This window comes from Astyanax mexicanus, chromosome 12 (genome assembly GCF_023375975.1).
Source record: "Astyanax mexicanus isolate ESR-SI-001 chromosome 12, AstMex3_surface, whole genome shotgun sequence".
Taxonomy (NCBI): domain Eukaryota; kingdom Metazoa; phylum Chordata; class Actinopteri; order Characiformes; family Acestrorhamphidae; genus Astyanax; species Astyanax mexicanus.
Genome location: NC_064419.1, coordinates 15,695,706 through 15,800,493, shown reverse-complemented (window position 1 = coordinate 15,800,493; position 104,788 = coordinate 15,695,706). Strand labels below are relative to the sequence as shown.

At 38.0% G+C, this 104,788-nt stretch overlaps 2 protein-coding genes, 1 long non-coding RNA gene and 1 pseudogene across 4 annotated transcripts; 2 read left to right on the top strand and 2 right to left on the bottom strand.

Annotated features, from left to right (window-relative positions):
- Positions 1-12,490: 12,490 nt before the first annotated feature.
- On the bottom strand, positions 12,491-20,704 carry LOC103031020 (testis-specific serine/threonine-protein kinase 6-like; annotated as a pseudogene).
- A 17,869-nt stretch (positions 20,705-38,573) lies between these two features.
- LOC125806213 (uncharacterized) lies at positions 38,574-42,348 on the top strand. Its single transcript, XR_007441501.1, has 3 exons — positions 38,574-38,892; positions 39,848-39,941; positions 42,041-42,348. It is a non-coding gene; the product is annotated as an uncharacterized LOC125806213 (long non-coding RNA).
- A 345-nt stretch (positions 42,349-42,693) lies between these two features.
- Positions 42,694-48,416, bottom strand: LOC125806212 (uncharacterized). Its single transcript, XM_049486194.1, has 2 exons — positions 47,348-48,416; positions 42,694-44,827 (listed from the first exon to the last, which is right to left on the bottom strand). Exons 1-2 carry the CDS (start codon positions 48,179-48,181, stop codon positions 44,498-44,500), a joined length of 1,164 nt encoding a protein of 387 aa, XP_049342151.1. The 5' UTR covers positions 48,182-48,416; the 3' UTR covers positions 42,694-44,497.
- An 8,467-nt stretch (positions 48,417-56,883) lies between these two features.
- dgcr6 (DiGeorge syndrome critical region gene 6) lies at positions 56,884-71,499 on the top strand. 2 transcript variants are annotated; one of them, XM_007235872.3, is made up of 5 exons: positions 56,884-57,129; positions 58,774-58,934; positions 59,891-59,991; positions 62,380-62,520; positions 70,979-71,499. In XM_007235872.3, the coding sequence occupies exons 1-5, from the start codon at positions 57,020-57,022 to the stop codon at positions 71,057-71,059; spliced, it is 594 nt and encodes a 197-aa protein (XP_007235934.1). In that variant the 5' UTR covers positions 56,884-57,019; the 3' UTR covers positions 71,060-71,499. The 2 variants fall into 2 exon arrangements, with proteins under 2 accessions (XP_007235934.1, XP_049341965.1); XM_049486008.1 differs by lacking the exon at positions 56,884-57,129 and adding an exon at positions 58,169-58,306.
- The last annotated feature ends 33,289 nt before the right edge of the window (positions 71,500-104,788 follow it).

Below are 104,788 nucleotides of genomic sequence, written 5' to 3'. Positions count from 1 at the left end.
CATACTTTATTTTAATTTATTCTCTTTTTTCCAACTTCATTTCAAATGCCCTTTTGTTTGTTTATGTTCAGTTCCACCCTTTCACATTTAAAACATTTAAGTATTTGCACAGTTAATTAACCTGGACTTAATTAATTTGGTATTTTGTGGTCTGAAACAAAACTAGAATCAAAATCTCTGGCTCATTTCTCAGCTCTGACTTTAGTTGTGGCGGGTAGAATCTCAAACTTGAAACAGGAAATACTCCGTAGGGTAGACTGTCCCATTTCAGTAGAGCCGCTGCAGCCTACCCATCCTTCAAAGGACACACCTTCGTAGACCGCATCCTTCGAAGGATGCAGCCCCTGAATTGAGACACAGCCTTAGTCACTGCTCGGATTACATTATAAACAGGTCAGTTAGCGCGCGGATAACCTCATGATGTTTATAACTACGGAGATTAGTGGACACACCACGGCTGCAAGGTTAGACTGTTGAAGGCTACTGAAGACTATTAAAGGATATTGGAGGTTATTGAAAGGGTTAATGGGGGCAGAAATCAGTACAGGCTGGTTAGATAAGTGATTCACGTCCTCGTCCCTCGCTGCAGTGAAACTGCGACTAGCGCTGTGACAGTGGTGTTTATTAACGTCATTAAAACAGATTTTAGCTGCGGTCCAATCTGAAGGGAGCTGCCTAGGTAGTCATTGCCTTCAAAGGCAGCTCCCTCATTCGGCAGCATTTTCACCAATAAGTTCGGGACACCCTTCAGAGTCAGCATACGTCATCACGTCCAGTGTGCTTCGCTCGTGGGCTCCGTTTACTCAGAGCGCTCACTCAAGTTAGCCACTTAGCTTACCTCAGTTTGTACCAGTGATTTACCTCAGAGCAGAATGGAGCCTCCAGAGGCGGCAGGTATTAATTTTGCTTTAGCACTTCTGTGGGAATTGTTGTGTGAAGAGGAGCGATGCGCTCTACGGAGTAGGCGTATCCGGCGCTATGTACTCGCCCATATATTACAGGTAATATTAAAATATAAATATTCATGATTATTTTAATGTATACAATTTCCTCTCTAACATTACTTTACACTCAACAGTAGGACCAGTTTATTATATGCTTTGTAGAAATGTATGAGAAATGCAACCACGATACAAAATAACAATTAGTTTAATAATAATATAATAATTAGTCTATGAATAAACCATCAGCCATTAAATTAACCTTTTTTTATTTGGTTAATTTAACACTTTAGTTGCATAAGACACACACACAAACAAGCTTCAGAAATTTTATTTAAATAATGTGAAATTTACTTGCCCATACCTACTAGCTCTAATGTGATAGTGACAAAAAAAGACTAGCAAATATTATTTTTTTATTTTAAAACTATTAAAACAAAAACAGAACTAAATAGCAAAACTAATTTAGCTTTCACTGAAACAATACTTACCTGAAAATTACAAATTATATGCAAATTAGCATGTGCCATACATTTATACCATACCCAGTCATGTTATAAACATAATTTTAACTTTACTTCTCCACCCCAGAATGAATACCAAGGAACTCGCTACTGCTCTGTGAATGAGTCGATTCCTCTGCTCAACCTCTATTTTCACACTGAGGAAGACACTCAACCAGATTTTCGGTTGAAACGGGAGTCACTGGCCATTTTGCTCAAAATGCTCTCTCAGGAACGCCATCATGGGTGGGGACCTGTAATTGAAGTGCAGTGTTGGGATTAAAGGCGTTAAAACTAACGCCGTTACTTTTTTTCAGTAAGGAGTAATCTAACAAATTACTCTGACTGTAACTATAACGCCGTTACCATTTCCAACACCCCGTTACTGCAGGTTACTTTAGCCGCTTTTTTTTTTTTAATTTCGCTTTGCCCTGGTTAACCCCTCCTCTTTCCAGTGAACTAAAGCTTCTGGCCGCTGTGCCTGTGGTTTATGTGGTTTGGCGTGGTCAATATGAGCGCATGGCAGATGAAAGAGAAACAGGAGATACAGTGTGTGAGAACCTTTACCTGTGAGCTCATACTAGAAATCACTCATGGTGATGGTTCGGGCAGAACGTGCACGGGCTCCGTCTGGGTCGGGTCGGATTTTTTGGGCCCGATCTAAGCTCTATTCTCTTTTGGTGAAGCTGTTATATTAATACCATTTTAACGGTCATTAGATTGTTGTTTTTGTCCATTATTTTGTTTTGTTTATATATACATATTTCCTTTGAGTGTGGCTTGGTTTGTTTAATTTCATCCTCAGACGCGTTTTTCCGTTTTTTTTCAGTATTACAAGTTTTAGTAATTTTCTTTGGTTGTGTGGAGAATTTCGTTTTTTTTTTTTTTGATATTCGTTAATTATATTTTTGTCAACATTTTATTTTCGTTTGTTATTTTTCTAATAATAATAATAGTAAATACATAATTGATTTCCTTTTTTTTTTTGACGGGCGAACAATAAAAGTAACACGATAGTTACTCTTACTGGTAACTAGTTACTTTTATAGTGGAGTAACTCCGTTAGTAACTCAGTTACTTTTTTGGAGAAGTAACGAGTAACTATAACTAATTACTTTTTCAAAGTAACGTGCCCAACACTGTTGAAGTGCAGGTATTTCTGTTGTGTGTCCAGGGCGTTCAGCATCCCCAAGACCACTGTCTGCAGAATTGTCCACAGAGTCTCAGAGGAGCTGATGGGCATCTTGAGCAGGGTCATCACTGTGCCAGCAACTGCAGAAGAGCAGCAAGAAATTGGACAGGGCTTTGAAAGGCTCTCTCAAAATCCTGCCTTGAGAAAAGCAAGGGGAGCTATAGATGGGTGCCACATACGCATTAAAGCCCCGGAGGAGCCAGACACCGGATGCTACCGAAATCGGAAACTTTTTACATCCATCCATCCATCCATCTCCAGGCTGTGTGTGACCACCGGGCCAGATTGCTTGATGTGTACATTGGATTTCCTGGTTCTGTAAACGACTCTAGGGTCTTGAAACACAGCCCCCTTTATCGCACTGCGGTCTACCCTCTGACTAGCATTTTCCTGCTGGGAAATGGGGGGTATCCATGTTTTCAGAGGCCCCTGGCTCTCATCACACCATATAAGCGGCCACTGAGGGATGAAAGACAGAGGGTGTTTAACAGGTACCACTCAAAAGCACGTTCTGTGATAGAAAGAGCCTTTGGAATCATGAAGTGCACCCCTCTTTTGTGCCAACAGTGGTTGCCTCCTGCGCCATTCTCCACAACATATGCCTGGGTGCTGGAGATGAACTGCCACCTGAAGAAGATTGTTGTGAAGAAGACACAGAGAGTGAAGAGGGTGTCCAAGACACATCAAATGGAAATGCTCTTCGAGAGGAGCTCTGTGCTGAGGTGTTAGCTGGTGTGCCTAGGTCTATTTTATTAGGTTATATTTTGTAAAAATAAGCTCTTCATAGTTGTCTGAGTATTTATACATGATTGTTTATACCTTATGTATTCAAATGTTTTATACAAATGTACCCAGTGTTTACTGATCTATTTACACATTTCGTTCCTGTTCTCCACATCCTTCTGAATTACTTGTTTACACATAATCTAGCGTTCTTCGACTGTTTACTGTTACGCCCTCGCCATGTTTTCCTGTGTTTTCCCCTTTTCCTAGTGTGTTTCTCTAGTACTTTTCCATCACGTGTGTGTAATTTGTAGCTCTGCCCCTTCCCCAGGTGTTCAGTGTTTCTTGTTCCTATTTATAGCACAGTTTAGTCCATGTTTAGCCGTCGGCCTTTGCCCCTTTCCCCCGTTGTCTGTCACGTCACGTTATTGCTTTCTCCACGTTTCTTATTTACTCGCTCTTGTTTATTGTCATTCACGTTATTTCTAGTCACGTTTATTTCCTGTTTGTTTCTTTGTTTATTTTGTATATATTTACGTATTTATCCTTTGTATATATATATCCCTAGCCCTGTTTGTTATTATCTGTTTTACGTTTCTCCCTGTTGTTTGTTTATGTACATAGATATATTCGTTATTCCCCTGTTTGTTTATTTGTTTATTTGTTATTTATTAAAGTATTGGTCTTACCCGCATATAAATCAGCCTCCCGTCTGTTCCCAGCTTTACATTTACTGATCAACTGAGAAGCAAGTGTTGTTTCTATGTAATATTGCATAAGTTCAAGCAATCTCTATATCTGAATCTCTATATACCAAGTGGAATGTTTTTCCACAAAGGTGTAGTTTTTTCTGTCAATTCATTAGTTACAGTCAAGAAAATAAAACACGAATATAGTTTTTGCTTACTTTGTATTTTTATTTAAGGTTATCACACTTTTTTCTGGCCTGCTGAGGGGCCACTTTGCCCTCCAGGCCGATTTTTGGCAGCACAGTCCTGAGAGAGAGAGAGAGAGAGAGAGAGACTTAATTAAATTTAAAGAAAAAAAAACTAACTTATAGCACCAGCAAACATACAAGTAAAATCAAATATTCACGAAATAAGGTCAGGTAACATCACTGTTAAATATATGTTTAATACTTTACTTTACATAAAGCTACAGTAGTATAGTGAAAACCAGGAACTACCTCCATCCACTCAGGGCAGAGTTTTTCTCTCCAGTGAAGAGAGCCTCTTACTCTGCCCGAGCCTTTATAAAGGCTTCTGTACTCACTTTTGTCCCTGGGTCAAAATAACATGAATTAGTAACAGCAGTTCATGGACACTACTATCATAATTCTACATTCACTGAGTTACAGGTTAATCTACAGTTATTCAATGTAATAGTTAAACTATTTAAAGCACTCAGTTACAGGTTAATCTACAGTTATTCAATGTAATAGTTAAACTATTTACACATTAAATCACGGTGACTTAAAACAGTTACAGGTTTTATACTGGACGGCCGGGTTATCTTAGTTTCCTAGCGGGGTTTCCTCAGTGCTCCAGCCGCGTTTGGTACGCTGTAAGTCGGCTAGATACGCGTTAGCTTACCCGGTAAATTAGCGCGATAAGCTAACGGTAGCTTCAACCGGTCAGTTTTGCATTAAATAAAGAACAGGCGAAAACAACACTGGAAATCAACTTAAAACTGTCTAAAATATACTAGTTTGATAAACACACGCATAGGGTTGCAGCGGTAACCGGTTTCACGGTATACCATGGTATTAAAATGCACGGTTATCATACCGTGTGTGTTTGCTTATTACCGGTAAAACGCAAGCCAGCGGAGAAACTCACCCGCGCATGCGCAACTCTGCTCCGCTTCAGCTGCTCAGCACACAGCGGTGAGAACAGCAGAAAGTGCATCAGAATAAACAAATCTCCGTCCGCCTAAAAAAAGGCTAAACTAAAATCAGCAGTGTGGGACTATTTCAGAGACCCGCCGAACGCACCCGAGGATGGTTATCCGATTTATAATCAATGTGGCCGTAAAGTCACAGCTAAAGGTGGACATACGTCAAACCTGTTCTCCCATCTCCAAGAACACCACCCCGCCGTGCAGCGCAAAGTATGTGTTTAGTTTATAATTTTAATCTGAACATAAATAAAATCTCTTTGTAGTCGTGCACAACCCATGCGGTAAGCGCCCGCAAAAGCGCTGAGTTATCCGAAATTTGGGCACGCAGGTACAGGCGTGAAGTGCGTGCTACGACGGATTCACGTGTCCGTGTAAAGGTGCTCGCCGGACTGGATGTGAAAGACGCCATTCATTTACATGCGTTAATTTTCAAATTCTGACGTGCCTGTTTTTCATGTGTTAAAACCAGACTCTGGTTATATACCAACTTGGCAGTAAAACGGACGTTTACAACAGTTGTTGATCAGACACTGACCCAGGCTCAGTTTATCAGATATTAAATAATTTAAACTTAAATAATTGTACTAAATAGTTTAAACACAGGATCTTTACTTCTTAGAGGACATGTGTGACATGTGTGTGTGTGTGTGTGTGTGTGTGTATATATATATATATATATATATTTATATATATATATATATATATATATATATATATAATTATATACACCCTTAATGACCTTAAGAGTAGTGGAAAAACCTGGTTTCCTTCACCTAATGGTGTACAGTTTATTTTTTTTAAGGAGACATTATCTATATAGTTGTTCCAGGTTTCTACAATAAATAGTTAATTGAACAAAAAACCTTTGTTGTAATTTCTTTAAGGGTCAGTTTAATAATATATGTAACAAACTGTGATACCGTGATAACCGTGATACCGCGGTATTTTCTGAGACGGTTATCATACCGTGAAAATCTCATACCGTTGCAACCCTACACACGCAGCAGTGAGTGGAAATACAGGAGAAAATTACTTACATTTGTAGAGAAACTCTGCCCCAGTCCCGTCTCCGTCCGCCATTTTTTCGAACTGAGCGCTGGAACTCTGAGCTGGTGAAATGCATCATGGGATTGCCTTCGCCGTGAAGGATAAATCTCACGCTGCCTTCAGAATAGGGGTAAAATAAGGCAGCTGCCCAGGTAGGCAGCACATGCTACCTTCCGAATGGGACAGTCCTTTTCTCGGGAGCGCGCCTATGCTGCCTGTAAATGCTGCCTAGTTAGGCAGCTCCCTTCAGAATGGACCGCAGCTTTTGTCAGGTATTGTCTTATAAATATTTACTTATAACTTATATCTCTCCTAAAAAGCGTTTATTTTGGTCAGTAACACTCGTGTTTATTTACTAGCAGCGTAAATTACCATGAGGGGAGAATCTGTACCAGGTTTGACTGGCACCTGTGTGGCATTAATGTGGCATTTGGCCCCGCCCAATATCGGTATCGGCGAATCGAAATGACAGACGATCGGCGATCGGAATCGGCCCCAAAAAAACACTGATCGGTCCATCTCTAAATGTAATTATATTCACATTGCTACTGTCTACCCCTTTAAAAAGAATGCGATTATTGACAACAATGACAACAATATTGTGTGATTAATTTCGATAATACACCTTTTTTATAAGGCTTTTATTAGTGCATATTTAAATTCAGATAAAATAATAAATGCAATTTTGCAAATGTAATTATATTCACATTAATATTGTCAACCCCTTAAAAATATATATATTAATCACTACGATCTCCTGTGATTAAACACAGTTAATTACACCGTTTCTTCTTCTGAAGACTTTTATTAGGTAGGATTTGCAAATGTAATTATATTCACATTACTACTGTCTACCCCTTTAAAAAGAATTCCATTAATCATTAATCAATCTTTTTTTTTTTTTTTAGCATTTCTGTTTATTGACTGGACCTGAGCAGCTAAAATGGCAAAAATATAAGGGAAATAAATGGGGGTGTCCGGTAGTGTGTATATTTAATTTTGTGTTAGTTACTCTTAATTTCTGGTGGCTATATTATAATGGGAGGTTTTAGTGGTCTGCACACTGGTTGTGTCCGTGGTTCAAGCAGGACTGTGGCATAAACGACCCACTCCAAAAGATGCTGAAAATAAATAGAGGCTGTGGCTGATCTTAAACAGGATGTTTATGCTGGAAAACCCTCAAATGTGTCTGAATTAAAACAATTCTGTAAAGAAGAGTGGAACAAAACTCCTCTACAGAGATGTGAAAGACTTATAGTCAGTTGTCAGCAAAGCTTGATTGCAGTTGTACAAACCAAGTTATTAGGTGTAGGGGGCAAATAATTTTTGTTTTTTCTCAAAAATTAAAATATCCTTGAAAAGTTACCTTATTTCTGTAATTCAGTTCAAAATGTGAAATTTATATATTATATAGATGTGTTACACACAGAATTATCTATTTTATTTGTTTATTTATTTTATTGTATATGATTATCTTATAGCACTTCATGCCTTCCTCTGCTGACCACTTTTATGGAGATGCAGATTTCATTTTCCAGCAGGACTTGGCGCAATGCCCACACTTCCAAAAGTACCAATTAGTTTTATATAATATTAATCTATATTGGAAAAGCCAGTTAAGAGTTTAGGTAGGTGGTATACTGCAGCACTGAATGATAAAGAGCAGGTGGAAGGGTTGAGGACAGAAATGGTGGAGGCCATTAATAGAATTGATAAGTCTTTTCTGCCAGGTAAATTAAAATTGTGGTGTCTGCAGTTTGGTTTGTTGCCTCATCTAAGGTGGCCACTTACAGTTTATGATATTCCGATTTCTGAGGTTGAGAGGTTAGAAAGGGTTATGAGCAAGGCTATAAGGACATGGTTGGGGGTGCCGCGTTGCCTTAGTAGTGTGGCGTGGTGTGGGAGAGGGATGCTGAAACTGCCGTTGACGAGCTTGGTTGAGGAGTTCAAATGTGCTAAGGTAGGACGTGAAATGCAGTTGTTAGGGTCAAAAGACGGGCTGGTTAAAGCAACAGCACCAGTGACTAGGTCTGGGAGAAAGTGGAATGCTCGAGAAGCTACTCAAGCCGCAAGGAGGGCACTGGAGCACAGGGATGTTGTGGGGCAGGTGCAAAATGGGAGGGCAGGATTAGGTTTAGGTGATTCTTGGAAAGCATTCGGCAAGGCCACATCACCTGAGAAAAGGCGTATGGTTACAGGGTTTATTCGTGAGCAGGAGGAGGAAGCAAGGAGGGCAAAAGCAGCAGGGCAGAGTAAACAGGGGCAGTGGATGAGATGGGAAAGTGTAGAGAAGCGGAGAATCACCTGGCGAGAGTTATGGGGATTGGATACAGGCCGTATAAAGTTTCTTTTGGGAGCTACATATGATGTTCTGCCAACGCCACAAAACCTTGCTCAGTGGGTGGGTGAGGATCCAAGTTGTAAGCTATGTGCAGGAAGTGGCACGCTGAAGCACATTTTGTCGGCATGTAAGGTGAGTCTATCCCAGGGGCGCTACACATGGAGGCATAATCAGGTACTTAGATCTCTTGCAGGTGCACTTGATAAGAAACGGTTAGAAGTTAATAACATGCCCGTGGTAGGTTGCAGTAGGGTAATCACGTTTGTGCGTGAGGGGCAGCATAGTGGAGAAACAGCACAGTGCTTGAAAACTGCTGGTAAGTGGGCCAATGCACGAGATTGGAAGTTATTAGTGGATGTAGGTAATAAACTGCAGATCCCAGAGTGCATTCTGGTTACAACCTTGAGGCCGGATGTAGTGTTGTACTCTGAAAGTAAGCGGATAGTGTATTTTATAGAGCTGACTGTTCCGTTTGAAGACGAGGTAGATGGAGCTTATGAAAGGAAAAGGCTGAAGTATACAGACTTGGTGGCTGAGGTGAGAGAGCGTGGGTGGCAAGCGTATATTAGACCGGTAGAGGTAGGTACTAGAGGCTTTGTTGCGAAGTCTGCCACAAGACTGCTGTCTGAATTCGGAATTAGAGGTCGTGTGCTAAGGACTGTAGTGAAGGAGTTGTCAGATGTAGCTGAAAGATCTAGTCAGTGGTTGTGGTTCAGAAGGGCTGAGGCTGTGTGGGGAAGGGAGTGAGTTTGTGCTTCTACAGCAAGCTTGGAGGGGGGTGGGTCTGGGACGCCAGACTTCACTGTTGAGCCTTCTGGAGGTGTCGTGGGCCTAATTCAGCGAAACACTGACGAAGGAAGGTGCCTGCCTGATGACCCCTGAGAAGAGCTTGCACTGAAGTTTGTGTTAGAGTTTGGATGAAGGGGATTGGTGTGGTCCTGCTCTTGTAATAATTTGTCTCATGAGTTTTTGTAGACGTCTGAGTACTTGGCAGTTGAGGCACGGACCATGAACATAGTTCGCTATGCTTCTGGATTCTTGTCGAGCCAGTATCGGATGGTAGTGGTTGCTGTGTTCTGCTCACGCAACTTATAATGTGATTTATTGTGTGTGATTGTGCTTAGGTAAGTGTGTTGTTGCCATAGTTAAAGGAAGTGAGCTTAGATTAAGGAGGGATTCTGTGTGTTCATAGGTTATTTTTTGGTAGGTCTGTTACTTGGCAGTTGAGGCAATGGACCATGAACATAGTGTTAGGCTGTGCTTCTGGATTCTTGTCGAGCCAGTATCAGATTGTGGTGGTTTTGCTATTATTGTTAGTTGAGTGAGTAGTAGATCCTGGCTGAGCCCTATGCATAACCCCAGCTGTTAGGTGCAGGATTTGTCAATTTCCTGTATTATATTACTTACATTTTTCGAGACACTGATTTTTAGGTTTTCATTAACACTTAAAATAGATCACTTTGTATGTAATACATCTATATAATATATGAGTTTCACGTTTTGAACTGAATTACTGAAATAAAGTAACTTTTCATTAATATATAAATCTTTTGAGCTGCGTATATATATAGCAGCTAGAAAACTTGATACAAAAAAGAAAAATCATATCAAGACAAAGAAATTGAAACATTTTTGGTTTTATTTTGGTTAGAATACAGAACCACCCAGAATATCTATGTACCAGTTACAGTACCATAAGTTTGGAGTAACTGAAATTATGCACACAGCTAATTTTACACTAATTACACTATTTATTTATTTGTGTTTGGCCCACCACCACCCCCTCCTTATGGGAGGGCTACAGTACCAGTTACAGTACTGTAAATCTGGAGTAACTGAAATTATGCACACGGCTAATTTTACACTAATTTTATTTATTTTTTTTTTTGGGCCCACCACCACCCCCTCCTTATGGGAGGGCTACAGTACCAGTTACAGTACCGTAAATCTGGAGTAACCGAAAATCTGCACGTGTCACGGATGACCCAGGCAGGGAGACGAGGAGGCGGACACAGGTGCAGGTAAGGCGAGAAATTTATTAAATAAGTAAATAAACAAATAAACAAAGAAGAGCTGGTGCTGGCGGTGCGGCGACTCTGGCAGCGGGAGCTGGTGTTGGCGGCGCGGCGACTCTGGCAGCGGGAGCTGGTGCTGGCGGCGCGGCGACTCTGGCAGCGGGAGCTGGTGCTGGCGGCGCGGCGACTCTGGCAGCGGGAGCTGGTACTGGCGGCGCGGCGACTCTGGCAGCGGGAGCTGGTGCTGGCGGCGCGGCGACTCTGGCAGCGGGAGCTGGTGCTGGCGCTTGAACAGCTGGAGCAGACACAGAGGCTTGAACAGCTGGAGCAGACACGGAGGCTTGAACAGCTGGAGCAGACACGGAGGCTTGAACAGCTGGAGCAGACACGGAGGCTTGAACAGCTGGAGCAGACACGGAGGCTTGAACAGCTTCAGCAGAGACGGAGGCTTCAGCAGCTTCAGCAGACACGGAGGCTTGAGCAGCTTCAGCAGAGACGGAGGCTGGAGCAGCTTCAGCAGAGACGGAGGCTGGAGCAGCTTCAGCAGACACGGAGGCTTGAGCAGCTTCTGCAGACACGGAGGCTTGAGCAGCTTCTGCAGACACGGAGGCTGGAGCAGCTTCTGCAGACACGGCAGGAGTCCGGGGGCGTGGCTCAGCAGCCGAAGACACCTCGGAGATGGGCGTGGCCGCCGAGAGAATTTCGGAGCTGGGTGTGTGCAGATCCAGCGGAGCAGCAGCAGGGCTTGAGACTGCGGGTGGAACAAACACCCGGACCGGAGCTGCAGCTTCGCCGGCAGAGACTGTAGAGGCAGAAAGCGCGGGGCCGCCGGTAAAGTCCGGCGCGGAGAGAGTTCCAGAGCGCGGCTGAGTGCCCGCGGAGATAGTCCCAAAGAGAGGCTGGATTGCAGCGGCAGAATTCAGATCTGCAGCCGCCATGAAAGCCAGCTCCTCAACCTGAGGAGCTAGCGCTGCAGCTGCAGGGCTTGAGAGTGCGGTTGCCGCAAAATCCCGGACCGGATTTCCACTCTCCCCGGCTGAGTCAAGCGCGGGGAAAGTCTCTGCTCGCGGCTGGCTCGCCGGGTTGGAGGTCCTGTAGCGCGGCTTGGCAGCAACCGCGGGGAACACGGAGCGCGGTTCGACTGCCATCGCGGAAGTCTCGGAGCGCGGTTCGGCTGCCACCGCGATAGTCACGGAGCGCAGTTTCACAGCCGCTGCGGAAGTCCCAGAGTGCGCCTTTGCCGCTGGAGAGGAGAGTGTCTTGGCCGCGGGAGGAGCTAGCTTTGGAGGCGCTGGGGAAGCTAACGCCTTAGCCACCGGGGAAGCTAGCACTGGAACCGCCGGTGAGAAGAGAGCCTTGGCCGCAGGGGAACGGACGGGAGTCGGGACGGCCTCTGGAGCTGTGCGGCCGAGAGCCGGGTAGAGCACCGCCCCTGGGGGGAACGGCAACGGAGTGCGGGCTGGTGCAGGGTAGAGCTCCTCTTTGTCCTCGGAGCTACTGGGAGCGCACCCGAGAAAGTCCCACGGATCCCGCTCCTTGAGCCTCGGGTACACGGAGGCACCGAGGCTCATAGCACCAACCCGTATCGCCCCCCCAAGAAAATCCTCCCCGGAAAAGGGGTCTTCTTCCGGCTGGCGGGGCCCCTTAGAACGCCTACCCCGAGGCCTGCGGCGTCCTTGAGGCCTCGAGGTGTCCTGCGCCGGGGTCCCGCAAGGAGCACGACGAATCGCCATTCTGGTGCCAGTCCAGGCAGAACCTGCTGTGTCCATGTTCGGTCGGTCTTTCTGTCACGGATGACCCAGGCAGGGAGACGAGGAGGCGGACACAGGTGCAGGTAAGGCGAGAAATTTATTAAATAAGTAAATAAACAAATAAACAAAGAACAGCGAAACAAACCAAAACAAACTAGGGAGACTAGAGAACAAGAAACTAAACAGAGCTGAGAACTTAGACAGTGAATAACTACTAAACTAGGAACAAAATAACAAGGGAAGAGAGCTAACGGCTACGAGGAACAAGGAAACACTAAGAATCTAAGAAACGCAGAGAAAGAGACAAACAACAGGAGACAGTGCAAAGACCGACAGAGGACAAGTGACAGAGGAAGTCTATTTAACTAAACAGGAAACACACTGGGAGTGGAAACACCTGGGGAAGGGGTGGAGCTACAAATGAGACATGAGGTAATGGAAAATCACAGGCAGAACACAGGGGCACGGGTCACGTGGGACAACACAGGCACGAGGACAGACAGGAAACAGGGTCAGGCGTGACAGCACGCGGATAATTTTACACTAATTTTATTTATTTATTTTTTTTGGCCCACCACCACCCCCTCCTTATGGGAGGGCTACAGTACCAGTTACAGTACTGTAAATCTGAAGTAACTGAAATTATGCACACAGCTAATTTTACACTAATTCTATTTATTTATTTTTGGCCCACCACCCCCTCCTTATGGGAGGGCTACAGTACCAGTTACAGTACTGTAAATCTGGAGTAACTGAAATTCTGCACACAGGTAATTTTCCACTAATTTTATTTATTTATTTTTTTGGCCCACCACCACCCCCTCCTTATGGGAGGGCTACAGTACCAGTTACAGTACTGTAAATCTGGAGTAATTATTAATCCATTAATCCTGGTGCTACCTTTGATCTCTCTGCTGCAGATCACATTTCTGCTCACTATTTCAGGAGCACTTTTTGATCTCTGTGCTGCTGCTATTTTATATATGGGGTGAAATATACACACTGTAAATAAACAGTAGCATTTTTAAACAGGACTGTGGATAATAATTAATCTAGCAGAAATTAAAGTATTGCAGCTCTAAGATTTAAGAAGTACTATAAAAATTTGGTTTGGAACTTTCTCCCTGACTGCATTTTAAATTTAGGGTCACATGCAAAATCGATATCAGGCAAAATTCATTAATTGAAACATTTGCCTGCTGGTCTCCGCTTCACTGTGGGCTGTGGGAGCACTGGTTCTGCTTGCGTCACCAGCCCACGGAGCTGGAATTTCCGATTAGAATCAAACCCAGTCTGGGCTCTGGATGGTCCTAATGTATCAGAGGCTTTCCTCCGAGTGCTTTGAGCTGCATTAAGTGATTTGTGTTAGGGAAATCAGGGAGAAAATAGGCTAAAATGGGGTTAAAAAAAAGAAACGGTTGTTGGAGCCAGATTAGCTCTTGCTGGTCTTCTTCTTCAGGATCTGTTAAATGATAGAATTACAAAGATTAACAAACTGAAACATTTTTTTATTATTACATCACAAACTAGCAAATTAAAAGCCAAATCGGAAATCATGATTTTCTGAGACTACCAGCCTCATCCCACATTGCTACCGGCAGCATCCAATGGGCTTACCCATTACCACAAATAGTCCCTGAGTATTTTAGCCCTACCACTGAACGGTTGGTTCTGTGGCCCCAGGAACCCTCCCCTCATTTATAAGTGTTCTGTACTGGAGTTCTGTGTCTGTGAGGTTACCCATAGTTCTCAGAACTGTTTGGCCCTGCAGTGGAAAAGCAGCTAGATAGAACGTACCTTAAATTTGAGTAAGTCCTAGATTCCCTCCTGAACATCTTCTTGATTTTCCTTTGAAAAGCACTGAAGCCTCGGATAAATGCACCACAGCCATGAGCTGCAGCCTGTTCACCAGCTTGACTGCCAATAACTCCTCCTTCTTCCTTCTGTTCATCCTCCTCCCCTTTACTGACAGCTGACTCAGGAAACTCATTGGAAACCCTGGTAGAGACACAACAGAAGCAAAAATGTGGAAATGTATCATTATTATATATCATTACTAATACACTCTTACAGATTACTACATGATAACTACTGTATGTTATTTTGTACCCCTACTCTAAAACATTTAAAACTCTAAATCAAACCTTAACCTAAACTTTAAACCTACTAACCTTTAACTTACCCTAACAATGAGTTTGGGATTGAGTTGGGTGTAGGGTAATATACACTACCGTTCAAAAGTTTGGGGTCACTCAAACAATTTTGTGTTTTCCATGAAAAGTCACACTTATTCACCACAATACGTTGTGAAATAAATAGAAAATAGAGTCAAGACATTGACAAGGTTAGAAATAATGACTTGTATTTGAAATAACATTGTTTTTACATCAAACTTTGCTTTCATCAAAGAATCCTACATTTGCAGCAATTACAGCATTGCACACCTTTGGCATTCTAGCTGTTAATTTGTTGAGGTAAGCTGGAGAAATTGCTGCTCCCACAACAGCTCAATGGGGTTCAGATCTGGTGACTGCGCTGGCCACTCCATTACCAATAGAATACCAGCTGCCTGCTTCTGCTGTAAATAGTTCTTGCACAATTTGGAGGTGTGTTTAGGGTCATTGTCCTGTTGTAGGACGAAATTGGCTCCGATCAGGCGCTGTCCACTGGGTATGGCATGGCGTTGCAAAATGGAGTGATAGCCTTCCTTATTCAGAATCCCTTTTACCCTGTACAAATCTCCCACCTTACCAGCACCAAAGCAACCCCAGACCATCACATTACCTCTACCATGCTTAACAGATGGCGTCAGGCATTCTTGCAGCATCTTTTCATTTGTTCTGCGTCTCACAAACGTTCTTCTTTGTGATTCAAACACCTCAAACTTGGATTCATCCGTCCACAACACTTTTTTCCAGTCTTCCTCTGTCCAATGTCTGTGTTCTTTTGCCCATCTTAATCTTTTTCTTTTATTAGCCAGTCTCAGATATGGCTTTTTCTTTGCCACTCTGCCCTGAAGCCCAAAATCCCGCAGCCGCCTCTTCACTGTAGATGTTGACACTGGTGTTTTGCGGGTACTATTTAATGAAGATGCCAGTTGGGGACCTGTGAGGCGTCTGTTTCTCAAACTAGAGACTCTAATGTACTTATCTTCTTGCTTAGTTGTGCAACGCGGCCTCCCACTTCTTTTTCTACTCTGGTTAGAGCCTGTTTGTGCTGTCCTCTGAAGGGAGTAGTACACACCGTTGTAGGAAATCTTCAATTTCTTAGCAATTTCTCGCATGGAATAGCCTTCATTTCTAAGAACAAGAATAGACTGTCGAGTTTCAGATGAAAGTTCTCTTTTTCTGGCCATTTTGAGCGTTTAATTGACCCCACAAATGTGATGCTCCAGAAACTCAATCTGCTCAAAGGAAGGTCAGTTTTGTAGCTTCTGTAATGAGCTAGACTGTTTTCAGGTGTGTGAACATGATTGCACAAGGGTTTTCTAATCATCGATTAGCCTTCTGAGCCAATGAGCAAACACATTGTACCATTAGAACACTGGAGTGATAGTTGCTGGAAATGGGCCTCTATACACCTATGTAGATATTGCACCAAAACCAGACATTTGCAGCTAGAACAGTCATTTACCACATTAGCAATGTACAGAGTGTATTTGTTTAAAGTTAGGACTAGTTTAAAGTTATCTTCATTGAAAAGTACAGTGCTTTTCCTTCAAAAATAAGGACGTTTCAATGTGACCCCAAACTTTTGAACGGTAGTGTATATATATATATATATATATATATATATATATATATATATATATATATATATATATATATATATAGTCTAAATTACTAGATTTACTAGATCTTCTGTATTTATTAGATATTTAGTTAAATGTTAGTTGGGCGTCTATTAGGTATCTTCAATAGATCATTCAAGTAAAGTGTTACAAAACAAACCAAGCAAACACATACCGGCTGGTTTTCTCCAAACTCTGCATTTTGTTGTCTTGCTCCAAATCATCTACTACAGGAGACTGAAGATCCCTGGATGTGGACAGAACCTTATGTACCAAACCATCCTCCGGCACATCTCCCTCTGGAGACGTTTCGGCTACAACTGTAGGTGTTTCTGCAGCTGCAGTCTCCTCATCTGTTTCCCTGTAGATGAAAATACGATCATCATTAGCACTTATATTTAGTGATATAAACATATAAACACTCAACTTCTGAGATCTGTGGGCATAATTCTTAAGTTCTGTACTATGGTTCCAGTTACTTACTGCTGCTCTTTCTTTGGTTGTAGCCAGGGGTGCTTTTCCACAGTCGTCATCTCAGGCCGTTGGTAGGGATTGTAGCACAGCATGGAGGTGATCAGATCGCGACACGGCTCCTCCACTGTGATTTTCCGTGGGAACTTGAGAGGTTTGAGCTGAAGACGGCGGAGAGTTTTGGTCTTTGTTGAATTAAAAGCGCAGGGAGCCGGTGACCATGATGTAAAGAATGACGCCCAGGCTCCACACATCGCTCTTTTTGGCGTCGTACCACTTTTCCATCAGCAACTCTGGAGCGCTGTACGGAGGAGTACTGCACAGCGTCTCACGGACGTCTGGAAAGCCTGCTGTGTAGCACCCAAAACCGAAGTCGATCAGTCGGACCTGGTCGTCAGCGGTCAGTAGGACGTTGCCACATTTCAGGTCTCGGTGAACGATGTTCTTAATGTGAAGATACACCATGGCGCTGACAAGCTGCGAGAACCACAGTCTGGCCTGGTCAGGGGGGATCCGGCCGAGCTTTCTGATCTTTTTAGTAAGATCCATCGCTGCAGCCTCCATTACTATAAAAATCTGACCACTTGGCCTGATGTAAATTTCGTGCACATGTACGATGTGCGGGTGCCTGGTGTTTCTCAGGATAGACAGTTCATAGAGCCTGCATTGTTGATAATCATGTGATGACATGCGCTTGCAGTCCATTATTTTAATCGCAACCTTGTCAGGGTATTTTTCAGATTTGGCCAGTTTAACTGTACCAAATGCCCCTTTGCCAATTGTGTGCAAAACTTTGTAGCCCAAGCTACTCAGGTCTTTCTTAGTTGCCATGTTTTTCCTGTAAAGAGAAGGTAGAGGAGAACATGATCAGGTTAACAGGTTAATTTTGTCTTGATTAAGTTTTAATGTTATTCCTAACAGCACTTCTGATATCAGTATTAAAATCTTTCTGGCTGTGTCCCACCCAACTTTGTATAAATTAGTAAAAACACTAGCTTGTGTTTGAGTATGTATTTTGAGAAGCAGCCTGACCAGAGATAGGAAACTTAGAGTTTTTTCAACATATGCTTTGATCAGATGATTTATTTACTGTATATTGTATATTTTGTGTAAATTGGCCTTCTGAAGGTCATAGACATTATTAAGCCAAAGACATATGTTTAAATGGTTCTAGCATGTGCTAGTTGTGATCCATATAGTTGTGATCAGTAATCAATAAACATATCCTGCCATATGCTTATACCACTACTATATATATATATATATATATATATATATATAGTTGTGATCAGTAATCAATAAACAGTTCTTACTGTGTCAATGTCAGGTCAATCAGTGTCAGTCGAGATCAGTAATATTGCTTTCTCTCCAGCTGCTCCGACCAAACTGGTTCAGGTCTGTCACTCACTGTATGGAGCTGTATGTATACAGAGTTCTGTGCCTCAGTAATTCACCACTCACTCACTTAAAAGTTGAAACACTTTAAAATAAGTCAGCATGCTATATTTGTTCTATATAAACAACAAATGAATTGTAAACTTTTTGCCTTTTTTTTTTGCTTCCTTTTTTATAACTGAAATTTATAACAATGGATTTTAAATGTAATATAGAAAAATAAGTGTATGATAAGCACAATGGAATTTTATTTATATTTAAATATTTGATTTATTGTATACTTTTAAATTTGGACACAGATTGTCCTTGAATTAGTTATGTTTACGTTCCAGATAAATTGGTGGATTAAACAGGTGTGTTGACCCTGTACACTGAAAAAAATACTCTTTGAATTTACTTTCTTTTTTTTTTTTGTCAAAGGGTTGCATGAAATTAAATTATCTAGATCTAGACTTACAATTTGAGTAATATTTTCTAATCGATCCTATGCTAAACCAGCTTAATAAAATTATGTAGCATTTACATTCCTAAAGTAATTGTTACTATTTTTTTAAGTTACTTTTACAAATTTGAAGCATGAAAATTGCACTTAACCAGACATTTCTTTAAGATACATCAACTATTTTCTTTTTACGTTACATGTACTTTTTGCTTTTAAGCTCTGTTTGCTTAATTGATTTTTATTAAGTTTACTTTGACTGTAATGTTAACTAAATTGAATTATGTTCCTTCTATTTACAGTTTTTGTGGATTGTTTACACACATTTTCTGAAAACATATAACCTCATATTCTCAGAACAAATACACACAAAATAGGCAAAACCCTTCAATTCTCCTGCAAAATGAAACTTTACATTCAAAACAGTGTTTTCTCTTCACAAAAGGCTATTTTGTGTTCAGATGACACACAACCCATCATATGAACAGACAATCAAAAGAAGCTGTTGAACACAGATGTGCTCGGTGTAAAACACCATTCTCCATTCATCATCGCATCCAAATTCAATTTAAAAGCCGTTTGACCAGTGGTAGGAAGGTCCCCCCTTAAATGTGAGTCTTGGTCCTTCCAAGGTTTCTTCCTCCTCCTGCAGATCTGAGGGAGTTTTTCCTTGCCTCCGCACTCACTGGGGGTTCTGTATTATATATTTTCTATATTTAATCTGTATTATGTATTTTCTATGTTTAATCTTTTGCCTGACTCTTTGTCCTGTATTCATGTTTCTGTAAAGCTGCTTTGTGCCAACACCTGTTGTAAAAAGCGCTATACAAATAAAATTGATTTGATTTGATCATAATGACTTGTGATGTGATTTGTTTATTGTTACACTTGTCAGGACCTTGCTTACCAACCTTGCTCTTACTTTACTTACCGGCTATGCAAATAAATTTATGCTGGAAACAGTGTATACTGAGCAGAAAATGTTCAAAAGGAAACAGTTTAGTCAAAAAAAGAGTCTTTTTTTTTGCATGCTCTTGTCCTTGAGTGACAGTTTCTCAAGATAATGTATAGGTGTCCACAAACAGCACAAATGAGAAACAAGTTGATTTTTTGCTGAAAACAGATCTGGTGGTATGGTTAGATCAACAAACTCAAAAAAAAAAAAAAAAATCTTGTTTTATAGGTCTTCAGTGTTGTTCAGACGTTCAGTGTTTTTGTATAATTCGATTACCCACTGATCTTGTTCTTCAGACCACGGACTTTTGGGGAGAGCTTTGGGCCATTCATCTGCATGACAACCTTTTGTACAAATTCATAGTAGTATTTCAGCTCTTTGGGGTAAGCCAAATTCAGCACATAGATTACGCCAAGCATTAATGCACATGATTGAGCAACAGATTTCATGTTGTCCAGTGTCACGCCTTGCCCTGTTCCTGTCTGTTCTCAGGTCTCTGTGTGTTATCCCCACGTGACCCATGCTCCTCTGTGTTTCTTCCCCAGTAAATTTCCACCACGTGTGTCTAATTTGTAGCTCCGCCCCCTAGCCCCAGGTGTTTCCAATTCCCGTGTTGTATATATAGTCCTCCTGTGTCACTTTGTCCTCGTCGGTCTTTGCACTAACCCCTGTTGTTTTGTGTCTTAGCGTGTCTTTGTATTTCACAGCTCTAGTTCTTACTAGTGTTTATCTCCTTTTTATTTCTTGTTATCACGTTTATTGCCTTAGTTTATTTCTCCTAGTTTTTCTCTGTTTAATTCTTGTTTGACCTTTGTTATTTTTAGTTCCTGGTTTATTTTCCTTGTTCTGTTTTGTTTACTTTATCTAGCCTTTTGTTATTAGTTTGTATCTTGTTTATTTCCTTTGTTTTCCTTGCTCAGTTTAGTTTATTTCAGTCTGTTTCAGTTACTCGTTTGTTTCTTTTTTTTAGCCTCTCTGTTGTATGTTATCGTTACCCCCTTCGTTTGTTTTGGTTTGTTTTTTAGTTATTTATTTAATAAATATATATATATATATTTCTTATTACCTGCGATTATGTCCGCCTCCTCGTTTTCCTGCCTGGCTTTCCTGACCTCCAGAATAATGTCTCCATCAACAACTATGCCGATGTCATCATGTTCTCCAAGCTCTCCACCATCTTTTGTGATGACGTAAATGCCCATTTTGGTGGTGTGCTGGTCTTTTACAAGGTCTTCACATGGAATGTTCCTTAAAAAACAAAGAAAAAGAAAACTCAATTCTTCAGAAATGTGTTCCTTTAATCATAATTACTTTAGTGTGAATAAAAAATATAAATATATATATATATATATATATATATATATATATATATATATATATATATATATATTTACTTACTATATACTTCTTAATCAGAAATCCATCCTCCTCACCACGGTACAGACAAAGTGTTTTAATAATGGCTTCTCTCCTGAAAAAAAAAAAAATACACAGAACCAAATCATATCTTTATCCTGATTAATATGGTCTTGACTAGTCCAGTCACAATAGCTTTTTTTAAATGGACATTATATTGTCTATAATGTTATTGCAAAAATATTTTTACACTGGTTATGAAAATTCAAACATACAAAATGTGTGAATATTCTACATTAATTAATGAATTAATGTAATAAAAATGCTGGCAACATATAAGCTCAAATCATTTTATTGGGATATCTTCAGAAACTTAATGTTTTTTGCAGTCACAAATTGGATTAATTTTACAATTTAAACGGGCCTGCTGGTACACAGTGTTGAACTGTGTGTGGTTAGTGAGGAGTTTCACTCTTGTTATCTTTTATCCTGAACAGGCTAAACTTGTCCACCTTGTCTGGGTTAATGTCCAAACCTTGGATCTTTTTGCCACCAGAAAGGTGAGGTAAATCAGGATTACAGCAAAGTACAGGGCATTTACCCCGTATTGGTGCTTTGAACAAAATCACGTGACAGATACAGGAAGTGTATCGTTTGGATGTGCCGCGCCAAATTGTGTTTTTAAGGAAAGAAACTGTATCGACATGTCGCGGATTTGTTGGATGGAGTTTTGCTATTGCTTTCGGATTTTGTATTTTTGCTTGTGCTCATGGATCATGGATTGAACCAGGAAGTTTTCCACTGTCTGCAATCATTTTGATCTTTTGACACCAAATAAGGTATTTTTCTCCTTTGGACATTTTTTACTGTTATTTTTTTATTATTATTAAATATGTTTGTACTCTTACCTGGTAAGGGTTTTTAATTGTATTCAGATAAATTAACTTTTTATTTAATTGTAGGTCAAGTGCCGACAAGAGGATTTCATCAATGCTGAGGCATTATAGAGCTTGGAATGGCCATGAAGAAGTACCCAGAAATTAATGCATTTTGTAATTTTGTCTTTTATTTTATATTATTTAACACTTTCATTAATGAAAATCCATCCATAAGTTGGACATTTTAGCTGAATTTTACTAGACAAATTTGCAATATTTGCAAAAAGAGTTAGTTTAGGATTTACACAAGGTTTTAAGCTAATTTTAGACTCTTAAGAACAACTGAACTCAAACAAATTGAGCAAATTAAATGATAAATTGATGAGATCATGTTTTCAGTAAACAAATGTCGATTAAATATTTCACTAGTTGATGTGTTTTCAGGATGCTTTTCCAACTTATTTTCATTTTGTTTACCTGCAATGATGTTATAACTACTGCAGGGGTCACTATTGAGTAACTAACACAGTGTCAACACAGTTTGTGTAGTGTGTCGATACATACACTCCAGAGACTGTAAAAAAAGATGGACGCCGTGTCGCCGTTCCCATTCATTCAATGAAAATGAAGCCAAAATCTTCAACCATGTTGGCGATCCTGAAACAAGACTCTGCGCACGAGAGACCAGAGGAGGGAGAAGGACTGTGGAGAGACAGCCTACTCATTTAAATAACATAAGGAATCAACATATTCCTTAAGTCGTACATTGGTTCATGCATCAACCAACTATACCATATCATACTTTAACCATCCTATATCATCTCTGCAGAGCGGAGCACCCATAACCAGCCCTTTCACAATAACCACACCTGTTATGAATAGAGCTGAATAACGTTTTAAAAAACGAATTCTGTGAATTACAGTATATTAGAAAAAAACGTGATTGAAAGTTGTCTGTTTTGTCATTGAAACCTATGGGGATGGGTGGGGTTACACAGCTTTCTGAAACCGAACAGCAGGGGGCGCCCGACCTGTGGTGGCTTCATTTTGAGAGACGATGCTCTGTCCAGCTATACACAGTCTATGATACACTCCTTGAGGTATCATCTTCTCATCACTTGTTGTGCCTCAAAAGGTTGTGGGTTGTAGGAAAAAAAATTATGGCAACTGCAGTAGCACATCCAGTGCAAGTGATTTTCTTGATTAAGGTGCACAAAAATGGCAAAATACCAAAAAACAAAAAATAAACAAACAAAAAATCTATTTACAAACATTTACATAAGGAATCAACATATTCCTTAAGTCGTACATTGGTTCATGCTTCAACCAACTATACCATATCATACTTTAACCATCCTATATCATCTCTCTACAAACATAAAATGAGGCTTTAAATAGGCCACCACTGGTCTACCCAACCCAGCCAAAACCAACATATTTTCCACTGCAGGGGGATACAATTATAAACAAAACAAACAATAAACCAAATAAACATACAATGGAAAAATTTTATTCTCAAAATAATCATTATGCGTACCATAGGCCACAATCCAATCAAATAAACATGAAAATAAGAAAAGGAAAGAATAATTAAAATATTTTTAACCCCAAAGAACCCCTTTAAAATGGTATGGCCCAAAATGGGCCCAATGAGCATGCCCCAATTTTGCTCAGGCCCTATATAAGGGCAGCTAATGATTGGGCCCTTTGCCAGACCAGGAAGCAGTGTTGCCTTTTGACTTTGTCGCTATATTTAGCGACTTTTCAGACCCTCTAGCGACTACAAAAAAAAAAAAAAAACGACTAGCGACAAATCTAGCGAGTTTTTGTGGTGTTATTGGAGACTTTTGGCGACTCTGAGATGAACACACATGCTCTTCAGTTACTGTCCGCAGCGAGCAGCGGGTGCTGGCAAAGGGCAAAAAAATGATTAATGTAATTTACGTAAAAATAAAGTTATTTTGAGAAGTGAGTGCCTATTTAAAAAGCAACAGAAGTTGTTCATTTGTTAGAGAAGTGATTTGTAACATTTCTACTATATTTAGGGTGATATTTACTCTTTTTTTTTCTCTCACAACGTTATTCCTTTACAGCTTCAAAAACACGTATTACGCAAATTAGGCGATGACCTCATTTAGCGACTTCTAGCGACTTTTAGGACAGCCAATAGCTACTTTCCTTACTAAGGAGTTGGCAACACTACCAGAAAGAGAGTACAGGTGAGTGTATGAATATGAATGACTGTACTGGCAGCTATTTAAACAGAAATGTGTATCCCAGTGGCATACTTTTAACTGTAAAATATGTGACATTTCACAAGCTAGCAAAATGTTTATCTTTTTAAAGGGGAATTAGTATTAAATGAAAACAAATACCTGAGTAATGTGTATGCACTGAGTAGGGACAGCACAGGACTGAAAACTAATTTGTTGTTTGTCACACAGGTTAAAGTGAATGGAAACTTGTCTGAACCTTTTCAAAGTATGAGGGTAATTAAGCAGGGCTGCCAGTTAGGCATGGCTTTATATATATTTAGCAATTAGCCCCTTAATTAATAAAATAAAAAAATAAGAGTTAAATTAGGAGATAAAACTGCAGTGATTTCCTTGTATGCTGACGATATCACATTATTTATTAGACATTAGAACATGTTAGAACATTTTAAATGGATTCTTGATCAAGAAAAAATAAATTCTAATATATATTCCAGAAACATTACAATTAAAAATATTAGGTATATACATAGATAATAATGGTTGCGTAGATTTAAACTGGCAAAATAAAGAAAGTAGTATTAAAGAAGAAATAACCAAGAGGTTAAATCAAGCATTAATATAATTAAAGTGTTTGTTTTGTCTAAAATAATGTTTCTGTCTAATATTTTACCACCAACAGAATTCTGGTCAAAAAGATTAATAAAATATGCTGTATTTTTTCTGGAACACAACAAGAGAAATAGCAAAAAGAGAATTTTTATTAAAGAGAGGGGAATTGGGAGGCCGTTGATTGTTCGATCAAATGTAAAATAGCAGCATGTAAGACTGTGGCACAAGGCATTAATAGACAAGCAAAGTGGATTGGCAACATAACTAATTAGAAGGGAAAAAAGGTCATGCTTGAGCTTCTGTCCCAAATTATAAGTTAATATATAGTGATTTTGTAAAAAAAAAAAAATGTAAAAATATAGATTGGCTTAATGATACAAATAAAGATATATATTATAAAATAAAACAAATTCACAAAAATAACATTTTTCTGGTTCATCATATGCACTGTAAAATCCAAACTTTGGAAAACAAGAAGCAGAAGGACTGTGGACCATCTTTTTGTAACAGGTGAGAGTGTTTTTAAAAGTATTACTGTTGAACCAAAAATAAAAAGGACTCTAAACCAGAAATTCAAAGACTATGGACCTTGTTGAACTTATAACACATCCTTTTTACAATTTGTAAATATAGATTCATGAAAACGAGCGCTGTTAATTTGAAATCAGTAACGCGTTACTATTTTTTTAAATATATATACACATACATACATACATACATACATACATACACACAGGGTCAACACACCTGTTTAATTCACCAGTTTATCTCATTAGGGGGAATCTTTCTTTCTTTCTTTCTTTCTCATAAACATAATTAATTCAAGGACAATCTGTGTCCAAATTTAAAAATATACAATAAATCAAATATTTAAATATAAATAAAATCCCATTGTGCTTATCTTACACTGATTCTTCTATTTTATTTTTAAAATCATTGTTATACATTTCAGTTATAAAAAAGGAGGCAAAAAAGCAAAAAGTGTACAATTCATTTGTTGTTTATATAGAACATATATAGCAGGCTGATTTATTTAAAAGTCTCAACTTTTAGGTGAGTGAGTGGTGAATTACTGAGGCACAGAACTCTGTATACATACAGCTCCATACAGTGAGTGACAGACCTGAGATCAGAGTTCCGTTGACATCACATTGACACTGTGATGTCATCAATGAAAAAAAAAATAATAGTGTAAAATTATCCGTGTGCAGAATTTCAGTTACTCCAGATTTACAGTACTGTAACTGGTACTGTAGCCCTCCCATAAGGAGGGGGTGGTGGTGGGCCAAAAAATAGTAAATTGTAATAATGTAACTAATTCTGTGTAAATTAACAGTAGATCAAAATATGGTTGGGGTGATTGATGTTTTTAACCCTCTGTAAACAATTAGGAACAATCTTCAACATAAACAGACAGTATTATAAACACTCTAAATAAAAAGGTTTTGGTCATGGCGGGCCAAAATAAACAAAAAAATACATTAATTAATAAAAATGCTTTAACTTGCTATTAGCTACTGTTCAACATTACTGATATATTCTGGGTGGTTCTGTATTCTAACCAAAATAAAACCAAAAATATTTTACTTCTTTCTTTGTCTCGATATGATTTTTCTTTTTTGTATCAAGTTTTCTAGCTGCTATATATACTACTTCATCTCAAAAGATTTGAATATAAATAAAAAAAAAATACTTTATTTCAGTAATTTAGTTAAAGATGTGAAACTCATATTATATAGATGTATTACATGCAAACTGATCTATTTTAAGTGGTAATTTCCTTTTATGGTTGATTATTATGGATTACAGCCAATAAAAAAACTAAAAATCAGTCTACAAAAAATTAATATTATATAAAACTAATTGGTACTTTTAGAAGTGTTGGCAGTGTGCAAAGTCCTGCTGGAAAATGAAATCTGCATCTCCATAAAAGTGATCAGCAGAGGAAGGCATGAAGTGCTGTAAGATAATCATAAACAATAAAATAAATAAACAAATAGATCATTCTGTGTGTAACACATCTATATAATATATATAAATTTCACATTTTAAACTGAATTACAGAAATAAGGTAACTTTCAATGATATTCTAATTTTTTGAAAAAAAAAAAAAAAAAAAAGATTTGCACCCTAAACCTAATAACTTGGTTGTACAACTGCAATCAAGCTTGATAACTAACTATGAGTCTTTCACATCTCTGTGGGGGAGTTTTGTTCCACTCTTCTTTACAGAATTGTTTTAATTCACACATTTGAGGGTTTTCCAGCATAAACATTCTGTTTAAGATCAGCCACAGCATCTCAATTGGCCACTAGGCCTATTTTTAGCATCTTTTGGAGTGGGGTCGTTTAAGCCAGGGTTTCTCAACCGGGTGGCCGCGAATCACCCTCTAGGGGTCCGCATGCTCATCCTCAGAGGAACACAGTAGTCTGTAGTGAGCTCTTTAAATCAGGGGTCTCGAACTCGCGGACCGTGGGTCATTTGCGGCCCTCAGAAGAATATTTTCTGGCCCGCGACTTTGAAATTTAGTGTTAGTGCGGCCCCCGCAAGACAGACGCATCCTCTCCCCATCCACCAGCACAGTGCATCCTATTCATTTAAATAGAGAGAGCCGCTGCATGAGCATAGCCCCGCCCTTCGGCAAAAAGTTCAGAGCTACTACTTCACACATACACACAAGCCTCTCACACAGAACAGCTGCCTTTCAACCACGGAGGAGAAGCTGAAAACAGATTTTTGAAACAATAGATCACAGTGAGGTTGATTAAAAATCTTGTTGCTTTATTTTAATAAAAAAAAACGTCAAGGATACGCCCGCACGGCGAGCAGAGTCATCAAGTGTTCTGTCGAGTTGTGCTACCCTGTCAAACCGTGCTACTTTATGTGTATATTTAAAAGGTAAAAATACAAAATAAGCACAATAATAGATATACTCTATGTACTAAATTTGGAAAGCCTAAATCACCGTTTCAGGGTAACGTTATGGTAGCAAAAGTTTATTATATTCATTTTTTTTTTTATATTTTATTATTATTATTATTATTATTATTATTGTGAACAGCTGGGCCGTAAGGTAGAAAAGGTTCAGAACCCCTGTATATACAAACTGTGCATTTTACACTTTGTCAATTTAGTATTAACGGGTGTAGAAGACATTTTAGAAATTTAATTAGTTTACCATTATAGCAAACCTGTTTAGGTTATACCCATCTGATGGGGGGTTGTCTTTGACCAGTTGTAGTATTTCTCAAGCTAACAAAGAATGTATGTATAAAAAACAATTTTATTCTTAAAATACACAGCAGATTATTATAAATAACAGCTGCCTGGACCTGGATTTGCATGCGTTTTGCAAAACTAACACCAGTTAATCCCTCACTGAAATTCTGCATGGTACATTTTATCAGCAAGCTCATAAATTTGCCAAAACTCTGCGATTCATGTTTAGAAATGGGAACCAAATACCATGTCTCTAAATGTGGTCCTGTATCAATATGCTACTAACCATTAAAAATGAGGTACAACACATTCATCAAAATATCAGTTTATTTTACTGTCGGAGAAAGCATGAGAGCAAACCCCCATCCCTCTCAACACACACCCCCACCCTCCTCCACCAACACACACACACACACACTTTCCTTGCCCATTCCTTTGTTGCAAGATGGCGTGAATGCTGAATTGAATGAAAATGTACTGTTCACAGCTCTGTAAAACTTAAAATCCTTCATTTTGACACCACGGTTTACAAACTGTTTGCGACAGTGTGGGCGGAAGTACACCTTGGCATTGCCTACCCGATCTGTGCCCCTGCTCATTTTGCAGTGCGCATGCATGTGCATGCGCGGCACATTCAGGCAGGGGGCACAGACCGGGTAGTGACAAGCTCCGTGATCTGGAGTTGGTTCAGTTTTGCGGTGTTGGACGTGGACCAAACAGGTCCTCACTGTAAGGTGTGTTTAAACCGATTGCTTCTAAACGAAGCAGCATGGCAAATTTTTATCTATTCAGCTTAAACAGAAGCGGAGTGGGAGAAGTGCTGCTCCCAAAGGAATGAACGCAGCAGCAGCACTATCTCCACATCTAAAGTAAAACAAGCAACTGTCCTTGGCACATCTTCCAACTGTGTACCAGGTTCTGTATGCACTACAGTTTATGATTTTTTTTGCATAATCATGAGAAAAGATCATCTCATTTTATAGAACACTGCCACTTATTTAAAGCTTTGTTTTGTAATTCAAGCCCAATGGGGAAAAGTCTTTACTTAATAGCATATTAAATTGTACTTGTTTTCTATTTTGTAAGTTTTATCAAAAAGGGCACCATTTTATTTCTTTCTATTTGTTTTTGAGGGTGGGCTTATTAATTTATTTTTTAAGTTTGAGGGTGCATTGGGTCAGTACCTAAACTTGTACCTTTGCTTGTTTCTGGTTGCACTTTAACCACAAAGGTGACATTAAAGTGAAAACTAAATAAATAAAAACTAGTTTTTAACCATTTTTTTATATCATCTTTATTTTGATTTTTAGTAGGGAAAAAAAAAATCTACCTCTGTAGCTTTATTTGAATTCAAAAACGTCATGGACATGCCCACACAGCAGGCTGAGATATCTGGAGCAGCAACATGCATTGAAGAAAAGTTCTAGTGGACACGTGCTATTAGGGTTGTGGGTGCTATTAAATTTTTTTTCTTAACGTCATAACGTGTAAAAACATTACTGTTATGCTATTTACTTATATGCTATTACAGGCAGTAGTAATTTGCATAAGCTGATAGCTGATATCTTTTTTTTAATGCATTTTCTCATTTGGATTCCCCTTTCACTACTAACAATCCAACATAAGGAGAGTGAGGACCTGCGCATGCCTCCTCAGACACATGTGAAATCAGCCATTACCTCTTTTCCAGTGGTGGAAAGTAACGAATTACATTTACTCATGTCACTGTAATTGAGTAGATTTTATGAGTAATTTGTAATTTTTAAAGTAGTTTTTAAAATAGGTAATTTACTTTTATTCAAGTACATTTTGACGCAAGTAATTTACTTCTCTACATTGAAAAACTCCCCTTTACTGAGTGAAAAATAAAATGCTGGGATTGAATTAAAAAAATTGGGCGGATGCGCCGGCACACGTATGCTCTCGCGTGGAATAACAAGGCAATGTAAAATGTGCCTGTCCCTCCGGACAGAGCTCTCAGCTTTCAAAACTTCCACATTAAACCTGTGAAAGCATGTGGTAGTAAGTTATATGTATATTCTAAATTCACTGGTTAGCTGTGGATTTACTTTATATAGACCAGTTAGTCTCCATTCATATGCAGCTACACAGATTATACAATCTTCTGTATTTAGTAAAATACCCAGCACAATAATCCCTTTATTAAAAATTGCCTGCGTCCACAAATTGGACCTTTACCTTTCTGAAAGTCTTGGTGATGAGAGAAATGCATCATAATGTTCGCTGTGTTTATGTCCGCTGATTTTGTCACACATAGTTTGCGCTGAGTTTTGTTCTCCATCACTGTGTAGCTTCGGGTCTGTGTGCGCGGCATGGGGGAACCGGTGTTCTGTCAAATTATGCTACCCATCGATATGTGCTTCTTTACGGCACTGCGCATGCGCTAATCAAAATTCTTTTTTGTATAATTTCATGTTTGTAATGATACGTTTTTATTGGGAACATTAAACAATCTGCTTGAATGTTAAAAAAACATGTAAATAGCAGTTAAAGCATAGCAATGGGGTGATTCTCACGAAATCAGACTAATGAGGTGGCATTAAGGAGTGTGATGAACAGGTAAATGCTATCAATTTGGGAAACACTGGTTTATAAACATCTCATCAAAGGCTATATTGGAAGTGATTAAAAGTAGACATTGTGATATTTTAAATTATGTATTTTTTATAATTTAGTGTGAAATTCTCAGTACCGCAACGCGTCCATTGCTGAATCTCGGCTCTTCAATTACACAATTTTAATATTTAAAATAAATAAATAATAAAAAACTTAAATGTATCTCATAATGTAAATTGTTACAGTCAATAAAAATGTATTACTTGGAATTCATTGGTAAAAGAAAAGAAAATATTTAGAAAAATAACTTTGGTCAGAACCAATGTTCTCAGCCTCCGCAACAATTTTCAAGCACCATTTAAGACCACAAGGAACAGAAAAAAAACAGCCATTTTGAGAGGGGGGACACCTTTTAGTATGACACCCAAGATGGCTACCAGGTAAGCACCTAATTTTATACCTCTCCAGATAAATGTTAAAAACTTGGTTGTCAGCGAGCATACACAACTTTTTGTTTCTCATTACCGAAACAGCTAGTTTTTAATGTTTAAAAAAATGAAAATGTTATTGTGTTTTGGGAATTTTTAAGGTTTTTAAAGTCTAAATACAAAAAGCTAGCAAAAGTTTAGCCAGGCATCATGGTGGCCCCACAGAGATCAAAGAAGGTTAAGGTCCCTCATACTCCGCAACAGCCTTCTCATACACCGCAACAATTTAAGGCCTGTTGCGGTAGAGAGATTCACTGTTGCGGTAAAGAGAAATTAATGTTTTAAGTGACATGAACTTATATATATATATATATATATATTGTTTCATAAAAAAGCCTTTATTTACTTATAATAAACAATATATAAAACAATACATGATGCAATTTCAGATAAAAAACAGATTTATGTAGCAGGGCAGTGACACCCATATAACTTCCGCATAAGATATAAAAATAATATATAAAAATAATATATATATATATATATATATAATATATAATTTTCATATATATAATATATACATTTCATGAAACAACTTTTATTGTTATAAACTGTTAATAAAGGTTGTTTCATGAAATTTATTTTTATAAACTTTTATTGTTATAAACTGTTTATATGTATATATATATATATATATATATATATATATATATATATATATACACATTTTATGAAACAACCTTTATTAACAGTTTATAACAATAAAAGTTGTTTCATGAAATGTATATATTATATATATGAAATTTATATATATACACACATATATACATTTCATTAAACAACTTTCTTTAATTTTATCTTTAATTTTAATTTAGTTGCACATTGATGTTTACATTTTTCATGAGATTAATGCTTAATACAAAGATGTTTAATGAGATGTTGAATTGCTTGTTTCATACTTAAATATTTAATTTCAATTTAGTTGTACATTGATGTTTATAGCTGTCATGAAATTAATACTTAATAAAAAAGTTGTTTTATGAGATGTTGAATTACTTATTTTGTATTTAAACATTCCATTTCAATTTAGTTATACAGTGATGTTTAAAGTTTTAAGGAATTTATGTCTAATGAGGTATGTTGAAATTTGTTTTATTAAAATACACAGTTCAAAATAGGATATTTTCACAGCTTGAGTCTTACTGAGAATAATTTTCAACAGCAAATACCACATTTTGTTCAATATTACTACTCCATACAAAACTCAAGAAGTACATCATTAGAATTTGTTATTTATTCACAGCATTCACACTCTGTGTTTGTTGTGTAAAGTGTTATTGTTAATTAAGTAGGAATCCTTGTAATGACTCTCTTTACCGAAACATTGACTCTCTTTACCGAAACACCATTCTCTTTACCGCAACACATATTTATTTACTAATTATTTTACTGTTATAAAACAAATTCTAGTTTATAATGGTATTTGGATAAATTGTATTTCTTCATAGGTCATCTGTACTAAATAAGAAATTATACATGTAATTTTTCAGTTAAATATCCTGAAAAGACAGGACATGAATCATGAAATCTGTTGCGGTAATGAGACAAATCATAAAAAAAAAAAAAATGGGAAACTTATAAATATAATATTTTCTGGGTTATATACACATATGAGCACAACTGTTAATAATATCTATTTAAAAAGTAACAAATGTGTAACTTTTAAACCATATCTGTTCTGTGTTATCATGTTGCGGTACTGAGAATGTGTGTGCTCTGACTGACTAAAATGGTGCAAAATATACAGAAAAAAATTATAAAATTAAAAAAAAAAAGTATTTCTAAAAAGTTCAGACCCTAGTCTTGCATAACAAAAAGAAATTTTATATTTAAATGCCTTTTGAAATTTTTCAAGTGTGAACCCTTTTAAATCTGTTTTTCGTGAGAATCACCCAATGGCAAGTTAAAATAAAAATAATAATGAACATTAAAACTTTAAAAATACGGTTTATAGTCACCTTTAGGACCATAACTTTTTAACAGTAAAGAAAAAAAAAATTGATTATAGAAACCTATGCCACTTGTTCTTGAAAAGGTTTTATGGGGTGGTCTGAACAAATACTAGGTCCAAATTATTATGTGGAATAATAGTTTTTAAATCATTTTAACTTAAACTTTTTTACATCACATAATTAAAAGTAACTATATAACTTGTACTCAAAGTACATTTTAAATTGAGTACTTTTTTACTTTTACTTGAGTAGATTTTTAGAAGGGTACTTTTACTTTTACTAAGTAAAAGTAATTTTACTTAATTACAATTTTTCCGTACTTTTTCCACCTCTGCTCTTTTCTAACTGCTGGTGATGCAGCATTACCAGGTAGCATCACAGCTTTTGGAGGAAAGCGCAGCAACTCAGTTCCAATACATCCGCTAACAGACGCCTGTGTTGACTAACAAAATCACCTTCAGGAGTGAAGTGTCCATGGACATAAACATAAACAACTGTGCTCTCTGAGGCTCCAGCTGCTGATAGGAAGCAGCATGTATAAGATTCGAACCAAATTCGGGGTTATTTTTAAATTGTCACACATTGTGATTTCCAGATTTTTTTTTTTACATTATGTCTCTCACAGTGGACATGCACCTAAGCTGAAAAATTCAGACCCCTCCATGATTTCTAAGTGGGAGAACTTGCAAAGTTGCTGGGTGTTCAAATACTTATTTCCTCACTGTAGGTAATAGGTCACACAAACATTATAGCTAACTATTTGCATGGGAAAATAGAGCAACAGCTCAAGAAATGTAATGTAAAGTAGTAAATAAAATTTTAGCATATGTGGAACCAACCACCATTAAAAGATTTTGGAAAAACATTTGAATGTTAGAAACAAAGCCAGAAGCCATCCAATCCAATGTTTGCATTCACAGCCTTCTTTATCCCCAAAGGCAAGTTAAAATTAACCGCCCATACAGCCTTTCAGTGTGTTTAATTCCTCTCAGTCTTTAATTCTGAAAGACTCTCATCCCAGTCTCTCTGTGAGATGCTACCAAATCATCTTACTCACTCTTTACAAATTAAACAAAAAAGGATTGCAGCATTAGAGCTCTTATTAAATAATTTATATATTTATATATAGTATAATATACACTGTACTATCCACAACTTAAGTTTCAATATCTAAAATGTCTTGTAATATTTAAATATATATATATTTTTTTATTGCAGTTTTAATACAAGCACTGAGTGTGCTTGTATTAAAACTGAGTGTGCTTGTATAAAAAATTGTATTAAAACTTACTGTGTGAGGGCTACATTTATTCGGCCTTCACAGTAAAACTGAAGAACAGCTTCCATCAACTCCTTCCTGTGCTCCAAGGACAGTGTTCTCAAGTCTCACGCTTTGAGCGAGTTCACACGCCACAGATGGTATTTCTCACGCTTGCCAATCCATCGGCTGTATATTATAATGTACTCTCGTTGAGCCAATCAGAATATAGATCACTCTGTTGTTAGGCAGACCTAGTCAAAGAGGGTGGAGTTTCAGCCAGAGTGTCAGGCGCGAAGAACTGTCTGAATCGAAAGTTTTGAAACACACGTCGGTGAACAACTAAAGGAGAACGGCAGCAACATCCCCAACCAAAGGGTGCGTTCTTCTGGAGGCCCCTCAAATATTGTGTGTCCTTGTAGTTTTCCCATAAGCAGTCTAAAAAATTCTCTGGTAGGCCCACTATCATCTACGACCCCTTCTCCTTGACCATCCTCATCAATAAAGACGATGACTAGTTTTGACTCTGGGTCAAAGGTTGGCCTCTTGAAAGCTTTCAGAGCACATTCAAACTTTTATCACGAAGAACGTTTATTTGATTGACAGAAGGAGCAAGATGGTAAACCCTTGCCTTCAAAATTTCTGCAAGGGGGGGTGGGGGTGCAGACAAACAACCGTAAAATGCTATATGAATTTAATGCAGGCATAATGTATTCATTGTAAAAATTGTTTTTCTATAAAGCAGAATAACATATAAAGTGGCACATAATAAAGGACATGTGATATTTAATATCAGCAGGGCTGGGTAATATGAAAATATATATTGCTATACTATTATATTTTTAATACTAAATGAAATCAAACTCTGAAAATTAATGTACAAGATGTTTTGTTCAAGTACTTACTCTTCAATATCCTACTGGTCTGGGCATGATGGACTGAATGAAGGAGCAGGAGAAGATATGGGGGCTGCGATGGGTGAAGAGGGAGCAGGAGAACAGGTGGTGATTGTGGTATACACACAAATTTGAGCTGGCAAGGAATTACCAAAGAGATTTGGAGAAAGTCAATCTAAACTGGCAAAAAACAATGCAGAGAATACAGTAAACATAATAATCCCCTTACAGAGAATTACATACAATGGGAACTCACCTCCATCCCCTGACATCCACAGAATGTACAAAGTACACTGTGCAGTGATTCCATTGTCTGCTAGTGAACCTCTGTAGGTACTTAGGATTGAGATAAAGGCAAAGGCAACTGAATCCTGCAAAAAAGTATCTACATTTATTACTTATAAACATGCAAACAGCTGTGAACTCTGAAGAGAAGTATAATAAGGGAAACATGGAAATACCTGAAATAGCTCACTGGGCAGGAAGCTCCTTTTTAAGCCACCATCAGGATATTTAAACTGAATGACCAACCCATTTTCAGGCTGTGGTATGGAATCAATCAATTCATTTCTTGTATTTATTACTAAACACTAATGCTTGTAAATGTAAGTGATTGATTTAGGGTTTTAGTTTTTATAGGGCAATAACTATTACTTAGCGAACTGACATGTATTTTTTTTTAGTTCACACTCCTGGAGTTGCCTTTACCTTCTCTCCTAATGTAAAATGAAACTTAAATTTAAGTGCTATTCAACAGCTCAATCCAATCTACCTGAACAAGAAGGGATTCTCGCTGTCCAAACTTCATTTTGCATATTTAGAAGAGTGTAAGTTAAGAGTGCAAGTTGGTTATATAAATGTCTGAAGTTTCTTACCCTTTCTCTGTCTATTAGCAGATAACATTGATACTCTTCATCCTGTTGGAAACGCAGGGCACGCCAATGCAGCAAGACTGTACTCTCTCTTGCAACTGGTTGATTGTCATCCTGATCTATGAAAATGTCCTGAAATTATAAAGGGGATAGCTTATGTAAGGAAAAACAAAAATTATACTGTTATGCTGTTTGATCCCCAATTCTCAAAATAAGGCTTCAAACTGATTTAGACAAAATATATTACTAAATGCTGTTTAATATATTTAATACAGTATTAGTTGAAAATAAGCATTAGACAGAGGTCATGCCGAGCCTGTTTGGTAAAATGCTTGGGTTTGATGTCATTACCTTATTACGCCTTAACATGTAACCTTAAAAGAACACCCTCTTACTGATGTTAACTGTGAAAGAGCTTACTATCAGTCTGTCATAGTGTGGGTTTTAACCCAAGACCCTTCACATACATTCCCTGATCTGTCTTGCTCCTCCTCATCAAACACATTTTGCTCATCCTCCTCCTCCACCTCCAAGTGTTGTTACACATCGTGGATATTCCTGACCTCTTTTTCCCCACTTTCCTGTTAGATTAACAATGAAGTAATACAATCCAAAATAATAAGTCAAATGTGTTTTTACATTTACTTTGACATTTATATAGTTATGCAGACAATACAAAAAATGTTGCACACATTTCAAAGGCATGGCTGCAGAAAAGAGAGTATAAGCACTTGACTGGCCTGATCTGTCCCCAACAGACAATGTTGCACACATTAGGAGGTGTTTGCAGAAAGAATGGGACAGTACAACACATGAAACAATTTCATCCTTTAAGTGTTGTGATAACAAATGGCACCATTACAAAGTGGTTAATAAGGTCAAACTTGTGTGTTTAAAGTAGCAGTAACTTCAGGACTTTGCAAATAAAATTATATGAGGACAAATTTAAATGCCTGAAGGTGTGAGGTTTTGTAGATTGAAAAGAAGCAGCACAGTGTACCTTGCATCTTGTTTGTGTGTAAAATACTTCACAAAGCAGATGTAGAGTATGCAGGTGTATTGAATGGCATGATGCAGTGGCAAAAATCCCAATCTGCAGAGACCACTGACGGATTTAACAGCTTGTGGACCAAAACTGCTTTACTTTTAGGCAAGAATTGCTTCTAGAAGTAAATGCAGGTCCTTCACAATCAATTTCTGAAAGAACACTGCATACCATGCAGCAAGGCTTAAAACTCACCAATGGACCCTGTCAATCAGTTTCATGTTTTGGCCACTGCTGGGAGAATCATATTATTGATTCAAACAAGACATGTACCACCTCTTCTCAATGTACAAATCCTGATATACTGGATTTATAGCCTGATCATTCTATTACGATGTCTTCTGCAATGGCCTGAAATAACTATTACCTTCAACAAGCAAAGTGGAATTTTTTTTATTGTCCCAATCATTTTTAAAATGTGTTGCAGGGTTGAGGTGCAGCAATGGTGTGTATTAAAAATTAGTTGATAAAAACATGAAATTAGGTTAAGTTTAAATTTTACTAAAGTGACAGTAGCATACCATTTTTCTGATGTAAACGGCTGATCTTCTTAGCACAGAACAGGCTTTTATAGCAGCTGGACAGACAGAAATAAGCTCCAATTGGTGGATTCTACTCTGAAAGCAGGGAATTCTGCTCTTCTTTTTTCCAATAAAAGCAGCCTCTGGCACCACAACTATTTTCACTGATGATCCCGCTGTTGAGGAGAAGATAAAAATATAAAGATTGAAAACATTTTACATTTCCTTTACTCATTTATCATAGTGTATATTGTCTCTTGCATATTAGAAAGCTGATGTTTAAATTTAAGACTACAACAAGACTAATACACAATAAAGTTTATTGTTTTTAAATAAATCTATAAACATAGTAGCAATGGTGATCAGAAAAATAAGACAGAAATGCAACAAGTTCCTTAAAAAATAAAAGCTACTTTACGATGCTAAAGAGAATCCTGGCTGTTAAGACTCAAAGCATTACATATGTTCAATTATTAAAATGTGACATATAAAGCAAATTGGAATGCTGAATAAATGAAAAAGAAATCGGCAACATTTTTTTTCTAAATAAAGATGCTGTTCCTTACTTGAACAGGTTGTCAGTTAATTCAACATCTAACTAGTATTAAACGTTATACCATATGGGGCCTATATGTCTCAGCATTAAGGTTTCCTTTTAAACAATTTAAATTTTAAGTAGAGATAGACTGATCAGTCTTTTTGGGACCAATTTTGGTCGCAGATCGTCTTTAATCTCCGGGCGATCGCCGATACCGATCTTAGGCGGCGCCAAATGCCACATTAATGTCACACAGGTGCTAGGCAACCCTGGTACAGATTCCCCCCTAATTACATCCACGCCTAAGCAAACACTGGTAATTTACACTTTAGGAGATAGAAGTTGTGTGTAAATAGTTATAAGACAACAACGCAAGAATGTGTCCCAACATCAGCCGCCTCACGGTCTGTTCTTCAGAGTCAGCTTACAGCTTAAAATAGCTCATATTTACTGTTAATATATAACTAATAAAATATTATTTTAATAAGAAAAAAAGTACTCTAGCGCTCCAGCTAGTACGACGGCGTTTTAGGGCCATACAAAAAATAAATAAAAACTGTTCACTTCGAGAATAAAGGCGTAATATTACGAGAAAAAATACGTAATATAACAAGAAAAAAAGTCATAATATTACGAGAATAATCTCGTAATATTACGAGAAAAAAGACGTAATATTAAAAAAAAATCTAGTATTTTGAGGGAAAAGTAGGTGAAGTAGTTAGTTGCAGAGGGCTGCCTGTTTAGAAGCCAGGACAGAAATGAGCCTTTTCCGCTCATGAGTTGTCATGAGGCCTGCTGTGTTTACCATCAATTAAGAGGTAGGTATATTTCTAACCTGCTGCTTGATGCTCTTTTCTTACAGTTAACTAAGACAGTGTCCAGATTTTACTGTGCTGGCGTCGCCACCGGTAGCCTAGGTATTTTACATGGCGCGAATGCAGAGCTCAGCAGGTTAGCTGGAGTGGGGTCTACGGTAACCTGCTGTTAAGCCACATCATTTCAGGGTAATGTTATCCCAGTGGTTCGATTAATCCAAGATTATCTGATGTTACTTGTACCACAGTAAAGTTAGTTTTGTTTTCAATATTAACCAAATAGCCAACAAATTAGTTAATTAGGACAGAACCCCAGATAATTGTCCTTTGCTTTTGCTGTTTGAGTGATATTTGTGTACTGTCCTTTTTGTGTTATAACCAAAAACATATTTGCAGTTTAAATAAAATGCATGTATTTCTAGACCATTTCTAACTTTGCGTCAAAATGACCTTAGTTGACAATACTTATTAGAAAACAGTAAACATTAAGTTTTTGAATAAATCCATATTAACTTAAATCAATAAAGTTTTTTATGGGAACAAATCATTTTTGTGTTAGTTTAACTTTATCAATATAAGTGATGCCAGGTTTCTGTAATATTTAAGTTTTCTTAACTTAATTAGTTCAGTAAGAAATGCAGTTAGGTTTTACAGTGTGCTGTAGTTTATTTAAGGTCTTAAATTATTTGTACACCTGAATATGCTGGTCTGATATGATAACACTCACTTAGATGAGTAGGCAGTTTGACAGAAAATACTACATTATGCTGATAAATGACAGTTATCTGTTTGTATTGGGAAACTGACTGCATTGCTGTTAATTTAGATACAATGAGTAATGGCACTGAAGTGTAGAAAAATTACAGTGATTATATTTTTTTCACATAAGACAATGTGGACATTATTTCAGTGTTTAGGAGCTTTTTAGATTTTATTTTAGAATTTTTAAGGTTTTTATAATGTGTAGTTCTTTGTTGTAATCTGTTGTTCTTTGTAAATTTTAAAAAAGTCTAATTATAATTCTTATTCTGCTCTTCTGTGCAGAAATGCGAAAATAGAAAATTGATAGTAAAACGTCATTATTTCATTTCATGTGGTGTTACTTGCAGTCTTTTCCAACTTGTATTTGTATTTTATTCTGCAGTTGCATGATGGCAGAGACACTTACTGAAGTTATTACCTTTTTGAGGCAGAGAGGCGTCTCAGAAGAAGTCATTGAATTAATGGAAAAGCAAAAGGTACTGTTGTGTTTGTAAGATTAAACCAATAGGCAATTTTACATATACAACACATTTTACATCAACATGCAGGAAAAAAAGTTTCATGCAAATAACCAATGGTTCTTTGAGTGTTAATAGTTCTACATAGAACAATTTCCGTTACTCAATAACAATCCGTGTGTCATTCGTTCATTTGATATTCAATTGAGAATCAAAATCAGAAAATTAAAAATATATATATATAATACCAAAAAAACAAATAACGGCTTGTATTTTGTGCTTTTTATTTAATGGTCCAATTAAAAAGGAATTTTTAAAAAAGGAAGCGGGGACGAAGTTGATTCTTGATTTTTACTTGTTTTATTTGTGTGAACAAATGTCACCATGACGTTACCGCGGGGCTTAAGCTCATTTCAGACTAGAAGCAGCGCAGTTTCTGTGTACATATAGATTACTGTTGTTGAATTTAAATAGACTAAGTACTTACATTTGGGTCCAGCAGCTTTAGATCCAGCTGGTCATAGTATATAAAGTTGTCTTTGAACAATGAACATTGTGTATGATACAGTATTGTACAAAGTCAGTGCTTCTGCTAAATCAGTGCTGTTATTTTTATTTTTACATTGAACATACTGCATCTGTGTTGTGCATTCAAAGCACTAGAATGAAATACTTCAAAATATACCAAATATGAATGTTTGCACTTCACAGGCACGTTACCGCCGCGTTACCACCGCGACATATTTGAACGCATTGTGCAGCACTGAGCGATTACCGCATCTGGTTTTATAGGCTTTAAACAGGCTAATTTGTTTATGTTTATGCTGCTATTTCTCTCAGTTTCAACGCTTAATTTAAAGCAGTGCTATTGAAAATGATAGGCCTCTTGAGACACACAGTTCTTAATAAATAATTATTTATTAAAATAAAACATTTTATTAAAACTGGTAATTGTTGATTAAATTAATAGAACAATTCATGTAAACTGAGGGAATTATTTATTCTGTTTAACAGAAGAATTTATTAAACTGGGAATTATTTATTCAATTTAACAGAACAATTTATTAAAACTAAACGCCGACCACTCTGCTGTCTGCAGCTGAACGACACCGTTTTAAGACTAAATACATGTTTTTTGTCAAATCAAGAACACTTAGATTTAGATGCGACATTAATTTAGTAGGTAGAACTTTAAAACTGACCTTTTAACTACAATTCTGAGCTGTAGGAGCTGTACTTCATCATTTCTGCCCCCAAAAGTGTCCATAATCTTGCCTGGCACACATCCTCATCCCCGCCAGATATGCAGTGCACGTGCAAGTTTTTCATTTAAACACGGGGAGCTGCGGGTCGGGCATCGGCCGGGCGTTGGGTCGGGCTCAGGAAGAGAAACTCTAACTACAGTCAAATCTCTACGTTTTACTTTGTGGTTGCGAACCAAGCACGGCATACCAGAAATGTTGTATATTTTGATGAGTTTAATAAAACATAAACACTGTGCATAACAATATTTTAACTCTAGAAAGTTTGTTTTTTTATTATGAATTTTAAACATTTAATTTTTTAGATATCCCAGCTTTGTCATAAACCGTTTACTATACTGGTGCATATTTTAGTATGACATTGATATAAAATTCATATTACAAAGCACAAAAAATCGTTTCCATGATGAGCGGAGTTTCCTTCCCCAAGCTGGTTTACCACTGTTTCAGGGCGTTTGTCATTGTGTTCACAAGGTGGCTGATATTTACCTCAAAAACATCCCATAAAATCTTCACATGTTTCTGATTTATGAACTAAAGCTATAAAATAAATAAGATATAATATAATATAATATAATATAATATAATATAATATAATATAATATAATATAATAATAATGCACGGGCCACATCTGGACTGCCGGCCGCCTATTGCCGACCTATGATATATAATATAACCTAGTATTCCTCATATAGAATATATCAGGTACAGAAAGCTGCATCAACATCTGGAAATTAGTTCTTTAAGTTTAAAAATGGTAAAAATTAAATATATATCCATTCAACTTGAAAATACATTTTGTTTTTGATCTTATATGTGACATCATTTTTTTTAATTCCTTAACTCTCTTACAGATTGACAGAGATGTCATCATTCTAATGGAAGATGCAGAACTGGCCGATTACCTCCCCTCATATGGAGACCGAATTGCTTTGTTCAATTTTTGCAGGCGGAAGACAACCTCCTCAAAACGAAAGTTGGGTCTTTTTGAAAAACTGAGGGAAAAACTCAAAGTTAGGAAGGAAAAAGACCAAGGTGAGGAGGAGCCACAAAGTTCAAACAAAGTGCATCGAGCAAAAAAGTCAAAACGCATGGTTGAAATCGGATGGGTTCACACGGACAGTAATATCACAAAACAGATCAGAGCAAAACAAGGTGGAGGAACAAGAAAAGTGCCAATGAATGTTCAGTCAGGCTTCAGTGACATACTGAAAGAAGGAAAGGCCTTATTTTTTCCAGATGGCAAGTCTAGCAAAGGTCACGAATCCAACTTTGACTTTGATGTTTGGGACTTCAAGCAAAATCCCTTTCCCAAGGATAATTCTGTTGAAATGATATATAATACTGTCAAACTCCCCATCCTGCGCTTTTACATAGCAACTCAACCCAAAGCAGTGCTGAATGAAGAGTCTGTCAAAAACTGTGACCAAGCTAGTGCCCTTTTAGAGTCTGATCAATTGACACATAGTGATAGACTAAGGTCCACACCAGAGAGAGATGTGCAAGATCAAAGAGGAGGATCTGAAGATTCATTCCCAGAGGTGTTTTTTGTTTCTGAGCAAATTGAGGCCACACAATCCTCAGTGAATACACACTTACATGCTAGCACTGATCATGTTGCAAACACATTTGTTGATGACATCAGGGATCCCATTACTTTGTCTGTGGAACTAGAATATTCTGTCGAAGAAACCGTTTCACATGCCATTAGAGCAGATGTGTATGACCCTGAGATCTCTTTTGGTGCACAACAAATAGTTGACAATGATTCTCTCAGTGACACATTGCCCTATCAGCCTGAAGAGTTACCTCACAGCTCCCCTCAAGCCTTGTCTCCTAGGATTTTGGTCTTACACTACTCAAACAGTTTTGCTGAGATGATAGAGGCATTTTCTGATCCTGAGATTATGAATGCATCATTGACAGTGAAACGCCTGCTTCCTGACAGCTCATTGGAAGCTGGTGCTGGGTCAGGTGTTCTTAGGGATGTCTACAGTTGCTTCTGGACAGAATTCTATGAACGCTGTACCCTTGGAACAACCCTGAAGGTGCCTTTCCTCAGGCATGATTTCACTGCTGAGAAGTGGAAGGCAGTTGGGCGAATTCTTCTCAAAGGATTTCAAGATTGCAAATACATACCAGTCAAGCTGGCTCTACCTTTTCTTGAAGAGGTCTTTTTTGGGACTGTGTGTAGTGATCTGAGGGCACATTTTCTGCAGTTTGTGAGCTGCCAAGATCGAGATATCCTATGTCGAGCACTAGATGACTTCACTTCTGTCGATCTTGATGACCTTTTGGAAATTCTCAACACTTTTGAATGCAGAAGGCATGTCACTGCTGCCACTTTGGCTGAAATACTCAATGAGATCTCTCATAAGGAACTTGTGCAAAAACCAATGTTTGTCATTGACTGCTGGAGGGAGGTAACACAGCTACAGACAACTCTTAGTTGCGAGGAACTGACCAAGATGTACAGTGACCTGAAACCAACTCCAAAAAAAGTGGCAAAAATGTTAATGTTTCCAACAGAAATGACGTCAAAGCAAGCAGAGGTTGCCACACACTTGAGAAGATATGTCAGAGAACTTGATGAAGACAAGCTTGGAAGATTTCTGAGGTTCTGCACAGGCTCTGATTTGGTGGTGTCAAGTACTATCGGCGTAGACTTCATTCACCAGAGTGATTTCACAAGGAGGCCTATTGGGCGTACATGTGGGATGCTCATACATCTCTCTGAGAGCTACGATCATTTTCCCGACTTCCGCGCTGAATTCAATGCTGTTCTAGAAAGCAACATCTGGGTGATGGACATTGTGTAGTAATGAAATTTGATGCCAAATATTTTTTTTTTAAAGCCTGGGCGTCTTTTTCTACAAACATAGTTCTAACAGTCATAAATACATGTGTTACTTTTGCAGTAAGAATGCAAACACATGCATTGTTATAGATACATAATAATGTATTGCAAAATGTTATGCAAACATTCTCCAATTAGATGTTCTTACACACTAATGTCATGCATTGTTGAATTGTTTAATATGTTTAGTTTGATACAGTATTATGTTGCACTTGTTCTGTCAGTAATAACTACTAAAAAAGAAAAAATGGCTTAAATGCAGTTTTATATTTTATTTTTACAGTTACCTTGACATTTTATATTGAAGAGATTTTTTTTAAGATAGCACACAACAGTCTTTCAGTTTCAGGCAGCTTCAGCACACAGCAAATCATCAATCTGTCCATGCTATGGAGTGTTTTGTTTGGACTGAAATGAACTCTACAGGGCAGTAGAATGCTGGTGTTGAGAACTTCTATATGTTCTCTAGTATTTCAGTTCTTAAGAGAGTGTAAAGTTCAGCTGCATGGTATGCATCAACAGGAGCATCCCAACCATTTTCATCTATAAGAAGAGCACATAGCTCAAAGATTGTTTCATCACAGGGGTACTGGTCCTTTGGGGTGCATTCCTCTTTGCAAACAGCTACCTCTTCTGGAAGAACAGACTTAATTTTGTCTTCCCCGGAACTGTAAATCTGTGGCATGCAGAACATCAGAATTGGGCGTCCCCTGTGCGTCCCTTGTCCCCGTCTTGGTCTGATTAGATGGGAATTCCATGTTCTTACAACTTCATCAAGTTCCTCCTGCATAAACATAAATATGTAGAATGTAAGACAACCTGGGTCAAAAAAGCCTATACAAAAAATTTTACCTGCAGCAGTTTGATGTTTGTCACTCAAAAACTTCAATTTTTATTTTTTGATAAAAAAAAGTTCATTAAAATCATTTGAGGTCAAATGTGTGGTCAGTTTTGATTCTTATGCACCACTGTGTGTTTTAGGTACACCTCTATTGTACTTCCATTCAATGACCAATATATCATGAACAAATTAGGGCTGGCCCGAATAGCGTTTTTTGAGCTCCCGATATTCGGCACTGATTGGTAGCGAATATTCGAATATGTTCATTGAATAAATAATTCCCTTCGTTTTAATAAATAGTTCTGTCCATTGAATAAATAATTCCCTTCGTTTTAATAAATAGTTCTGTTCATTGAATAAATAATTCCCTTCGTTTTAATAAATAGTTCTGTTCATTGAATAAATAATTCCCTTCGTTTTAATAAATAGTTCTGTCCATTGAATAAATAATTCCCTTCGTTTTAATAAATAGTTCTGTTCATTGAATAAATAATTCCCTTCGTTTTAATAAATAGTTCTGTCCATTGAATAAATAATTCCATTAGTTTTAATAAATAGTTCTGTTCACTGAATAAATAATTCCATTAGTTTTAATAAATAGTTCTGTTCATTGAATAAATAATTCAATGAACATTGAATAAATGTGGCTTTTAAACCAAACAGATTATTTGTGTTTTTCGCTTGTTCATACCATACCATGTGTTTATTATTGAATTATTCATAATTCATTATTAATTCATAAATTATTATTAATTATTCATAAGTACATATTTAATGGATTAATAAATTCGAATACAAATAAATAAAATAGTTTCAATTATGCAATGTGTTTCTTTTTTTGCTGAGGTTGTGTAAATATGAATGAGAGTTTGTTTAAATCTTGTTGGTATTTACATGGATGAAAATAGTAATCTATTAAAATAAATATGAAAACGTATTTAAATATAAGTGGACATACTTGGGTTGGGGGCTGCTGCTAAATGGTTGTTATAATTTTGTTAAATGCATTTACATTGAATAAAAGCAGCAATTGCTGTTCTGGATGGCAGTGCAGACCTCTTTGTTGTCCTCCTAGTTTAATAATGGGAAGGTAGGATATTTTTCATGTTCTTTCTGTTTATAATTCACTCTGAGCAATTCGGATGTGACTGTGGTGTGTCACGTGACTGTGTAGGGTGATCAAAAGTGTTGCCGTAATGCATACGGCATACTGGGCAGTGTGTAGTATGCAGTACATACTCAGTATGCAGTATGTAGTATAGTAGTATGCCATTTCGAATACAGCAATGTATGTGCGCTATATATGAGCTCATGTTACGTTTCCAGATGTGAGAGTTTTGAGCATATAAGGTGGGACTTTGAGGGTTCGAGTCAAAGAGTTCAGGATCAGATCAGATCAGCTATAGAAAATAATAGGCCTCTTGAGACGCACAGTTCTTATTAAATAACTGCTTCTTATATAAATGGGAATTGTTTATTAAATTAATAGAACAATTTATGTAAACTGAGGGAATTATACTAAGTATAAAATTTTATAAAATATATAAAATATTAAATTAACAGAACAATTTATTAAAACTGTGAATTATTTATTAAATTAACAGAACAATTTAGAAAAATAGGGAATTGTTTGTTCAGTTTAACAGAAGAATTTACTAAAACTAGGAATTATTTACTCAATTTAACAGAAAAAAATATAACAGGGAATCATTTATTCAGTTTAACAGAATAATTTATTAAAACTATATCCAAAGAATGATTTATTATATTGAGGTAAAAAAATTAAATTATGGAAATATATATGTTTTTGAATTAAGGGAATTATCTCCATAGCAGCGCCGAGGTCTCTCCGCTCTCCGTGGCTAAACGCAGACCGCTCCGCTCTCTTTAGCCACGGAGAGCGGAAAGACCTCGGCGCTGCTATGGAGATCATTCCCTTAATTCAAAAACATATATATTTCCATAATTTAAAAAAATGTTACCTCAATATAATAAATCATTCCTTGGATATAATGAATATATTTACTTAAATATAGTAAATCATACTCTTGATTTAATAAACAAAGATTCTCTTAATGTAATAATTTAATAAATAATGCAGTCAGTTTTAATAAATTCTTCTGTTAAACTAAACAAACAATTCCCTGTTTTTAATAAATTGCTCTATTAATTTAATAAATGATTCCCATTTTTAATAAATTGCTCTATTAATTCAATAAACAATTCACATTTTAAGCAGTTATTTAATAAGAACTGTGTGTGATGTTTATGTACTATTGGACTCCAAACTCTCGTCTTATTTTTCAGTATTATTATACATAATTTATACATAATATTAAATAATGTATTAATTTCTGGTGTGTATTTATTGATTAGACAGGGTCACTTAGATGGGGTGTGCAGCTATTCATAAAGATTGCAAATATATGTATACAGAAAGTATATATTTTGACTAAAGCCTACCTGAATTAGGTTTAGGAAGCAGAATTGTATCAAATTCTTGTCCAAGAAGTCTCCAGAAAAATGTCCATCATCTCTGAGTGTCTGAAAAATATCCATCCAGAATTGTCCAGCTTGCTTTCGCAGAATTCCCCACCAGGATTCGATGCGTTGGTTTGCCGTGCTGCATCCATAAACAAAACTTCTCTCACTGGCGTAATGGTCCGAGTGATTCCTGCGCAGGAACAGCTGCATATCCCTCACATGACTATTTTCGGTGCCTGGGTCGGCCCGCATGCGCTCGGGGCATCCTCCAACCCGTGCTACTGTGGCTATGAAGTAGTCCGCAATTACCTTTGGGTCGCTGTTTGTATTGTACGCTTCCATCCACATGACATACCGACTAAATCCGTCAATGCAACCATTTATAGCGATTCCATATGGTTTTAGTTTATCATACGAGTCCATATGCCATAAAGCGTTAGGGCCTCGGTTGCTGTACTGCCGGCGACGAAGACGCCGAGCACGCCGCAGCTCCACTCCTTCAGGATCAATCATCTTGATTACCATTCTCATCATCTCCTGTGAAACTACATACCCTCTTCGAATGGCACGGAGATGTAACCACCGATAGCCCTGTAGTCGGCCACTGCCTGCGAGTTCTCCTTCAACAAAGGAGATTATTTCCTCCAAGTCCGTCTGGTTCTTTCTTCTGAATAAAAACAGTTTCTTGCACAAACGTTTCAGTGTTCTAATACTAATAACAATCCTGTCGTGATGGGCCAGCAGATTGAGTATTTCTTTATTGGTGAAACCCATACGAAAGTATAACTTTACCAAATCCTCAACGTCCCTCATTTTAACAGGAGGACATTGCTTTGTCCATAATAATGCGACTTTCCTGGCTGTAATGCCACTTTAATCTAGTAATATTACGTCTTTTTTCTCGTAATATTACGAGATTATTCTCGTAATATTATGACTTTTTTTCTTGTTATATTACGTATTTTTTCTCGTAATATTACGCCTTTTTTCTCGTAATATTACGAGATTATTCTCGTAATATTACGTCTTTATTCTCGAAGTGAACAGTTTTTATTTATTTTTTGTATGGCCCTAAAACGCCGTCGTAAGCTAGAGCTTATATTGGGCTAAAAAATCCAGCCTGACCCTGTCCGCCCTCATATTTAATTTAACATTTAATAACATAACATTTAATTTAAGCCCGGACCTGATTTAAACTCCAATTTTTTTTAGTAAGTTACGTTACAGTAATAAAACAGAGCTTTTAATTAAATGGAATGAGCAAAATCTGTTTTAATAATGTTAATAAACAGTACAACAGGGAAGAAGCCTGTTTTCTTTTATGAAAATGTGACAGCGCTGCATATTCTACGCAGAGAGGACGTAAATATGCTCACTTATCTAACCTGCCTGTACTGATTTCTGCCCCCAATAACTCTTTCAATAACCTCCAATAGCCTTTAACAGTCTTCAGTAGCCTTCAACAGTCTTACCTGGCAGCCGTGTCCACTAAACCACGTAGTTATAATTCTGAGGTTATTCAGGGTGGAAACAAACGAAAACGTCCGCATATCTAGCTCTAAAAACGGAAATATATTCCTCTGTGACTCTTCCTGCTGCTGTTAGCCAAGTGAGCTAACTAACTCCATTATTCCTGCTGTTGTTAGCTAACTAACTCCGTTATTCCTGGTGTTGTTAGCTTGTGAGCTAACTAACTCCATTATTCATGCAGTTGTTAGCTGCTGCTGTTAGCTTGTGAGCTAACTAACTCAGTTATTCCTGCTAACTCCAGACGTAACTATACAGCGTATTAAACGCAGCTGAGCCAACTAATGAACTAACTGCCCTTACTGAGGAGAGCTGAGAGTGTCACAGCATAAAATCACTAAAACAGGTCAGTAATACTCCAGAACCTGCTGTAAAGCGTTTTAACATTTACCGTCTTTATTATGCAGTGAAATAAATTGGTGTTTCTGATTCGTTATGGCCTCAGTGAGGGCAGGTAATTAGTTAATTAGTTAGTTGTTAGTTGATTATTTGGGTCAGGTGTTGTAATTAGTATAAACTAATGACCGTAATTAAATACTAAACCCTTCAGTGAAGCGCTGATCCTGAACTTAGAACCACTTTCTCTTATTATCTGTCTTTTAAAGCTCTAACACAGAATACACTGCTCAACATCACACTGCTCAGCATTACTGGAAGAGTTTTCACCTGTTTAAATGCTTTAATGATCCTCTGTGAAGAAGCATAATAATCCAAAACGTGATCTGACCGGAGTTGCTGTTGTTATGCAGAATCCAGTCCGGGGTCATTTCTAGCCGCTGTGCTGTGAAGTCAGTAAAGCATTAGCTTTAACATTTTTCTAATTACTCCCCTTAAACAATCTCGAAATTCAGAGAATCCAGTGATATTTAGGAGTAAAATGTACACAGAATAAAACATACAGGGTTCTGAACATATTTATTCATCACAGAATGTGGCAGAGGCCAGTTTTTGAAAAGCCTATTCAAATTCCGTATTTACTTGGACCTTTTAGACACGGAACCCCAAATATGGGCATAAACAACATGGCGTACAAAATGATGCATAGACTGTGTATAGCTGGAAAGAGCATCTCTCAAAAGTGAAGCCACCACAGGTCGGGCACCCCCTGTTGTTCGGTTGCAGAAAGCTGTTTAACCCCACCCATCCCCATAGTTTCAATGGCAAAACAGACAATTTTCAATCACGTTTTTTTTCCAATATACTGTAATTTAAATAAATAAATTATTTAAATGCAACAGCCAGTGTAACGTTTGCTTATATTGTCAAATTTTTATATCTCAACAGAATTCATTTTTTAAAACGTTATTTGCTATTCAAAAATGTGTGGTTATTGTAAAAGGGCTGGATTACACCTAGCCGGTGTGGGACCAATGACTATGGGTGAGACCATAGACTGTGTGAGCTCTGTGGAGGCAGCCCTCAGGGGCGGGTTTATTTAAATGAGTAGGCTGTCTCTCCACAGTCTTTCTCCCTCCTCTGGTCTCTACTGCGCAGACTCGGGTTTCAGGATCGCCAACATGGCGGAAGATTATGGCTTAATTTTCATTGAATGAATGGGAACAGCAATACACCGTCCATCTTTTTTACAGTCTCTGATCTATGATATATGATTACATCACCTTATATCAACTTATTGTACTTGCACTTAAAGTGTCTACATATCCATATGAATTGATGTAATCCTATATTCAAGAATGGAATTAAGTTGGGATGAAAATGATGAGATTTAATAAATAGATCAAATTGGAATAAAGTAGGAGACAACTCTCAAAAACTGCCCGTACTATTTATTGGTGCTATTTGGCCTGACTGTAGTATTTATCTGTCTAAAAAAAAAAAAAAGACAAAATGACTTTCTAGGGACTATGACTGTACACATGATTCATTAGCACAAATTCTTTCACTTTTAACAAACTAAGCCTACATAGTGCAGCCTTCGCCTAGTGAAACTACCAGTATAGATGGTGGAAGAATAAAAAATATACACGCATATTTTTCAGTTTGAGGGTAAAACTTAAATTTAGCTAAATGTTAGTTTACAAACCTTAGCTTTAGATTAATGCATTATTCCTATTTCCACTTTATAGATAAACTCCATCCTTGAAACACAGGTAGTGGTTGTAATAAGGGATATCTCGCCTCACCTTCTCACTCAAAAATTAGGGGTCAAGTTCCAGACGATGTGATGGGTAAACCTATTTCCGGTTTGGAGCACCGCTACGAAAATGGATGGGTTTTATTATTCCTCATTTTTCCCGCACTTTAGGCAGGACAATGTTGCCAGAACCAACGTGGACCTATTGAGGAACAAACAAGCGAAACTCAATAAAGGATATAAGTAAATGGTTTTTGTAGTTTAGGTTAGCCAAGTTAGTGTCTTAGCTCTGTGCTCACTTAACCTTCTATCATTTAACGTTAAGCCTCTATCACTCACTGTTTGTGTATCGTATTGTTAAATAAAGCATATAATTTATTGTACTATTATAGGTGCTTGCATTTTTGTTTCTTATGATTGTGTGTGTTCAGTGCCCACTATTGTAGATAAGTAGATTTTGTATAAAAATACAAAATATATGTATCTAATAACGTCTAATTATCTTAACTTTACTTTTTGATACAGTGAGTTAGTTAGTCAGTTAGTTAGTTTATCTAAATATCCTGTTGGAGGCATATTTATAAAAGTTTGCTCATTTTTGTATTTTTAAATATAACGTTATATTATTTATAAATATACATTGGGGTAGCACAATCGGAAGGGTAGCACAACCGGTGCACAGGTCCTTAAAGAAAAGCGAGGAACCACACAAGCTATTTCAGATAGAACAAATCAGCTGGCTCACGGTTACGGCACTGCAGTTCGCTAAATCATTTTAATTTCACCAAATATATTTACTAGATATTTATACAACCTGATGCTCTGTTGAGTTTTATATACTATGTATATGTTTTTTTGTGACCCACAAACCCAAAATCAAAAGCAAACTGAACTAACCTGTCGACCATAGTCCCCTTCAGTTGCAGATACTCAATTAACAAGCTCTTGAAATCTATCAGCTATAGCTTGGAGCCGCTGCTGATTCGTTTCTTGTGCGCTAACTCTTGTGCTACGGCCAGGGTTGCCAGATCTTGTAACACAAACAACTGGAGATTTAAATGAGCTCTCTGAAATCTTTACTTAATCTTTACTCTTTTGTGCAGTTCTATAGATTGATTTAATCAGACAGACTGACAAATGCAATAACTACTAAAAACACGCTGCTTCGTTCAGTACAAAGAGTATTAAAACCGACATGCATATAATCACTACTGAATAGATTCTTTAGCTTAAAATATATTTACCTTAGATGTGTAAAACCTCCCAGTAGCATTACTTACGAGCATCAGACGAGTAAGCTTCTTTTGCAAGGTGCTATGATCAGGGGTCAGGGTGGTTCTTTGGAAGGCTTTTTTGGAGTGTTTGTATTTCCCCCCTTAGAGGCAGATGCAGTGGTAGCACCCAAGTTTAAAGTTACGTGTAAAGACAGCATGGTTTGCCATCTTAAGATGTTCAAACTTGTTAACACGTACGTCAATGTAGACGTAAAGACCCAAACGGCTTTCCATGTATATTGGAGCCAGCGTGTCAGTGTGGCGTAGGGTTGCCAACTTTTCGAAAATGAAATAAGGGTCGCTATAATATAATATATATATATATATATATATATATATATATATATATATATACAGAGAGAGAGAGAGATCATATCGCTGTTTGGATTTATTGTAATCCTTGTGCTTTACTGAGCTATTAAAAACTTACTTCACAGATAAGAAGCTTTTTCTTTACTGAAATTCCACCAGGTGCTTTAAACCTTTGTAGTACTGTATGTTTCGTTCAGAAATATGTTGTTCATAACATAAATATTTATTTTATTTATTATATATAAAATGGGTATTTTACAAATAATATATGCTTTCAAATAAGCTTTGTTATTAATGTGAATTTAATACTATATCAGCTTCTGGAGACGCCTGTCGCACAGGGAACCATGACACTGCTCCCTCTCCCTGTATTCTCTTCAGCCTCTCGTTTCTCTCCCTGCCTGCTGTTTAATGTTGTACGTTAGCACTGGTCTCTCCTTTCTAAATCACATCCTATCACAGGAATAGTGCACTATATTGTGTGTTAACCGGTGGTAAATAGTGCACTAGTTCTCTGATAGGGAGGGATTGATTTAGAACGTAGTTGAAGACACCTCGCTGCCCCCCTCTGCTTGGAGAACAACCACTCCTGAACAGAGGCTGTGCTTCTGATTGGTTGTGAGTCTCCGTGTCATGACCAATGATAGTCACAGCCTCTGTTTAGGAGGGGTGGCTGTTCTCCAGCGGAGGGGGGCAGCGCCGCGAGGTGTCTCTGAAACAAATCACCTGCCTTAATAACTAACCTCATAAATACGGGACAAAGCGCGTCCCAGATCAATTCAATACGGAACGTGTACTTTACTGCCCAAATACGGGACGATTCTGGATTTTACGGGACGGTTGACAACCATTGTGTGGCCACCACATTGCATGAGGCAACCATGCTCCCCAGTGCATGAATTTACACGGAGGAAGGTGTTTAAGGGCGTTTTCACACCTGTAGTTTGTTTCTCTGGTCCGAATCAGTTGATGAGTTTGTTTACTTGGAGCGTTTTCTCCCTCTGTTTAGTCTGGTTTCACACAGGCATAAATGTAAATGCACCAAAATGCGCACCAATAAACACGCGAGCAGGCTGTGTCCTGTGATTGGTCAGAGCGTGGTCTGGTCTGGTCTGTCAGCCGGTGGAGCGGCGCTGCGATGTCCGCAAAGCCTTGAACGAATCTCCTGTAGTAGGAGGCGAGCCCCAAGAAGCTCCGAAGTTTGCTTACGTCACGGGGCGTTGGCCACTGCCGGACAGCTTGCACTTTCCCGGGATCGGTTGCCACTCCGTCTTTGCTGACAATGTGCCCCAGGAACTGGACCTTGCGCTGCAGTAGAAGGCATTTCTTTGGGTGCAGCCAGATGTTGGCGGCTTTAATGGCGCCAATGACTTGCTCCAAACAGCCCAGAGCCTCGTCAAAGGTCGGCGCATGCGGGAGCAGGTCATCCAGGTAGAGGATGCACCGTTCTTTGGGGATGTTGGCCAAGACGCGCTCCATCAATCGCTCGAAGGTGGCTGCCGCGTTCCGCAAACCGAATGGCATCACGCGGAACTGCCATAGTCCAGACCCCAGCGTGAACGCAGTCTTTTCCCGCGCCTCCGGCACCAGCTCCACTTGCCAATATCCACTGTGCAGATCCAGCGAGCTGAACCAAGTCGACCCGGCCACTTTATCCAGCGCGTCATCGATACGGGGCAGAGGGTAGGAGTCCGCTTTCGTTGCTGCATTCAGGCGGCGGTAGTCCACGCAGAAATGCCGGCAGAATTCATGCTGGAGGAGTTTACGTGCCAGCTCCACCTTGAGTCTTTTCTTGCCCCTCATGTGAATCTTTTCTCCTGTGACAGAGCGCAGCATGACTTCGGTCTCTTCCCAGGGGCTTGACGGTGATGACTTGAGCTTGGCGGCCAGTCCAGTTTGCAGCAGGCACACGGTGGCGCCTGTGTCCACTAGCGCTGTCACGGGCAGCCTTTGGATGACGCAGCGCAGCCACAGCCCGTTCCTGGTGCCCAGCCGGCCAACCACTGTATCAGTAAGGAGGGTGCTTGTCGTTGGAAGCTCCCCACCCCTCACTGGTGAGCCCCGTTCTCGTTTCCCGCCGGCTCCGCGGCGCGGCAGCTCGCTTTATGCCCGCGCCGCTTGCATCACCAACATCGCAGGGTGCTTTGGGAGGCCTCCGCTGTGTGAACTTGAGCTGCTCGTACCTCGTCTGCTACCTCCACTTCCACCACATAACAGGACGCGGGTCTCGGATTCTTGAGGATGAGCTCCACTCTCTTTGCCTCCTCCACTGCTTGGCTCAGCGTTGTCACTTTCGACAGTCTCACGTGACGTTGGAGACTGCCAGGCACTAGAGCTTGTCTCACCAGCGTTCGAAGTTCCGCTGCGAGGACGCTCAGCTTCTCTCCTTTTTCCCGCTTTCTCTCTCTTAATTGTTGGCGAAGAACTTGCGTTGGAGGGGTCTTGCCGAAGCGCTGGCGCAGGGACGTTTTGAGCACTTCCAGGTAGGGTTGTAACGGTATGAGATTTTCACGGTATGATAACCGTCTCAGAAAATACCACGGTATCACGGTTATCACGGTATCACAGTTTGTTATATATTATTAAACTGACCCTTAAAGAAATTACAACAAAGGTTTTTTGTTCAATTAACTATTTATTGTAGAAACCTGGAACAGAACAATTATAATTTGAATGTCTACTTAAAAAAAAAAGATAAGGTGTACACCATCACACACACACACACACACACACACACATACACACACACATTACATGTCCTCTAAGAAGTAAAGATTCTGTATTTAAAATATTCAGTACAATTATTTAAGTTTAAATTATTTAATATCTGATAAACTGAGCCTGGGTCAGTGTCTGATCAACAACTGTTGTAAACGCCCGTTTTACTGCCAAGTTGGTATATAACCAGATACTGCAGAAAGAGGGGATTTATTTCTGACATGATCCTCACAATAGAGATGTCTATTTTAAGGCTTTCACATCGAGTCTGGTTTGAACATATGAAAAACAGGCACGTCAGAATTTGAAAATGAACGCATGTAAATGAATGGCGTCTTTCACATCCAGTCCGGCCAGGACCTTTACACGGACATGTGAATCCATCATAGCACGCACTTCACGCCTGTACCCACGTGCCCAAATTTCTATAGCTCAGCGCTTGTGGGTTGTGCACGACTACAAAGAGGTTTTATTTAGGTTCAGATTAAAATTATAAACTAAACACATACTTTGCGCTGCACAGCGGGGTGGTGTTCTCTGAGATAGGAGAACAGGTTTGACGTATGTCCACCTTTAGCTGTGAATTTACGGCCACATTGATCACAAATCGGATAACCATCCTCGGGTGCGTTCGGCGGGTGTCTGAAATAGTCCCACACTGCTGATTTTAGTTTAGCCTTTTTTTAGGCGGACGGAGATTTGTTTAGTCTGATGCACTTTCTGCTGTTCTCACCGCTGTGTGCTGAGAAGCTGAAGCGGAGCAGAGTTGCGCATGCGTGGGTGAGTTTCTCGGCTGGCTTGCGTTTTACCGGTAATAAGCAAACACACACGGTATGATAACCGTGCATTTTAATACCATGGTATACCGTGAAACCGGTTACCGCTGCAACCCTACTTCCAGGTCTCCGTGCTCTTCTGCCGGCAAATCCACCAGTAAGTAGCGCCTTGCCCTCCAGGGCTAAGCATAACCGGTAGCGATCGTCGCCGGTGCCCAGCCGTAATGCTTGGCTACCACCACCAGCTGTGCTTCGTACGGCTCCCAGGCGTCTTCTCCGCTGTAACGTGGAAGATTGATCCCACTTCTGACACCAAAAAGGCACACAGAGGCGAACACACAAGATAACAGACCCACCCCCTGTACTCGCTGCAATAATCACAACAATTTTCACATGGTTTGGTTTGTTACAAACAGCAGAGATGTAGTAATGCTACAAAACACTGTTACACATTATAAATATGTGCTTTCATGCTGAAATACTGTATATTATTGTATGGCATATCTGTAAGTGTATAAATTAATTTTACATTTATATGCACGTACATACACACATATACATAAATACAAAGAGACCACTTAAAAATTAACGTTATCAATTGCTTTGATTTTACCAAAAAAACTAGTTTTTAGTTTATAGCATTACATTTACGGACTCAAATGTGATTTATTTATTTATTTTTTTTTCATTGTTAGGGGGACTTTTATTTTGACAGAAAATCGTTTTGGACTCTTCTTGGCCAAGTGTTGTTAGAATGGCAGTGCTGTGGAGCGCCTCCTGGTGGAGCTGCTGCCGAGTGTATCAGTGTGTGCAGGCACATACTAGGACAGCTATCGGCGCTAGGACCTCCTCCTCCTCCTCGCTGCTGTGTGTTTGTGTGTAGCATGTTAGCCGGTTAGCCTGTGCTGTGTTTAAAGCGCTGCGCGGGTTTATATGTTTGTGAGTATAAATGGAGCTGTACTCGGGTTTATACGGAGAGCCCGCAGACCCGACTAAACAGCAGGAGAGACACTACTACCTGCTGTCTGAACTACAGAGCCTGGCCAAAGACCTGCCCAGGTACTGACCTCAGATCAGCTATGCTAACTAGCGCTTCTTTAGTATTATATGTCTTTTTACTGAGGCGAATGAAAGCATACAGACACTGAGGATAATTCATTAATTAAGTTATATTAACTGAGTCTGTGTTTTACCCACACAAGTTTAGACACACCTTCTCATTCACCGGTTTTCTTTATTTAATTTAGATTTAACGTTGTAGATTAATAATGAAGTCACATATGGACACATATGTAAACAGTAAAACAAAGGTGTTTGGGCTCTACCTTTCCCTGACCTAAACCTGATCTAATTTATAATGATTTGGGATGAGCTGGAGTCTCACAGCGTGAAGGAAGAACAGCAAGAATTGTTTAGCACCTAGAGGAACTCCTTCAAGATGCTGAGAAAACTATTGCAGGTGACTCTCCCTCATGAAAACACTGAGATTAAAATACCAAGAGTCTGCAAATCTGTCCTCAAAGCTAAATGAGGCTACTTAAAAGATTCTAAAGTATAAACATAGTACATACATTTAGCATGTGTTCCTGGAAATCTTTAATGTCTTCAATATTAAATTTAAAATAATATTTTATTTAAATATATATTTAAAAAACACATTAAATGAGAACAGGTGTGAAGTTCAAACTTTTGACAGGTACTGTATACTATACAATAACAAAATAGTATTACAGCATCATGTGTGTTCTGTTTGTGTTTGGAGGAATCGTACAGTATGTATCAAAAATTATGAAGTAGGATTTAAATACCAACTGATATTCCTGGTGATTAGGAGTGTTGGACTTGTGCAGAGACCCTCATAATGTGGACTTGCTCTTAGATGACTTATTAAGCCCTATTTGGACAGGATTAGTTTCTCAGGGGGACGTCTGTGAAAAATATTTCACATTTCTACTTAGTGATAAAACTCTTGCATCTGGACTGCAATTAAAAAACAGGAGGACCAGTGAGTTTTTTTTTTTTGGTCACATGACATCACGTCCAGTAGCCCCTCCATTTCCACTTACTGTTGTGTTTATTTGGATCTCCTGAAAATGCATGCCCAAAGTGTAATTACGTTTTTTGACAGTGGACAAATAGCCTAGCTATTTTAATAAACACAAGGTGACGAAACTCAGAAATGTGGATCCGGGAGGGACTAAAATTACCGGAGGACCATGGAGTTCAGCAAAAAACAGTAGGTAATTCAACTCTGACATCTGAGAAAAAAGTGCATGGTCACTCTAGACAGGAATAAAATCATAGAGGACCACCCATAAAAGAGAAAATTACCCCAGGACCCCCTGAGAAACTAATCCCGTTCGTATTGGGCTTTAGAATACATTGCCCACAATAATGATATATCACTATACTGTGATACTCGATATATTACAAGACAATTCTCTATGATGCTTCACAGCATCTGTTACTAAAGAGGCTAAAAAAACTCCTAAATTAGTAAATACCAGGAGTTACGGATTTATTGGTGTCAGTTTTGCAGAACCATGCGCCAACATGTAGAGTAATAAAGCAGTAACTCCTTGGCAGATTAGTCTAATTGGCAGAGTCTTAGAGAATACTTGAAGTCCTGTTGAGTTTTTTTGGAAATTAATAAAGTATAAAGTGTGTTTTAGAGTAATATATAAACTCCATTCCACCCCACAGCTCTTTTCAGCAGCGTTTGTCCTACACTACACTGAGTGATCTGGCTCAGGCTCTTATAGACGGAACCGTGTATGAGATCGTCCAGGGTCTGCTGGACATTCAGCACCTGACTGAGAAGAATCTCTACAATCAAAGGCAAAAGCTGCACAGCGAGCACAGAGGTGAGTCTGTGTCATGGTTTTCAAGGTCAGCAAAGATGTCCAGCAAAGATATCCAGCCCTTTACATCAAGATCAGACCAACCCAAAGTCTAAGGTTGTCACAGACGTTTAAAGCAAACAGGATTTTTAACAACACTTAAAACCTTAGTATTGTTTTTTTTTCATTATATTTTTAATAATATTGATTGCAGAAACTTGGAAAAAGCATTTGCTATGGTCAGCAAGAGACCACTTCTCTGATCAGATTCTCTGATTTTGCTATTTTTTTTAGGTTTATGTTTGAGTAAAATAAACATTGTTGTTTTATTCTAAAAATACAAACAACATTTCTCCCAAATCAAAAAAAAATATTGTCATCTAGAACATGTATTTGCAGAAAGTGAGAAATGGCTAAAATAAAAAAAGATGCAGAGCTTTCAGACCTCAAATAAAGCAAAAAAAAAAAAGGTCTCACGCTAAAATCCACTTTTTCTTGTTCATTGTGAAATACAATATTTATCTGTGTTGTATAAGCATGCTGCACATAAAACTGTTTCTCAGCCTCCCTTGTCTGCCAGTTATTTAGGAACCAGTGCTTCAGTAATATGACCTTGTGCACACAGTCTGCATTGCTGTAGGTGAAGAAAGAATATAGATCTTCCAAACTATGATTTAATAAATTTTAATTTTCTTTAAAAGTGTAATTTATTTGTTAGACTTTTATGTTATTGTTTGTGGCATTTAATTGTCAAATTTGACAATAATATTGGTTATCGCAATAATTTCTGGGCCAATATATTGTCCACATATTCTTTTATCTTGACAGACCTAGCCACAACTATATATTTTTAAACAATTTGGTGGAAAAATTGTGAACAAGGTAACTCTGGTTTGTGTGTATAAATAATACAAGCTGATTCTGTGTAACTGTTATGAAGTCTTTCTTTTTCTCTTCCTTTTTTTCCCCTCTTTCTCTAGTACTAAAACAGGACCTGTTGCGGAAACACCGACTGGCCCTGCAGAGCTGCAAATCTCACAACGTGACTGTGCTTAAAACAAACCAGAAAGCAGAAACAGAGGTAAACTGCAGTACAGACGTAGTTAATTCTGTCCATCCTTATTTAAAAAAGGGAAATTCAGGCTAAATGCAGGCCTAGTCTAAGGATGTTCTCACACCTGCCTTGTTTGATTTGGACTGTGTAAATTGCAAGTATCAAAAGACAGACAGACAGTGTAAAATAGCAGAGCTGTGTACATTAAACACAAATAAACATATTTGACTTCACAATACTCTACAGTTTGTCTTTACTAGTTCTGTTCACTGTAGAGTTTAAACACTGATTCTGTATTACCCGTGCTGAGTTAAATTACTGCAGAAAACTGCTGAGGAGAGTTTAAACAGCCTTTACTCCAATAACTTTACTAACATTAGTTAAACTAGCGTTAGCTGGCTAGGAGATACTGTACTCTGTCAGTTACATGTTTCAGTAATTACAGACTTTAATTAACAACACTTTATTTTCTTAGATAAACAATCATTTTAGAAAGGTATCTCCATGGAAAAGAGTAAAAAAAACATCCTAGAAAAAGTAGCCTAGAATCTCCTGAAAATAACATCCAGCTTGTGTGAATGTTCAGTATAATATACTTTGTATATATTTTTTTTGTTTGTTTTTTTTAGTCAAACTACCAAAATGTACTGCAAAATTGGTCTTGGGGCCTAAATGTTTAGCTCTCCTTACCAGTAGGAAGTACAAATAAAGGGCATGTCATAAATAATCGTGACCAATCAACTAATCAATCAAACGTTTGGCAGATTAGTCGACTACTTAAATAGTCATTAGTTGCAGCCCTAGTGATCTATCGAGTAAAACAGAATCACAGTATCATGTTATCATCAGTATTGTGGGCAGTGTATTGTGATAATATTGTATTGTAAAATTCCTGTTTATGTGATAGTGTGAAAGGCACAGAACACATAAGTTCACCAACAGCCTAAACTCATTCAGAGCTTTTGAGATTCTGACAAGAATGAAACCGAGACTTCAAGAGAAGCACAGCTGTTAAACAAGTGTGCGTTACTTGCACATCACAAACCATTTATACAAATGTCAGTTATAAATCACATTAAAAAGAAAGTGTGAGCAGCCTTAATTAAATACTGGATATGGTCAGAAAATCGTATTTGGTATGCTTTTACCTGCTGTGTAAAACTGGTCTTCTGATGCTGTTTTAGAATTTGACTCCATCTCAGTTGTAAAGGTCTTCTGTCTTTTATTGTTAAGTGGCACTCTAGTCTTGTATTTTGTCTATATATTTTGTATTATAAATTTTCTAAGCTTAATTGATTGTAATTGACAAGCCAGACCCTTTATGCATACATAATAAAATAACATATAAAAATAAGAGCAGAGTTTCACTATTGCTTTAGAAAATTGATTAGATTCTGATTCACAAGGTCCCAGTACATTTTGGTTTCCAAATTGATTCAGTTAATTTAGGTATCTGGCTCTGCAGATGGATAAAGTTGAAACACGTGGGATTGTTTAAAAGATCATATTGAACCGAAAATCCATTTCTTTAAACTCGCCCCTAATAATAATATACATTTATTTTTTAGTTTTTATGTCAGAAATGTTTTTCAAATGGCCTGCCTGTTTACTGCTTACTATTGTACCATTTCATAAGACTTAGGGTTCTGTTGGGTGTGTTGTAAAACTTATGACCAGTAATTAACTTGATTCAGTACTCCCATGAGTCATATCCCATGAGTTTTTGAACAGAAATCAGTAATGCAGTGTGGCCACTAAGGCCCTGTTCACACAGCAGATAATAGTGACCCAAATCTGATTTTCTCATCAAATGCAATATTTCAATTATGCTGTTAACACTATCTTTTTAAAGTGATCCATAATATCTGACATCTGTTGGAACGACTCATGCTTCGTAAGTGGCCCACGTGTGAACGATCAACGCTTCATGTAAAGTTTTGGTTTTATCCTCAGAATCTCTAGAGTTATGAATGAGTTCTGATTGCATCTGAGCTTATCACAGTGAATTTGTTCCAGATCACTGAAAAGAATACGTTATTTGCCCACGGTCAAGTTTTTTTATTTTTCATTTTTCTTTGACGCTGCAGCCGCGTTTGGTCAATTCATTAGGAACACTGCACAGCTGCAACATGAGCCTTTTGATATTATTGGAAAAACCACATCAGTCCAAATATTTATGAGCTCTGTTATCTTGTTTTTCTGCCATTGAATTCCTCAAATCACTGCTAATTTCCATTTCCCCATCTACTCGCACTCAATTTCCCTTTCTTCTCGACGGATTTCAATACCACATATTTGAGACCAAATTCGATTCAGGGTTTTTTGACCATAACCTGCCAAACAAACAACTCACCTGTGTCAAATTTTGGATTTGTGTACACCTAGTCAGACATCCTCTTTCTCTTGACTTTGCAGGCTCTGGAGCAGCGTGTCAAGGATGAGCAGCGAATGATGGATGAGAAGATCATAGCAGAGATTGACCAGAAGGTCATAGACCAACAGAACACACTGGAGAAAGCAGGAGTGCCTGGATTCTACATCACAACCAACCCACAGGTATAAAAACTCTGTAAATACAATAAATACTGTGTACAGCTGCTGGCCACTGTTAGATGTGCCTGGCTCACTGAAAGAGTTAGGGGTGGTGCATGTGATATAACCTAAAATAATATCACAATATTTCATGGTATTTTGCGATAAAAGTAATTTCAAGAGTATACTACAGGAACATATTGAATCTAATGTTTCATGTCATGTAAGTATAAATGTTAAACATTTAGCAGATACCGAAACATTTTGCAAACATCATTTACTTTCCTAGAGTATGAATTTGTTTAAAAAAATTAACCAAATACTAATGTAACTGCTATAAATAGTACATACTAAAATAGTTAGTTTATGCATATAAACTGTACACATAAATAATTATAAAAACTACAAGCTTCAGAGTAATTAGCAAACATGTGTGAAGCTTAATTAGCAAATATCACTTTTATCATAATATTACTGTCCTGTATATATATTGTCTAAATATGACATGGCACACCCCTAGTTAATAATAAATTATTTAATTTACTTGTAAAAGTTGATGTTTGATGGGTTAATTTTGTGTTTCCTTTAAACCTCATCCACTAAATAGCAGTGTTATACTTCCACTGTTCTGATTGGATAAAAAGTAAACCTTTTTTTCTGAGATTTTATGAATAGTGTTTTTCTAAAGCAGCAGCAATGGAACTATTTTAACTTTTTATAACCAAACAGATCAGATTTTCTTGCCCTCTTTAACGCAAAATCTTTCAATAAACAGTGATAATGGAGCTGTGGTATAATCACAATAATGCACTCGAGGTTCGTACTGTATCGTGTAATATTGGCACTGCTGTGGTAATTTACTACGACCGGAGCACAGCAGTGCCAATATTACACATTATAGCACAAACATCAAGTGTATTATTGCTTAATTGTGGCAACATATATGATAATATTGTATTGTGAGATTCACACCCCAGTGCTGTGGCTGCAAATCAGCTCCTAATCACCCTGTGGTTTGTTCTGAGACCTCCTTCTGACTGCAGTTGGTCCTAATCACTGCATTGTTTGTTCTCCCACCTCCTCCTGACTGTAACTGTTCAGCATCACATTGTTACCTGCATTAGTGCACAAAGCAGGCATCCAATGGTGATCTGTTCTGAGTGGGATTAAAGTAGAGCAGTGGATGTAGGATAATTATTTTTTTCCTTTTTTGAATATATTGCAGTATAAAATAGCAAAATAAAAGGTGTTTCACCACCTAATGCCCTTAAACTAATGCATGTCACGCTAATGATCTTTTTACTCTCATCCTTCATACCATCGATATGTGTTTATACTTAACATTTTATTTTTTACTAATCTACAAAGTACACTTTTGTGACTCTCAAGTCCTAAGAACTCAAACATTCTGCTTTAAGTATATTTCCTTGCCTCACCTTAACTGGGATTTCCATTCTGACTTGTGTTTAAACTTAAAGCCTTGCTAATTAATTACAGAGGAGGGATTTTTACATAATGTGTCAGAATTATGGTATGGTGAATTTTAGGGATGTAGGAAATATACAGTTATGTGAAAAAGTGTGAGCCCCCTTCATGATTTATTTTTTTTATTTATTTTTTGCATGTTTGTCATTAGTCAAACACAACACAAGTAAACACAAAATACAGCTTTTAAATGTAAGTTTTAATTATTAAGAGCCCCCGTGGGGACCCGGGGTGGAATAGGTCCTTGCCACCTCTGGTGCTGGTAAAAGGCGAGCAATGAGGCGCCTTGTTTGTCGTGAGGTGCGACCCGTGTCGGCGGAGAAAGGGATCCTGGTGTTTGAGGGGACTGGTGGCTGCGTCTGCCATTTCTCCAACACGACACTTTAGCCCTGACTTCGCCTAGACGGGAGGTTGGAGTGGCCCGCTTCAATCAATCGGCTGGTCAGGACTTGCCTTGGAGTTTCTCTAGAAGGCGCTGGCTGAGGGTCAATTGGGTAGCTTTAAAGAATCTAATGTCTGCCTGAGTATACCATTCCTATAGCCTAGAGCTGCTGGATTTCCGCGTCCTGGAGCCCTCCCCAGTTGGGCTCCGAGGTGCAATTCAGAAGTCAGACCCAAAGTATTGCAGGCACAGTTAGGAAGGTGAGAAAGTTGAGATCAGATCAAATCTTGGTTGAATGTGACTTTAGGTTGATAATTTCCTTTGTATCTCAGAATTTGTGGGTGTTAAATGCAGAGCTCAGTTACATCCCTTCTTAATCAGCAGCAGGGGTGTGATTTGCACTAAAGAGCTAGAGGGGATGGAAGAAGCAGAAATGGAGGCTGAACTGGAAGGACAGGGAATTATTAAAGTTAAGCTGGTAATCATAAAAAGGCAAGATACGATAAGATAAATATTGGATACCTGAAAACTTTAGTTGATTTGTATATCCCGAACCCATTACGGTGTTCTAAATGCCAGAAGTATGGGCATGGTGCCACAAACTGCAGAAATGGCAGTATCTGTTACAACTGTGGTGAGGAAGATCATGGACCTGGATGTCAAAATCCAACAAAAAGTGTGAATTGTGCCAAAGACTGTCCGGTATGGCAAAAAGAAAAGGAGATACAAAGAGTTCGACATCACCAAAAAGTTAGCTATGTTGAAGCGAGAAGAATAATTGAGAATCTTCCAGTTTTCAGGATACAGAAAACATTTGCAGAGATCACCAAAGTTAAAAAAGTTATGAGTAGGGAGACTCGAACAATTTTGACATGGATCAAGAATGACAACCCAAAGGTAGTGTGACTTGTATTAAGGGATCTGCTGATAAACCAAAGGTTAAAAATGTATTCCGTAAAACTGATGCAACTGAAACAAGGGGCAAGACAAAGAAAAAAGCAGCCACACAAGTTTCTACGAGTCTAGACAACGTCAAAAAAAAAAAGCTGCTGTAAGAGATGTTGAAATGTTAGAAGCCCCAAAGCTCAAACCCTGCAGTCCGTCCCCAAGGAACAAACAACTGACTAACCCATTAATTCTCCCTACATAACGGCCCATAGTAAGATGATTCAATGGAACTGTCGAGGTCTTCAAGCTAATTTTGCAGAGATTTAATGTCTGACAGCAGAAATAGACCCAGTCGCTTTTTGCCTGCAAGAATCAAGATAAATACATCCCTTATTCCCCCTTTAAAGGGCTACTCAACTTACTCTGGTCTCGGACCTCTCCCTGCACAGGGAGGCACAGCTATCCTAGTTAAGGGCAATTATTCTGACTTCCAACATCCAGGCCACTGCTATCCGGATTTCCCTTCACAAGACTATAACCTTATGTTCTGTTTATCTTCCTCCTAAATACCAATGCTCAAGCCAGGATTGGAACAACCTTATCGAACAATTGCCCTCACCCATTCTTATGCTGGGGGACTTCAACACCCACAGCCCTAAATGGGGCAGTGCCATACAAATCCTACAGACAGATTGGTGGAACACCTGCTTATTTCAAGCAGTTTGTGCTTATTAAATACTAGGGGTGTCACGATCTCGATATTTTATCGAAATCGAATTGAAATGAGGTCATGGTCTCGAGTATCGAAGTCAAAAAGAGGATCGACGATCCCTCCCGCGCGCGCTACGCAAATAGCGCGGCACCAACACAGCGCATCCTATTCATTTAAATAGAGAGAGCCGCTGCATGAGCGCAGCCCCGCCCTCAGTTCTGCTGTGTGAGAGACAGCTGCCTTTCAACCACGGAGGAGAAACTGAAAACGGATTTATAGAAATATAGACAGGGCTCTCAAGTTTTGAGTGTCGGCGGGAGTGTGATCACTGTTTTTTATCTGTCCAACGGGGGAGGGGGGCGGGGGTTGGGCGCGCAGGTTTTGTATCTGTATCTAACAGAGGGGTGGGTGCGCGCAGGTGAGAGCGTGTGAACTCGCTGAAATGCGTGTGTCAGTGTGACTTGAGAACACTGACTATAGATCACAGTGAGGTGGATTAAAAATCTTAAACTTATAATTGACTACACCTGTTGCTTTCCATTGAATTAAAAAAACATCTTTCTCTCAGATAAAGTAAACACAAGCGTGTTTCTGACTAAAATAAAAGCTTTTCAGGAGAGATATAAGTTATGTGTAAATATTTATAAGACAATACCTGACAAAATCTGTTTTAATGACGTTAATAAACATCACTGTGACAGCGCTAGTCACAGTTTCACATCACTTATCTAACCAGCCTGTACTGATTTCTGCCCCCCAATAATGCTTTCAATAACCTCTAATAGCCTTTAATAGTCTTCAGTAGCCTTTAAAAGACTTACCTGGCGGCCGTGGTGTGTCCACTAAACTCCGTAGTTATAAACATCCTGAGGTTAGCAGCGCGCTAACTGACCTGTTTATAATGTAATCCGAGCAGTGCCTCCGTGTCGGCTGTTCTAACCTGCTGCTGTTAGCTGCTTGGGCTGAAAGATGAACTGTAGTGAGCTGTATTATCCAGTTAGTGGGGTTAAAACCTTTATTTGTTTACAGAAACAGTAAAAACGGACTGGCTGAGCCCTGTAGCCCGTGGCTGGGCTGTACTGAAGTAGTGACTGAGTGAAGAGAGCGGGGCTTGTGCTGCTGCAGCTCCGACTAGTGGTTGGATGAAGAACTGCAGCTTCATGTAAGTGAGCAGTTTCACCAGCCATCCACACACAGCTCTGATAAACTGCTTGTTTTAATGGTGCACACTGTTGCTACCAAAAAAAGTCACTAGATGGCATTACCATATATATCTTAATAAATAATAATAATAATATTTATAATATTTATAATAATAATAATAATAAATATATTATTTAAATTTTATGAGGCATAAACTAATAACAAGAAAAAAAAACAAGAAAATCGAGAATCGAATCGAATCGTGACCCTCAAATCGAAAATGAAATCGAATCGAGGATTTAGAGAATCGTGACACCCCTATTAAATACAGGTTCCAATACATACCTTCACTAAGGACATGGGGTATATTCTGCTATTAATCTCTGCTTGTGTTCTCTGGGGATTTATACTGACATGATATGGGGAAGAGGGGACGACCTTTTGTGGACGTGATCACTTTCCCTTACTCATTTGCATACAGAACAGGCTCGGCACAGCATCTAAACAGAAATGGAATTTTAAAAAGGTTGGATATTGGACATTGGTTAGCTATTTGTGCAAACGCAACTTACAGCATCTTGATCCGGCTGCACAAAACACTATGCAGGATTTTTCGGACATCCCTCTTCGCTCTGCGGCAGATTCAATATCCAAATCCTCAGGGAAGCCCAGGAAATGCAGAAATGCGTGGTTCAACGACGATTGCAAATCTGCAATAAGAGTATGGGAAAAAAAAAAGCGGAGAGAAATTTTAGCAGCCAACCTACCGCACAGAACCTGACCCTTTAAAAAATCTCCAGGGCACAAGCTCGAAGGATCATCAACCAGGCCAAAAGACTTTCATGGGAGGCCTTTGTTTCAACGCTGAAAGTAACTTCTTCATCAAGACTAGTGTGGAATATGGTCAAAAACATGAAGAATAAAAGTAAAAAGTAATAAACTACATCACATCAAGACTGAGGATCGCCTTTTAACCTCAGAAAAGGACATTGCTAATTCTCTTGCTGCACATTTCAACTATCAGACGGACTTTAACAAGATCAGATTTTCTAGAGAGCAGCTGTCCGTTTGCTTTCAGACCACTAACAAAGAATCACATAATAACCCCTTTACACTGGAAGAATTGATATTGGCCATAAACTCTGTGAACTATTCTGCAATGGGTCCAGGCCTTATCCATTACCAGTTCCTTAAACACCTCTCCCATATGTCTCTCTTCTGCTTTCTACAATGCATTAACAGACCTACACTATGAAGAACAGGGCGTGCCCCAGGGTGGAGTTTTTGTCTGTAACCCTTTTCAATATTCGAAGCAATGGTATTGCACAAAACTTGGATCCTAATGTCATGATCTGTCAATATGTGGATGATCTCTGTATTAGCAGTAAAGGCCGACATATGGCACTTGTTGAAAGATCACTCCAGTTGTCCATCAATAAAATTCAGAAATTGACTCTCCAAAATGGTTTTAAGCTGTCCAAATCTAAAACTGTTTGTTGTCATTTTTGCACAATGAGGGCTCTACATCCGGAACCCCGACTTTTCTTAGATGATGAACTTCTGAAAGTCTACAAGTCAGTTCGGTTTTTAGGGCTGTGGCTGGACTCCAAACTAGACTTTAAGACTAACATTCAGTCCCTTAAAAAGAAGTGCCTAAACTCCCGACAGCTTATAAAGGTCTTAGCAAATACCAGATGGGGTGCAAATGTACGACTTTTAAAATGTCTCTTCACTGCTCTCATCCGACCCCGTTTTGATTACGGTAGTACATTTTATGGAGCTGCTAGACTATAATACCTGAAACCTCTAAATACAGTCTACCACCAAGGCCTCAGGCTCATCCTGGGTGCCTTCAGAACGTCTCCTCTCTCAAGCCTGCATTTGGAAGCGGGTGAACTACCTCTACCTATCAGAAGACTCCAGATCAACTTGTGAACAGATCTCAGCATAAAAGAAAACAGAAATAATCCAACGTACCAAGCAGTCTTTGGCGTTTCACCGGATCATCTCTATGAAATGAGACCCAACCTGATCAGGCCTTTTGGCCTGCGGATAGGCCCCATATTGTCTGACTTCAATATCCCGGAGAGCCCTACCAAGTTCCTTATGCCTGCTCCCTGGACTCTGAGGAAACCTAACATAATACAGGCCCTGTCAAAATTGTCGAAGCGGAATATGTCTCCTCTTGACTACCTGTCTTTATATAATACAGTCAGACTCAGTTTACCAAACTTTCCCAAATTTTTACATTCTCTATTGCTGGGTTCCTGGACATAGTGACATTTGGGGTAATGAAAAAGCGGACATTTTATCAAGGGAAGCAAGAAACCTGGAACTATGTCCAAATTACGGATGCCTACTATCTAGTCAAAGTTCACTGTAGAAGAAAATGACAAAATGAATGGTCCAACAATTCACAAAATAAACTGTATGAAATATACCCAATCATTAATATTAAATGCAATATGGACTTCCTTAATAGAAAAGATCAGACAATCATGACTAGGTGCCGAATTGGACATACTGCTCTTACCCACCGCCACCTCCTGGTTGGCCAACAGACTCCAGCCTGCCAGTTCTGTGATACTCCTTAAACTATTAAACACATCTTAGTAGACTGCCCTGCACTTTTAATCACCAGAAATAACTGTTATAGGGTTACAAATGTGAGAGAACTGTTTGAAAAGATTCCACCAGCTAAAATACTTAATTTTCTGGAAGTCCTTCATATGAAGACACTGATTTAAGTCTGTGATGCTCAAGTTATGAACATTGTTGATGCCATAAAATAGCCAACATGTTGCTGATCTGGCACAAAACCCAAACAAACAAAAATTATTAAGAGAGAAAAAATATCCAAACTTACATGGCCCTGTTTGAAAAAATGTTTGCTGGCGGACCAAAATTACCCTAAATTACCCCAAGAGAGAAGGGATGACTCATCCAACAGCATCCAAAGAACTGCAGGCCTCACTTGCCTCAGATAGGGTCAGTGTTCATGACTCCACCATCAGAAAGAGACTGGGCAAAAACCACTTCTGAGCAAAAAGAACATCTCAATTTCTCCAACTCTTCTCAATTTAACCAGAAAACTCCTTGATAATCCCATAGACTTTTAGGAAAATACTCTGTGGGCTGACGAGAGAAATTTTGAACATTTTGGAAGTTGTGTGTCCCATTATATCTGGTGTAAATGTAACACTGTATTTTTAGAAAAAGAACATCATATCTACAGTAAAACATGGTGGTGGTAGTGTGAGGATCTGGGGCTGTTTTGCTGCTTCAGGAACTTGAAGATTTGCTGTGGAACCATGAATTCTGCTGTCTACCAAACAATCCTGAAGGAGAATATCCAGCCATCTGTTTGTGACCTCAAGCTAAAATGAGTTTGGGTTCTGCAGCAGAACAATGATCCAAAACACCAGCAAGTCCACCTCTGAATGGCTGAAGAAAAACAAAATGAAGACTTTGGACTGGTCAAAGTCCTGACCTCCATGACCTTTCGCAATATTTAACATGGAATTATTGAATCTGAAACCCTGTATGAGGATACATATTGTATCAGAATACTTGCCAATACTGCCCTACAGGGAATGGTCAGGCTCCTGATTAATATCTGGTCAGCAGTGGTCCTGTGGTTATTGACAGTATAGAGAAGACTTTGATGCTGAATTCTGCAGTAACAGGAGAGCTTTTCAGAATTGTGAACCTACAAAGGGCACATTTATAGTTCCCTGATGTTAACTGAATGTTGATACAAGACAAAAGTAGCTAATCAACAGGAAACTGTGTGTATGTATTCTGTCTTGTCTCTTTCTCTCTGATAAATGAGAATGTTTCTCATTTTTACTTTTTGTGCTTTAATTTTACAGGAAGTGACGATGCAGATGAACCTACTGGAGTTGATCTTGAAGCTACAGCAAAAAGAGGAGAAATCAGGAACTCTGCCTTGAGGCCAGCATGGGTCAAGACTGAGTTCTGCAATCAGCTAATAGCTGCATACATGGGAGGACCCTTAATTTCTCCTTGTATTTGCGGAAATGTATGTATGCGCTAGTGGTAGCAATTACAGGGCATCTCCTGATAAATCACAATACATCACAAACGATAACTATGATATCATGTGTTACTGAAGAGGATTAAGAACTTTTTTACACAGTGGCTGTTTAGAGAGAGAGAGTGAGAGAGAGAGATGGATTCTGTCTCCCTGTCATCCTGCAGCAGGATGTATTATTTGTTAAGTATAATATTTTTGTTTTCAAAGAAATGTTGATTTCATATGTTAAATTATAGTGAACCTGTGGGGATTGGACATTTGTGACTTCTTTTGAAGATTAATGATTTCAATGTTTTCAATTTGTAAATAAATGTCTCAAATGTATAGTAAACAAAATGAGATTCCTTAAATGTACTGTAAATAGCTAATAATGAAACATTTGTTATTTTATTTTAACTTTAGGGGTCAAATATTAGGCTGATAAACAACAAAAAACTCCAGAAAAGACAGTTGAACGTTTATGAGTGGGTGATACAGCCTTAAAATAATACCAATTTCAGGGTGTTTTTGCTATAACTACGTTCTTGGGGATATGACAGTATTGCCAGTACCTGACTCTTCTGCAGAGTGAGTGTAACAGAGTCTGCTGTGTGATGCACCTGCACGCCAGTGGAGCCAGATTTCAGCAAAACGCCGCTTCTTTTTCTTCTTCAGTTGTTTAATGGGCAACGATAGCTTCCATTAATTGGCCTGAATGTCTGAGATTTCACACTGCAGAAAAACTGGACCATAGATCAGTAGATCCAGATTCAGACCACCTCTTTTGGTTAGACAGTGTTTGAGTGGTGGTTTGCGGCACTAAATCACACCTGCTGTTCAAATGTAATGTCTGGACCAAGCAAACAATTCCACAGCCACAGACTTTATTTGATTGAGCCATTATTCTGCCTATAAAACATTTGCACTCTGGCCAACATTTTTATTTTTATATATAATGTTATTTTTTTAAAGATGTTTGTTTGATATGTTAAATTGTAGCAATCCTGAGGGGATCAGACATTTATAACCTTTATTGGAGATGAATGGTGTTATCAGTTTATAAATGTAAATGAATGACTTAAATGTACAGTACAAAGTCCTTAATTTATTATAAATGGCTGATTAATGAAACATTTCTCTTTTTTTAATTTAACTTTAGGTTGCAGTTATCAGACAGATGAACAACAAAAATCTATTTTCTTGGCAATATGACAAAACATTTACATTTTTGAATTTAGGAATTATTTCATAAACAGTAACCAAAATAAACTAGTAATCAGTGTAATGAAATAAAAATTACAAACAATAAAGATTTAAGTGTCTAAATATGCCAGACACATAAATCTACCATATTCACAGCATACATATAAACTGCAATCATAAACAATATTACTGTGAATACAGTAAACAGCAAAACAAATAAAAATAGATTGTTTTCAAGAATATCGCTTTTAGCACAATGCAAAATTATTGTGTAAAATATAATATATATATATATATAATATATTTAAAAACCAAAAGATCTTGCAGCAACAGATTCAGAGCTTCTGATTTATCTTCAAGGTGGAGCAGCTAGTTAGGAGTGTCTAATAGAGTGGGACACAAAAACATTTTTAAAACCTTAAGTGGTAGTGTATATCTGTTTGTTTACACTTTGACATAATTAGAATAGGCTATCCTTTAGATGATGTTACAATATCATGATTTGTGAATTATTATAACTGCTGCAAAATGACTCAATATACATTAATTTTCGAAAGGTTTTGCATGATTGATGCTGAGAGGTATTGTTTTCCTGTTTTCTGTAATCCATCGCTTCAGAGCTGCTCTCAGGGGCCTGTTCCTGCCTTCTCCAAATCAGCTTCCTCAACATTATATACAAAAATTAGAATAGCTTTGAAAAATTACTTTATTTCTGTAATTCTGTTAAAAATGTAAAACTCATATATTATATAGATGTATTACCTACTGCAAACTATCGCACCTGCAATCATTCCGGCTATCACTCACATGATCAATGCCTCTTTAACTTCTGGTGTGTTCCCGACAGCTTTCAAACAAGCACATGTGACACCACAGCTTAAAAAGCCTTCTCTCAACCCCGCCCAGGTTGACAACTACAGACCGGTCTCACTGCTACCCTTTCTCTCTAAAACACTAGAAAGAGCAGTTCTAAATCAGGTCTCTGGCTTCCTCTCCCAGAATGACCTTCTGGACCAGAACCAATCTGGGTTCAAAAAAGGACACTCTACCGAGACGGCTCTGTTGTCTGTGACTGAAGTGTTGAAAACTGCCAGAGCTGCAGGTCAGTCCTCAGTGCTCATTCTGCTGGACCTCTCGGCCGCATTTGACACAGTCAACCATGACTTCCTCCTAACTATACTCTCAAACATGGGGATCGCAGACAATGTGCTGTCATGGTTCAGATCATACCTCACTGGGCGCTCGTTCAAGGTGTCGTGGCAAGGACAGCTGTCCTCAGCCCGCTCCTTATCCACTGGGGTTCCCCAAGGTTCGGTACTGGGACCCCTTCTCTTCTCCATATACACCACCTCTCTTGGTCAGGTTGTCCGCTCACACGGATTTTCCTACCATTGCTTTGCTGATGACACCCAGCTATACCTGTCGTTCTCACCTGAAGATCACTCAATCTCTGCACGGATATCGCAGTGTCTCTCTGACATATCCTCATGGATGAAGGAGCATCACCTTCAATTAAATCTCTCAAAGACTGAACTTCTGGTTATACCAGCAAAACCATCTTTTCAACACAACTTCTCTATAAGTATCGACTCTCTCTCTCTCTCACCGACAAAGGTTGCTAGGAACCTGGGTGTTCTGGTTGATGACCAGCTCTCCTTCACGCACCATGTGGCCTCAGTTGCTCGGTCCTGCCGCTTTGCGCTCTATAACATCGGAAAAATTAGACCGTTCTTGACGCAACAGGCCACCCAACTCCTGGTGCAAGCGGTCGTCATCTCACCGCTCGACTACTGCAATGCCCTGCTAACTGGCCTCCCGGCCTGTGTAGTAAAACCACTCCAGATGATCCAGAACGCAGCAGCACGTCTGGTCTTCAACCAGCCAAAACGGGCACATGTCACCCCGCTGCTCATTGAGCTCCTTTGGCTACCAGTTGATGCTCGCATCAAATTCAAAGCTCTTACAATCGCCTACAAGGTGATGACAGAACAGGCTCCTTCCTACCTGCACTCGCTCCTGAAGGCTTACGCTACCTCCCGGCCGCTGCGCTCCTCCAATGAACGTCGCCTCGCTTTGCCAAACATTCACACAAAGCAATCCAGACTGTTCTCATACAGAGTTCCCCAATGGTGGAACAAACTACCTTCCACTACCAGATCAGGAGAATCTCTCGCTATCTTTAAGAAACTCCTGAAGACAGAGCTCTTCAAAGAGCACTTACTCTCTTAACACCTCTAACACACTAACTACTTCTAACCTCATTTCCTTCTTCCCCTCCTTCACTCCTCTATCCTATTATTCCCCTTGACCTCCTTTTATCCCTATCCAAAGATGTTTTACCTTTAAACTTATTTTACATTGTACTTGACTATTGTAAGTCGCTTTGGACAAAAGCGTCTGCCAAATGTAATGTAATGTAATGTAATGTATTACACACAGAGTAATCTAGTTTATGCGTTTATTTATTTTATTGTTGATGATTATGGCTTACAGCTAATGAAACCCGAAAAACAGTGTATCAGAAAATTAGAATATTATATAAGACCAATTGGTACTTTCTGCAGTGTGGGCAGTGTGCCAAGTCCTGCTGGAAAATGAAATCTGCATCTTCATAAAAGTTGTCAGTAGCAGACGGAAGCATGAGGTGCTGTAAGATTTTGTGGGAAAACAAAACTGCACTGACTTTAGACTTGATAATAAAACACTGTGGATCAACACCAGCAGATGACATGTCTCTCCAAGCAAACCATCACTGATTATCAGTAAATTTTACATTTCATTTGTAAATCAAGGAAGCAGAGTCTGGAGGAAGAGTGGAGAGCACACAGTCCAAACTGCTTGAGGTCGAGTGTGAAGTTTCCACCAATGAGTGATGGTTTGGAGAGACTAAAGTCCAAAGTCAGTGCAGTGTTTTCCCACAAAATCTTACAGCACTTCATGCTTCCCTCTGCTGACAACTTTTATAGAGATATGGATTTCATTTTTCAGCAGGACTTAGCAAACTGCCCACACTGCCAAAAGTATCCATTGGTCTTATATAATATTCTAATTTTCTGTAAGCCAAAATCATCAACATTAAAAGAAATAAACGCTTAAAATAGATCACTCTGTGTGTATTACATCTATATAATATATGAGTTTCACATTTTGAACTGAATTACTGAAATAAAGTATCTTTTCAAAGATATTCTAATTTTTTGAGATGGCCCTGTACAGCAGCTGTACAGTGTGTTCAGGTTAAGGAGTGCTAAACCTTTACTGGAGTGATTAATCACATCCTCATGTTAAATATAATAATCTATTCATAAGAAATTAAACTTTAAAGTTAGTTTTACAAGGGTTTAGGATTAGTGACGAGAGGTCAGGTACGGATTGTAGAGCTCAAAAGAATAATTAATGGAACAGAGAGTATCGCTCAGATCATGAGCTGTCTGGTCATGTTCTGTGTAGGACGTGCTCCCTGACTGGATATGTGCACAGATTTATAATCAAATTAATAGGACAAGATATAAGTTTTATTTGAATGGTAATACTTATGTTCTAAAATCTCTAAATAACACATGATTATACTTTTAAAATGATTACACTGGTTCAGTTAATGATTATCTCTTCCTGATTACTACATTAAAACTGTGAAATGAGAAGAACCAGAGCTGTTATTAATCAGGAGACCAATCCCCTGGATGAAATATGATTGGGAGTAGGACTGTGCGATATGAGCAAACATGAATTTCCCCATATAGGCCACTTCAAATCCCGAACTGTGAAAATATACAGCTCTGGAAAAAATTAAGAGATCACTTTAGTTTCTGAATCAGTTTCTCTGATTTTGCTATTTATAGGAATATGTTTGAGTAAAATGAACATTGTTTTTTTATTCTATAAACTACAAACAGCATTTTTCCAAAATTCCAAATAAAAATCTTGTCATTTAGAGCTTTAATTGCAGAAAATAAGAAATGGCTGAAATAACAAACGATGCAGAGCTTTCAGACCTCAAATAATGCAAAGAAAACAAGTTCATATTCATAAAGTTTTAAGTGTTCAGAAATCAATATTTGGTGTAATAACCCTGGTTTTAAATCACAGTTTTAAGCATCTTGGCATGTTCTCCTCCACCAGTCTTACACACTGCTTTTGGATAAGCTTGGTTTGATGGCTTGGGATCATCCATCTTCCTCTTGATTATATTCCAGAGGTTTTTAATTTGGTAAAATCAAAGAAACTCATATTTTTTAAATGGTTTCTTATTTTTTCCAGAGCTGTAGATCACAATACAACACAATCTGATAAATGCAGTGTTTTTTAAACATTTTCTCATTTTCAATTTTTCAATTCTCATTGAAAAAAACTTGTTTATATTAAGGCAATTGGTAAACATCACATATAAACAGCATCAGAGTTCAACAATGTTTATATCAGTGTTTCTCAGTCAATGTCCTGTTCCCTCCTGTTCTGCATATTTTCCACACTTTCTCTGCCTTAACTCACCCCTGCTACTCTGACAGGACTTAATAATAAGCTGATTGGACGATCAGGTGCGCTGAGACCAGAAAAATCAAAGTGTTCAGATCAGGGGTGCAGGATCAAGAGTGAGAAATACTGTTTTATAGGTTTTATATTTAATTTAGGGGCTCTTAAATTGAAATACATGATGGAAAGTGTCCCAATTTCTGAAAATCTAAACACCTTAAACACTCAAAACAGCCACGCTATTACTCATTATTTGAAGTGTATACTTTAATGAAGACAGTAGGGCTGCGGCAAGAAACCTTTCCTCCTCCTTCTCCATTCCTACTCCTCTCCTACCCCAGAGGAAGGTGGAGGAATCATGGAAAGGAGGAGGATCGGTAGGAAAAAGGAGGCAGTTTTGGGGTTTCTGCACAGAACCTAGAGTTTATCACACTAAAGCTTAGCGGGGTTTCCAGTTAAAATCACATCATTCAGGTTTGGGCTGAGCTTGGGCCAAACTCGGGCCAGGCTCAAGAAAATGTTCTGTGATGTAGGCATCTGTTTTTTAATGTTATTTTTATTTTAAATAAAGCTGTTATAATCATATATATGAAATTAATGAATGAATTTAAAACTGTGTTTTAAAAAAAAGCTGTTAGGATGTTAGAATGTTATAAAGTCGGCATTACACACTTGACTTGCAGTGCATAGCCTTATTGCTGTTTTTTTTTGTGTTCAGAAAGTGTTTTCTATTCTTAAACCATGTTAAATTATATTGGATTAGAGGAAAGTCATTCAGACAGCATTCTTGTAGCCTAAGGGCGTTTTCACACCGGTACTATTTGGTCCAGTTAAAAAGAACTCGGGTCCGTTGTAACTTTAGTATGGTTCGATTGAGCTGGTGTGGAAACAGTAATCACACTCGGGTGCGGATCAAGCTGGTCCCGAGTGTGATTACTGTTTCCACACCAGCTCAATCGAACCACACTAAAGGACTCTGGAGCGATTCACTTGTGCTGAGAACGTGATCCGGTCTTGATCTGACCCAGCTATTAAATAGAGTCCATTTATTTGAGCTAAACTGCTGATAAGGCGCAGTTTAATCTGATATATTAGCCAGATAACGCTAATTACCACAGCTATGAACAAACACTGTGTCCATGCACGTGCAGTCTGTGCTGCGTTTACTGCTCACAGACGCACAACTCAGTTTACTATATGTAAATCTTCGCTGCACGTCCAACAGTGTTGTGCCAGTTCACAGTTTTTCTGAACTAGTTCAAGTTCAGTTCGTACATGCTCAAAGTGAACAGTTCACGTTCAAAGTTCACAATTTTAATTCTGAACTAGTTCAAAGTTCAGTTCATTTTACTTTTTTCGTGAGATATTCAAATAAATACTTTTTTCACACTACAAGCTAGAAATCACTATACGAAGCTGCTCATTGTAGACATTTGCTCATGACACTGCAATTGTGGGTTTCTTACCAGGTGATGAAAATGTTCATAAGGAGAATCGGTGTCTGTCTCCGTGCATCACTTCCACTAGCCTTTTTTGTTTAGTGCAGCGCTTTCTCTCACACCCGTCATTGGTCTCTCTTAATCTCTCTCTCTCGCTCTCTGTATCTCTCGCTCTCTGTATCTCTCTCTCTCTCTCTGTATCTCTCTCTCTCTCTGTATCTCTCTCGCTCTCTGTATCTCTCTCTCTGTATCTCTCTCTCTCTCTCTGTATCTCTCTCTGTATCTCTCTCTCTCCGTATCTCTCTCTCTCTCTGTATCTCTCTCTCTCTGTATCTCTCCCTCTCTCTGTATCTCTCTCTCTCTCTCTGTATCTATCTCTCTCTCTGTATCTCTCTCTCTCTCTGTATCTCTCTCTCTCTGTATCTCTCTCTCTCTCTGTATCTCTCTCTCTCTCTGTATCTCTCTCTCTCTGTATCTCTCTCTGTATCTCTCTCTCTCTGTATCTCTCTATCTCTCTCGCCCTCGCGCTCTCGTCCTCAGTCTCTCTCTCTCTTTCTCTCTCTCTTTCTCTCTCTCGCTCCGCGCTCTCTAGCCAACGTTCATTTACAGTGATGTCTGCCGTTCATGACACATAATGTCAACTAATTCATGTTCAAGTTCTTTATTAAAAAATGTGTTGCGTTCAGTTCAACGTTCACGAAAAAATGAGCGTGTTCAATGAATGCGTTATTTTGAACTCGTTTACGCACAACACTGACGTCCAAACACTGTGTTTAAAAGCACAGATATATGCGCTGGAACACAGAATCTTCTTGCTATATTTACTTTTTTTGTATATTTATATTTACTCCCACGCCAGACAGGATTGTTGGTATGCATTTTAGTGCAATTAGGTTTATGCCTGTGTGAATCCAGATCAAAGAAAGCAAGAAAATGCTCCAAGTAAATTAACTCATCAACTGATTTTGATACCAGAGAAACTCTAATTTACTAATTTACTAATGATAAGGCTGTGGAATTTTTTTTTTCGCATTGTTCTTTTCTTAATAAACATTTTTCTTAAACAATTCTTCTTTACTGTTGCAGTGTTAATTAACGTCATTCTAAACAGATTTCGCTCAAACAGCCCAAAATGTTTTTTTTTTAGCTCAGTTTAAACTCTTCTTATTAAAAACATATGGGGTTTAAATCAGGTTTAACACTTTAAAGTTACTACATAATTTCTTATGTGTTCCTTCATAATCTGGATTATGAAGTGTCCAAACATATATCTATATTGTCTCAAAAGCCTGCTGTGCACACTCCCACCACCAGATGGTAGCAGAGAGTCATATTTAAAAATCTCAGGGAAAAGTGCTGTGACCTGTAATAGTCACAAATACAGAGAGAGAGAGAATGAGAGAGGGATCTGCAGTACTACCTTTCCCCCGGTAAATAAAACTATGGTGCTGCACAAACATGGACTCCTGCCAGTCCGTATCCATATGTCATACACTCCCTCCATATAAATTCAGCAGGCTTTCCACTGATTAAAATGTAAATCATAATTTATGCACTGCCCACAGACGCTATTTCATCAAGGTTAATAAAGAAGGAGAGAAAGAGGAAAACATGGAATGGATGAGAAAACAAGCAAATGTGCTGCTGCAGAGCAGATATATATAAAAAACAAAACACTCAGCTCTGGAGTGATTATATTTTAAGTGAGTGAATTCATAAAAGGTCAATATGATTCTACCTGGACTTTTTTTTACCATTAAATGTAGCACTGCTGTAAATAAACTGAATAGTCTGTTTATATATTGTATATACATTTTATTGACAAAACGACATATACCAAAATGACTTGATTCAAAATTTTACATATTCAATAAGTATAGTTTTCTCAACAAATGGAAGGAGAATAGGAATCTATTTATCACCCAGCATGTCCTAAATGTCTCTGAATCCAGTTGAAATCCTGTCTCTATGTTGACAGCTTCATTTCAGTGCTGCTGTGGCATCAGGTTGTCAACTTGTCTCCAGTGCTGGTCAACTTAAAATCAGCCCCTGTAAGACACTGGGTACTCAGTTAATCCTCAGTGGTGGTATATCAGCACAGTTTCACCACCACAAGGGCACTGCATAGTTCACCTCTCCCCAGTGTTGGTTAATGAAAGATAATTTTGTGCAGTTTTGACACACGATCACCCTTTATTTAAATAAATAATTCCTTCAGTTTTTCTGTATTCAGCTTGTGCTGTTACAGCCTATGGCATAGCATTTTCCTGCCACCTAGTGGCTAATTTTGGTGTTTTTATTTATTGTTACTAGCATACAGGATGTGATGTCACTACACAGGAAGTTGTATAGTTCAAGGAAATATATTCATGCTCCCAATCTCATGCTGATGGACTTCTCTATCCATCTTCATCTACCTTCATCTGTTTAACGTGGCATCGTCTGTATGTATATATATCTTATTACAAGGTGTATCTTTGCTTATACTTGCATATTTGTTGATAATGTAGCTATATTGCTTAGTTAGACATAGTTAAACTTTGTATGCATTGTAGGACAGCTCTTATTTTAGCCTGGCAGCTACTTGTATATGTAAACCTCAATAATATTAATATTTAAGTGACTTGAATCTGTTCTATTTATAGTTTCACAACTTCAAACGTCATTAAACCTGTTGACGGAACCTATCGTCCTCAGAGTCGTGATTTAAAGAAGATGTTGACACTTGCTGTCAGAGTTCTCACTCACATAGAGCAGAAGACAGTACTCAGCTCTTCTAGTGTGTGAAGATGTGGTTTAATAACACTTTACAGCAGACCTGATCAATAGGGAGCGAATTATAAACCAAGTTTTAGGCTTAGTGTTAGTTAAAATACCTGTTGCTGGTATGATGACTTTAGCTGTGTTCCATTCTGAAGGCAGATGCCCAACTAGGCAGCATTTTTAGGCAGCATGTGAGCTACTGAGAAAAGACAGCTTCCTCATTTTACTCCAGTTTTAAAGGCAGTGTGAGATGTATCCTTACACAGGAGACAGTCCCATAATGCATTTCACCAGCTCAGAGTTCCAGCGCTCAGATTTAAAAATTGAGGCAGAGTTTCTCTACAAATGTAAGTAATTTCTCCTTGCTGCTTATGTTCATCAAACTAGTACATTTAACATTGTTTTAAATTGTTTTCCAGTTTTGTTTTTTCCTGAACTTTATTTAAAGTAAGACCTGAACAGGTAAAGCTACCGCTAGCTTAGCATGTTAGCCGATTCACCGGGGAAGCTAAATGTGTTAGCTGGATTTCTGAGTTTCAAATGCGACTGGAGTCCTAAGCTAACCCCGCTAGCGTGCTAAGATAAACCTTGCTGGTAGTCGACAGTATAAAAGTTTGGTACCACTTTAAAATAAGACTACCTTTATAAAGGGTTTATAAATGGTTTACAATGAGTTTATTAATGGTTGCTAATTAGGTTGTTAATGCCTTATAAATCATTAATAATCAGTTATAACACATACATAGAAAGGGCAACAATATAGATGGCTGTGGGTTCACTATTTGACAAACAACAGGTCATTGTTGCCCTTTCTACGTATGCGTTATAACTGATTATTAATGATTTTTAACGCATTTACAACCTAATTAGTAACCATTAATAAACTAATTGTAAACCATTTATAAGCCCTTTATAAAGGTAGTCTTATTTTAAAGTGGTACCAAAAGTTTTTTACTGTAGATTAACTTGTTACAGCACTGTTACTAATTCAGATTATTTGTCCCGGGAATGATGTGATTACCAGGCAGGGGAAGAGGCTTTGTTAGCTCCTTTTATAAATATTTTTTTTCCCTTTCAATTTAATAAAGTTTTATCTCTTAACATTATTCATTTTGTTTGTTGTGTTTTTATTGCAAATAAATGAGAAATTTATGAAGCATGTAATGTGATTTTTTTGTTTGTTTTATGCAACTAAAATGTCAAAATAGATTTTTTGCCAGTGTATGAATGTACTATTGTGTGAAACGTAGTTTATTTTGGTGAGTTAGCTTTGATTTGATTTTGGCTTATACAAACTATTATTTTATGGCTACATTACACATCTATTTCTTCATTTAGTCAGAAATAAATAACTACAGTTCACCAAATAAAGTGACGGAAAGTGTATAAATGAAAGTAAATTATGAATATTTAAGTTTATCTGTAATATTTGGGTGAGCTGCAGAAGAGTAAAGGAAAGAGACGTAGCTGCTGCTGATTTAAGGTTTATCCTGAGGAAAATGGTTAACTTTGTAAGCAGAGTTCACAAGCACAACGTGCAAGACGTGATGATGTATGGGGACTCCAAGTTCTGTCCTGAATGCGCTTCCTCATAAGGTTCCTTATTGGTTGAAATGCAGATAAGGTAGTTGGTCACAGTGCATTTTGTTTAGGGGTTTTATTGTACAGAAGAACGGAGCAGGACCTGGGCTGATGACAGGGCCTCCTCCTATTTGATAAATAATTTTCACAATTTTAAATAAAACCCGGAGTTGTTCTAGTAGAACTGAAAAAAAATTATCACTATTTTATTTAAACAGCCTACAGAAACTACAGAAAAGAAGACTTCAGAAGGTTCACTGGCAATTTTGGATGGTACAGGTATTGTACCCCTGGTATCTACAGTACTTTTAAGAAATCAGTTTTGGTAAGATTCTCTATAATTATTCAACAATTCATTTTTACATCAAAACAAATAAATAACTCATTCTAAGACAGTTGAGACATCAAACCTTTACAGAATTGCCTAAAAGAGCTTTATATAGGAGAGATATGATTCCCCAAAGATTATTTAAAGGTCATATCTAATCTACAACTGGATGGGGAATATAAGCACCATACCATGGCACTTCAGACTCCCAGAATCTGCAGTACCTGACTGTACACCTGTTGTATTCTTTAATTCTAATTGCTCCCTAGAGAAGTTTGCATGTATACATGCAATACACCGTGCGTAATCTTCTCAACTTTACTCTAAATGTCTTTGCAGTTGGACAAACTCTGTTCATAATTTACACACAAATAAAATGTATTGTGTGAAAACATATCTATTTTAGACTGATTGTGTTGTACCTTTAATTAATTTTGACCAGATTTATTAGCTGGTGATGCAGCCTGATGTTAGAAACTAGGTAATGCAATGTATTCTGATTTTGGACAGCTAAAAATACATTTCAGCACTGCTGGGAATCATAAATATTGTATTTTTCACACTTTAAGGCGCATTATCAATAAACTATATTAAAATATATTTTAAGCAACACAAGTAAGGAAAAGTGTTTCTCTCCTGTTTATTTGTTCGAGTAAAGCACTTCCATTTATTTACAGTAAGCTTAGACTTCCAGATTTCTGGTAAGCCAGGGTGATAATAGCTAGCGGTTCATCCCATGTAGCTTGTTTTAGCATGGTAAACGTGCAGACTACAGTCCAATATACTCACCTCTAATGGCAAAAGAGCTAGCGCTTAGCACAATTAGCGGCTAATGCTGATTCAGCAGTGCTAGCCGTGGTTAGCCGTTAATGCTAATACTGTTCCAGCCTCTGTGCTAAAGACGCTAAACTGAAATTACAAAATACCGTAATATAGTGTAGAACATTTAGTAAAACCTATATTAATACCTGAGGTTCAGTTTTGTGTTCAAGGTCACAGTAAACTCAGATCAGGGTACTGCCCTCTGACCTTTTACATTTTAGTGGAAACTCAGTCATAACAATATTCACTTTATTGTTGAAAACATTAACCTAGTATAATGCAGTTTTTGCAGTCTGAAACAAACAGTATAACTAGAACAATCTATACACTGTAAAATGTCAAGTTTATCAAATACCAGGGTTTATATAGCTCCTCACTCTTTGGAATTAAATCAATACTTTCAAAATAGTTAAACATTTAACATAATGTTTTTTTTTATTCAGTTCTGTTCACTTAACTCCCTAAATTATTAAGCTAACAATTAGGGAAGGTTAGCTCCAGACTGAAAAGGTTCTGCTTCATGCTTCCCTTCTGCTGGTTCTATTTTCACATTATATGGGAATTTATTCCAGCACACTGTAACTGCATAGGCAACACTTTACAGTACAGGAAACTTGGTAACTTGCTCGTATAGCCTATAACACTGTGGCCAGGTAAACAACCATTGGTGGGAAGGACTACACACTGATGGTGCGTTTCTTTTGAGGGGCCGAGCACATTATGCAAATAAATGATGCCAGGAGCCAATAGGAAAAAATAAGTTTTGTGCAACATACTGAAAAATGTTGGATAGACATTACTTTGTTTTATTTCTTTAGTGTGCTTTGGCTGTTTAGATAATTTAGATAATATTTTCTGATAATATGTGCGAGTGCAAATTTTTTATTTACAAATGTACACACTAAGAAAAATAAGTACAGGTTTGTACTTAAAAGAGTACAAAGCTTGTTGCTGGAGTTTTACCTTATATTAAGGTACAAAATAGTACCTTTCAGTGAAAGTATAAGATTATAAACATTATCAACAGTCAATAACTTGATGATCCAAAATTGTCTGGTTTTCAAATAAAAAAAAATAAAAATATAAAAAATAAAATAAAATATATATTGTTTCTCAGTGCAGTGATAGAGAATATTGAATGTACCTTTTGGCTGCTTAAATGGTACAAATCTGTACTTATTGCTGTTAGGAATGACACGTGACCCTGTAAAGACCAATATTATATTTTTGAAGGTACAATTATGAAGAGTGTACCTTTAAGTAAAAAAAGTACTTATATCGTACCTCTGTTTTTTTAGAGTGTAAATGACTTTAAATTACACTTTGAGAGTGAAACTCCACTCTTATATTTTAATTTTCCAGTTTTTGCTGTGTACCTTAAACCACAGTTCTAACTGAGGCTGTACGTAATGGTCATGCTAACACCAAAAGACGAGCATTTTAATGTGTGAGTAAACACGCCTAAACAACATCTGTGTAAGTATATACAGGGGGGACTGGAAGGCCTTAGAGGCAGGTGTTGGTAATTACTACTCGCAAACTGATTACAGTTTGGAAATCCAGGTTAGAGGAGTCTCCAGATAGTCAATTACACAAATGAATCAATAGAAGCCCAACACACACAATAGCCCTGTAGCCATGAGTGCTTGAGCTTGCATTTTCTGTGTGTAAATTGCTAATCGTATTTCTATATGTACAGAACTCAATAGGCTCCTGTTCGGATGTAAGCTGTGCAGAATTACAGTGGAATTAAAAAAGCCTTAGTGTTACTTGCTTGCAATCTACACCCATAAAAATGTTCTTTAAACATCTTATATTTGGTTATATACAGTGCTCGTCAAATGTATTGGAACAGTGAGGTCAATCCCTTTGTTTCTGCTGTAGACTGAAAATAATTGAATTTGACATTTAAAGAAGGAAAATGAGACAAAAGGTCTCATATTTCAGTTTTTATTTCCAGGTATTTATGTCTAGATTTGATACACAGTTCAGAAGATTCAGCACCTTCTGTCTGAACCCACCCATTTTTCTTTTGAGCAAAAGTATTGGAACATGTGACTCTAAGGTGTGTTTTGTTGCCCAGGTGTGTCCTGATACATTAATTATTCAGAGAATATGTGGCGCTGAATGTCTACAGTCTTCAGCTTTGGGTTTTATCTGTGCAGACTGAGCTTTTATAGTGAGAGGAGTAACCAACATGAAAACCAGAGAGGTGTAAATCTGGTGTACTAAATAACAGATGATAAACAGGTAGATCAAGGAAAACCACAGCAGCTGATGACAGAAACACTGTGAGTGCTGTAAAGAAAAACCCTAAAACAAGTGTTAGTGAGGAGAAAAGTACGGATTAAACATACTAGCTCATCTGTGAAACACAGTGAAGGTAGTGTCATGGCTTAAGCTTGCATGGCTTATTCTGGTATAAGCTCTCTTAATCTTAATTGATGTTTATGAACTCAGAAGTCTAAAAAAACAATTTGTCTGTGAATTTAAAGAAAGATAAAACCAAACTGATTGAGATATTCATCATCGTGCAGCAAGATAATGAGCCAAAACCCACTGCAGTCTGGAAAAACATCACAGAAGAAGAATGCTGGAGTTAAGTGATGTCAGTGGGCCACATATATTTACATATATTTAGTTACTACAAGCAAAGGGATTTGCAACTAAAGATTAAGCCTTATTCTCTTTAATTTACCTGGTGTATCTGTATAAGTGTATCTGTTTCAATACTTTTGCTCACAAGAAAAATGTGTGGGTTCAGACAGAAGGTGCTATCTTCAGATGAATATGTACATTAATAGGCACCCTTATCCATAAAATGAAATTTACCAAAAGAATCCCAACCTACAGCTTATCTAAAGATTATTTTCACTCCTGGTTCTGCCCATTTCAATAAATATAATGTTAAAAACAGCTAAATTAATGAGCATATTGAGACTATTTGATTTTGTTACAAGAGTATTAATTTTAGTGTACATATGTGTTGTTTTTTTATTTCTGTAATACTGCAAATACTTAAATACTTTCTGTAAACTAATACTGTACTTTTAAAATGTTCCTGGTTGTAGATTTCTGTAACAGAAATCTAAAACTCTCGGATTGATTCATACAAATTCTATAAATATAAAAAGCTTAAGAGTTTGCTATGTTAGGATTGGCTATTAGACTTCCTCAAAGTTAAAAAAAAATTGAAAAATGATTTTTCATATCAGTTGTTTCAACAATCAGCAATTAAATACTCTTCTAAGCAGCTACCTTGTACCATAGGCTGCGCTGGCCCTCCACCCATGTGGCTTATGCACTTAGCGTAGTCTGGACATGAACTCGAAAATGCATAGAGTCCATAGGGGAAAAGAGAAAAAAAGATAAGACAGCTAAATTGGAACTCTCTAGGCCTATGGCTCAGCGATATTTCTGGAGGAGGCTTATAAATAAAAGAACACCATTTCAGCCGTTTGGATGCTCCCTTATTGTGACCTCACAATAAGGAAAACTACATTGATGATCTGCTATTTCAGTCTGCTGGCTGAGAACATCAGACAGTAAACAGCAGAATTAGCTGGCAGACTTCTTCTGAGGGAAGGATCTGTACCTACTGTATGTGGCAGATGAGTCGGCAGATGAGGAAGACGTAAGTACTTTCAAATAAATTTAGCATGAACCAGCTTGTGTTTTGCCATTTAGCCCAAGCTAACACTAATGTGGTAAATTCTTAGTGTAAACATGGCGTGGCCAGCAACAGCTTATTTGCATAAAAGTGTCCTTAAATGTCTCATTCTGAAAGGGACTGAAACTGGTAAGAACAGAGCTGGTGAGATCTCTTTAAGTGAGAACGATTTTGTGCAAAGATCTTCATGAACATGTTTTGTACAATCCATAGACCTATTTTAACTTGTGTAGTAACTGAAGAGGTATAATATGTCCTCTTTAAAATCACAGTTTGAGAGTAAAAATCAACTCTCAGCTGTTTAACTCTGAAAAATAAAACTCTCCAGAAGTGGTAAGTGACAATTTGTGAAGCACAGCATGACACATGATGCTTGTTATGATGGTGTCTGTAGACGATTCATTGCTAGAAACCTACAAATCAAATTTGTCCTGCTTGCATTCGTCATGCTGATGAATTGTCATAAATAGACACATAAGGATATTAACCAGGAAAACACAACATGTCTCATTTACAGAAGAGTAACTAATAATTGAAGTGTGCTCTCAGCAGAAGATAAGGATGAGTCAGTGTCATTGGGTGCATATTGTAATTGCCATCCATCACAATCTGTGCGGACATGTTCGTGCGTCGTTCTTATTTTCTTTTCTTCCGCTGGTGCCTCATTCGTTCCTCGAGTCTGATTGCTTTTCACTTTTCATTTGTGTGGCCTACAATGATCTGAGCGGTCTGTAATGATTAGTGTACTGACCGAAATGTTGGAGCCTGAAATACAGGGAAGTTCCATCAGCAACTCCAATGCTGGTCTGGGCAGGTCAGCGCTGGCTATTGGATTGCTTGGTTGTGCAAGCTGATGTTGAGACAGATGGCGTACCAGCTTATATGAATACATATCCATTTCCGTCTTCTGGCTATGGAAAAATCTCATTTCACCAGATGATGTCATGGCGTGTCTTTCTCCGCTTCGCCTTGATTGGCTGGCACATGCAGCAAGCCAGCCAATTGGCTCCTTTCCCTTCTCGTTGCAGTCATTCATTAAAGAGGGAAATGAGATGACTGATACCAGCCATTAACTGCCCTGGAACATTAGGGAGGGGTGATGGGAGATTACGAGATTATGCAATGTCATTGTCCAATTTGATTAGTCAGCGCTGCTGTTAACTCCACAAACCAAATGACTTTATTTGATAGATGAGACAGTGGGCGATATAAAGAGGAAATTGAAAATGTCTGAGCCATATTTCACTTTCACACCGTTGGCTCCTGGTGACTCCAAACGATTAGTGCAGGAACAGGCCTGGAAACACTGTGGCTTTTTTCTAGTAGTGTGGCAAACCACTTAAAACTATTTTAAATAAGTAACAGCTTCCCAAACAGCTCAGCCATGTAGTCAAGTAGCGTTAATGTACTGCAATAAGAACAATAAAATGATATGGGACATATCTTCTCATTCAGTGTTTTTTTTTTTTTTTTTACTACATTGTAAATGAATACTGAAGTTATCAAGACTATGAAGGAGCACATAAAAAAAAACATGTAGTAACTTAAACATGTTAAACAAACCTAAATACTCTGTATAACATTTAGGTGCTCTTATCTGGGGTGCTGTTAACTTACAGTTTCTGAGGCTGGAAACTCTGATGAACTTATTCTGTGCAACAGAGGTAACTCTTGGTCTTTCTTTCCTGGGCTGGTCCTGATGAAAGAGAGTTTTTAATAGTCTTTGCGTCTGCACCTGAGGACACTTTTAAAGTATGGATTGACTGACCTTCATTCCCTAAATTCATGTATTTCTCTTCTTAGAGTCTTGCCATAATAAGGATTAGAACATTACTCAAATAAAGCTATTCACTGTATACTATCTCTATCTCTTCACAACTTTACAAATGATGCTCTCAAACACATTAAGACAAGGCACAGCTGTTAACTGAAAGCCTGAATTCCAGGTGATTTTACCTCATAAAGCTGACTGAGAAAATCCAGCCAAGATCTGTTTTACGAAAACCGTATCACGTTTCGCTCCAAAAAGCAGTATAGTAGTCAGTATAGTTCCTACAACCCTGCAAAATCCTGCATTTCTGGTTGAAAGCTGTGGAGCTGTGGAGTAGTGTTTAAAAAACGCAAATAGAATAACAATCAGAAGATTATTACGAGGAAAGGTATTTAATAAATAAAAACTTAGTTAGGATTAATACATTCTGACCACATGATTTTAGTGCATAAGTTAAGGTAACTGAACAAAATCACACCCAAAACCCAAAATCAGCACTGATTCCCTCAGCTAAATTGAGTTTGACATTCCAGGATGAGAGATTGTCAGGCTGTCAAAATACAGCACTGAGGACAGTTAGGGAATATGCATCTCATCCTGAAAAGCACACACTCAGAACAGGACTCTCCCTCCACTGTGGCCGGCTTATTTCCTGTGTAAATGAAGCATGCTGAAAACCTCTCCGGTTACTCTGAGCTTAAGTGTTACTTTAGATTAACTTGCTCAGTTATTAGAGGCATGTAATATAATGTAAAATGAAAATTTCTCCTTTCCTCAGCATATTCATTTACTTTCTTTTAATTAACCTGCTCCGCATTTGTAAACAAGTTCCTGATTTATATAAAAGTTAACTACTGCATCATTTCCAGTAATAAAAAGCTCTTTAATGCATCCTAAACTTAACGAATGAAGAAAAAAAGAGATAAAAAAGAGGCATGAGTTGTTTTTTTGAGTCTATTATGTCTGCAGTATATACAAGATAAAAGCACAGATAAAAAATAAATATAATGTTTCTCACATTTCCTTTTACATGTATTTCATTGCAGACAGCATGAACCTTAAATATTATATGTTTTGTATGCTTGTTAATAAAGTGGTATAAAAAGTTTGGGCTCCCTTGATCATTTTCATGATTTTTCTTTTTAAGTCATTGGTTGTTCAGATCAGCAATTTCAGTTAAATATATCATATAGCAGATAAACACAGTGATTTGAGAAGTGAAATGAAGTTTATAGGATTTACAGAAAGTCTTTAAACAAAATTAGGCAGGTGCATACATTTGGGCAGTCTTGTTGTTTGATTTGAATACTTTTAGCACTAATTATCAGAACATAACATTTGTTTGGTAAGCTTATTGACCCTTATGCATGCACAGGTGAATCCAATTATGAGAAAGGGTTAAGGAGCCAATTCCAAGTTTTTCTCCTCTTTGCATCTACTCTGAAGAGTGGCAACATGGAAGCCTCAAAACACAACTCTCAAATAACCTGAAAACAAAGACTGTTTAACATCATAGTTTAGAGGAGGAATATAAAAAGCTGTCAGTTTTCACTGTGAGGAACATAGTGAGGACATGGAAGACCACAGGAACAGTTCTAGTTAAGACCCGAAGTAAAGGCCAAGAAAAATCTCAGATAATCAGAGGAGAAGGATGATGAGAACAGTCATAGTCAACCCACTGACCAGATCCAAAGACCTACATCATCATCTTGCTGCAGATGGAGTCACTGTACATCGTTCAGCCATTCAGTGCACTTTACACAAGGAGAGGCTGCATGGGAGAGAAATGCAGATGAAGCCTTCTCTGAGCACACGCCACAAACAGCTTGAGGTATGCTAAAGAACATTTGAACAAGTCAGCTTCATGTTGGAATAAGGTCCTGTGGACTGATGAAACTATAATTTAGAGTTATTTGGAGGGTGGTTATTTATGCATGGAGGAAAAAGAACACAGCATTCCAAGACAAACACTTTACTGCTCCCAACAGTAAAATCTGGTGGTGGTTCATCATGCTGTGGGGCTGTGTGTTCAGTGAAGGTACTGGGGATCTTGTTAAAGTTGAGGGTCTCATGGATTCCAGTAAATATCAGCAGATTCTTGAGAACAATGTTCAAGAATAAGTGAGAAAGTTGAAGTTGCTCCAGGGCTGGATACTTCAACAAGACAACGACCCTAAACACTAAACACTGCTCAACATCTACTAAAGCATTCATACAGAGGAACAAGTACAACGTTCTGGAATGATCATCTCAGTCCCCAGACCTGAATATAACTGAAAATCCATGGTGTGATTTAAAGCAGCTGTTCATGATCAAACCTGACTGAACTGGAGATGATTTGTAAAGAAAAATGATCCAAAATACTTTTAGCCAGAAGCCAGACTCTCATTGGAAGCTATAGGAAGAGTTTATAGGCTGTTATTTCTGCAAAAGGAGAATCTACTAAATATTGATGTCATTTTTCTGTTAAGGTGCCCAAATTTATGCACGTGCCTAATTTTGTTTAAGGAATTATTGCACACTTTCTGTAAATCCTATAAACTTCATTTAACTTCTCAAATATCACTGTGTTCATCTGAAATATGATATATTTAACTGAAATTGCTGATCTGAACAACTAATGATTTTATAAAGAAAAATCATAAAAATTATTAGGGGTGTCTAAACTTTTTCATACAACTGTATACATCTATATCTGTATTATAATTCAGTACAATGTCCTTTATCACCAACAAGCTCTACAATACAGAGTTACTATATTCACTAATACCACTCACAACTTTAATATAGTCTTCAATATTCAATTTACAATGTAAAAAAATAATACAAATAAAGAAAACCTGAGAGAACAGGTGAGTGCAAACTTTTGATTGGTACTATATATCATTTTTGTGGCCTAAACCATTAATCTCCTGAATGTTAAATCTCATCAGTAGTCTGTAAGTTTTGCTATATCATCTAATGATGCATATCTGATAACTCACTTTCAAAAAACACAATTAAGCCCTCTCGCTTTCATAATTAAAATGAATGAGATGAAAAAGCAAGTTAGATTACAAAATGAAAGGAAACCATCTCGATGTCGGGTAAACTGGTTATGCATTTAATGTCATTACAGAGATGACGGACGCAATAACAACAACAATCAAAGAGACTTAAACTCAATAATGAGCTTGACAGATATGAATCTCTTATAAGAAATGCACCGAAATAATTGCTTCTCACCTCATTATAATTCACCCTAATCTCACCAGGGAACTCCACATCAAAACTAACAGTTTCTTGTGGACCCTGCTTTAATTCCTGCTCTATTCAATATTAACTGCTTAATTAGAAGAGTTGAAGTGCTTTATGGAATTGTAAATGAAGATGCGCGGTGAGGTAACCTTGTTGGTCCGTCGCAGATGAATGCAGGCGGAGCCTAAGTGAACTAAATTAAGAATCAGGGAGACACAGCTGTTGTCTGCTACAATGGACTCTCTGGAGACCCGAGGTGCCTTTAAGAGACAAAAACGCAGAAACGCAGAGTTCGTCAAGTGAAGAAAGATGCCTCTGCTGTGTATTTACCAACATGAAGCATTTCTCCCAAGACAGCCTGGAGAATTAGCTATTATGAGGCCATTTCCCAGCTCCCTCGTGCCACGGCATCTTCCAAATGCCAAACGCTACAAATGAGAAAAGGAGAACATCCTGGTGCTTGTGGACATTTTCACAAAAAACAATACACAAGGTATCCTGATATTTAGGATTTCTGAAGCTACTAAACCAGCTTGAATGGACAAAAAAGAACCTGAAATATAGAGGTTGGACAATGAAACTGGAACACCTGGTTTTAGACCACAATAATTTATTGTGGTGACGGACAGTTTTGGTGGAAACAGGAGAGTTGAGGTGCACATTGAATTCTGCCGGGATTTATGTTTTTTGGATACAATCCGGGTTAGCACCCAAACATCCCTTTTAGACAGCTTCCTCTTGCGTCTACAGTTAATCCTGTTGGATGTGGTTCGTCCTTCTTGGTGGTATGCTGACATTACCCTGGATACCGTTGCTCTGTGGCTCTTGATACATCACAAAGACTTGCTGTCTTGGTCACAGATGCTCCAGCAAGACGTGCACCAACAATTTGTTCTCTTTTGAACTCTGGTATGTCACCCATAATGTTGTGTGCATTACAATATTTTAAGCAAATTTGTGCTCTTACTCTGCTAATTGAACCTTCACACTCTGCTCTTACTGGTGCAATGTGCAATTAATGAAGATTGGCCACCAGGCTGCTCCAATTTAGCCATGAAACCTCCCACACTAAAATGAAAGGTGTTTCAGTTTCATTGTCCAACCCCTGTACAATAGCACCACACAAAACATACATATGCACAAAGGCACCCCATCAAAATCTACCCTTCTGGAGATTTTATACAGTATATGTACTTCTATAGTAAAAATAAGACGTAGTATATTGTTGGAAAGCACAGAGGTCAGCCCTTTCTTGTTGTTGGTGAGGTCTTGGCATGGAATTAGTTTACTCGAGTGAGGGTGACTGAGTGTTATCTTGTTTTTCACACCAAGCCTCATGTGGCGTTCTTGTAGCCATTCCATAATATCTGCTTGATGAGTTATGCAGTAATAATCTGGCAAAAAAATAAGAGGAAAAAGGAAGAAGAAGAAGAGCATCTAACAACCAGAGCTACACCAACAAACAGAGCTACACTAACAAACAGCTACACCAACAACCAGAGCTACACCAACAAACAGAGCTACACTAACAAACAGAGCTACACCAACAACCAGAGCTACACCAACAAACAGAGCTACACTAACAAACAGAGCTACACCAACAAACAGAGCTATACTAACAAACAGAGCTACACAAACAAACAGAGCTACACGAACAAACAGAGCTATACTAACAAACAGAGCTACACAAACAAACAGAGCTACACGAACAAACAGAGCTATACTAACAAACAGAGCTACACCAACAAACAGAGCTATACTTACAAACAGAGCTACACCAACAAACAGAGCTATACTAACAAACAGAGCTACACGAACAAACAGAGCTACACGAACAAACAGAGCTACACCAAAAAATTCAAAACACCTGCTTATGTGGTTTAAGTGGGTTTAAAAAAATAATTATTAACTATTTCATAAATGTTCACAGCACAAGTTATCTTTACTCAAGAGATTTGAGACTTCCAAAATACTTGAATAATTGACATACATCTTCCCAAGACTGTAAAATACATTTTAGCTAAAGAGCACTTCTCTTTTCACTACACTGAATTCATGTTTGCCAAATAAAGCTAAATGTTAAAGACATACATTAAAAAAAGGACTTAATTTTATTATTTTACCTGGGCGCACATTGGTAAAATGAAGTGGCTCAATTAATGTAATTAACACAAACATAAAAAAAAAAATAGGTACACTTGATATCTTAAATCCTCGTGCAGCAATATTAATGTGATTTATCAGCTTTCTGAATCCTACCGTCCATCGTCTGCACTAACCACCAGGAACTGAGCTCCTAACGACAGGTCTAGAGCTGTAGTTGGAACGACGCAGCTGAACCACGGTAGTTGCGAACATTCGCTGGAACCACGGTTCTGGGAAACACCTGAGTAGCTTAACTAAGGTTCGCACTATGCAAGTTACTAACGTGGTTACCTCCATAGTTCCAACCACGCTTTTGGGAAACACCTGCGTCGCAGCTGTATCGTCCAGACTAAGTAAGTTGCTAATGTAGTTAGCAACTACGCTTTTGGGAAACGTACCCCAGAGCTACATTAACAAACAGAGCTACATTAACAAACAAAGCTACACCAACAACCAGAGCTACACTAAAAACCAGAGCTACACTAACAAACAGAGCTACACCATCAACCAGGGGTGCGTTTCCCGTACAACGACGGAGCCTAGCATTGAACTAACGTGGTACGATGCATCGTTAAACTAACTAACATCTGAAGTACGACCGTTTCCCGAAACCATCGTACTTTGTTGGTACCACAGAAGTCTGAACTATGTTGGTTTGAACCACCGTGGTCTTAACTAAGGTGTTTCCAGATGTGTTCGGCCAGACTTTCCCAGCAGAAAACGTGCAAAACTCACAATCTTTAAAATATTATGCCAAAAATATGTTACTAATGTATCATTTAGGCTATTTATATTGTAATTATCACCAGAACATAACGGACAACAATACTATTAATAAAATAACAATGAACTGCAAGTAAAATGTAGACAATAATTGCTATATATTAATTATCATTTGTAACAGACAGTGTTACTTAAAAAAAAAAACATACACATATTTGCTATTGCAATATTTTTTTTAATAAAATAATCACCATTCTGAAGAAGTCTTATTAAAATGAGACATGAGAAATGTGTTACTCAGTGGTTCAGCAGAGCGCCTACAACGTGCAGCGCGCGGTGTTCTGTCGAATTGTGCAACCCATCGAGATGTGCTTCTCAACACCAGCGCCCATGCGTGGAAACATTTTTTATTTATTTATTATTTTTTTATGGTAATTCTGTTCTTTTTGGTTGCATTAAACAACCAGAAACCCCTTGCCATTATTTCTGAGTATTACAAATGCGTAAATGACAGCTGATGATAATGAAAGTAATGATAAGTTAGCAATAATAAAAAAAATAAGGTTTATAATCACCCTAATAACCCTAAACTGTCTCCTGATATTTTGAATCAGGCTTTCCAAATATTCTACCGAAAGCATGTTTAAATATGGGGCTTTTTCTAGCAATTTTATATTTAAAAATTAAATATGCACTAGGATAATACGGTTTGACAGGGTAGCAAAACTCGACAGACACCGGATGGAAGCCTAGTTCGAATCCCAGTCGTGGTTTTATTCTCTTAATGTTTTTTCTCATAATGGCAATTAATGTTATTGTTTTTTACATATATATTAATGTAGCCTACATATTTCTACGTATTTCCTGTAATATATTATTTAACAAATACTAATTGATAACATTTGTATAGGCCTAGAGACACGTTGTATTGGCTAAATAATAAATTTTCTTTATTCACATTCTGTCTGGCCCTGTTACCTGCAGAGGATAATTAGGTAATTCAAAACACCTGCTTATTGCATATCTTATTCACAGAGTGCATATAGCACAATGGGTTTAACTATTTCATAAATGTTCACAGCACAAGTTATCTTTACTCAAGAGATGCCTGCTTGAATAATTCACATACATCTTTCCAAGACTGTACAATACATTTTAGCTAAAGAGCACTTCTCTTTTCACTACACTGAATTCATGTTTGCCAAATAAAGCTAAATGTTAAAGACATACATTAAAAAAAGGACTGAATTTTATTATTTTACCTGGGCGCACATGGGTAAAAGTGAAGTGGCTCAATTAATGTAATTAACACAAACATTAAAAAAAAAGGTACACTTGATATCTTAAGTCCTCGTGCAGCAATATTAATGTGATTTATCAGCTTTCTGTATCCTACCGTCCACCGTCTGCACTAATCACCAGCAACTAAGCTCTTAACGACAGGTCTAGAGCTGTAGTTGGAACGACGCAGCTGAAGCACGGTAGTTGCGAACATTCGCTGGAACCACGGTTCTGGGAAACACCTGAGTAGCTTAACTAAGGTTCGCACTATGCAAGTTACTAACGTGGTTACCTCCATAGTTCCAACCACGCTTTTGGGAAACACCTGCGTCGCAGCTGCATCGTCCAGACTATGTAAGTTGCTAACGTAGTTAGCAACTACGCTTTTGGGAAACGTACCCCAGAGCTACATCTAACAAACAGAGCTACACCAACAACCAGGGCTACATCAAACAAACAAAGCTACACACACAACAAGAGCTTCACCAAATAACCAGAGTTACACCAACAACCAGAGCCACACCTACCAACCAGAGCTACATCAACAACCAGAGCCACATCTACCAACCAGAGCTACATCAACAACCAGAGCCACATCTACCAACCAGAGCTACATCAACAACCAGAGCCACACCTACCAACCAGAGCTACATCAACAACCAGAGCTAAGCGTTGAGATCCTGGTGTTATTTACCTTACTTACAGAAATATTTCATCATATTGCATAACCTCAGTTTACCACACTTTAACACTGAAGCAGTGTGTCTGACAGTGTTGGTAAACATGTAATTATTGTGACAATTTGCTGGTAAATGAATTGCAGGTAGAAGTGAGGGAACATGTGGGATAGGTAAAGAATTCACCCTCGCTCCGCTGTGCATCTCAAACCAGCGCTGAGAACCGGAACAGCCTGCCTTCTAATTGTACATGATTGCGTGTGATGTATCAGTCTCCGTATGCGCAGACGGAAAGCAATTACTTCCTCAAGACGTCCAAACAGATGGCCCTGAGAAAATTAAGCTGCAGCTCCGCAATAAAAAATCAGACTACTTCAGTTCTTATTCACCGCATCTCTGGAAAATGGACAGCATTTTCATTTTTCACCTGATTTTATAACATCTCCCTTTCTCTCTGTCTGTCTCTCCCTCTAACTCTCTGACACCTTCATTCTCTCTCTCTCTATTACCATTATTCCCTCTCCCTTCCCCCTCTCTCTGTCTCTTTCTCTTTTAGCCTCATTCCCTCTCCCTTTCCCTTCTCTCTGTCTCTCTCTCTCTCACCTTTATTCCCTCTCTCTGTCTGTCTATCTCTCTCTTTCAGCTTCATTCCCTCTCCCTTTCCCCTCTCTCTGTCTGTCTCTCTCTCTCTCTCTCTCTCTCTCACCTTTATTCCCTCTCTCTGTCTGTCTATCTCTCTCTTTCAGCTTAATTCCCTCTCCCTTTCCCCTCTCTCTGTCTGTCTCTCTCTCTCTCTCACCTTCATTGCCTCTCTCTTTCACATTGACTGTCTCTCCCTCTAACCCTCTGACACCTTAATTCTCTGCCTCTCTTCCTCCTCTCTCTGTCTGTCTGTCTGCCTCCCTCTCACCTTCATTCTGTCTCTCTTCCCCCATATTTCTCTGTCTGTCTCTCTCTCTTACCTTTATTCCCTCTCTTTTCTTCTGCCTGTCTTTCCCTCTTACTCTCTTTCACCTTCATTCTCACCCTCTCTCTTCCCCCTCTGTCTGTCTCTCTCTCTCACCTTCATTCCCTCTCTCTTCCCACCTCTCTCTGTCTGTCTTTCTCTCACCTTCAATCCCTCTCTTTTCCCCCTCTCTCTGTCTCTCCCTCTAACTCTCTCTCTCTCTCACCTTTTGTCTCTCCCACATGCTCTCTCTGTCTATCTGTCTCCCTCTAACTCTCTCTCCCTCTCTCTCAGCTTCATTTTCTCCCTTACCTTTATTCTCTCGCTCTCTCTCTCTCTCTCTCTCTGCAGAACAATGTCACCTTTCTTGTCTTTAAGGATCCGTGTGTCACTCCAGCCCCGGCTGCCCCCCCTCGGCCAATCATGCGTGTCTGTTATTAGAATGCGTCCTCTCTAATTATCTAGTTTGGACACTCCGCCCGCCATTTTGTCGTGATTTTCTCTGCCTTTGACCTTCAAGGGGCTTCTCTTCACAAATCCGTGCATTTTCCCATTTTACTGCCGATACTGGAGGACTGAAGATATTTTCATCCCTGTTTCAGAAAGCCATTCTCTTCTGCTCCAGCTTCTGAGAAACATCTTTACAACTCCTGAGAAAATCAAATTTTCTTCAGATGGCACTTTCACTATGTGTCTATATGCAGCTCTGGAAACATTAATAGACCACTTCAAAATAATCCGTTTCTAACTAAACTATTTACATAACTATATGTTTGATTACAATGAACATTGTGGTTTTATTCTAGGAAATACTGACGACATTTCTTCCAAATTTCAAATAAAAATATTGTAATTTAAAGCAATTATTTGCAGAAAACGAGATAAAAAAGATGCAGTCCTTTCAAATCCCAAATAATGCAAAGAATTCAAGTTTATATTCATTTAGAAACAACAACACTACTACTAAAGTTTTATCTTAGGAAGATTTTAGAATCAATAATTGGTAGAATACAGCTTTCATGCATCTTGGCATGTTCTCCTCCATCAGTCTTTCACACTGCTTTTGGGTGACCGTATGCCACTCCTGGCACAAAAATTCAAGCAGTTCAGCTTGGTTTGATGGCTTGTGATCATCTATCTTCTTCTTGATTAAATCCCATAGGTTTTTAATGGGGTTCAGGGCTGGAGATTGAGCTGAACATGACACTTGTCAGTGAAGGACTGGTGGTCCTTCATCCACATCTTAATTGATCTAGCTGTGTGGACTTACACATTGTCCTGCTGGAAAAAAACAGTCCTCAGAGTTGGGGAACGTTGCCAGAGCAAAAGAAAGAAAGTTTTCTTCCAGGAAAACCCTGTATGCAGCTTGATTTATACGTCATTCACAAAGAACCAAACTGCTAAGTTCCAGCCTTGCTGAAGCATCTCCAGATCATCACCGATCCTCCACCAAATTTCACAGTGTGTGTAATACACCTCTGCAGGTCTCCATCTAAACATTTGGATGTCAGCTGTTGAGCTGAAAATTGTATTCATCAGAGAAGATGTTCTTTCCGTGCACTTCACCTCAGGTGCCATTTGCCATTCTTTTTGTAAGTCTCTTTTTGTAAGTCTGCTTGAATTTTTGTGCCAAGAATGGAATAAGGTCACCCAAAAGCAGCATGAAAGACTTGTGGAGAGCATGCCAAGATGCATGAAAACATGATTGTAATTAAAAATCAGGGTAATTCAACCAAATATTGATTTTTTAACTAATTAAAATAAAACATTAGCCTTGTTGTGTCTGTATAAAGATGATCTTGTTTTCTTTGCATTAGGTTTGAAGGTTTGAAAGCACTGTACCTTTTTCTTTATTTTGACCATTTCTCATTTTCTGAAAATAAATGCTCTAAATGACAATATTTATATTTGTAGCTCATAGAATAAAACCACAATGTTTATTTTACTCATATATATATATATATATATATATATATTTACCCACTGATGGTGAGTGTCAAAAACTGGGGAAACTCCCAGTATGCAAACAAACTGTGTTCAAAGTCAACAGAGTAGAAGTGGTCTATGGAAACAGATTTAACTAAGTTATAATAAATCGAGTCAAGACACAGATTTCCATTTCAATGTAGATGTGACCACAAATGTTCACCCAACTTTTTTGTAAAACAGACCTAATTCAAGGATTCAAGGAGATTTTATTGTCATTCGCATCACGTGTGGTACAAATTGTGATCTCACGATCCAGTTTACACCCAAGAGCTGTTATTAAAATAGATATATAGATAAAATAAAAGAATACAATAAAAATAAAATATACAAAATAGATAAGATAAATACTCAAAAAAAATAAAAATAAATAGAGAGTAGACAGGTAGCAGCAACATGAAGTCCAGAGTGCAAGTGTGCTATAGCAGCATGATAATGGAATTAAAGCAGTAGAAGATAAACTGTCTATGTGCGGGTAAAGTGACATTGTTTGTAAACAGTATTTTGTCCTTGTGTGTCAGTGCAGTGTGTTGTTAGGTGGAGTTTAAGAGTCTTACAGCTTCCGGAATGAAGCTGTTTCTCAGTCTGGTTGTTTTGCACTTGATGCTCCGCAGCCTCTGGCCTGAGGGGAGCGGGACAAAAAGTGCATGTGATGGGTGGGTGGGATCATAATTCATAATTCAGTTCTAAAATTCATTTAAATTCTAAAAAATTGTAGCTTTGTAGTATAAAGTACTCCATTCTCTAATTTGATTTAATATTAAAAATATTGACATGAATTAAATGTTTAATATGTGGTGCTTTCCTGTATTTTAGTCCCAGTCCCACTAGTCTACCATCACTGTGAGATTTTGGCTGGAGGCTGTAGGAAGGATTATGGGAAGGGAGAAGGTTGTTTTGTGTTTTGTGTTAAATATTAAATTTGGGCTGTCGATCAATAAAAACGAAAGAATCACAAGTTGATGTGATTACTAATGTTAAATCCCAAAACTTACTCACATCAGCATTAAATTACAGTAATTAAGCACAGAGCATATTTAATAATTAGATTTTTTTAAATTGCTTGACAGCAGTAGTTATTATTATAGTTTCTGTTTATTACATTATCTATTGCTGTTAGTTACATTTTCTTACAACCACTATTAGGATCATATGGTTCTGAACATTATAGACTTACAGGAGGATGGGTCCTCACTTATATACAGTTGCAAGAAAAAGTATGTGAACTCTTTGGGATTACTTGGATTTCTGCATGAATTAGTCATTAAATGAGTTCTGATCTTCATCTAAGTAACAACAATAGACAAACACTGTCTGCTTAAACTAATACCACACAAAAAGTATATGTTTGCATGGTTTTATTGAACACAACCAGTTAATATTCACAGTGAGGGTGGAAAACGTATGTGAACCCCTAGGCTAATGACTTTTCTAAGAGCTAATTGGAGCCAGGATGTGATGAGATTGGATGTGTTGGTTAAAGCTGCCCTGCCCTATAAAAACACACACCAGTTTTGAGTTTGCTGTTCTTAAGAAGCATTGCTTGATGTGAATCATGCCTCACATAAAAGCTGGAAATGGTTACAAAAGTATCTCTAAAAGCCTTGATGTTCATGTGTCCACGGTAAGACAGACGCTCTACAAATGGAGAAAGTTCAGCACTGTTGCTATTCTCTCTAGGCATGGTCGTGCTGTAAAGATGACTGCAAGAGCACAGCGCGGAATGATCAATAAGGTGAGGAAGAATCTTAGAGAGTCAGCTGACACATGCTAACATTTTTGTTGACAAATCTACAATAAGGAAAATATGAAATAAGAATAAGAAGAGTTCATGGGAGGACACCACGGAGGAAGCCACTGCTGTCCAAAAAAAACATTGCTGCACGTTTGAAGTTTGCAAAAGAGCACCTGGATGTTCCACAGCAGTACTGGCTAAATATACTGTGGAAGGAACACACAACTCTATGTGTGGAGAAAAAAGCACAGCACTCCATCATCAAAACCTCATCCCAACTGTAAAATATGTCGGAGGGGGCATCATGTTTTAGGGCTGCTTTGCTGCCTCAGGGTCTGGATGGATTGCCATCATAAACAGAAAAATTCATTCCCAAGTTTACCAAGACATTTTAAAGGAAAACTTAATCTGTCCGCCAACTGAAGCTCAAGAGAGGATGGATGATGCAACAGAACAACGACCCAAAACATAGAAGTAAATCAACAACCGAATGACTCTAACAGAAGAAAATACTGAGCCTTCTGGAGAGTCCTGACCTCCTGAACCCAATTGAGATGCTGTGGCATCATGACCTCAAGAGAGCGATTCACACCAGATATCCCAAGAATATTATAGCTGAACTGAACCAGTTTAGTGAAGAGAAATGATTCAAAATTCCTCCTGACTGTTGTGCAGGTCTGATCTGCATCTACAGGAAATGTTTGGTTGATGTAATTACTACCAAAGGAGGATCAACCAGTTATTAAATCCAAAGGTTCACATCCCCCCCCCCCTCACTGTGAATGTTAACATGTTGTATTCAATAAAACCATGCAGTCATATATATTTATTGTGTGGTATTAGTATAAGCAGACCGTGTTTGTCTATTGTTGTGATTTAGATGAAGATCAGAACACATTTAAGGACCAGTTTATGCAGGAATCCAATTAATCCAAAACAGTTCACATACTTTTTTCTTGCAACTGTATGAGTCTTGGTTTCTCCCAGTGTTTTTTTCTCTTCAGCTCTGAAGAAGTATTTTCAATGTCACTTCGGCTTCATCTCAGGGGTTTCTATGTGTTTTAGTTGTGAAAAATAATTTTGATTTAATAATTGCTGAAAACAAAAAAGGACTAAAAAGAAAGTAAAACAAAAAACAAACTCTAACTTTTGTATTGCCTTTTGTATACACTTTATTACATTCTGACTGTGTATGCCCCTTGTGTATGCAACTGACAAACAATGTGAGGTATTTCTAAGTTTTATTTCAGGACAAAAAGTAGCAAATAAACAAGTACATACAGAAATACAGAAAAAACAGGGCAGTTTTGTCATTCACGGCCTCAGGACAAAAGTGGGAGGTTTTTCTATGAAATTGGAGTGTCAAGCAAATGCAGTGTGCTGGAATGACACGCCCTGCAGCAAGAGGCCCACAATGCAACCTGTGTGTATGGTAGGGGTGGCATTAACAATTCATCAGATGAGTCTGGCTACTCTCTATGCAAATGGAATGATAAAACCTCCAAACCCTTTTTAGAGTTGCAGGATTTTTTTTTCTGCACCACAACGGCCTCGCAAGACTCCTTAGAATTTCAGATTGTGACCTTAAATGCCCCATGTGTGTGATCACCTACATTTTTATAGGTTGATGAATAAGTGGTATTGCTGATGTTAAAGGGGCACTAAACCCCTTTTTTAACACAGTTTTAACTGACTCCTCCCTCAGCTCAAATTTTAAAAAAGGGGGCACTGGGTGATGTATGGGTTTAGAGGTGGCAGGGCAGGAGGAAGAGCTGATTGGCTGAGCTGCAGTAGCAGCAGCAGCAGCAGTGTGCTTCTGATAGCAGTGAGATGAGATGGTTGGACGCCAGCAGAATTGATTGACTGATTTGCATATTGTGATGTTTCTGCGTATCAAAGTGCCTGGAAACACCGCAAATTGGAAATCATCCGCACCTATCTATAGCACAGTTGAACCTGAGAGGGCGCTGCAGAGGCAGAAATTACCACAATAAAAGTGTTTTTTTAAAGGTTAGAAGATATTTATAAATTTTTTAAGCAGCTTTTAAACTGGTATGTTTTATTACATCTAAGGAACACTTTTTAGCCATTACTGAAAAATGTTTAGGGTTTAGAAGCTCTTTAAAAAGAACATAAATTAGTATGTACATTTCTGCCTTTTGGAAATCAGTGTTTCTCTGTTTAAAAAATTCTCAAATTTTAGCTTGACCCTGTTTTTGACATTTTTGCTTGCCATCAGTTTTTAAAATGATGATTTAATTCATTAAGTAAAAAGGATTTTAACCAATCTGTTACAGAAGTGAGGGGATGGACGTAAGTGCAGAATATAATTAATTTTATTAAATTTATAAAAACTAAAACAAATTAACAAACAAACAAAATAAACCAAAGTTACACTGAATACAAAACTACAAAACACTAAACTTGAAAACAGGAATCTAAGAAACAGCATGAAACAAACCTGAACACAGACAGCAAACAAACAAACAAAAGACTAGACAAAGAAGGCTTGAAACAAAGGGGCTTATATACACATGGAGGGAACAGGAAACTGGAAACACCTGAGGATCAATCAAGAGGGGACGGGGTTACAAATCACTGATGACAGGGTGGGGCTAGGGTGGAGACAGGACCAAAACACAACAGAAGCACATGGCTAGGAAACATGACAGGTAAACAGAGGGGCAGGAGCACAAGAGACCAAATGAGGGAGAAACACAAGGCAGACATGGGCTAAGCTGTGACATAACTCCCCCTCAACGGCGCCACTACCAGAGGCGCCGAGAGAGGGAACGGAGAACAAGACGACAGAACTAGGACGAAGGAACTCATGACAAAACAGGAGACTGGACTATGAATGGTAACA

Excerpts from the sequence above, each read along its gene's own strand:
- LOC125806212 (XM_049486194.1), bottom strand. The coding sequence starts at position 48,181 with ATGAGGGACGTTGAGGATTTGGTAAAGTTATACTTTCGTATGGGTTTC. Across the intron at positions 44,828-47,347 it reads GCTTCCTAAACCTAATTCAG|GAGGAACTTGATGAAGTTGT; the intron begins GTAGGCTTTAGT and ends ATGTTTATGCAG.
- dgcr6 (XM_007235872.3), top strand. The coding sequence starts at position 57,020 with ATGGAGCTGTACTCGGGTTTATACGGAGAGCCCGCAGACCCGACTAAA. Across the intron at positions 59,992-62,379 it reads ACCAGAAAGCAGAAACAGAG|GCTCTGGAGCAGCGTGTCAA; the intron begins GTAAACTGCAGT and ends TTGACTTTGCAG. Across the intron at positions 62,521-70,978 it reads ACATCACAACCAACCCACAG|GAAGTGACGATGCAGATGAA; the intron begins GTATAAAAACTC and ends TTAATTTTACAG.